Below are 144,179 nucleotides of genomic sequence, written 5' to 3'. Positions count from 1 at the left end.
GCAAGAGAAGTTTTGTGGCAGTCTTTATGTTGTCTGTTGAATGCCTAGTGCAATTCCAAACCAATGCTTCAACCAGCACCTCATCAGAGAAACAAGACACAGTTTATTTTGGTGTTTTTCAGTGAGATACGTGCAGATCCAATCATACATGGCTCAGGTTTTTAGGGTGTGCAAGGCCAGAGTTAGAAAATTCCAGAAGAACTATGAAAGTCTAAAATACACGTCTTATGCAAGCAGCAAAAAGCAGTTTAACATTTCGACTTTGTATTTTTTTCACTTTTGGTCTGTGACTTATTAAAAAATTTATTATGGTCAATATGATTCCCAGTGCAGCAATAACCCTTTTGAGAGTAAAAGCTTCCATGGCAAGCAATAACTTTCTCCTAAAAATATGATAAAAATAAATCTGCTAATGATGTTTTTTAAAAAAAAACCCTGCAAAGGCTCTCATATAATAAGCTACATAAAGCAATATGTTTGTTTTTTTACAAAGCAAAATCCAAGCAGTTTGTTTATATGCTAAAGAAAATTTCTAGAGAACAAAGCAATAATGAATGAAATGAGAGTACAAGCTCATCATCACCAAACTTACTACAGTGATTGCATGAAACATCTTCAGAACAATGGGGTGTTCCTCTCATGGCACAGAGCGCTTACAGAGGATAACTTACTCATGCACCACCTCCTGTTTTGCCAGATTTTAAATGCACACTGCAAAACTGGGCCTGCTCTAGTGTCTAGTTAAGATTCATGACTAAGCTAAAGGCATCATATTAGTGATGGGTAATTGTGAAATCAGGTGTCCACCTTATGCCCAGTAGAAATCTTACAAACTGTGTTGAAGGCAATGATTTTATTCTTGGCACATAATCAGCATGCAAAGAAGATATTGCTTGCTATAGAAGCTGGTCAGCCAAACAGAAGTTACAAAGCATAGGGTGGAAAATGTGGAAGAAGATTATAGAGTACTTATCAGCATGATGGTAAGAAAATCTTCTGGTAGGGTCCTTCCTTGGCTGTGCTTAGGAGACTGTTGTGCCTCAAGGAGTTAAGTGTTCCACAGTACAGCTAACCTGAGCATCCAGGGGCCCCTCAACGCTGCACAGACATGGGGTTCTCAGCATCTCAAGTGACATAAGATTTACTTGCTATCTATATTTCTCCCTTGTTTCTGTCTTATTAAAGCAGCTCTTTTATTAAACCATTTTTGTCAGACCTTTCTTATTAAGACCAGAAAAAGACCTGTACCATCTCAATCTCTTTCACCTCACCTCTTTTCAGCTTACCTTCACACTCTCACTCATGCAGAATGAGCGAAAACCTTGGCTACAGCAGTGAAGGTTCCCTAGTTTTGGGCCACTGTGCCTAAATAATTGTGTGGATTTTAAGGTGTAATGGAGATTTGTCTCTTGATAGGGGTGGTAGGAATGGAGAAAGGAGAACCTGTCAGGTGAGGGAGCTCTGAGACCATGGAGCAGGAGGCTATGCAAAGGCAGATGGAAGAGGCATTGCAGAACAGCTCTCCAAAAGTTGTATTATGTAGGCTGGGGACGTGGGTGTTTCTCAGACAATGTTAGATATGGAGCTCAGATGCAGCCCTGTCTGTTCTGTACTATTCTTTTTGCTAGCCTTTGTCAGAGGGACTAGGGAGGACAACCTGGAAGTAAATATTTTAACATTTTTTCAACGATAGAAAAAGAAATAAAGTGAGATAAAGTGTTTGCAATGTGGCTTTCCTTCAACATTATTCCTCGCTCCATTCTATTTATCTGCTGAAAGACTTTTATTATGGAATGCCATTTCTGGCAATCCTATAAAGAGTATTAAAGAGAGAGGGTGGAAGGCAAGAAAGAGAGGATTGTTTCATTTTCTGGAGGTGCTATTGTCAATCATCTGTGATCTTTCAGACATACACACAAAATTGCAGAAAGACAGCAAAAATAACTGGGGCTTTGCCTGTGGTCATGACTTTATTTTGCAGCCTCACTGCTGCAGGTGCCTTGTGACCAGCCACTGTGCAAAGCAACACATCACACTGATTTGCCTTCTGAAACATTTCTCTTGACTTGCCTTCAGATCACATCCTTAAAGCAGGGATGGGAAAGGTAACACTAGTATGGCTTAATGGTAATGAAGTTATGAATCAGAGACAAAAGGATGTGCCATAAGCAGTGTTACAGCAGTGGAAATCTAAGGACCTCTCCCATTTCCATAGTGCGAAATGGGAAACATCATCATCTTCTTCTTGCTGATGACCTCGAGGTGAGAAGATCTGTGTGGGAAGGGAGGAATGGAAGCAGGGACCAGCTTCTTGCAGAACTGTTTCCCACTCGTACATGAGCAGATTATGTTTTGTCAGCTGATTTTGAAAATATGTGTAAGACTCAGTTATCTTTCTCTGTCTGGAGAGCCCTCTGAGCATGGTTGAGCTGGAGCTAGAGCTTGGAAATGTCTTCCTAGATTCTACACTCTCAAAGATCAGAGGCAAGTTCTTTCGCATCCTCTTTTAGGCTGTCTAATTCCCTCACAGGGCTAAGTGACCCCTGAATGAACAGTATTCAGGTGGCCTAGTGGCATTTTTATGCATTTATCAGGCCAAAACTCATTATGATTTTGCATTATGATTTTGCATCTCCTCTCAGCAGTTCTTCTCTAATCATTCCAATTCATGCTTTTACAGCAGCATCCATAAGAATGCTTTTAGTGCATTAAGCCTAAGCAGCTCTAGCTTTGACCCAGGCATCCTGCCTCTAGCTTTTGTTGATCCTCATAAAGAACTGTATAGAGCAGACTGCACAGAACTTCTGTTGCTATGGAAAATGTAAGAGGCATGTCTTTGCACAGTAGGGACCAAACAGAGCTTTTGAGAGCAAAGTAAATTTCTTTACCAATCCTCTTTGCAACCCTTAACATTATTTGCTTTGTAAAGGAGGTAGGAGTGGGTTTTTTTCCAATGAGTTAGGAAGGAAATTAAGTGTGCCTATGAATATGCAGCAGCCTTTATAACAGTGGTCAATACAATAGGTTGTGGATGGAAAATGCTTGGTTGAAAAATAAGGTTGAAATAATGAAAAATATGGTTGCTATGTGCAACCTTATTGACTGCGTTTGAATTCAACCTACATTTGTCTGGTTGAAAATAAGAAACAAAATCATGTCTCACTCTCAGAAGTGAGGCTAGCTGCCTAGCACAGGGACATTATGGAAGAGGAAAGGAGCTGCCATATCTGAGGTTCTAGAAGTGACCACAGAGAGGTTTGGTCTCTGGTGGTGCCAGGATTCTTCTGCAAGTGGGTATACCCACAAAACACAATTTCTCTGTGACCTTCCTAGGAATCAAACAACTCAAAACTGCACTCTCCACTGCATGCAAAAAATGCTGAAAAAATTATTTTTGTAGTCAGACAATAGTCTGATTACAGCAATAGCCATGTAGGAGGTGTTTCTCAGCCTGCCACTCAGTTCAGTCAAGTCACTTTATTTCACAGGGCTCCAGTTTCTTTCTCAATAAACTGAATAAACACTCAGGTTCCTCTGAGAGGTACTTTCAGCTTTACCTGTATATTGTTTATAAAATAGCTATCCCTAATTGTTCTTCCTTAAGGAATGAATTAGTAGGCTATTTCATTCATGTCAGTTTTGCTATTAAGGAAGGGGATTTATTTATTACAGGTAATCACAGGATGTCTGTTGAGAGGAAGCCTCAGGAGAACCAGGAAGAGCTCTAGGACTACTGATTTATTCTCAAAGAAGCGGCTTTTATTCTTCTTAGCCTATGAGAAGGGAGACTCTGGCTGTGTATCCATTCACTCTTTCCACTTCCAGTTTACTCAGGAAAGGGTTTTGTTAGATTTTTGTCTAGATGCTGGATATGGCTTTCAAAACTTGTAGGCTTAAAAATTATTCTCAAATTGAAACATGTTTTAAATGTGGTGGGATTTTTAACAGGACTTGCTTTTTTCCCCCTTAAGCATACAGTTCTCTGTAACTACATTTTATTTTTATTATCAGCCTTGAGTGTATTTTTATCTGTCTATATATGCATGCAGGATCACGAATATCTTAAATGTCACATACAAATGAAGGAGTCATTTTCCCCATCATATTGATAGCACAGCTGGTGGCAATCATTCCAACTTCAAGCTAACTAAGGTCATCATATTTAAAATTCTACCAAGGAATTTTAATAAAGAAAGACTCGTGGCAACAGCCAAACCTTTACAGAGACTACAGATCATTGGACCTCTTGTGATTTATTTTTCTTTATTGGGATGGAGTTTTCCTGTCTATTAATTCTGATTTTTATACCAATTTCCTGTCTATGATATTTTTCTCATAGCCTATCTCCAAATTTTTCAATAATCCTGATGATTCTTTGCAAAGATATCTTGCTAACACCACTAAATTAAAGTCAAATAATCTGTGACAGACAAGAGGAACATAGTTAGAAGAAGTTTAATAACAGTATTCAATATTCACATTCATGTGTGGTTTTTTTCCTGGATTTATCTCTCCTGGTGAAATTCAATTTTTAGCATCTCCTGAGGTGTTCTTCAGCATGATATGGCACAATATAATAGGACTTACTAGTCATAATTAAAATCTCGCAATTCTGAACTCAAATGTCTTGCAGGAAGATTGCCTCCCATTTCTAGAGACTCATTAAACATCCACAACAGCAAACAGCCTGTTGGCCAGTACAAATTGTGGTGGGAGAGCTATAATCGTAAGCCTGCTACTGCCTTAGACCAGTGCTCATTAGCCTGTCAGTGACTTAGCTGCCTTTGCTAACACGAGACTCTTGCAGTTCACATGTACACACACATTTGTGGACATGACAAGTAGCATCATGGTGCCTGTGCCTGCCCAGCATCCCTTCCCCATTCCTCATGCCCAGCATCCCTTCCCCATTCCTGCCCTTGGTTCCCTGACTCACTGCTGGTCCAGCTTGGTGCCCACTGCAGACACAGAGCACTTATGTCCCACTTGTCCCACAGGCATCCCACACTCACATCCCAGCAGGGACTGTCCACTCCCCTGATAGCCCAGCTCGGAGCTGTCTCCCCTGCTCATCAGCTGGTGTCAGCCTGAAGATTGCCAGTGGGTGCGCGCACACACACACACACACACACACACACACACACACAATATCTCTCTCTATGTCTGTCTCTCCGTCCATGCACAGCAGGTTTTGGGGAAGGTACAAACGCTCACCACCCCTCCAGCAGCTGGCACCTGTGTGTGACCCGTGCTCCAGCTCCAGCTGACAGTGCTGAGACCTGCACGGGCACTGCTCACCCCAGAAGCTGGTTTTCAGGGTACAGACAGTTCCTGCCGCAGTGCTGGGGGTTAAAGACCCCCCTCGCTCCAGCTGCCGGCCCTGAGAGCCCCCTCAGTCACTCTGAAGCCAAGAGCCCGGCCAGAGGCACCACGGCCGCGGCCTGAGCGCGGCAGCCGCTGCCGGGCCTCACACGCCGCTCCCCCGCAGCCGCACCGAGTCCTTGCAGCCCTCGCTGCCCGGCACGGGGAATGAGGGGCCGAGGGGAGGAGGATGAGAGCTGCAGGGCACACTGTGGTGATCAGCTGCAGGGCTCCCCAGACAAGCCACTGAGCAGCTGCAGCTCACGGGCTGCAGGCCCCTTCTGTCCCCTTGTCTGCCCATCCCAGCTCTTTGTTCCTCCCTGCTCCCTCTTCCCTGCACACCTCCTCCATGGCTGGCATAGTCTCACTGACCCACTGCAGCATCCCGGAGCCTGAACTTAACATCCTTGTCTTTTGCAAATTTCCAGGTTTGCCTACAGATTCTTAAAGCTCATTAGCTGGTGTCACTGACCAGGTTTGTTTCTGGTTATTGTTTTCAGCAAAGGTAATTGCCCAGATTTGAGTCTGTTTCTTTTCCTTTATTTATTGCCACAGCTGAGAAAATAAAGATTCTCACACTCCACATATCCATACAAAAGCATCTAATTTATAAGCTTTTCTGTCTGCCTCGGTATTCTGCCCTTTTCCCCTGCATGTCCCTTGATACCTTCAGTTTCTCCAGCTGGTTGTCCAAGAGCAGCTTGGGTTGGAAGGGGCTGTAAAGATCACTCAGCTCTTAGCACGTTGCTGTGACAAGGACATTTTCCACTACAGTAAGTTGCTCTAAGTTCTATCCAACCTGGTTTTGGACAATTTCAGGAATGAGGCCTTCTCTAGGCAACCTGTTTCAGTGCCTCATCACCATTACCATGCTTTGCTGGTATAAAATTCTCTGCTCCACTTCTTTCCTTACTAGTTAGTGCAACTGAACAGGCTTTTGGGCCATTGTCTTTATTCACAGCAGTTCATCAGGACTTCTGTCCTGTGAGACAACCATTTGCTCCTTCCTATCATCCCAGTTTTGCAAAGGTCCTTGTTAGAAAATCTTCAAGGAATAAAGATTGCCACACTTTCTATATACTTTCAGTCTTGTGTAGCACTTGTCTTCAACAGACTTGTCAAATAAATTCAGGAGTAGGTATTCCAGTCATTCATCTGGTTTGCCAGGTGAGGCCATTAGGTAGATTAGTTTGTTACTTAGTTTGCACAGCTCCCAGATTTCCAGACCTCCCAACCATCTGGGCTTTTTTCCACAAATTAAATTATTAAACAAATTCAATCCTGCTGCTTATCTGTGTTTTCATTCCAGTTCAGGACAGAATATATTGATATTTGAAAATTTGGTGCTTTTTCCAGAGAATTGAAAAGTCTGTTTTCTAGCTTACTCTTGGTCTTGATCTCCTTTGTAGAAACTTGGTAAAGTGCTAACTGCAGTATGCATAGTCACATACTGAGGAATTAATCACATTTTATTGTATGCATTTTTGTCACAGACAAAATCTCTCAGCCATCGGAAATCTCTAGGGTTTTCTGTCTAATCTCACTGAAAATATGCAACTGAAAAATATTCAGGAAAATATCAGTCAAGGAGAAGAAACTAGCTGTGTATCATTACACCTGGCAGATTGATGGCTGAGGGAAGAATTAGGATTCTAGCTAAGCACCTTAATGAACTGAGCTGAATTAGATGAAAAATACGTAATTGTTAGGCATCATGACATTTCTAATGCAGTGAAATATTAAGCACAGGAAAATAACCATCCATTCCATATCCTTTAGTACCTGTCAGGGTAATGATCAGAAATTCATTGCAAGTAGTGGGAATGGTCTTTTTAGCAGAAGAAATTGCCAGGGGCCTCTAGTATACATATTAATATTTCTCTTCAAAAAAACTTCTGTATGAATTCAGCATACTAATAATAATACCATAGCAGCTCTGGGGCAAAGACCACTTCTTTGTGTGGGTGCCCCATAAGTTGCATAGAATTTGGTTAATTAATGGCCACTCAATGCATAATTTTCCTTTCTTCAGCCTCAACATCCTCTCTTAATATGTAGCTGCAATATTTATACAGTTTTTACTGGGGGATCCCCACCGGACACTTCTGTCAGTAACAGCATTTCTCGTATGTGTATGGTTGATCATTTCCAAGGGAACTCCGATGAGCTCAAAGGGCACCCCTTGCCTTTAACTACCAGATTCTGTGAAACTAGACACCTGGATACACAGGTGAAATTAGGATTTGAAAATTGCATCTGGCTACACAGCATTTCCTTATGGTGTCTTGGGACAATATTTAGAGGGCCTCTTGTTACGCCTCTGCCAATCCCATCTCTGTCTACAGAGATGCAGGTAGAGGACCTATCTTCTCCTGTGAGCAAAGGTAAAGATGCAGTCGCTCATTGAGCACAGTTGCCATGTGAACCCACAGCATATAATGTGGACTCTAATGACATTGGTTTGGGAAATTGCAAGAGTTCTGTATCCAAACCCTTCGAATCAACCAAAGCCTTAGGGCAGAAGCAGCTTCCAGACATTCAGGTACTAGTAGAGTCAAACTGCTTCTTTCTAACTGTTAAAGTTCAGTAAATATTTTGTGGAGAATACAGATTTTTAAAATTAATGTCAGCAGAGCCCTTTCTTCAGTACAAGACATCTGTATTTTTAAACACCCTTTAATCTTATTTTGTCTTCTTTAAGCATAACTTTCATGTCCAGTGGAATGGTCCTTTCCTTTCCTTTCCTTTCCTTTCCTTTCCTTTCCTTTCCTTTCCTTTCCTTTCCTTTCCTTTCCTTTCCTTTCCTTTCCTTCTCCTTTCCTTTCCTTCTCCTTTCCTTTCCTTTCCTTTCCTTTCCTTTCCTTTCCTTTCCTTTCCTTTCCTTTCCTTTCCTTTCCTTTCCTTTCCTTTCCTTTCCTTCTCCTTTCCTTCTCCTTTCCTTTCCTTTCCTTTCCTTTCCTTTCCTCTCCTCTCCTCTCCTCTCCTTTCCTCTCCTTTCTCCTTTCTCCTTCTCCTTTCTTTCTCTCTTTCTCTTCTCCAGCAAGGTGAAAATTTTAGAAAACAGCAACAAAATTCCGGAAAAATTAAAATGCCACTGCTTTTCGAAGTTCCAAATAAAAATCTTACTGCAATATCTGAAGGGTTTCACTGAAAAAAAAAATTGTTTCGAATTTGTCATAGAGCTTTGTGGTGGGTGGACCGGAAATGAGATTTCTGGGATGCTGTGGTCACTACCATCAGGCCACCAGTGGATGCTCAGATTTTAAGACTGGCATTTGGTATGACCACTGAGGATTAGATCTGCCTCTGAGAAAACACAGGGGTTAAAAACCAGAGCTGCACCCCTGGCAAGCTCTCTTGGGACTTCGAGGGAAAGAGGTCGGATCTCCCTCCCCCTTCCAGCTGCTGCTGCTGGGCGGGGGAGGGGCAGCCATGTGGTAGGCCTGGGCCTGGAGAGAGATGGGGAGTGAGGAGGCCCTTGAGGATGGAAGGGTGGAGGAGCAGCAAGAGACATCAGGCAGCCATTCCCCCCCCAGGAGAGAGAGGGAGGAGAGCCGGCGTCTGAATTTGATAGGGGCCGGCCCAGGAGGAGAAGGGGGGAGTGCGGCGAGAAGGTGCCCAGCCAGAGCAGCGTGGGAATGCCAGAGCTCTGGGACATTCAGAGACTGAAATTTTTAACCCTTTTCTTGCATGATTGAGACCTTGCAAATGCTGATCCTCATGAAGCTGAATGAGAAGAGAGATAAGAGATGAGATAAGAAGGAATAGGCCACGAGGGAAGTGCAGAAGACTCTTGAGTGGGGAGAGAGATGACGGAGTGGCCTTTTGGCTGGACTTTTCTTGTGTGGCCATAGACTGAACCATTTTTATTCCTGTGACACAGAGACTGCATTTAGAGGGAGGCAGTGCCTTAGAACCAGGAAGGTTCAATATGGGTACCCCTCAGCCCCAGGGGGTGAAAAATTTGGGGGGGACATGTGTCCTAAAGCAGAGACTGTGCCTTTTTGGAGTGACACAAGGCATCCTTGAAAATCAGCCCTAGAAGCAGCTCTGGTCCATGCACAGTGGTGAGAGCACTGGGCATGGAAGGAAGATGTCACGATGGCAAAAAGACTTTCCAGGCGGTGCTAAGTGACATGGAAGCACACGAGGTTTCAACGTGTTTCCAGGGGAAGCCTATGGTGCAAGAATGACTCCTCTCCTCTTCATGGACTGAAGTTTGAGTATTCTAAAGGGTGGTGCCGGACTGAGAGTTGGTGATTTGGGGGAATGTTTTGCATTGGGAAGTTTGGTGGGGGGGAGGAGGAAAATGCTTTTGTAAGGTTTTCATTTTTTCCCTTATGGTTTTTTTTCTTCTTTTCTTGTAGTTTAGTTAATAAAGTTTTCTTTATTTCTAAGCAGGAGCCTGCTTTGCTTATTCCTGGTCACATCTCACAGCAGACACCAGTGAGAGGGTATTCTCATGGGGGCACTGGCATTGTGCCAGGCCCAAACCATGACAGGCTTTCAGTCCAGAAGGAGCACTGACAGATAGATGAGAATCTTTATGTGGCACACTATGAACCTGATCTTCTGCATGTCTGACACACTTCAGGTGATCCCCATTCTTGTTCTTTCTCTGTCCCTCCCATTTACATGCAGCACTGTCATTATTTCTGTGGAATTTTTTTGTCCAGATCAAGTTTTGGACCTTCCAAATCCAACAGCTTTTTTGCCTCCAGTCACTGACCTGCAGAGTGCTATCCTGGGACATCATTATGATTTCCATTATGTAGTTTACAGACACTAGGCCAATTCAGTCAGCTTTACAATTGATTTTATTAAAATGCATGGATACAGAGAAGTGTATTTAGATTCCCCAGTCATGCCTACATGAAGCCATGTGTGATATCTTTCTGGTTCTGATGTTTCCAGAACAGATTCTGTCCATTTATCCAGAACATACTTTCATGTTATATTTCTGCCTTTTTAATAACACTTAGATTTCTTTTTACATCTAATTCATTTTCTAGGTATTGCAGTTGTTCTGCCTTACATTTTAATGAATTAATGAAAATAACAGGACCTGGTATCATTGTGCCCTCTACTTGTGAGCATTTCAAGTGTCCTTAGGGGTTTCCTTTATGCAAATGACAATCTTTTTTCATTTGGCTTTTATTGCTCAATTTCTCCCTAATGAGATGAAACTTTTTTATACTGCTTTGGGATACTTTTTAGCGTTTTTATCTCAAAGGTTATGATTCTGTGGCTGATTCAATTAAATGGAAGAAAAATCCAGACAATCTAACAGAGCAAGTGTTTTATCTCCTAAATGGGAACACAGATCCTTATGACTTCAGCCTGTCTTGTACAGATTTCTAATGTTTCATAAGAGTTTAAATTATGTAAGCCTTTCTGTAAACCATTATTTCTCCTATTACTTGAAGATAGGTAAAAAGCACCACGTGAAAAAAAGGAATGTCTTTTACTTGCACAAAAAACACAAACAGTAAACCACTGCTATTGACTGAAAACAATGTTTAGCTTAGAAAATGTAACGGTGATCCTGCTTTTATACTGAGCCTTAAGTAAGGCACATCTGGAGAGCTGTGTCCAGTGCCAGGCTCCTCGGCACAGGAGAGACATGGAGCTCCTGGAATAAGTCCAGAAGAAGGCTATAACGATGTTTGAGGGATAGGAGCATCTCTCTTACAAAGAAAGGCTGAAGGAGCTGGGCCTGTTCAGCTGAAGAGACAACTTAGAGGGGACCCCATCAATGTCTATCAGTATCTGAAGGGAGGATGTCAGAGGAGGGAGCAAGAGGAGGGAGCCAGGCTCTTCCCAGAAATGCTGAACAAAAGGCCGTGGACAGAAACTGATGCATAGGATGTTCCACTTGAACATGAGGAAAAGTTTCTTTGCTGTGCAAGTGACCATGCACTAGAACAGGCTGCCCAGAGAGGTTGTCTCCCTCACTGGAGATATTCAAGAAATGTCTGGATGAAATCCTGTGCAATGTGCTCTAGGATCACCCTGCTTGAAACTTGAGCAGTGGACCAGATGGCCCACTGTGATCTCGTCCAATCTTACCCATTCTGTGAGCCTGTGATATGTTTATAAATAATTAGTTTTGACAAAAGTATTTGATGAAATTACTCGCTTTTTGTCCTTTAAATCTAAATACATTCTCTGTTCATTCCTTATGCTTTGCCACATTCTAGTTACATTCCGTGCTCTATATACTGCGGTATCTTTCTGCTGACACATGCAGATTCCCAAAATATTCATTATATGAAGGGTGCATATCCAATGTCTACCCAATGCAGTATGATTTTCCCCTCAGTTTTTCATATATTTGCAGTAGCCAGGAGTGAGGGAGCCATTCTTGGGCCATTGATGGAGAGCACCGAGTGTTTCCCTCCCTCCGTGTAGTAAAGTAGTTCTCCAGCCAGATCTGGAGTTCTCTTTAGAGGGTAGAAAGTGTAGTCAAATGAGATGGTTAATACACAAGCCTCCCAAGATCTGAGAGAAGGAGTAGAGCTGCTGGGGAGAATCCAGTCAAGAATCACTTCTCAAGGGAGAATACAAAACCACCAACGTGATGACAACAACATGACACAGGATCTTCAGATCCATCTCTGAGATGTATTTGATTTACTCCAGGCAAATGAAGCAGGAGGAACCTCTGGTCCCAAGCTGTTTGAAAGGTTTTTCCAAGCTGTTTTCTAATTATTCTAAGAAGGAGCAAATATTTTCTGAAGATCATTCAGAGCTGTGAAAGATTATTAAGAAGGACATACTAGGATGTATCACAATTCCATGTCAGCTGGGAACAGAAATTATAGGAACATTATTCCTATACACACGTCTTTGAAATGGTGATTATTGTGAATGAGACACTGAAGATTATTGACTGAAATAATTACCTCAGGTTGTGTGCCTCACCTGTCCTGAGAGTTGAGAGACATATCTATCTTTCATATTGATGAGTATGAATGAGGCATTTGTCACCCTTCTTGTCGTGGTATTACTCCACTGTGCAAAACTGCCCCAAAGAAGTTGGAGCAGGAATCAACAGGTGAAATTTGCTCAGTGCAGCACCATGGACCAGGTTAAGTTTCATACTAAGTACTCATGTCAGTACCATTTTTTCTCCAAGGATGGCTGAATTATAAACCTTCTTGCAGAAGAGGCAATATTATTGATGGCAAGTCCTGAAACTCTTTTGAAATTTGGAGTAGGTAAAATTTGCAACTCTGCTATTTTTAGTTTCTGTGCAACAAAAAATTCTATTTTAATAGCTTTATCCAAATCTATATTTCTGTTTGAGCTGTGTCTCTATGCAAGACACTACAATACCAATACCTACAATGTGACTTTGTGCAGCATATGTTGCATAAGAACCAAACTAGCCTAACATGCAAAGTGTTTTCTCTAAGTCTTATGAAGATTTAGCTAGAAATCATGGTAGCAAGAAATTACAATACATATGCATCTAAATCCCAGACTTTCCTGGAATTTTTGCCAAGTCATCACGACTCAAGTAGAATGTATGGCTATGAATAAATGGGACAAACTTTGTTTCAGGCAGAACTATTTCTGCCTTTTTAATAACACTTAGATTCCTTTTTAAAATGTTCCATGGAACGGAGGTATTCTGTGTTAAATGAAGAGAAGGATGTAAGGGATATGAAAATTTACGGGCTTACTCTAATAACTTCTGAGTGGAAAGGTGCCTCATTATAAGCAATTCCTACACTTTTGAAAAACCAAACTAAGATTCAGCTGCTGGGAGTAATTTCCAATACTTGCTCATAGCATCAGAAAAGATTGGTTACATCTGGCACTTTAGTGTGTCTGCAGCATTTGCTGTAGCTGCATATATTCTGTGTGATGTTGTTGATTAATTATATTTCTGATAATAAAGAATAGTAGAAAACAGATGAACAAAAACTGGACTCTCTATGAAGGGCAACTTTTCTTGGTACAAAAGTCCTCTTTTTTGCTCTGGCAAAGCCTTCAGAGTTGCTCAAAAGCCTCACAGCTGGTGATGGAAATATAAGATTTTTGGTTTTCATGACTGGTGATAGGCTGGGGAAAGAATTTACAAAACAAACAATAAAACAAACCTCCTCAAAACCCCAAACAAACAAAAAATTAACAGCCAGAAAACATGGAGACTTTCTTAGTATCTAGCTCTTCTTCCAGGAGAAACTTTGTCTGTGATCATGTTCAGCTCCAGAAAAATAACAAAAACCCCAAAATTTATTATGTGTTATTAAAAGACAAACAAATCCCAGAAAGAATAATTGTCTCACAAGAATAAAAGGTAGTGTCCTGGACCAACAGGTTGAGTGTCTTTGAAGTGCCATAAGTTCCTGCTTCTACAAAAACCACAATCCTCAATTGGAAGTGAAATGAAAGTGAAGTGAAAGTGCAAAAAAATAAAGTCATGAAAAGCACATGTGGAAAGAATAAGGGCTAAGCTGCTTGAACTTATTTGAAGTGTACTTGTCTTAGGCAGACACAAAATGCATATTGCTGAGCATGTGGCAAGGAAAGAGTAGTGTTTTGTAGACTTCTTTATAGGACAAGGCAAGACTTAGAGGAAGGGAGAGAGGGATGGGTGCCGAAAGCAGAGGACTTCCAGATTTCAGAAACATATTGTGTTTATTGAAGCTTGAAATGTAAAGACATCCTTATGCCAGCTGCAAGAATAAAATGATCAATGATATTAATAATATGTCCAAAGAGGTACAATCTAGGAAAGCAGAAATACTGCATTTTGCCAAGTCTTATACCTGTGGATTGCTATATGACTTCAGCTGGAGGCCAAGTGGGGACTGCAATGTCTTCTAATATCTCTTAAAGTCACATTTGCGGACAAGAACTAATCCAGACAATCATTCATTTTCCTCAAAACAGAGTGGTCCATTCTGGATGCGGCAGATGAAATCTTATCCCCTCCCCTGGAATGTGGATTCAATATTCCTATTAATACATCCCAAAAGAGGTGCAGCAAAATCTGGCTGTTCCTTGTGAGGTAGTTTCACCCTCAAATCCCTAACATTATACTAGAGACCTGGTTGCCTTTCTCATATGTGACATTTGGTTTTTTCCCCTCAAAATATATCACTTGTCTCGGTGGCATTTCATCTTGTTGACCCCAAGTCAACTGTCCAATTTGTAGAGATCGTTTCAAATTCTGTTCCAGTCCTCCTGCGTGCACCTTTCAGTCTGGGTCATCTGCAAGTACTGTAAATGCACTTACTCTTCATCTTCCTAGTCATTAATGAAACAATTGAATAACACAAGGCTCACACAGACCCCCATGGGAACCAATTTGCATCTCTTCCCACAAATTACAGTGAATCTTCAATAATTATTCTGACTGCCTTCTAAGAAACACGTAGACCACTACCTAGCTGGGTCTTGGTTTCCTAGATAGCTCCCTAGAGCCACAGGTTCATTGCGTGCTAACAAGGAAGTCATGTGCAGGTTTATTGAAACTGTTATGTATTACATCCACTGAGTGTACCCTCATAAGTGAGGCCAGCTACTCCATCCTCAACAAATGCCTTCTTCCTATCTTTGCCTTCTTTTCCTCTACAGTGAGCTCTGTTTGGTCCCAAATTCTGTGGTTTCTGTGGTGGAAGTTAGAGTGATTATCCTAGAGCTCTCAAAGGATCAAATTTTCCTTTTAAGAAGAGGGTGTATGTTTTCCCTGCACTTTCACAGGGCTTCACATTCCCTCTACTACTTCTCAAAACCAGTAATCCTTATGATTACTTTGGCTGTTTCCTTCACATTTCTCCAAACTTGGCTATGTTTCATGGTATGTTTATTGCTGTTCTTTTCCTTACTGTAGCCAGTGTTTTTTGTGCTATAATGTTGTCTGATGACAGATAGTGAAGACTAGTGAGAAAGAAAAAGAAGTGCAATATTTGTTCGCATCACCCATTGTTTGCTCTTTTTTCCCATGTAGCAACAGATCTATTCTTTGTTTTCAAATATTCTGTTGTTCTGAAGAAGAGCTTTTCATTGCTTTCTCATGTGTCTCATACACATCCCTCCCTGTTTATATCACGGTACTGTAGCTTTTGAGCTTCTAGGGTAACATTTGTAGTAACAGCTGTGAAGACTTCCATCAGTGGAAAGGAAATTCGCCTGAAGATGAGATTACCAATAAAAATGCAGATGTGATGCTATAAAAATGCAAAATGTGAGGAGCTGATGGGGCAAGCATTAAGTGTGGTTGGTAAGGTCATAACAGACTAGTAGAACTGATCTCTGAGAGATAAGACAAGAACATAACCTCACACTTTTGCATTCCCTTTGAGTTGCTTTATTACCTACCTTCCCCTTAGGATGTGGGCCGATATGATCAAGAAATAATTAGGGAAATTAGAGAACCTAGAGAATTTGGACAGTACACTTATTTTTGCTCTTTTGTTATCATGTTTCTAGGCCACAGACTTAGCTCCAGTCAGTTCACTAGGAATAATCACATGTAGTTGCTCTCTAAAGACAGCTGAATATCTTAAATGGTTTGCTGGCATAACCATTTTATATATCTCTCTCAATGTGATGTTTCAGGCTAATGCATATTGCAGCCTGTGGAACTTCAAGTATAAATTGTTAATCAGAGTAACTGGAAGCAGTTTAGGACTGACATTGATGGAGAAGTAATATTTGCAGTCTTTCAGACTAATGTAAGAAAATTAAAGACCAATCTTGTTGTTGGCCCAATCTTAAAAAGTAAACGCCCACAAAGTGACAGCACAGATGGCTTGCAAATCCTGTATGATAGAATTGGCATTAATTGCAAGGCTGAGCTGGGGAAGAGTTTCAGATTCCTACTGTTGATTAGGGGGTTTCTTATTGCAAGACTAGTCATTACATATCAAACTGGGTATGAAATGAATTTCCACTGGCTTGATACCTGATGGGTAGAGGTATGAGTGACAGTACCTGACCATTACAGTGCTCATTCTCTAGGTGCCATCATGTCTGCAGATGCTGCAGGTTGATGAAACATCAGAAAACTATTTTTTTCTTAGTGAAGGTGACTGTCACAATTTCTTGTGCCATGTGTACATGTGCCTATTTAGGAATTCTGACCTAACAGTTCTGATCAGCATATACCACAGTGATGATCAGAAATGACTGCATGTGAGATGACTACTTCTATCAGGTCAGCTTCTGCTCATGTGAATAAGAATACAGAGACAATGTGGTCACAGCCCGCAGGGTCACATCTGCTTGTCTAAAGAGCTGGTAAGCTGACCTTTTAATTTCTTGGGAATAAATAGAGGCATTTGTCCAGATGACCTCCTTGAGGATTTTTATTAAGATTCTGGTCATCAGACCTGTGTGTTGAGTAGGCAATAGGCAGCAGATACGTGTATATGCTTAGCTGACTGATGTTGTGTGGCCTATTTGGTTTAAGCAAGTTTGGAGATGCTATGTGTTTTTATTTCGAAAGCTACTTCCCTGTAGAATTTTTTATTTTTGTTGACAAGACAAGAAACAAGCCATAACTGACACTCAAGAAATGTTTACATGTAACTGACCTACATTATGATAGAGATTGTTCTCCTACAATACTACTTCAAGTGAAGCAGTATTATGTATAGGATGTCTTTTGCCACCATGGAAAATTGTTAATCATATACAGCATGCCTGCTTGGAAAAAATACCCTGAAGTCTGAATTAGAAGAGCCCTGTTCCCATTTTCCAGCATTGCATTGAATATGAAGCCTATTGGTACTTTTTAATGGGATCTGGATAGAGCACACAGAAAGTTAGAGACAAGACGCAAAGTGTTTGATGCTGTCCCACACAACATCCTTGTCTCCAAAGAGACATGGATTTGAAGGATGTAGTACTTGGTGGGTGAAGAATGGCTGGATGGCTGCACAAGAAGGGTTGTAGTCGACAGCTCATTTTCTGTGTGAATAACAGTGGTCAGGGGTGTCCATCAGGGGTCAGTACTGGGGCTGACATCATTCAACATCTTACCAGAGACATGTACAGTGGGATCGAGGGTGCCCTCAGCAAGTTTGGCACCAACACCAAGCTCTCTGGAGCAGTCAGCACACTGGCAGGCAGCAATGCCATCCAGAGGGGCCTGGACGGGCTGGAGGGGTAGGGATGTGCAAGGTCAACAAGGCCAAGTGCAAGGTCCTGTACCTGGATCAGAGCAACTCCAGACAGAGCTGCAGGAGGGAGGGGATTCTGCCCCTCAGCTTGGCTCTTGTGAGACCCCACCCTAAACACTGTAAGCAGCTCTGACGCCCCCAGTAAGAAGGACATGGAACTGCTGGAGCAAGTGCAGAGGAGGGCCACAAATGTGCTAAGAGGGCTGGAGTACCTTGCCTATATCTTGCCTATATCTCAGATAGACTGAGAAAGTTGGGTCTATTCATCCTGGAGAAGAGAAGGCTGTGTGGAGACCTCCTAGCAAGCTTGCAGTATCTGCAGGGTCCTGCAGGGATGCCAGAGAGGAACTCTGCATCAGGAACTGTAATGTAATGTCAAGGAGTAATGAGTACAAACTCCAAGAGGGGAAGTTTAGGTTACATATTGGGAAGAAATTCTTTACTCAGAGGAGGGTGAGACGCTGGTTGCCCAGGGAGTCTGTGGAGGTCCCAGCCCCATCAGTGTCGAAGCCCAGGTTAGGACAGGGGTTAGAGCAACCTGATAGAGTGGGAGAAGTCCCTGCACAAGGCAGCAGGGGTTGGGACTGGATGATCTTTAAGGTCCCTTCCAACTCTTCATTTGTAATTCTATGAATCTAACCTATTCAGCTTTGCCTCAGTTTTCTACACAAAGCTTCATGTCCTCTCTACTAGAATTTTCTCCATTGAAAAAGGCAGTCTGCCATCCTCGGACTTCTCTTTATTTCCTTCAGCACGTCTCACCACTCATGGCTGTTGCTTCTGCTTTCACCAAGTTCCAGATTATTTGGTTTCAGTCTGAAGAGTACAATGAAAAGTTATAACCTGTAAATTCTGGCTCTTCCTGCTCAACCAGTGGGCACTTCCTTTGCTGTCTTCCGTCTGAAAAAAACCCCAAAAGAAACCTGAATCTCTGGTCCTGGCTTTGTCCTTAGGAAGTCCTAATTTTTCTGCAGTTTTGCAGGGTGAGACCAAAGAGAGATGAAGCAGGACTAAAGAAAACTTCTTTTGTTTCATGCTTGCTGCATATAGGACTGTCCTCTTCCTCCAGTTTAGAGCCCTGAAGGCTTTGTGTTTCTCCCTTTCTTCTCCTTTCTTTTTATTCCAATTCTCCTCATTTTCTTCCATCAAGAAGATGGTTGATTATTTTCAAGAATTTATGTATCCAGCCCCATTCACTCCAAAGCAACTGGATGGGAATGTGTCAAGAAGGAAAAACAGTTCTTGATTACAGTATCATAATAGACGAAAAAGAGGTTATTCTGGAAATGTTCCCCTTTATCATATTTCTTCATGACATCTGTCGAGACAAGCTTCATTCCAGCTTCCCTAAGGACAGATTTACCAAGTGTGCTTCAACAGGAAGGGAGGAAATTGAGAAGTAAATTTTGGAGTTACAGAGAGTTCTGCCTTGCAGATTAGATCCATGTGGGTCTGGATCAGACTATCTTTAGCATAAAACTGGATGTTAGGTGTTCTGTTTATCACTGTTGAACAAAAAGTCTTACTGTAAGAAAAGAATTTACAAAAAACAAACATTGTAAGAAAAATGGGTTTCCAAGGAAAAAAAACCTTTTCATGTTTAATTGACAAATGTCATTGTTTAGAAATGAAAAAAAAAGTCAAAGGAATGGGTACATATAAGATTTGAAACATTATTTTTAAGCTATGAGGTTTCTTTGAAGTTTGACTTTAATATCAAAAGATTGCACAATCAAAGATAGTATTAAAGTCATTTATTTGTTTGTCAGGCTCAACACATCAAAAACCCAGACACCTTGGTCATAAAAGGTAGAAGAATTAAGGGGGAGGAGAGTAGTCCTGCAGCTCCACACTGTTTGCTTCTGCAACTGAATGTGGACCCAGTGTTATGTGCAAAGGGAGGCTTGCACTGGCAGAGAGTATTATACCAACATACGCAGATGTCCAGCACTCCCTGCTTGTGTATGACCTTTCACAACAAGCAGGTTTACACAGTTTGGGACAGAGCACAGATTATACTGGGCTGTTTATGATTAGCACATCTGGGAAGGCACATCAGAGCACCCATGTGGTAGGCAGTGCTAATAATGCATAGTAAGTAGAGAGGGCAATGCTGCAGTTTTCTAAGAAAGAAGGCAAAGCAGCAGGACCCTAGGGACAGCTTTGGACAGAGATGAAGGAATTCACAGGGATAAAGAGCTGAGGAATATCTTGAAATACCAAGTTCTGAAGAGGGTAGGGTAAAAGAATCAGTACTTGCTACAGAATATGCTGACCTGTTCATGAAAGCTTCATTAATTTTACAGAGGTTCATTTTTTAGCACTAATGGAATGTATTCATAAATATATAAAGTTAAAAGAAAGTTTCGGGATATCCTTAAGATATGAACAAGAAGATAATTAAACTATCTCTAACTCAATGCTGTACTTTCACTAACATGTAGAAAAAAATGGCATCACAGCTTTGCGATGAAATGGGATGAAGCATAAACATTTTTGAGATGGAAAAATTTGAAAACTTTTAGGAATTCAGTTTTGCAGCAGAAGTGCTGATATTTCTGAGTGCAAATTGCTTCTGAATGAAAAACAGGTTTCTATTTATGGAAAATATTTTCTGTTAACAACCTCAGAAAAAATTTTATGCCTTTGCTAGGGGAAGAACCATGCAATCAAAAAATTCCTGACCAGGAGTAGCTAAAAAATAGTGAGATTGATTTATTTTTCTCTTCCATACTATTAAAACAAAATGCTACCCATGTAACTGTGTCTTTTGAACACTGTGCTTTTGCTAACAGCATAAATCACCAGGATTTCCATGTATTTTGAAGCTACAGAAAAGTGAAAATGAGAGGTCAACCAGACATTGTGTTAAGTATAATCACATCAAGACATAGAAAATAAGACTGCTTTCCTGCCTAAAAGAATTGGTTCAAGGCAGAAGAGTTCACATGCCTTTTATCCAGGAACAATGCACAGTACAAGTTATATGAAGAGGTTGGAATATATTGACTGTGCAGTTGCTATCTGATTGTGATAAAAATTGCGAACAATTGTGCCAATTAGACAGCCATAAATCACCCATTTGAGACTAGATGTTGGTGGAAACAGCAGGAAATAACCGATCATGTCTATGCAAGCAGTATCTTATTTCCTAGAAGCAGGTAAATGAAGATGAGCATGGACCAGGCTAGTCAAGTGTGTCTGTCAGGTGTGCTGTGGAACACTGTACTAGATATTGTATTGTGTAACGAAACAGATCTCTGGAAAAACTACATTTTATTTTCCTTTGTCTCATTTCTCTACTTCTCTCAAAGGGGAGAAGGCAGGTCCTGGCCTCTGTACAATCAGCATATGTTCTGAGAGTCATTTCTATTTTGGTTTTGGTGTTTGCTCTTAGCTTTCCCTGTTAATGGAGCTGCCTGGAAGAAAAAAAGTACTTTACTGTTTTCTCAACAGTAAAGAATTAAGTATTAGTTTGTTTGGGGTTTCTTTGTATAATGTGTTGATGAAATTAGCATTTTCTTTCACTGTCAGTTTCCAGAGGGGAATTTAATCTTGCTTGAATTTATGGGAAAAAGAAACTTTTGACTGGCAAGTTTCCTCACTAAAGAGGACACAGTAAACCCTCAAATGGCATGAAATATTTACCAAAATAAAGCTGAAATATTTACCAAAAGAACAAGAACTTTTTTGATGCTGCTACTGAAGAACTGCAACAAGCACATTCCCTTTTCATGTTCTTTCATCTTGTCTGAAAACTCAGAAGAGAATAAGTATTGTGGAAGAATTCTCACTGCCTCTGACAAGATTTTTTTCTACTTACTCTAAAATCCAGAAGATTCTTTCATACTAAAGTGAACACTTTTAACGAGCTCAGACCATTCCAAAGACATTGATGTCTCTGGGATAAATCTGCCGAAATGAGAGGACCTTCCCTGGGGTTTACTTTATAGAGCTAACCAAACTACCTATGGTGCTAAACAGTCTTTCACCTGGATTTTTGGAAGAGTATATGCCCAGTTTATTTCAGCAAAATGAATTCTGCTGAAAAGATGCCACAGGAGAGTTCAGAAAACAATCTCTGGACACCTGCATTTCTTTGTGTTAGTTCCTTGACTTTCTCCATCTTCGTAGACACGAGAAGGTATCTGAAAGGGGACATGAAGGGGACCTGAAAGGTACTCAGATCAGTATGCCTTTGCTATAAGGTGACTTCTCTTTTCCCCATGTTCAAGCTTTACTTAGGAAAGCATTCTACTTTGTGCTTTGTGTCTTGAGAGAAACCTCCAGCTCCTTCTTTCTTGTGCTCAGAATGGCACACAGTACATGCCCTTTTACTGGAATCTGGGAGGTAGCCCATCCAGATGCCTTGGATGTTTCAGGTTTGTAAGGTCCAATGGAATCTCATGCAGGAATCAGTGGATAATTGCCCACTGCTTCTTCTTGCTTGCATGAAAATGAGGACCTAGAGTAATGTCACTCTACATGGACTCACCAAGACCATCTTCTTCCACTGTGGAACCAGAAAATGAATACAGTCTACCCAGGAATGAAAGATTTCTTTTTTTCTCCAAATCACCTCTCCCTGCCTGCAGATCTGCTTTAAGCACAAACTACTGTTGGCAATAAGCATGAACTGAAGCAATGTAAAGGGAGATGTATCAGAACCTTGAATTGTGGAGCAGATGTCCCACTTGCGCTGCAATGGTCCTGTTGAGCACAGCAGCCTCCCTAAGATAATTTATTATCCAATACAACTGGGATTTACAAGGATAAATATCTGATGGAGTCTTTTAGTGTGAGCTAATGTGATTAATTCATTTGGTTCCCCGTACAGCTTGGCACAGGCGCTCTGAGACCAACATCTTTGAGAACTCTGTGAAATTCTGTCATGCTAAGTCATGAGGGAACCTAGCAGGAACAGGTGGCAGCAGCAGATTCTTCAGCTATGCTCCCAAAATGTTTTTTTTGTGTAATATTACTTTGATGTAGCATGTTGGGGTTTTTTGTATATTAATTTTAAGAAATATATGGATTCTGATGAGTACTCTTAAAAGTCTCCTACCTGAGCTGTTCCAGTTCAGGAGTTGAAACTGAAGTACTTGGATTTAAAGTATAAAAAACCCTTTAGATTACTGTCACAACCTTAGTGGGTGGTGGAAGACTGACGTGTACAAACCCATGGAAACAACAGTATTGCAAACAGAAAAGGGTCAGATTTTCCCAGCTGACTCGAAAATGATTAAGGTTCTAAAGCCTGTTAAAGCTTAGTTTATCAGGGACTTCACTTAAGCTTTCCAGGGACCAAAGGAATTAGTATTTGCTCAAGGAAGGGATCAGCCTTCTGCTGCAGCTGTGCTTCCCTGTACTGTAAGATCAGAGCAAACCACAATGATATTAATGTCAGCAAATGACCTCACTACTTAGTATAGACTTGCACTTCACTGCCTTTCCATGTGATGCTGTAAGGTTCAAAGAATTAGCTGTGTTCTGTACAAGGTGAACTAAGCAATCAATTTTCCAGGAGTGCTTTTTAAGTACCAATTTTTAAAAAGCTGGTATCTTAAAATAACTTTTTGCAATTTTATCTCCTATGTAGTGATGAATCTGCCTGCTCTGTACTGCTATTAAAACCATGTACAAAACCTTAACTCTTGCATCAGGTTTTGGTTACGATGTTATCCATCCTTGTTAGTCAAAATTATATCAAATTAACGAATGGGAATAAAAAACGGCAACAGAAGGACCAGGAAGTAACTTCATCTGCATGAAGAAGCAGGCCTAGTTAGTAGCCTGTGCTAAAAAAAGGCTTTTTCCACAGCTGCCAGGCAGGAGGGTCCATGCCCTGTAATCCAGTTCACATCATTATTCTGTGTGGCTTGAATGCAAGAAAATCTTTGGTTAGCAGGTGCACTATAAGAACACGTACTTTGACAATGTTTTCAGAAGGAACTGGGCAAAGCTCATACAAATCACAAGAAATACACTGATTTTCAGGACACATCACAAGAACCCTTCTCTTAGTCCAGATCTGCATCACATAACCACAAGTATTTTTACTCTACCATCCACATAGGTATTATTCTTCCCAGAGTGCCAGCCTAGGGCTGAGTGTGTGTGGGTGTCTTTTTTTTCTCTGGTCCCTGGGGCTGCTATGAGAAGCAACCTAGGAAGAGAGCTTAGCTTCAGCTGCTGTGCAATACAGCCAACTTTTGGTCACCACCTTCTTACAGCCTGCCTGTTTGTAGTTTGTAGCTGAGGGGTCAAAATCATCTGCCTCTCCTAAGAAACTCCCAATCTTACAGGAATGCAAGCATCAACATTAGCAGGAAGAGAAGCAATTCACAGACAACATAGAAATGCACTGTGGTTATCATGATTGCCATCACAAAAGGAACTATTGAAAAGGACTCAAAAAGGGAAAGAATCAAGGAATTCTACAATTGAGGCTTTAATTCAGCAGAACAACAAAAGGCTCACAGCTGAACTTTCCTGTCTCCTTGCTGGTCCTTTGAACCAGTGCTTTCTGTCTTCAAGGAAAATGCATTCATTTTGATGGAAGCACATTATTCATTGTTTCATTTAACTATATAGGCCACAGACAAATGCAAATTATAAAGAAAGCACTAATGTGAAATGGCAACTTCATGTTACCATCTATAAAAAATACCTGGAGGCAGTAAAGAACATTCTGAATAGCATTTCAAAGCTGTAGTTTTTAAAGCTATCTAAGAAATGATGAATTTTTTTTCTTGATTACCTCATCTGAAAAATCTGTTAAGCTTTCATTCAAAATCTATGAGTGCTACCACTCATAAAAAAAGTGTGAAACAAGACAGAAATTAAGCTAAACACTACTGTAAAATGGTGAATTTTCACTCTTTCTCCACATCTGTAAGTGAGAAGTAAGGTGTCAGTGAAAGTGTGAGAGAACAAATACTAACTTCATCTGGTTAAGGGAAGAAATTAGAACAAGGAAATCCAAGGTTAAAAAGTCTTTTTCTCAAAGTGATATCCAGACCAGTTTTTTATATGAAGTCCATGGAAAACAAGTTACAGAAAAACAGTATGCACTGGTCTCCAATTTCCACAAGAAAAGTAACTAAGGACAGGGAAGAGTTTTTGCAGAGTTGTTAGACAATCCACTCAGTATTGACTACTGAACTACTTAGAAACCCCACACATTATTATCTTTCACATTTTGGATGAAAGGTCTAGAACACAAAGAATTAGATAGATTTTTTAAAAAACTCTTTATCGGACATGATGAATATGAAAATATCCTTCCTTTTGATGGTCTTAAGACACTTTAAGTTACTTTTCAGCATTACCTTTTGCCTTACTATAGCTGAATTGGGAGATTAACACAGTGCATATTTCATAAAACTATATATATTCTCTTCTGGGAGAACACTGTCCCTGCTGTGCCTTCCATAGCCTGCTTTCTCCTGGCAGGCCCATTCAGAAGATTGATTGAAAATGAGTCATTCTAAAAATACATTGTTTTTTAAATCTTCTTGCAAATTCAAGAAGATTTAATAGTGCAAATATATCACTGTGACAAATTTAATTAAGAAAGAAAAAAAGGCAGATTAAACCAATGTCTTTCCTAAATGATATGAAGTAACTTTCATCCAATTAAATGATGTCAGCTTCTGCTAACCATTTTCTTGAGAAGTACAATTAGAAAAAAGGGTCCTCCAAAGATAGCTGAGAACCTGTAAAAAATGTTCTCATCTGCTGAAACAATACCTTTTAAACTCCAATTTAAACTATTGTTCTTAGTGTACCTGCATCTTTGCAGGACTGGCACTGCTGAAACCCATTCATTCTAGAAAATAAATGCTTAGCTAGAATTACTTTTCACATGTTAGGAGTGTAGTAATTCATTGTATCCTTAGAAAATTGTTTTAGATAGGTGAGATTAGCTTGGGAATGATGCTGATCCAAATTTGACAGCAGGCCATCCTAGTTTGCTTTACAAAGACTTTCTCTTCCTCCTTCTGTTGTGGGATGAGGGCTGAGCACAGATCCTGTTTAAGACAGAATTGGCATTAGTATCCACTACTCAGCCTAGCATGAACACAAAGCAATGTTAAATCCCCTGCAAACCAGGACTGGAGGAGGGAGAGAAGAAAATGACAGAAACTGGATTCTTAGTAAGGCATCAGGCTTTATCCATGAGGAAGAACTGAAAAGGGATTCAGAAAGAGCACATAGCAGACCTGAAGACAGCAGCTATTGAAGCAGGAGTTCAGAGCTGTACAGACAAGGTAAGGGATGTAAGACAGTATCAATCCTCCGCCAATTTTGTTCTGCAGAGAGGCAGGTCTGAAAAGCAATGAACAATTAATTGATTGGAAGATTAGACCAAGCATTTAGCAGCAACAGGGAATAATATTATTCTTAAGCCCTGTCAACTTGTTTACGTTTTTAATTCAGTTAATGCCCAAAAACATGGAAAACTACTCTTCTACTAAACTCCGTGGAATCTCTCAACATCATAAGTCACACCTAGAAAAGCTGTTGAAGGAAATTTATCTAAGACTTACAAAGTTTGGAGATGGTTTCAGTTTTATGTCACTTACCTTTCTATCATATGCATAAGTTTATAAATTATATCACCCTCCCAAAAATAATATTTGACACATTAAATTAAATACAAATTAAAATACAAAATTAAATACAAATTGATTAGTAACAGGAAAATTTCAGGAAGTTACTATCTCTCTGCATCATTACAAATGCAAGAGGTTTTCTATTTCCATTTTCTCATCCCATATTCTTTAGCTCATTAACTAAAGATCCTCTCATTGCTCTGCTGCAGTTAAGCTGCATGACTCTATTCTGGTCTTCTCATCAATTTAAAATAGCACTGTCATTTCTTAACTGCAGCACATTGAAATGCACAATAAGCATGTGGTTAAAATCCAGTGTTGCCCAAGTTTTGTCAGAAAAAGTTTTTACTGTCTGTGTATCTCTCTTTTTCTAAAAAGTCTTGATGGTTATTGACTATGGATCTAAATGTTATGCTTATTCTTTTGTAGAAGTCCCATCCTCCAGCATGTAACATAAAGATGAGAGAATGTTTTTCTATATGTGGAAGCATCCCCTTGAGCATTATGATAGCTTTAAAATTTTGATACCTTCATTTATTTTGTATTTATAATTCATGCATATTTCAGTCTGAAACAGCCTCTTTCTGGAAGTTTCTGCAGAAGGAAATCTCCTTGGAGTCTCAAATTATTTTTTCCCTTGCAAGAGGAATCTAATAATTAATCCATACCATAGGATATAAACACCCAGTTTCTATGGATTGTTTTATTTTGGAAGCAGGTTCAGCTCTGTCTTGGCAGTTTTCTTCTTCAATGTAAATAAATATCTATATCATGATTTATAGTCTAGGAGTGTCTTATAGTCCCAGACACCTGAAGCCACACTGGCACACAGCACCTGAAAAATCATCGGTGCAAAATTTCTAGATTTGAGGTGAAAGTAAATAAAAGGAAGAGGCAGAGAAAAGCCACAAAAGCCTGGTCTGGTGACCTAGCTCCCAGTCCATTTTTTTTTCTCCATGCTAGTGATGCTGCAGCATTCTTCCTCTGGAATGCAATTCACCTTCACCGCAACAAGCCAGATTTTCCCCAGGGCATGAAGAAGAGCATTGTTCCTCTGTCACCCTGTACTCATTCAGTCTGGTTTTGTCTCAGCCACAGAGTATTCTAAGAGCAGGATGAGATACCAAATACTGAATCTTCATTTTATTTTAGTGATACCTTTTACTAGCTAGGTCTCAAAACCAAGAAAAAGGTTCAAGGAAAAGTAAGCACTCATGTCATGTTTGTCAATGAGAAAGGAGAATTTTGCTAGCAAGAGCTCAGTGTTTGTGACATAACTTTAGCAGGTTTTCTAGTGGGCTAGGATATTTTGTCTGCCATATGTGTGTATCTGAGTGTGTTTGACTGATTGCATGTTCTATAACAGCCTTTTCTCTCATGTGGACTTTCTGGGTAATTTGAATAGGTCAGACTCACTCACAGCCAGCTCTGACAAGTGCTTTCATCTGCAGCTTCCTATTAACTCCACAGTGTTTATTCAGTTCTTGTCCTTAGTATGGGAGGGAGGTTTTCAAGGCTATGTTTATTGCTGTGGGATTAGTTCCTCCACTTCTCCCATCAGTTGTAATTGTTATTTTCAAGCAATTCTTTGACAGTGACAAATCTACACTTGCTTACAGGTTTTCATCCTCAAAACTGTGACTGCAATGAAATCCATACATCATTTGTTGTTCTGTCCTGCCTTTTTTTTCCCCCCTTTGTCTTGAACAGTTTAACTTTTGTCCAGCTGCAAAAGTAACCGGGATTCTTTTGAAGCATTGGTGAGCTGTAATGCTAAAATTCACAGTAATGCACAGCTTGAATGTTGTGGCCCTACTGGATTCTTTTCTGCAGTGATGGCTACTAAAATACCAGTGCTTGGTAGTGTTCACTGCATTTGGAAGTTATTTTCATGTGCAGTGGACATGGTTTGGTCATTGTGTTTTACCTAATAATCTCACTGTGAACAAGCATTCCTGTTATGGGATGTTTCGTATGTGGAAGAGGTCTAAGGCAGAGGCTAAAAAGAAAAATCTATTCATTTAATTTTACCGTTTTACATGCAATGTTACAAAAAGTCATCCTATGCTTTATATCTGATCTTGAATTTAAGAGAAAATTAGTGAGTAATTGCCAAGTAAATTGATAGATGTGGTTTTGTGGAAATGACGGGGGGAAACATTGCTAACTGGTGCTTCAATTTGTCACTCTTAGCTTTTGAGCATGCGTTCACAGAAGATGTGCAGGACTCCAAGGAAGGTGTAACCTTGTTATTATGAATTTCCTTGTCCTGTGCTCCATCCCATTTCATATTCTTTTGGAAGACATCTGCTACTTCACATAAGGACATTTGGTTGCTCTTTTTTCTCAATGTCTTCTTGCCAAAGAAGAGCCAAGCTGTAACTGGTGACTCACAGAGATATAATAGTGTATTATCTTCTTAAAAAGACATTTCCACAGCATACCTGACCACAAAGGAAGATTAGAAGGAGGGAGCTGTGGAGGGAACTCCTACTCTGTGGAGTCAAGTCTCGGTGGTGTACCATAGCCATGCATCTTCTGCCTTAACTTTTCACAAGAGCTCATGACACAGTTGAAATATGTTCACTAGCAATGTGTCCCTGGAAAGCAATTTGTCTTTAGCAGTTAGACTGCAAAAGCTGGTAGCTTCCCAGTGGTTCTCTCTTCCATTAATCTCAGTGTTATTTGTACCACACTCTGCCCACACTGCTGCCTTGCAGTAGTGGCCAAAATATTACAGCTTCTATTTGGCACAAATAGGGTATGCTACAGGCACATGGCACCCATGGTCCTGCAGGAATGTGTTTCTCTATAAAGTCTCATCACAGAGGGTGACAGAGTGATATAGTCATGTTGAGATGATGCCCACTCATGTGACCTCAGTGTCACTCAGAATTGCTTTGAACCTAAAGACCTGGCTTTGGATGGAGTGCATTTTTTGTTAAGACAATTCAAAGTTTTAGGTATTGGAGGCTTTTGCCAGATAAGTATCTCTGATCCCACTGGGAAAAGGCAGGAATGTGCATTGTTTGATGAATCAATTAAAATTAATTTCCCCACAGCCAAGCCATCTTTGTGCTCATTAATATGGGTAAATTTCTTGTTAATCTGTCATTTTTCATCACATTAATACCATCCCAAGAGCATGGGAAGCTTAGTATAGTTAATCCTCCTGAAGATGAGAGTTGTTGCTTTTTTTTCCTTACCTAAAACATGAAGGTCTCCCTTGGAGAAGCACAAATAGAGTTTCTTCACTGTCAACTGACAAAGTCTATTGGCAATAGCAAGGCAGTCTGTGAAAGATGTAAGCTTAAGTCTCCACCAATTAATGAACCAGAGCACTGTTAAATGCCAGCAGAGACCTAGGATGGACCAGAGCCAGACATTCTCTGCCAAACAGTAACACACTGGGGAAAAGTGGATGTGCATTAGCTCCAAATACAGGCTTACAGATGTGGCTGTCTGTTGTTTTTCTTATTTAAACATTCTGAGGTGACTGCACTTAAAATGTTGCAAAAACCTGGGTGAAGCTCTCACTCTTGGGAAAGAAATGGAGTAAGCCTGGCAGAGAAATATGTTTCTTAAACCTACCGCTCACAATAAACAAATCCTAGGCTCCTAGGCAAAAGGAAGGTCCTGGCATTTTTACCCCAAAAGCAAGGAATCTCAGTGAGAGCTCAGGTGTCCTAGTTAAGGGAAAGGATCTGTTTCAAATTTCCCTCTTTGGCCCGCTAATACCCAGAACTTTGAGAAGGCCCCAGGTTCTCCATAAACATATTGGTAACCAAATAAACACGATGCCATTAGGCAGAAGGAAAGAAGCATGGAAGCAGAAAGCAAAGTATGAAGATACTGCGTGTTGTCACTGACCTCCTGTGTTCCAGTGACAGCTGGGCAACCTGCTGGCTCAGTGTGCAGTTTCTGGGGTGGTCTCCCAGAACAAATGTGGACATCAGCTTGCCAAGCTGCCCTTGAAGACCAGGCTGTACAGCCTGTTCCACTGCCTGAAAATTGATTCTCACCAGCTTCTTTCCTGCCTGGGAAAAGCTTCTAGATGCCTGACATGGCTGGCATAACTGACAAGGGCACAAAGAAGTTACTAATCTTGTAAATTGGTGGTAGTGAGGGCAGAGGTCCCAGCTTCATGTCAACAGACAGAAATAATGAATCCTGCAAACGTGGCAATGGAGATATGAGTCATTTAATGCAAGGGTGGAGCTGGCAAAAAATGTTTTCACCTGGAAATGTCTCATCCTTTCTCTTTCCAGGCAAAAAAGAGAGAGGTTTGGAAGAACAATTAGGTGATGTGTAGGTCTGGGATTTGGAGTAGGGCATGTGTTTCTCTGTAATCACAGGGCAGAGCAGGAAACAGCTTTCCTTGCTAGGTAAGGAAGGCAAATGTGTTTTCTGGCAGAGATTAGTTGACATGAGAGATCAGCAGACAATGCAGCAGCCCTATGAAGCTCTTCCAATATTTCCACAGCCAAGCCCCGAGCTTCTCAGGTTTATGAAACCTTTCCCCTAGCAACTGCAAGTCCTTCACTGTCAGCAAGCAGGAGTACTGCCAAGAGTAACTCTGCAGAGACTCACAAACTGCAGAAAGGAGAGGTATGTACCCTAGCCTTGTCTCTCCAGAACATTTCAAGGAGATGTTGAAATGGTCAACATTTCAGCCTTGCTCAGCAGCCTTTTCTTGTTCCGTAACATGCCACATCGCTATTAGTATGTGTTTGTGCCCTTCCTCACATCTTTTGCTTTCATTTAGTCATAAAATCTGTGCACTTTGGAAAGAAGCAAGCCAGGAATTTACAAGCTGGGGCAGTCAGGGCTTAAGAGGTCATCAGTAGAGAAACATGATGTGTACTTAGCACAGTAAGCCACTTTCTCAATGCAATGCTCTCTCTCTCACACACATTTCTGCTCTCTTGACCAGATAATCTCCTCTGGAACAGGAGATCTGCTGGACAGTGGGCTCCCAACAGGCCTGTGCCTCTATCCCAACTACAGCTGGTACCTGATATCTGAAACCTTGGATGCAGCCCAGCTTGCTTCCATGGGGAACTGTTCTACACTGGAGACCTCCTGTCACTTGTCTGACGGTGACCATGGCCAGGCACGGGAATGTGGAACATCACTCACAATTAACTTGGTTTTTGTTCTGTACTAAGCATTGCTTCCCATGCTGACTACAGCCTCTCTTGGACCCTCACTCAGAGCTACTAATGGGAAAGAGGCAGGAAGGGGTCTTGCAAAAGTTTTGCTCTTTGTTATCTCTTATGTTATTAGTAATATGTAGAGCCTTTAGAGTTTTATTCTTTATCTGCTTTATCTGCTTGTCTGCTTTCTAAAAACAGCTTTTTTAAAAAGCCAAGATTTTTGTCTTCTTGCTCTTCCTGTAAGATCCTAGGCCCTGACTTGGAAGAACTCATGTGGAGGTACTTGACATTCTGCTTCTGCTGAGACTTTAACAACAATTTAACAACCAACAACATCTGCTGAATTACTTGACTGATGCAGGACTGTCTTCTCTCAGCACTCAAAAGAGGAAATGAGGACTCGAAGAAATTTTTTGAGTGGAAAACACTTGTAGTCCCTGAGAAATAAAAAACTTCTAAAGATGATCATTCTCTGGTCACCTTTAAAAAGGCTTAGATCAGCTCATGCAGAGGGGAGAAAGGTCACTAACAGATAAGATTTACCATCAATGAACATTTAATTGTATTGAACTGACTATTCTGTATTGACCTGTTTGCTAAGCTTCTCTAAGGGAGCACTCCATGTGTTCTGCTGCTTAAGTATGGTGTAGAATTTAAAGCAGGTAAATAAATTTCCACCTAAAAATATACGTATTTAAATATCTGACTATCAGCTAGGTTGCTCTAGTTAATATTCTTGGTGTTAAAACCTGCAGAAACGTTTAGTAAGTGATATAATTTTAATCTGTTTCATCTCTTCAGTCCCAGGAGTATTTCTGACATCGATTCCTTCGATGTTGTTGACATCTGTTTCAAGAGTCCTCAGAGAAGGCTGCTTATGTAAAGGACAAGGTATCTTGCTGAAACAGCTCAAAGATGGTTCAGTACCATTACTCTCACTTCACTAGTGGGTGAAAATCATTAGCTCTAGCTTCCCCTACTCAGGCAAGTGAACTGACAACGGGCAGTGTTCTCTCTCTTTGCTTTGCATGAGGGTGGATATCCACAACCTGCTTTTGTGCATGACTTAAAGTGTTCATGCTGAGCTATCCTTCATAGCCACAGTAAATAAGAGAACTTGTATTGTCTGCCTAGGAAATTTCCACTAAAATATTCTACTCTCATTTTTCTCCTCCAAATGTAGTGCAGAGCTCTGTTGAGTTAACAAAAAAAAAAAAAAAAACCCCAACAAAAAAAAAACCAACCCCAAACTCATGAGCAATTACCATCTGCTTGCCCATTATTTTGAATGTGTTGTGGGCATTTCCTCCCTCTTGTTGTCATAGCCTATTAAGCTATTCTGGTTCATGTCCATACTAAAAAAAAACTGCAATACCACAAGAAAATAAATGATTTTATTTTTTAGGTAATAATATGAGATCATTAGGTGTTTCCTAACCCTATACTATAACAAAATGTGAAAAATTTCCAAATGCCTTGCATCTCATTTTCATTTAGCATGGTGAAACCAAATTATTTTTTTAATTGTCTAAATAAGAAGGGCTTTCAATCTGTAACTTGACTGTCAGTTGGCAATACATGTTGGAATTTCTTTAAATATTACTTCAAAAGAGATAATAATGGGTTTTGTCCCCAAGTGTCCCAGATGAGTTTCAGCAGCAAGATATTTTTTCAGAGAATCAATCTCTATTAATCTATTTATTTCTAAGTGCATTCACTTTAAAATGTTCAGATTTAGTCTGAGATTCCCACAGCATTCTCCTGGTGAAATGGTGTTTCTATGGTGCACTATTTACTTGGTAAAAAGCTGTCAGGATGGCCAGGCCCAGAGAGTGATGGTGAATGGCGTTACATCCAGCTGGGACCACTCGCAAGTGGGGTTCCTCAGGGCTCAGTTTTGGGGCTGGTCCTCTTCACTGGTACCTGGATAAGCATGTCCAGAGAAGGGCAATGGCGCTGGTGAAGGGTCTGGAGCACAAGGCCTGTGAGGAGCAGCTGAGGGAGCTGGGGTTGTTCAGCCTGGAGAAAAGGAGACTCAGGGGCGACCTTATGGCCCTCTACAGCTGCCTGAAAGGAGGGTGTACCCAGGTAGGGGTGGGTCTCTTCCCCAGGTAGCAAGTGAAGGGTGAGTGGAAATAGTCTCTAATTCCCCCAGCAAGGTCTAGACTAGACATTAGGATATTCTTTTTAATTTCTTTTCCCCGAGGAAGAATTGTAGAGCATTGAAACAGACTGGAACGGGGAAGTAGTGGGTGGAGTCACCATTCCTGAAAGTATTCTAAAAACTCTTGAATGTGGCCCTCAAGGACATGGTTTAATGGTAAGCATAGGGTGGAGCTACATCAATGGCAGGGCTTGAGGATCTTAAAAGTCTTTTCCTTCCATGATTCTATGATTTGCCATGCTCAGACTTCTCGAAAAAGAGGTTTCCTTGTGGCTGAGGGGTGAATGTCTGATGAGCGTCTGCTCAGGTCGTGATAAAATATAGAAACCTGAAAATGTGTCTCAATTTCAATAATTTAAAAGCAAGCTGCTAGATATTGGGTTTGTATATGCAGAATACTCACAGCTTATCCAGCTATGAAACTGATAGTTTCATATCAGCAATACACTGGCTTCAGGTTGATAACACACATAAAAAAATTAGAAATGATCGTACACATACTTAGGCTATTTTCAGCAAAAGTAAAGTGAAAATTTAAACAGATTATGAAGTATGAATACCTTAATTTCATTTCAGTACACGTTCTCCCTTTTTGTGCAGACTGGCTTTTCTTGAGTTTGACTTTTTTGACCTGCAGCTGAAAAAATTGGAAAGATATGTTCTATTATCTGTAAATTTAAAGTTTTTTTTTTTTAAAAAATTTAATAGAAATGAACTATACTTCCAGTCACACAGTTGTTTTTTGTGATGGTCTAAATCTCTCATAGCCCAGCTGAAATGTTCACCACACAGGTTTTAAATAAGTCCTTTTCTAATTCAAAATATGCTCAGCTGCTGCAGCTTGAGGTTCCCAAATACATTGTTATATCTGACCCTCTCATACAAAAATAGTTTTTTCTGAGAAAAGCAAATCTCAAATGAAAAAATTGTTTCCATCTCATAGCACTAGCAGAATTCAGCTTCTCAATACCAAGGGCTCAGGAAAGCATGGGTATTTGACATCACACGTTCCAGCCATTTGTCTTTTTCAGAAATACTTTTACCACCTATCTCAAACTAAACTATAAAATCACAGGTGACAGGCTGTAGCAGAGTTATCTTCAACAAGGAATACCCCAATACAGTTACATTCTTGATGTGAGGTTTTTTGGTGGCGGTGATGGGGTTTTTGGGTTTTTTTTTGACTGAAGAGAGGAGGGTCAGTTACAGAAGAAATAAAAATCTCAGTTGAGATTTTTGAACTGGAGATGTTTACGGCTGCCACAAACCGCTGGGGATCCCAATATACAGAACAGCATCGTGCCAGCATTGTTCAGTAGCCTTCATTTAAAACACATTTTCAGAGAGAGCTTTATGGACCCTAGATCATCCGTGGCACTTCAGGAAGAAAATTAAATTAACACTTTAAAATGGACTTATTCAGGATCATGATGAGTATCTTTCCATCCAGACTTTCATTTGGAAGTTAAATATTTGCCCCAAATATGTAGTCCATGCCACCCCTGCTGTCAGTGAAGGGAAGGATCTTGCAGAAGGGCTAATCATTTCACCCTTTCATCCCAGGATCAGTGTCTGAGAAATAAATCACTAATGCATCTTCGTAACTGGAGAAATTTTTAACTCCAAAGACCCTAATCATGATTTCTTTTTTTGTTTTCCTCTGGAGAGGATTTTACCTCACAAAATGTACTTTTTAAATGGGAAAAGGTAGATTGCAGCAGCTTAACCACTGGAATTTATCCTTCTTCTTTTTTTTTTTTTTTTTTTTTTCCTAATAAGAAAGCAGAAGCTGTTTAAAAAGAATCATTTACCTCCATTGCAAAAGGAAGCCTTTCAAAATCCCTTGCTTTCATTCTCCAGTATCTGGATCTTGTCCCCAACACTTGTCTGATATGATAGCTCTGATTCCCTTAAACTGTCTGTTTCTTGAGGAAAACAGTGAATGGTATTTTCTTGCCCTGTTATCTTTGTCAAACACAGACCTCTCCCGGAACCTGAAGCACATGGAGAGCCTGCCATTGAACCCATAGGCTGCAGCAGCATCAGCATGTGTCAGTTTTAGCAGTGTTGGGCTCAAAATCTGAGTAGGTGTTCTGGCACGTAAATAATATGGGCTGATTCTCCATGATAGTCCTGTGGCTGCTTCTGTTAGTAAAACACCCCAAAAAACCAGAATGATCAAGCAATGGTCCTAAGGAAGGGTAGGTAAAAGGGTATTGGGTTTTCCTATGAGATGTATGGTAATATCTCTTTCTAACGTGATGCAACACTCATGCTGAATACAACTGCTCATGATTTGTGCCTAAGCAAGTAAAATGAGGCTTAGCTGTGTGGAACTTGCCATTCAAAGAGTTTTGTTTTATATGTCACAAATTCTGGATCCTGAGATATATTTCATGTCATTGCAAATCAGTGTTTCACATTTTTTGTCTTAAGATCCAAACATATTCTCACTACACCATAGCTAAATGTCCATGTTTCTTTCAAAGGAGTGTTGTTCTGCTCTTCTTAAGGAAAACTAATTCCTAGTAGCAAAACTTGTTTAAAATTTGATCATCACCTGTACACATCAAAAGTCATCAGTGTTTCTGACAAATGAAACAATGAGCATATTTATTCAAATAACATCCATGTTGCTCCTCAATTCTGTTACCATTCTATTTGTATATGAGCCTCCATGCTTCGATTTCCAAATGTAGCCTGATAGTAATTTCACAGGAAAGCATTGCAAACAATTTATGAAATCACTGGGGTTTTTTATTGGCTGTGATTCCATTTTAAAAGAACATCATACCACTTACCCACATCATGCAGGAAAAAATACCAGTAAAATAACAAATTAAAATCACATTCACAATGTCTCTACTTTAAATAATCTTCAAGTACTGCATGCATCTGAAAGAAAGCTGGGGAGCATTTCTACTAGAAAATGTATGATTAAGTTAAATTTTTCTCTATGTGTATGAAAGAGAGAAACAGGCAATTTTTTAATGACAGTACTGAAACATTTTACTAACTCAGTGCATGAAGAAACATATATCTTGATAACATATATTCAGAACAAATACAGACAACTTTCAGATACAGAAGACGTTACATTTAGATCACAACAGCTAGTCTCTAACAATGCTTGTTCTAGCACAAAAAGCTTGGCAAAAAGATGTATTCAGCAGCACTGGTATGGTTGTTCTTGATGAAGGAGAGGCTGGGAGAGATATGAGCCAATGTGTGATACTAGAAACATAGACAGAGGAACTCCAAAGTGATTAAGCACATGATCTTATATTTTGTTTTATTCATTTTAAACACAAGAGTAGCATTGATAATTAATATTGCAGTCTGATTTCATATGGCTTTCTCTACATATAAATGTGAGTTCTCAAGGTCAATGGCAAACTATATCATTTACCCTCCAAATGAGAAGGCCCTTTGACTATTTTTTTACTAACCTGTAAGGTCTTGGAGTTGTGAGGGAAAATGACTGCAGTGTCTAGCCAACAACCTTTCTGTGTAAATAAAAACTAGTTATAAAACTAAAATACCTCATTTACCTGAGATTGAACAGACCAGTGAAGCAAATAAAACAATGCCATGAAAGACAAAAAAATATTCAGAATCCAAACAATGAACCATGCTTCTCTTTGGTCTCTTGTTTAAGTGCTTCATCACCTGCTTGAATGCCAAGGGGAAAAGTGTGAGAGACAATGTTTCTGACTTCCACACATGAGCCAAAGGTGTCTGTGTCCCTTGTTACCAGTTCTGAGTGGGAAGGGAAATAGATGGGCAGAAGAGAAGGGAGAGTGCCTTGCTCTCGAGTCTGCTCAGCATGGCTTAGGCACTTCAGGACTGTGGAATGACTTGAGGAGAGGTCCACTCTCATGCAATGTGCCAAAGTTGTATGAGGCAAAACCAAGCAAAACCTATCCAGTACCTGTGACAGATCTTCTGTCACGTTTCTTATAGCAAGAAAAGGAAAATGGGAACGAGCAGCTCACACCTGGATGAACTCTCTCCTGTCAATGGAGGAAGGGCTGGTGCAGGTGTGCCTAGTTGAGATGCAGAAGTGATGAAATGGCTGAGCTGGGAAGCCCCCACAATGAAAAAGACTCAGTAAACACTACTTAATAAACCACCTTCCCTTTGCCTCCTACTCTGTGAACCTGGAATGAAGCCTGTATGACTCAGTATAGTGATTCTATGGCCCTCTTCAGGTGTTCAATCCAGATGTTCACACAGCTCAGGAGCTCAGCTCACAAGAGCAGTATTTTTACTGTTCTGAGCCCAGGGATAGCACTACCTGCTTAAGAAATTTTACTACAGTCTACACAAGATCCTGACTCAGATCAGTCATTCAATGCCACATCTGCTGAGGCACAATTACCTAAAATGATACCAAACACTCTTCATTTCTCTCTCTCTTCCCCCCATTTTCTCCCATTTCCCCACCTTCCACAGATGTGTGCACAAACATGCACAATCAAACTGCCAGAAAGACTGTGAAAACAATCAGCACTAACATTCTGCAAGGAGAATGCTAGGCAGAAAATTCTGATCTGACATCAGGAACAGTATTTGGTTGGGTGAGGAATGGAATCAGTAATGGGGGCTAGGGAAAGGTCAGAAAGCAAGTGGTAGAGAAAAGCCAAAGTGAAGTGGAATAAGCTTATCTTCTCATTTGTTTGTTTGTTTGCAGAGTTCTCCAGCACAAGGCCAGGGGAATATATGAAGAGACATGTTCATTTTAGCACAGGCACATTTCTGCTGGTTTTACTTATGTGTTAGAGGATGCGTGCCACAGATATTAATCAAGGCATTTCAAAAGTATTGATGTCTGTATGTCAGTGATCTATGTTAGGAGATCTAGTGACCAGTGAGTGGCTGAAACGAAGAGCCAGGCTGTGCTTTTTAGCTTTTGGGGATGTTGGATCCTCCGTAGCAGAGCATTAAAATGAGCTGCTGCCCTTGTGACAGAAATAGAGTTTCCAATTTTGCGAGATTTACTTAAACAGCCTCAAATTACTAGTTGCAGAATTTGCATGGGGTGAGTAGGATACTCTTCCTAGAAAATGGTAAATTGTTCAACACTACTATGCTGTACCCAAGCACAGATTCATAATGTGTTCTGGATTTCCTGAAAGTCTCAGGAGGGAAGTAGTCATCTTGCTTTAAATTAAATTTAGGCGGAAAAAAGTCCTGCTGACATTATCCAAATGAGTAAAACTTGCCTTCTGGATAGCCCTTAGCAGCTTGTACTTGAACAAACAAGTCTTTTTCATAGATCCAGCCAGAACAAGCTGCATCTTTATCAACTTGTTCTGACTTGTATATCAGTCAAACCTCTTCAGCCTCTGCCTTGGATTCCATAGAAAGTTATGTTTGAAATTATTTGAGAAGAAGCAAGGACTGTAACACCTGAATAAAAATTGTATGAGGAGGGCATATTATATTATTCTCTTTCAAAATACTCTTCTCCTATTGCAACAGATGCTACTGGAAGGTACAGAGCTCTCATGCTCAATTCCTTAACCATGGTACAGATTTCTTCTGCTTACCTGGAAAGGTGATACATGTCTTCTAAAAGATCTTATTCAGAATAATATTGAGATGTTTGCCTAAACTCAGTTGCACTGAATGAGTGGAAAGAATTTCCATTGACGTAAAATGCTTAATTTAGGTACATAATGAAGCGTCTGATATTATCCTCCTTTTTGTTGCCAGCAGAAAGAGTGTATTTGCTTTCAAATCTCATCCACGTACTTAGGAAATTTTTGTCGTTCCCAGGACAGGGACAAGCAATGTTAGTTCTGCTAGCCAAACCCCGATTCTCCTGACAAGACTGTGAGACTGAGATGGTGAGTCTCCAGCATCAACTACAAAGACCTAGCCAGATGCAAAATTTCAAGATTAGCTCTTCAGATGATAAGCCAGATACCTGTGTACCTGTGTGCAAAACAGGTCTATCTATATATTGAATCTATGTAGGTATTACCAAGTCAACATCTCCCATAGAATTTAGATTTTCTTATGCAATTATGTGACATCTACAGTGTTTCATTGAGGAGACCTCTGTACCTGTGTCTGCAAAAGGCCACAAAGATAATGGTGAGAAAAAAAAATCTTCTCCCACGCTGCTAGCATCAAGGGATACCACACACTTCTGTAATATTAATTAGCTCCTGCAGAGCCCTAAGAAGCATCCTCACTATACGCTTTTATAGTAGGTAGAGACTGAAACCTACATTTTACAGGTGAAGAATCTCAGTGGGGCAGAAAATAAGTGACCTCCCAAAGGCAATGCAATAATTTAGCACAATAAACGTAATGGATATTTATGGGTCTGCCATGACTCACACTCAGACCACCACACACTCCCGCACACTGCAGGAAAGGGTGGGCAGGACACAGCCATGACAATGTGCTGGGACCCAAATGTCCAACCTGCAAGCACTGCTGGAAACAGGATGGTTGAATATGGCAGAAAGAGGAAGATTGGTTAAACAGAGCAGCAAATACACTTGTCATTGGCTTCAGAGGGGTTGGGGAGGTCCTCTACCAGAGCACGGTGCCCTCTTCTCTGGTTTCAGCTCTCTGTACGGCAAGTGCCTGACCAATTTGCTCACTCAAGGTAAATGTATGGCTAATTCCCAAAGTAACATGACTCTTGCTTAGATTCTGAGGCATTTAACTTCTACAGCATCTGAGGGCAGATGATTCACTTTTTCCACAATTCTGAGTGATGTCAGCTGTGTAAGTCATGCATGATTTACTTTCCAAAGGATCTTTTATTTATGTCACATATGGAATTAAAACATAAAAACTCTGCTTCCATGGGAGAACTGAGATATCCCTTCTGAGAGCAGATGTGCTCAAAAAAAAAGGGCTAATGTGACCCAATCAACAGGAACATTATAATAATGACTAATTATTATTAATAATAAAAATAAGATAATTTTAAAAAATTAAAGAGGCCACTGTTCATACTTAGTGAACACTCATTCTGGCATTGGATGGAAATGAGATTGTTCCTTTTCTATGCTTGATGTGCAGTGCTGTATTTAACATACACAGTACTATGGCTTATAATAAAAGTTGTGTAGTCTGCAGCTTTTTAATCTTTACATCCATTCAGAGGCATCTACTGGATGTGACTATGTACAAAATTAAGGAATGGATGAGTCTTGGGGCAGAGGAAAGGGAAAGAGGCAGTTGGAAGGGTATGGGAAGCGAAGGGACTCCTAGTGAGCAGTAGAGGGCAGAGGTGGGGAGGACTGCGGGATGAATGGCAAGATTTAAATCCCCATTGGGCAAAAGAGAAATCCTTTGCAGTACTGTTTATGCCCATCTAACAGTCTGCAGCTATTACTTCTTGAACATGTCCTGCAGGGGCCCTGGTAAGTATTTGATGACTGTGTCTAGGATGCTCTCTTCTTCTTCCTCCTCCTCATCCCCACAGCCAGGAGGGATCGCCTTCTTTGGGCGTGTCAGACTCCCTTCAGCATTAGCTTCCAGTGCAGCCTGGGCCTCTGCTTCCTTTTCTTCCTTCTTCTTTATCCCATACTGCAGAGGAGAGATAACACATTGTCTGAATCATAATACGAGAAATAACACATCTGCTGAACAGGAAGCCAGCCATTGCATGTGGTGCCTCATATTCTGCAGTAAGAACATCACATATCCTCATTTTGCTCTTTTGCACAGATACTAAAAATATCCATACTAACAACCCTCCACTAAGTGTAGCCCAGTGGATGAACAGCCTTCACAAGAAAAGATACTGAGATCCCTCAGAAGCAAGCACAGGGGAAAAACTGGGATTATGCAGCCAATGGGTCACTAGTAAAGAGAATATAAGCTCTGGGTTAGTGAAGTGTTAGGGATGCCTTCTACTGATGTTGATCCTCCTCTTTTCTGTTCACAAGTCTGATGTTTAGGTCCATCATCCGCAACGACTTCGAAAGTCCATCTGCAGCATTTTATGGTTTATAGATGTGGCAAAACTTCAGGGAAAAATTAGTTACCCACAAAAGAAAGCAAACAGGTCAGGACAGACAAGACAGCAGTGAAGACAACAATATTTAGATATTCTCATGTGGGACGTATCCTATAACATTCATTCATGTTCTCTTTTTATAAGTGGGACAGAAAGACCTCTGTGAAAATAAACGATCATGAGAAAATCAGTTGACTATTTGAAGAGAAACACTCTGAACCCTGTGAGTAGAATGGGTACTTGAAATTTGCTACTTCCACTAAGAATTAGCAGCATGCCACTAAGACATTAGATAAGTAACCCGAATCCTATTTTATGGTATTAGATTCAAGAGGCTAGATTTAATACAGGACTAAACATATGCATATGCTGCTCTTTCCATAAGTGTTTTTTACACTGCTTCAGAGATTAAGGTTATAGACAAGGGAAAAAAAATCAACTCAAACTGCCACATGCAAATCTAGAGCAAAATGTCTACCTGCAAGCTATCCTCTGTACTATCGAATCATAGAATGGGTTGGGCTGGGAGGTGAATTTCAAGGCCATCCAGTCCAAGCAGTGAGTAGGAACATTTTCAGCTAGGTCAGGTTGTTCAGAGACCTGCTTTTTTTATTCAGATCAATTCAAATTTCCCAGACTGCTTCCACTTTTTCTGATAATAACTGGAGGCTAAACTTTCTTGGCACCGTGATCGTGATGCAAACGCAGGGAGTGTCCCATTTCTCAGTGCCCAGCTGAGCTTCAAAGAAGCCAGCTGTACATTTCAAGGATGCTTGCAGTCCCCAGGCTCACAGCTCCCTGGCAGTGTTCTTCTGCTTATCACTTTTACCTTTTGAAAATCTACCTTAATGGCTCCTCACTATCAGCTCCTAAGCCACCACCAGTCACCTCACACACACCTGCTCAATTGCTTACAATCCATGTTGCATGAATAAACTTGAAAACAACGTTGAAAAGAAAATTATACATGATTTCAAAAACATCAAAGAATTAACTTGGTACCACGCACTCAGTATTTTCAAGAACCAATAAAACCTTACTGTTGAATAGACATTAATTAGATGCTATTTTCATTATTTTTTCTTTTCATTTTTTTCTACTTCTAAAATTAGTACAAATTGTTAACCAGTAAAACCGAAAGTGCACTGCTGCATTCATGACTTTTTGATTTCTGAGGGCTGTTGGGTGTGACTTTTCCTCCTAAATATTTCTGAGCAAAGGCATTATTTTTTATTCCTTTCTCCATCATAATTTATATTTAAGATGACAGCCTGCAAAGTTGAAAACAGTGGTTTCGACACACTCAAGCTCTCTAAATCAATTCTTTCATGCCAAAATGTTCATTAAGGACATTTGTCTTATAATTTTTATACCTACTGGGTGCTGGTCACACCTGATTTCACTGGAAAGATATTAAAGACAAACGATAAATCCATTCTCATGTGAGACAAAGAAAGAATTTGACTAACTTGTGGTTACAGGGCTGTACTCCCCAAAGGAGATTTAACACAGGACGAGCTACCATGCAGATGGAATGACATGCAGTGCCAGATTGCAGCCAGACTGCCCCATTCTCCCTCTCAGGCCACAGGTAGATGTTTCTAGGTGATTCCCAGTGTAATTTATATGCAGATTCTGCCTTCCTTCGCCAGCTAGAGGGGAACACTAGCGGACACACCATAAATCACAGTAACACACAGGTACGCTGCATGCTGTCAAATCCTCCATCTCAAAACAAGTATCAGCTCAAGATGCACTGATCCTCTAGCTCAGGAACAAATATTCAGCTCACAGGAAGGAGTGAGTGGAACAAAACCAACCAGTTATGAGAATCTAGTATTATTTAAATTTCATAATATTTTGTAATGCTTTGCATTAACAAAAATGTAAGCTGTGAAGATTCATAGGTAAATGACATACTTTAGGTTTGAAATTGTTTCAGAGGAAATAAAATTATAGAAATTAAAGTCTTAATATAAGAAAAAATTTAAAGAATTGTCTTCATTTGGAAGAAAATTATTTCTTCCATGAAATCATTTGTGTGAAGTCAACAAATTATTTTTAAAAACATGACTAAAAATAATCTTTCTGGTGCTCTGGTTTCCCTCAGGATAGGAAATGTTTCATATCTTACAAAAAAATTGAGGGATGAGAATAGTTTCATTTTTATTCAGGGTTCAACCCCACAAAAATTAATATCAAAAGCTGTATCATTACCTACTTGGCCTTAGTCACATATTCATGTCTTCTACTATAAGCAGAATTATGGACCTAACCCAGGAAGATACTGAAACGTTTTTAGTAAGTCTACCCTCCTGCCACTCATAAAGTTATTGCTCTGTGGCCACATGGGGATTGGATTGTTGTCAGTGGGTTATGTTAGAGAAATACTGTCAGCCTGGAGTCCTCAGTCACCAGCTGGGAAGAGAAGGGAAAAAATACCCAGGCCCTCACTGACTGGATGTCAGGAAAAGGCAGACTAACATACTAACACACAACATCAGCCTCCTCCCTGTCCCTTTTCTTTCTTATTCCTCCAGTTTTTCACAAGGCAAAGCAGGTGCATGAACTGGGAACATTCTGGAAATTTGGTCTAATGACAGTAAGATTGTAAGGGAGTAGAGGGCTTTTGAGCCAGTGAGATCTGCAGGCAAAATGTGAACCTACCATAAATACAGTTACAATTTCTTAAGACGAGCCAACAATTTCTACTAAAAATGAACATGTTTATCTAGCAAATATCTAGGCCATGGAATGAATAAACTGTAATATCCTAGTTAAGAGACTTGCAGAAGTAATAGCACGTCTTTGGGTCAGGAGTGGAACTGACTCTGCAGGAAGACAGCAGCAATCAACGTGCAAGGGAGTGATTTTCCTTGGATGAGATTTGGAACTGCCTACTTAGAAACTTAGAGTAATTTATCTGAAAAAGCTAAAGAACTAAAAAAGGAGGTTTATGGGGGATACAAAGACTACTTGAAGACTATATGGTGAGACAAGAGAAGTCAGGAAACAACTCTTCCCTCCAAGTGCTCTGAGAGCTAGAAACTGGACTTCAGTCCAAATATTACTGCATAGGAAATAATATTGTGTGAAATAATACTATGTATCACATAACACTGAGCTTTGTCTTCTGGGAAAAGGTTGGCATGTGAATTGTAGTGGCTTCATCTTTCTTCAGGGAATTGAACTTCGCAGTTTTTTTGCACAGCTGCAGGTAGAGCACTGCTGAAACTATGTCCAAACAGCTGTGGCAGATGCAGCCATCTTTGGAATTACTATTTTATTTACTAGCTAAGGTTTGGAAAGCTACTGAGAGATTTGAATGCTTATTCCTTATCTTGCTTCCTATAAATGTTATGGGATATAAAAGTCAGTCTATACTAACTGCTCTGTCTGTTAAGTTTCATTCATATTCTGAACCTTAATACAAAAAAAAAGAAAAAAAAATTAGCCAGACTTTAAAGCATATGGTTAGAAAAGACACTGGAAGGGCAACATGCACATCATTTTATCTCAAGAGTTAACCTGACCTGAATAACTCTTTTTCTTACACTCCAACTACTGAAAACCTCTCACCTATTCTGGAACTTAACTACCCTTTGCAAATAAAGTATTTCTCCTCATGTCAAATGTGATTTGTCATGAAATGACTTTAAAAGAAATCTGAAAAATATGCAGCTCCTGCAAAAAGACTTATCTTTCACCTGTCTTTTCGGACCTTATTTATCAATTGTGCAAAGTTCTTATTTTTCTCTTCCATTAGCAAAGAGAACACCAGCCCAAATTAGATATTTTCAACACTAATGCATGGAATTTTCTTCCAGGAGTAAATGTAGGACTGAAATAAACCAAGAGCAATGGGTGGAGTTCAGCACTGACCTTGAGTTCCACAACTGTGAGAGCCTAGGGTTCAGAAAAAGACTCCCTTTTTATTTGATTTCCACAAACTTGGAAGTCTTTCTTTGGTCTCTCTCTGAGTGAACAGGCTGTCAAATACAGGAGGTGAGGGTGCTGAAACCCAGAGTCCCAAGCACACTGTTCTCACCACTGTTTAAAGCACAGAGCCTACTTTGATGTAGATCTGCCCAAAAATGTGCCCTGGCTTTTCTTTCACCTCAAATCTGCTGATTTCATTTTGAGCTGAATTTGGCTCTTTTTCTTGTTTGTTTTCGTTGGTCTACTTGTCTTTCTAATCAGTTCATTCATCCTGAGCTTGATAGTGAGGATTAGTCCCCAGAAAACTTGTGGGGGAGCCTTTTAACACATATTAAAGGAGGACACTCTCTTGGTCTCTCAAGTAACCCATTTAAGTGCAAGGTCTGCCATGCAGTGTTAGAATTACACTGACTGTTTCAGGCAACTCAGACACGCTGACCCTAGATAATCTCTTTGCTTTCTGAGGAGTAATGAACAAAGAATCACACCCTGCCACGTGGGCAGTCATGCCAACTTCAAGCTGTGGCAAGGAATGAAAGGTATGAGAGAGAGCGCAGGGTGTCTCAGTCCATGACACACCGGCAGGGTGTGTGGGGGCTCTGTGGGGGGAATGAATGTAGGTGTGGGCACTTTCGTGTCTCTAAATGCTGCTGCACAGCTCTGCTGACCCTGTCAATGTGCTAGCAGAAGACAGCTGATTAATAATGGAAAAGAACAAGGCAAAGTCTGGCAACCACAGTCCCAAACTACATTGTTCAATTGTGTGTGAGCCAAACAGGAGCACAGCTCAGGAGAGAGGTGGCAGAGAGAAAGAAAGGAAGACAATTAAACTTCAGGTAGAGGACACTTGAGATGCAAAGCCAGAGCCTCCTCTCACCTGGAAAAGATGCTCCAAAACCATCTCCTTGGGGGCTGTCAGAGTTTTCCGGGCAGTTCTCCAGCTGTGATTATTTGTAAATCTCACTCATGTCCTTTGAATCCTTTACCTCATCCAAGGTTCTACTTCCCCTGTGGTTACACATGCCTTGCTACTCTGTGCTAGCTCAGGCTTTCAGCTCTGTCAAAATCACAGCAATTCTTCTTGCATGACCTGTCTTGTTTTAGGTCTTTCAATATGTTCTTCAGTCTCATGCCCCTGTTTCTCTCAGGGGGCTCTCACAGCAAACACAGAGGCCTGCAGGTTTTCTCTTGGACCACAAACATAAATCAGATGCCAATGCAGATTTCAAAGGGCTCATCTGATCTTCACTGGCCTCCCATCAGCATCTTCTTCTGGTGACACTGGGTGAATCTAGCAGTCTTTCCTTCTCCCCCATGGCAATATTGCTGCCTGAGAACCATGCCCCTGGCTTCTGCTTCAATTAGCTGTGGAACTGCAGAACAGTCCTATGGGAATATCCACTGCCCTAAGCATCCAAGAGTAATGCTACTCTAAACAATAGATATGAAATTTGCTTTTCTGCTGCCCCACAACAGATGGAGAGCAAGATAAAGCACTGCTCTCTGGAGATCAGATCTGTACTCAACAAGCCTTGTTTGTTTACTGTGATTGAAAACAACATCATATCTGTCCACTGTTGCTGTTTAAGTGAAAACCAGAACTACATCAGGTTCCTGATTGCAGAAGCCATCTCTGAATTTTCTGCAAACTCATATCAAGGGGAATTGTTTCTCTGGTTTCCATAGAGACCAGCCCAGACAAACCTAGTGAAAAGAAAGGGATCATAGGATTATAGAATGGCTTGGGCTGGAAGGGATCTTACAAATATCTCCAAAGCATCCCAAACTCCCTACATGCAGGGACACCTCCCACTAGAATAGTTTGCTTAGAGTCCCATCCAGCCATGGGAGAGAGGAGAGGTGCACCAGGCCTCTAATCATCTTTGTGACCCTCCTCTGGACTTGCTCCAACAGGTCCCTATCCTTCTTATGCTGAGGAACCCAGATCTGGACACAGAGCTCCAGACAGGTCTCATGAAAGCACAACAGAAGGACAGAATCACTTCACTAGATCTGCTGGCCAAGCTGCTTTTAATGCAAGCTGCTTTTAATGCACAGTGATTTTCTGGACTGCAAGTGCACATTGACAAGCCATGTCAAAGTTCTCATCCACCCTCAAGTCCTTCTCCTCAGGGCTGCTCTCAATCTATTCACTGCCCAGTCTGTATCTGTGCTTGGGATTGCTCTGCCTCAGGTACAGGACCTTGCACTTGGCCTTTCTGACCTTCATGGGGTTTGCACAGCTCCACCTCTCCAGTCTATCCAGGCACTTCTGGATGGCATCCCTTCTCTGCAGCACGTGGCTGCCCCACGCAGCATGGTGTCTGTGGCAAACCTGCTGAGGGTGCCCTCGATCCCACTGTCTGTGTCACTGACAAAGATGCTAAATAGTGCCAGTTCAACTCCAAACCCTGAGGACAGCACTCATCTCTGTCCACTTGGACACCGAGCCTTTAACCACATGTAGAATCCTAGAAGACGATGCTAAATGTATATAACTCAAACACTGATAGTCCAATAGCTGTGGAGCCAACCATGCTGGTAATTACAGCCAAGAATTGTTGGTAGTAACATGCCATGGGAAAGAACAAGACATGGCTGGAGATGGGGGCCATGTAGAGGTAAGTGCAGAACTTTTCCAGGACAAAAATACTTGTTCTGGCTCCTGTAGATAAGCCAAACACAGCACAACACAAATGAGGTAAAGAAGTGGGCATGGACTGTAAAGGGGGAAACAAGAACACCCACGACCCCTGACAAAAGACCTTGTCCTTTGTTACCCTTTCCTTTCCTTTCCTTTCCTTTCCTTTCCTTTCCTTTCCTTTCCTTTCCTTTCCTTTCCTTTCCTTTCCTTTCCTTTCCTTTCCTTTCCTTTCCTTTCCTTTCCTTTCCTTTCCTTTCCTTTCCTTTCCTTTCCTTTCCTTCCCTTCCCTTCCCTTCCCTTCCCTTCCCTTTCCTCTTTCCTTTCCTTTCCTTTCCTTTCCTTTCCTTTCCTTTCCTTTCCTTTCCTTTCCTTTCCTTTCCTTTCCTTTCCTTTCCTTTCCTTTCCTTTCCTCTCCTGCCCTTGCCCTTGCCCTTGCCCTTGCCCTTGCCCTGCTCTCCTTGCCTTCCTTCTGCCACTTCCTTCCCTCTCTTACTTCCTCTCTAATTCATCTCTTCCCTTCTCTCTTTCTTTTCATCTTAACCCTTTGCCCAAAATCCACTCCATGTGCTTATATGGTAGGTCGGGGGACTAGCTAATACCAATTTCCATGCCAAGTGTGTAATTTACTAATAAAATGTTGTGAGTTTTTGTGGACCCTCTGATTTTGTTGTTACTTTTGACCACAAGGGTTTTTGAATTTTGCATGTTCCCTCCCCCATAAGGATGGGATGTTACACCACAGCTCTTCATGTCAATCCAATCAATTCCTTAACAACCAAGTGGTCCAGCCATCAAATCCTTGTCTCTCCCGCTTGGAGGATGTGCTCCATCATCTTGCTGGGCTTCTTTGTTGGGATTCATTGCTCCTGAGTTTGGAGGTGGAGATCCATGTACATTGAACAGCATTTTGGACTCCTGTTCACTTCAAACTTTATCCCATGGTATTCTGCCAAGCAGATCTCTGAAGAGCCTAGGTTCTGCTCTCCTGACACCCAGTAACAGGAGCCATCCACCTCACCCCTGTGCTGCCAATAAGGCCCTGGCCCTGCAGGCACAAGTGTCTCTAGCCCCTGCTGTTTTGCCCCCACCCTGAGTGTGTCTGCATAGAGGCAGATGGGAAACACATTTTGGCTTAATCTGCTATGCGTGCTGACTCTGCCAAAGCAAACTGGCCATTCTGCTCACTGCTCAAGTCACAGGACTGAGCTAAGTTTTCCCACACAAATGTCTTTTTTTCCCATTACTACACACAGGCAGTGTGAACTACAATTTGTGAACAAATTTACTACTCTTTGGAAACCAAGACTCTGAGAAATAACAGACATAGGTATCATATACCATTAATTTTTCTGAATGCTCAGCAGAAAGCATGTTTTCATTTTCTCTGTGTTTGCAAATATGTTTATTTTGTTCTGTTTGTGTGTACAGCATCCATATTAAAACAATGCCTTTCTGCAATATGGTCAGCCTCAGTGAGAGGGAATGAGGTCTTGAAAGCTTCAGGAATAGAGATAATTAAATTACTGATGACTAGCAAAGTTCTCCCAGTTTGTAATCAGAGAAGAAATCTCCAGAGTAAGCAGAGAGTATCTGACTCATGAAGAAAAGCATAGGATCAGAGGCTCCAAAATACTGATTTTAGGTACCTGGAGGGTTGCCTGAAATCAGTGCACTGACTCATGACCACAGGGCCCAAGATACAGTACACACCAAAATCCTAAACCTGTTGGGTCCAGTGGAAAAATTTCTCCCCCAGAATCCAACTTGCAGCTTCAGTTAAGAAAATCTGGGTCAATTTTATTCTTCAAAGCAGTTAAGCAGGATAAGAAGAAAGAAAATTTACATATTCCACAGTAACAACTGCAGTTTAATTGCTCATAGGTTACTCATAGGAAAGTTTAGATTAGCTCCATGATCACCAAGATGGGGTCAAGCTGCAGAAGGTTCCCATGAGAACAGAGGCATTTTTCAGAGATGCAGAGCAGGTGTGCTCCTAGCCAAAGCAGGTTTTTATTTCTTGTGTTTCAAAGTCTATATTTATCTTTCCACAAGAAAATCTTCCCACAAGCCAATGGCAGGATCCTGGTAATGGATAAATGCAGTAGCTTGTATGAGTTTAGAAGAATTTACATTATAGCTACATATCTGATAGCATAAATAAATCCATAGGATAAATCTTTCTTTATGTGTGTGCTATGTAAGATCATAACATAGAGCATAAGCTGCTCATCCTTCTTCGTGCCTCCTGCATGCATTTCCTTTGCCAAATGAAAGCCTTTATTTTAGTACAAGGCTGGTGTAATTATTTCCCCAGGATATGAAGCAATTTAGATTAGACACAACTATTTCTTTTCTATAGCCTGCGTTTACCACGTGTGACAGGTCTTTTTTGTTTTGTTTCTTGTTTGGTTTAGGTTTTCTGGGTTTGTTTTTATTTTTGCATTACTAAATCTTATTTTGAAAGCTCTAGTCCAGTCAGTACGTTTTTTAAAAGAACCTAATAATACAAGTGCTCCAGAGGATAAGGAGTGGTTCACCACAGGATAAGGAGTAATACTTTTTTTTGGAGTGCAAAGCATGATGAAGTTCCAGATAACTGCCAAAAGAAATATAGTTTGTACTCTCCCAGGCAACAGGGAATTCATTGTTAGCACACAAGGCTTAAAAATTAATTATTATCCCGCCTTGCTACATTTGTTCTTGGTGGGGTTCAGCATTTCATTGCCTTATTGATCACAAGCACTTTCACAGATGGGAGCTTGAAGCCAGCTGAAAATTCAGAGGTTGAGCCCTAAGTGGCTGATTTGTTTTAAGTTCAGCTTTCAGCAGGTAAACTGTGTGAGCTCCCTCTGTCTCATGTCTGCAAATCCTTGGGAAGCCATGAAAGCAAGATTTTTAAGGAAATAGTTTCTTACTATCAGTTTTGGTGCTAGCATATTGCTAGAACATTTCTCTGTGCACACATCAGTGAAATGAAACATAATGAAACTTCAGGTAATCCTTGGTGTTCTGAAGTACACTAAAAAGAGCTCATGAACATGTAGGATGGTGTTATCAGCAAAGTAATAGGTTAACAGAGCTCATCACAGCAGAGCAAGGAGGAACTTGGAAAGGATTCTGGAAGTGGTACCCTTGTACATGACTGAAAGTGTGCTCCAGGTAAATTTGTGCTCCCTAGTGTAGTTCAGCACTACAGTGAGGGATAGTTGCATTTGATTGTAGTCTTCTATTAGACAGTAGTTTTGAGGGAAATTGAAAGGATAATTTTCTATCTTAAAAATATTCAACAGATCATAGATTATTATACCCCAAAAAAAAAAAAAAAAAAAACAACCAAAAAAAACAAAAGATAAGAAAGCAAACTAACATGCCCAGGTATAAAAGTAGCACTCATATCACTACTGCTAAGTATTCTGGGAACTAACCTGGGAGGAAAAGAGGCCCTTAGACCAACATTTAGGTATGCATCTGCAATTTTTCTCTGCTTTCTGTGTGACCACATGGGCGACAATTAATTTCTTCTTGGTGAACAGGCAATTTAAGTAAGATATACCCTTCTAAAGGGACTACACTCTGAAGCTCTGAAACATAGTTATTGCTTACAATGATCTCAAACTGAAATCTTAGAAGTTGTTTCTCTGCCATTTTCATATGTTATACTGTCCTCAGTAACTTCCCTGGGTTGATAGGATAAATTTGACAGGACAATAAACTGCCTCAAACTTTTCAAGGAGAACTTTTTTTTAAGTAACCTACACCAAAGTTGCAAATGCTGACTTTGTTGACAGCACAAGGTAATGTAATTCAGCAATAGTAAGAGATCAGGAAATATTAGTTAGGTGATTATCTTTAGTCCTTGCTCTGAGACTATTTAATTGTTGTCATCAATTCCTTGGGGATTCTTCTGTGTGGAATAAATCCTGCCACTGGATCTAATTAGCACAGCCACTCTGCCAGTACCTTTGTGGAGACCAAGGCATTGTCACAAACTCTGAGCCAAGAGTCAGTAAAATCAAAGGTAGTTAATCAATTAGTTTCAAACCTTTGACACACTCTTGCCTCTGAAGAACAAAGTCTATTTCTCAATCCCATTAACTGGCAACACAAGTGAGAACTCTGACATCAAAATGCTTTAAAAATAGGAAGAAAACTTCTGACATCCAAAAGAGCAAGTAGGAAATTATGAGTGTTAATTCATATGCTGCAGCTTTTCAGAAGGACATGAAAAAATGAAGGGCACGTCACTTCTTTTTCTCTAGCCCTTTTTGAACAGGCACACCAGCCTCTTCCTTACATAATTCGAGGTAGTTTTCTTGCTTCCCAAGAGACTAGAGAAGGCATGTTTGTAGTGAAATCTGGCAAGGAAAAATACTTGGTTCATCTTAACAACCCAACCAAACAGCAATAATGGTGTTGAAGTGGGAGACCCACTCAGTCTGTATAGTGTTGCTATAGTTGGGTTGCTATGACAAACCTCAAGAACTATCTTCAACTGTAAACAGCCATGGCATAAAAAAAGATCTCAGACCATTGCAACAGCAAGCAACTAGCTGGGCTGATAACTCAAAATCCATTCTAGAGATGAGATGCATGTTTATTTCCTCTGTGTGGAATCAGCTGTTGAGCTTTGCTCATCCTCTCTCTTGGCTGGAGATGGTCAGAGGACAAATGTTTTGTATTGTCAGGGATTTGTGAGCAGGGGCAGAGCCCATGGAGCTCACAGACCACATCAAGAGCTGTACAGCAGAAGGGGGAGACAAACCTTATGCTGAGGAGCTTGCTGACTCTACTGTACATTTCTCCCAGGCATACCTTTGTCCTATGGCAACAAGACCAAGGCATTTCATCTCCTACAGGCATCCATTCACTAAAGTACCAAAAGGAGCCTATTCAAAGGCCCTTTAATAATTTCAAGAAATTTCAAAATTTCTCAAGGTCTTGGCTGGGGTCTCCAGTTTTTTTTTGCCCTCTCCATATATGCAGGACCTCACAGCAATTCAGACAGAAGGGTATGGCACAGCTGAAGTGTTAACCTCTCAATGCATGGAAGCATTTATCTTCCAGACAGTGAGTCAAGAAACAGTAACAAGCCCATTTTCTTTCTCTTTCTTGATCTAACTGGGTGGGGATTTTCTGCCACAGCAGTGGATGGAATTCATGCAGCATGTTCGATTTTTTTTTCGTGCCCATGTCAAAAAGCAGCAGTTCAAAGAACTTACTTATGGGGTAACTGATACCCAGCCGAGCTCATCTTATTCTCTGCAAGCTATGCAAAGGGAAGTTGGCTGTCTATTTTATTTTCATATTGCCTGAGCACTTTAATGTCATTAATGAAACTTCCAGCACCTGGGTGTGGGGTGTGGGAAGCAGAGCAAGAGGGCAGAGAGACCCTAAATCGCACCTTGGATGACCTCAGGGGGCAAGGAGTGCTGGAAGGGAGCACACTGGTAACTGCGCCTGCACATAAATGTGACCATGCACATCCCCAACATGCTCAGCTGATTATGCTGCCTTGCATTCCAAACATGATTTATCACCTTCCCATCATAAAATATCTGTACATGCCTAGCAACATCATGAGCCACTAGGAATCCTATTACTTAAGAAAATTATAGTGCTTCAGGCCAATAATGAACAATTATTCTTCAAATGCAAAAAAAAAGGAGTAATTAAAAAGGTCAAGAAAGAATACACTTGACAAGACATTTTGGGATCACCTGAGCTTTTTTGCATCAGCTGCTTGGGGTTTTTGGCCAAAGCCTCAGTCTTTTTGGTAACGGCCCCAGTTACCCAAATTCCTGCTAAAACGTGGAATCTTTTCACGTAACAGGTTTTGTTCAAAAACTGGAGAAAAGCCATTTCAAATCTCAGTCTTTGCTGCCATAAGAGAAGTCCTGTGTTAGTGGAAGCATGCCTTTGATTAACAGTAGAGTTCTTTAAAAATTACTACCATGAAAGTACACGCAGAAGTTAGCACCAACTCATTGACAAATCTAGGAACTCTGATACTGAGAGAAGGAACACTGTGACTTTGAGATGCAACTGAAAAAAGGGCTCTATGTATGCAGAAGAATGAAGCCGCCAATAAGCTCAACCCACACTAGAGCCTGGGCAGAACAAAGAAAAAGTAGAAATACTTCCCTATGTCTGAGCTGTCTGGGCTGCAGGAGTTGTTTCATGTCCAGTGATGGACAGGTCCTGGCATCATGACAACAGGTCAAGCAAGTATATACCCTGTGATTACCTTTCAGATCTTACTTAGCAGATGCTGGTGTGCCTGAGTTCAGGTACTTATTGTTCTTGACCTTATGTGCTTCATGGGTGGAAATCTGCAGGATTTTTGTCAGAGAGATTTGTAGAATGTGGGAGGGTAGGAAGTTTGAACATTGGCAAAAAAATAGTGCGCAGATTTTTAAGCTGGGCACAAGCTTCTAATTCTGGAGTATTTTCAGGAAGAGTGGGAAACATGGTGTGCATCTCTTTGTTGATAGAAAATCTCCCTTTTATTTATATATTCATGCATTCTCAGCATCCTTACTGGTAACAGCTTGCCTGTCACTTTCTCGGTGTGGCAGGTTCCTCAGCCCCAGTTCCTGCTCTTGTTTGACTTCCTTCTCACCACAGACAGAAACTAGCCCCTCCCACTCATGTGTCAGGAGGAAAAAAACCTAAGTCTCAGACAGACACAGCCTCTGATTGTCTGAAAACAGGCCCAACTCAAAGACACAGCATGATCATAGCTGGCTCTAAAAGCACCTGCTTGCTCTCTAGACTGCCCCTCAATATTCCATCTCTCACCTGCTTCCCAGTGCAGACACTGCAAGCCTGAGGACTCTGTGCTAGCATTCAGTAATGCTGTGTGAAAATATTATTTGTTTGGTTATTTGCCCTTGTATTTGGAAAATAACTTTTCTGGGGCACTAACTTCATCAGCCTTTATCAGAGCAAGTATGTGGCTCCCAGGAGAAGAAGGAGCCAGCTTATGCTGGAGGAGGGACAGAAACACTGCAGACAATGGAGAGCATAGGAAGAAGAAAGATGATTTGCTTCAATGCATTTAATTAGGAGACATTAACAATATTTTTCCACTTTTTCCTGTGGTTCTTCCTGCTTTGATACAATCTGAAAAGAATATTTAAAATAAAAAGCAAAACTCCAGACACTAGAACAATTAACCTCGGAACCTCACCTTAGAAATGCAGGCCATTTCTACAGCAAAAGAGACAAAAGCTGGGAAGCTACGCAGCACTGGGTTCATATGTCCAGGTGCTGACAGCAGGGGTCTTACAGCGGTGGCCTCTGTGACAAGAATTCAGAGGCTGCCCTTTGCCAGACACAGCCATCTCCAGCTCCAGAGAGAGAAACAGACTGCAAACTGGTTTAAGGTCATGACTAAGATTACCTCAGCTGCCTCTTTAGCATGATGTTCTCCCATTTTGGGCACTCCTCTACACAAGGGCTTTGCAAGGCACCTGGCAATAGAAGACGAGGAGTGAGCACTTGCTCAAATATTTGACAGCTACAAGTTAATCATCTGTTCAAAGCCCTTCTGGTCAGTGGGGAGAGGCATACACTGTGGGCAGCAGTACACTCCATTCCAAGGTGTGCATCTGGAACGTCATGCCCTCAGGTATGCACTTCTCCCTACCGAGTACCGAGGAAGAAATGACTGCCAGCTCAGGTGTAGACAACGAACAGCTTGATTGCTAAAGGTTGGTAAGGCAAACTCATTGGTGAACCTGGTTATCCCTACAATGATCCCAAATATTCTCAAACCTTTCTCATCACCTGAATTCATCTCACAACTCTGATCTCTGCAAGTGCCCATTGTGAAGTCCTTCAATTTTTTGGAAAACAGGTATGTTATTACTCATTCTCATTCTGACTGATTCACTAAAACTAGAAGAATTGAGATTCTTCTTCCATTTTCTCCCTCCCTCTTTCTCTCTCTCTCTTTCACCGCACCCTACCTCATCTTAGGCATAATCCATTCCTTCGACCAAATTTATGGTTGTTTCCATTTGAAGAAACGGAAACAACCACAAATTTGGGTTCAGCTAATGAAAGTTGGTAATAGCAGCTTCCTGCAATTCTCGTTTCCCTACAAGGCCATTTTTGCTGCTTACCAGACACTTAGCTCTTTTTAAATGTGGTGCCTATCATTTTGAGCAGACCAAAGATAAGTGTCACTATCTCTGATGACTAATACGAAAGACCTTCCACAGAGTTAATGGGTTTCCAGTCAGGATGATAATATTCACTACCTGCCCAAAATTATAATTTCAGCAGGGGGATGTACAGTAGGAACAGATGAGCTCTAGCAATGTCAAAGCTTGATGCCCCACCTCACTAACCCTGTTTCCCCCTGTAATCTGTGGACCTTTTTCAGTGATGTGGCTAAGCTGGATAATTACTTCCAGGAAAAGGTCAAGGAATGAGCCTGGAATGTTTTTTTCTGCACATCCTGAGCTACAGTAAGAGCCATCTTCCAGCAGCTCAGCAGCTCTTCTCTTTGGGTTCTGGCCTGCCACCACTGCTCTCCAACAATCTGAGGCCCTCGAAGATTGTCTCCTTCAAAGGAGCGAGTGGGTCTTTAGCTTTGCATGGCTGCAGGGTATTTAAATCTAAATCTCATTGGCTAGTCAGGCTTTTGGAGAAAATTTTCTTTTCTGCTGAGAATTAAGATATTGCTCCAAGAATAAGGTTTCATCAGATGCCCCTTTAAGACAATCTGAAGAAATTATGCCAGTAGCTGTGTGTTGGGACAATCTGTGAAACTGAAAGCCAGGTATGTTTCTTGCAGCAGAGGCTGGATAAGACTGAAAGGGAAAGGAATCTTGGGCAGAGTGTGTGAAGGTCCATAGTTTTCAGAGTCAAGTGCAGAAAGATAGAGCATAATGCTGTGTAAAAATATGATCTCCTCAGTATTTTTCTGGTAAGTACTATCTAGAAGACTACAGTGACTTTGTCTTCCAGCCATTACATTAAAATTTTATAGCCTTGTTTCAGCATCCCAAGTTCTTTCCAGTCCTGGCACTCCCCTAGCAACTGTTTCCTTCACTGCAGAAGATTAAAATCATAGCAAGGTCTTCTTCTGGGCTTCAAGCAGAGCAGCTGTGCTGTGGTTTGAAAAAAGGACCCCATTCAGGTTCCTTCCTTTCTACATTACAGTACTCAGATACATTCCTTAGGTTCAGGATGAATAAAGAGGAAAATGGAAGTAGAAAGTATGGATTTGTAATAAGAGTGATTTCTGTGCCCACCAAAAGGGGAGTGGAGGGGAGACACAGTCACCAGTGTTAACAGCCCAGACTTACTTGTTTCTTTATATGCAGTAGGGATAAATCACTGTCTGGACTTAGAAGGAAAAGAAAGGAGAAAAAACCCACCACAGCTGAAAATGCGTAGCAGGAATACAGTGGCACAGGGAAATCGTAAATACTATGTTACAAAAAGAAGTTGCTGCTCGGAGGAGGATTGCAAGATTTAGGGTAATATTAAATGATTCTGCTCTGGCAGCAACTACTTTCAACCATCAGCAGTTTAGGCTCATCATGAAACCAAGCTTGCATTTGGGTTGTCATTTATCTCTTCTCCATGAATGGATGGAATTTTTTTTTTTAATCTTGTTGTTATATTTCTCATTTTCAGTTCTATTTAAAGACTGCAGAAATTATTGAAATGCTTGAAAACTGTGTGCAGGCTGCAACTGCAACCTGCACACAGTACCACTGCAACACACCTGAAATTGACAAGGATTTCATAAGATCTGCAAAGCCTGACATCCCTCCTCCCCCGATGAGCTGCTAGGGTGACTTGCCAAATCCCACTCTCACTGGGCATCTCTGAGAATTGGCTGAGACGGGTGCAATTGTCATACATTCTCCTGAGCTTTAATTTTGCAGCATCATCCATCAGATGCTCTTTAAACAACAGCTAGAGACTGAACTACTGCATTAAGATTAAATTTCAGAGAGCAGGAAAGAAACTGAGTGTTGAGGGTGGATGTGAGCACTCGATCTGAATGAGTGCTTGATCAATAAAAAGGTTATTATTCAACCAAACGTTAATAGTTCATTATATTTATTCAAAGATATATGCATAGGGCTAACTCTACAGCCACATGGAAATCTGAGTTCTAGCAAAGACTGAGTCCTGGAGAACATGCCTTATAACTGGTTTCTCTTGCGCAAAGCTTTAGTGCAGAGTTGGGACATATGCTTAGAGAAACGCTTTGGTGCACAATCCTCCCATTCTCTGTGTTTTTAGTTTTTAAAGCTTTTAAAAAGGTCAAATTAAACTTAAATATTTAGTGAAATCAGTTCTTTCCAATTCCTCATTTGTCTTCTCTGTCTCTTTTCCAGGCAGAACTGAAATAGTTTTCCAGTGTGTGCATGTCACAAATACTGGTAATTTACAATTGGTTAAAAAAAGCTCAGAAACACATCACCTCTTTTCTATGTTTCAGGAGTGTATAATTAAATAATTAAGTGTATAATTAAATAATATAAGAAAAAGAAAAAAGCTTTCAACATTTCACTAAATACATATCAAATAATCATAAAATCTATCCTATAGATTTACCACACTGTTCTTTATAATTAAGTGTTATCGTAAGGCTGGTCTGAAGACACAGACACAGGTCAGAAATTGCTTCCTAATTTTCCAGATGTACTAATTTCTAATTGCTGTGCTTACTCCTTCCTGAGGTAACCCTATCCATATCCTTTACCAATTTACATTTTATAAATATTAAAGACACTGGGACCATATTTTATTTATTACTTTGTGTCCTCTGATCTTCATTCAAACTTTCATTTCTTAATATATTTCTTAATATAAGATTGCATTTTCAACTGTGGTTTCAAGCTAACTTAGTGTTCAAAAAAGATCAATTAATTCCAATTAACATTAATTAAAGTCTCTCAGTGATTTCTCCAAACAGGGATCAGTCTTGGGACTCTCCTATTTCTTCTTCTCATCTCTGCTCAGCTGAATAATTTTTACAAATATTACTCTGCTAATTTCTTCAGAGCACTTGCACCAGGCAGTCTGTTTTGCCTTGTCTGCCAAGATCTGATGTACATGAGTGCTTTGCCTTTCTCCACACCAAATCAATAGTGTCTCAATCAGACTCCTTCTCTTCTTACACTATTGGAAATCAGTGGGATTACAGACTCATGCTGTAAAGCCATACAGTTAAGTAGGCATAGGTGTTCAAGGAACATGCAGTTTTTCCAGCTTTGCCACTAAATTGCTAGGTCATCCTGATGATATCACTTAACTCATTTTGCCTCCATGTTTTTTGTCTTTTCTCAGCTATTCTGAGCTTCTTATAAGCATTTTTCGACATTCCCTAACACCACTGATGTCAAGTGGTGTTTTGCTTTACTTTAGGCTTTAAAAAGTCCTCAAACTTTTGCAGTTTTGAAAAACAGCTTTCCGTGTTTGATTTTTTTCCTTTCTCAGAGCCTGAATTGATCTGTTTTAGTAAAATCAAGACATTCCACTTACACTGATCTTTTTACTCGCTGTCAACAAGTCCTTTTTTGAAGAGCTACTCCAGTGTTACATAAAGCAAGTGTTTCCTGAGACAGGGATGCATCGTCAGGCCACAAGCATTTGGTTCTTCTCTTGCTAGATCGAATCTCTTTCAAACTGATTTATTCTTTTCAAGGATCTTCAACATCAGTGTTTTCAGCAACATTTTCTGCTCTGACAAGGGGGTTGATGGAACTTTCAGAGCTACCCACTGCATACATTCTTTTTGCTTCCGGTCTCTAATGCTCCTTTGACCAGAGTGGAGATACGCTTTCAGCAGTCAGCTCAAATTTGTCTGAAATTCATCCTGCACCTCTCTGTTCCTCTGGGACAGGCAGAGAATTTGAGCCAATGAAGCTGCAAGTATTCCTACCAGGAAAGGGGAAAAGCAACCTGAAACCCATTCATATTTCAGAAAGGTGATTCAGTTGTGGCTGAAAGCATCAATGGCTTGGGGGTAGCTAAGTGAAGCGAAGTCATCAGTAAGCAGAGCTGGTCTCCTATCCTAGCATCATCCAAAACGTAATTGTTTCATTCTTTCCTTTAATTTTGTGAAAGAATGCAAAGCAATTTCCAACTGTAGGAAGCAGTTTTATCATTCAATGCCTTTTTCTCCTTTTTCTTTCTTTTAAAAATAATACATAATTTTAAAGAGAATCAATAATGGCTCTCAGTAAATCTGCAACTTTTGAAAGAATTGGATCTGCCTTTATTTCCACCACTGAACCACAGGCTTGATTGCTGAAATGAAACCCACAGCCATTGTTATGTCACATGATGATTCAGACGAATTTTTCATGGGACATAATAGCTCTTAATCTGTCCTGTACTTAATCTGTCCTGCAGAAGAGAAAACAGATTTTCTCTTCTTTCTATACACAACTGCCTCTCTCCTTAATAAAAGAATTCATTAGGTCTAGAGCCAAGGACTAATTATCCATAAGACTTAAAAGCTACCTATTTGACAAGGATTTTGTTGGGAAAATCTTTATTTCTCTAGTAAGTATTTCAGGCTAACAATTTGGAAGAGATAAAACACCAAGTCTATGAATGTCCTATTATAGTGCGAGCCAAACTTCTAACCTCACACAAGAATCAATTCTTCCAACCTCATAACATCAAATGTGGTCTTACTGGCTCTATGTATTTTTATTTCTGCTCCTGATGTACCCACCCTGCCAGCCTCATATCTAGTATCTACAATCTTAGTCATCCAAGTTTCCTCTTTTCACTTCAGTGCTGTTAGCTTGCATCATCTTTGGCTGTGAATAACTTTTAAAATTTTCATCTCACACACGTTGTTTGCATCTTCTGTACCTGGAAAAAAACTTACAGCATTATTAACAGTTGTGCAAAATTTATTTAATAGTCAATTAATATTATTGGAACTATTTTTTTAGGGGGACTAGGGTTTTTCTGAAATAAACATCTTATTGTCTTTAATTCTGCCAGTTCTAGAGTTCTGCTTCTTCTCTTATTCTTCCATTACAAATTCTGGTACATTTTAATAACAATCTTGATGGTACTATTCTTTCACATTTTCTTCATTCCAGTGTATTTTCTATTTTTAATACTGATTTTTTTCCCCTCCAAGACTGCCAGGATTTTTGTATAATGTGGGCATGCACATGAAAAGATTCTTCAACAGTTTCAAATTATTAATTATGTTCTCCTAGTTAAATACAATGTTCTAGCTCATTTAGCCCATTATTGTTTTGAACTTTCTAAAGCCACCCACCAGAATATTCAAACTTAGCCTTGCAAACACATTCAGGCCATAATCACTTGAATATGAGACTAATCCACCCTCAAGTATTGAGATGGATTCCTACTTTCTGTCAAGATGAGGCCTTAAGACAGAATTTCCCTGGGACTTGCCAATTGGCTTCTCTAAGTGGCAGAGATCTACCACCATTTGCACACACATTGAAGTTTCTTGCATGAGTTATTGACACACATAAAGTAAAATTCATCAGGACTTAAAGAGCCGAAGGACAGAAAAAATACTGGCAACTCATCTTAATACGTAGACAACACCTCCAATCACGTAAGAGGATATTACATATAATATCAAGTCATGACATTTTATTATCAGTTGACATTTGTTGTTTCAAAAACGTGAAATTTCACATTTCAAAAATGTGAAATCACCTACAGACTGTGTGAAAAACAATCATGGAGCAGAAAGACTGATACCTTGTGTCAGATAAACCATAAAAAGCTATCCCGTGAACACATACACCAACAAAAGGTGTTTAACTCTCCACACAGAAAGCATTGCAAAGCTTCCTCCTTCACAGAGCATGAATTGTACATAGCAAAACAATCCTGCCCTTTTTCCCAAAGAATATGCTGGTTCAGAACAAAGAATCAGAACATGGGCAGTTCTTATTCAACAGACAGGAAAAAAAATCCTTTAAGTGGAAAAGACAAAAAATATTTGGATTAGCATAACAATAAAAATTTTCATGTATTGATCTATAAATTTGCTTTTGAACAAGTTAAATAATGTAGGATATTTCTCTGCAGTTTCTAAATAAAATTATAAATAAAATTGTCAGTTACTTTGAATTGTAGATAACATTTTGGGCTGGTTTTTCTAAGTGGAAAAATATCCATGCATTTATTATCCTGTTTAAGCTTCAAATCAGCAACCTACTGTGACTCTGAATTAATTGGCATTCTTTATTTTTTTTTCCTGCTCTGGGCTTGGTGTGGAATCCAAATGTGATAAGAGTCATAGACTCAAAAGAAGCTTGTACCTGTTCTTGCTATGCTCTGTGATGGTCTCCACAGTGGAGTGTCTTCTTAAATGAATGGTGTAGCACAAGGAATAGGAAGCATGACAGATTTAAGTTCTGCTGTCATTATTAGGATAACACTCTATAGTAGAATGATTAATAACTCTTCTCTATCATGGTAATATTCTCTTAGCTGTGGTATTATCTTCCTAAAATGTTCTGCCTCCCAGCTCAAGGCAACCAGCTGAATAAAGGAACCAGAGAAGGACGTGCAGCACCATAAACCAGTGGCTCAAGTAGGATGGAAGAAATCACTGATGACTAGCAAAAGCCCTGTCATGTAGCTAGACCACAGCACACCTTGTCTCTGGATCTGCTTTCCTGTCACTCTTCCCAGCTCCCTAGGAATGCCCACAAAACAGTGGGAACCTTGTGGGCATACATAAAGCACATGCTGCCCTTCCCCTGAAGGACTGGGGAGACCACCTCAACCATCTCACACCTTATCTCAGACAAGAGACGGAAACAGAAGCTAGTCTGAGATGACAGAATCATGGAGTCATTAAGAAGAAGACCTTCCAGATCAACAATCCAATCATTTCACCGTGCTCACGTCTAAACCACATCCCCAGCTGCCACATCCACACATTTCCAGGGATCCTCTTCTCCAAGCCATGCTGGAGGTGAACGTGAGATAAACGTTACTTCAACTTTCACCCTGTCACAGTCACCATAACTTCTATTTTGGAAAGCCTGAGGCTGCTTACTGAGGTAGAATTTACTGCAATTCCCAGATTATAAAGCTGCTGCAATTCCTGAAATTTCACAAGCATTACCCATAACTACAAATGAGTTTTAGCCACTGTGACTAGGATCATATTGTGTGCAAGACTGGAGGTTTTTAGAGGAGCTGAGCTGCATTAAATAGCATAATTGCTAGAAGGTGCATAGATTACCCTTTTAATTAGACTTGTGATAACAGTTTTGTGTTCTGTTATCAAAACCATGATAAAACAGTCCAACATAGCCTTTTGTTAGGCACCAACTTATAAATTAGTCTATTTCACTGGCATCATGTTGTGCAGTTTGATTTTTCATTCACATTGTGATGTTGTTCACTGTCCTTGAGAACAGTAAACAGGGAGACCTGGCATCTCCTAGTGAGACCCAGGTGCTTTAATAGCTTTTATTCCACTTAGCCAACACTTCAGAGCTTTCGGGTTTGATTTTAATTAGAGGAGCTGTGATATTTTTAGTATCTTTTAAGCAACTTCCTTACAGCACAATCATGATGCTCTGATTACAGAAGACTCGGCAAACAAGCACTGTGCAATGCTGTTGTAAGATAATGTACTAGAAAGAGCCACAGTTTTGTCCTATGAGGCTTTTACCAAACTCCTCCAAAGCTGTAGTTACCTAGAGTTAAGCTTTGAACTTGTTATTTTGGATTTCTTTGTCAGAACTGTGTACTAAGTTATATGTGCATGGCAGTGCAGAGCTTACCACATTGCTTGTGAGTCATCACTGAGCAAATGTCAAGAAATTCTCCTAAAACCAGTAGAATTACATTTGTTGCTGAAACTTGAAGGGTGTACGGATGAGGTAACCTTTTGTCTGTCCTGTTAGCACTAAAAAGCAGGAATGGATTTCCTGCTTTTTAGTGCTAACAGGACAGACAAAACACCTGCAGTGGTTTCTTTGCATCTCAACTACCTCCATCCTCTGTAAATCAATAGCTGATTGCTCAACTCCATATTACATCAGGTTTGGGTGGAATTGAGGAATTTTTACATTTTACATTTACCAAAGATTTAAATTCATTTCTGAACTACGTTCCACAACTAGAGGTAAACAGTCCATGTCAGCCAAACAAATAACTTCACTAAACCTGAGGTATACTTTTTTCTTTTCTGGACATCCTTACTAAAAGCAGATGACAAATCAAACAGTTTTTCATAGAGCTATTGTGGTTATGCCAGCGCTCTTATTTACACTGATCTGTGGTTAAGACACTTGCCAAGATACACTGTAGAATTAGACAAGGAGGAGCTTCACACTATCATCTTCTACCAGGACTTCAAATATTGGTTTTCTCTGCCTCAATAATACAGGAAAAAACACAAGAGGTGCCCAAAGCACCAGGACTGGAAAACAAATTGTCTCAAAACTGTCCAAGTGGTGAGACTTCTTAAAAAACATAATATCACTGAGCTCAAAACCTTTTATGAAGAAGTTTTATCAAAGGTATGGTTTCATAATTGTCTTAAGCAGATTTAATTTATTTTAGTGAGTTGAAAATCTGTGTTACTGTCAGGTATTTGCTCTTGTTACCAGTTATGTGGCACCTCTAACATGCATGCATTCATGTATGGATCATTAAACTGAACAAAAGTGACAAAGAGTTTAGACAGGTCAGTTCCCAGTGACTCAGTGTGGGAGTGCAGAATCTGAGGCCTGCCTCCTGTCCCTTTCCTGATGCCCCTGTAAGTGCTCTCAGTATTTCAAAGTCCCAGGATTACCCTTGAGAAGTAGCTGTATTTTGCAGAGAGAAGCTGCCTGTTGGAAACCCAGAACCAGCCAGGAGAAGGAAAGGAACACAATTTTGTTTGTTTTGAAATCTGATTTTGCATTAGTGAGCCAAGAAGAGATCAGAAGCAGAGCTGGAAGCATGAACTGACCATTTTATTTGAACCACACAAGTGAACAGCCAGAAGGCAGAGGAGAAAAATCAATACAAATGTTGGTCTCCTGAGTTCTCTCATAATCTGTGATTTCTTTTTCCCTATCACTGTGATGGCTTCTGCCAACGAAATTCACTCACAAATTCTTGTAAAAAATATTGCTGATCAGACCTGTGACTCCAGTTTCTGGAAGGGCCCGGAGGATACAAAATGCCTTTTACACAGGCTCCAGTGTGACATGTCAGAATGAGAGGCAGATTATGAGTAGTGTGACAGGCCTTTCTCCTTGACACTCACTGAGCCTATCAAACAAGATCGAGTGCTACATCTCTGAGAAAACTGAAGCTTAAACAAGGGACTGCACACACTTGTCAGGGGAAAGAGCCTTCAGAGTAGTCCTGAACCAGTTAGATTCCTATTCCTTCCCTCAGATGCCCTGCAGAAACAGGCATAGCCTGCCAGCTTATTTGCCATTCTCACCCTAGCTTCAAAGGGAAGACCTGAAGTACCCCCTACCTCTCTCCACCTACACCACAAAGCTGCCTTAAACCACTTGCCAGACACTCAGCCTGAATGACAAAGAGGGGACATTCATCCAAAGATGGATCAGTGCTTTTCCATTTGTTTCTGTTTGCACATCACACTTCCCTAGCAAACATCTTAGAAGTGGAAAGAATACTTTCACCATGCACAGAAAGACAACAGCACATTGCTTACCTTTGCAACAACCTGTAAAAAACATAACATATATTCTTACACTAAACCTGTATTTGAAACTATTGTTTTGGGATAGTATGATCACTTTTCAAACATCTCTAGAGAGATGTACAGCATTCCCACTGTCCAAATCACACTCCTCAGGCAAGAGCTTAACATAATGCCCTTTGCAGCTCTCAGCTCAATCCGTGGCTCTCATTTCCTCTGGAATCCATCTTCTTTCATAAGGCAAGGGAGAAAGGCAGATGAAGAGCAAAAACACACATCTAGACTGAGACTCTTTCAGAACCACATACAGCTTATTGACTTTTTTATTGAAAGCTATTTTACAAAGCACCATCAAATTTTCAGGAGTTAACTAAAATGCTTTTGTTAAACAGCATCAGACTGATCCTGTGAGAATTCAGGGAACTTACTGTTGATTCATATTTCCAGAAGGCTCTGTGTCATGTACAAGGCTTTGCTGAGATGCAAGCATGCCTCAAAAATATCTCTCTCTGTTTGTTCTTTATAACTTTCCATTCATCTCTCATATCAGAGCTGATCAGAAGAACAAGCACTGCAGAGAAGAGCTGTAGCATTAGCAATGAGATATGGATAGAGACCGTCTCAAGATCTAGTCTTCTAGAACTTGTAGCCTTACTTCTGGATTAAAAATCAGCTAAATTTAAGCCACAAATTTGAATTCCCAACTTGAGCTAAACCCCCATGTTATTGGAAAATAACTCAAAGTGGACAGGGACAGAAATGTCTCCCTTGTCACTCAAACAGAGATTGTCTGCAGAAATTGGTGGTGCTGCCCTTACTTCATTGAAGGCAGCTTTCTAGATCCCTCCCTTCTAAACAAACCTAATCATCCCTGCAAATTACAGTGTATGGAAAACTGCGATTACAACACCAGAATGTAGGAAGCAAGAATTTTCTGGCCAGGTATACAGCTGTATCAAGCACACAGACATGATGAAGCTGATCCTCTGCTTCTCTGCAACATTGTTTTTCCACTTCCACCTTTGCAGGCCAGGTTTATAACTTAAATTGGTAAGTTCTGCCCAAAACATCTTAGTCACTCATTAAATAAAAGAAAGAAATGCTTTCAGCACCACCCACTAGTCAACATCCAGGGATTCATCAGAAAGCTCCGAATATAAGAGAACAATTGAGGGATTTTCAAGAAAGGTACACTGGGATGCCTCTATCCCCAAAACAACCTGGCAGCAGCTGGAATAAACTTTCAATCAGGCATGCAAGTCCTGATTAAAAAACACCTAGAAACCCCGCTGTGCTTTCTGCATTATCCAAGGAGCAATTTTTCAGCTGGTTTTCTCACATCAGGCCTTGGACTATTTCTATCTCTGGCTGAAGAATCCTTCCTCTAAATTACAGTGAGCCTGTTAAACAAGAAGACAGAATTTACATCCCTATAACTGAGCATGACAGAAATAATCCAACAGCCATAAAATTAATAGTGAAATCCTACAAAACTATGTGGTGTCAGTTTCAAAAGTAAGCTCAGCCCTGTTATGACCCTAAGGGGCTGCTGGGAGGTCTGGCTTGGGACCCACAGCATAAAAGCAGTGTACATACTCCACAGTACTTGGTTTAGACTGATACTCTTGTGAAGACATGTCAACAGTTCCAGGAAATGATGGGAAAATTGAACGTGGTGGCCCGGAGTTGAAAGGCTGCATTCTTCTTCCCTCCATCCTAAGCAAGCAAAATACACATGCCTCCATGAAGCCTTCAAATGAATAACCTGAGTCTGTGCTTCCAAGCAGGAGCCATAGAAAGATTCAAGGCTGTACCAAAAAGGAAAGGAGAGAACCCTAGAAAACCGTAGACAACAGAAATTATGAAAAAGCAAACATTTCCCAAAAAATTCCCTGTTTCCCTCCCAGCAGCAGCCAGCCTGTCTTCTCCAAACTCTCACAGTCTGAGGAATGTCACAGCCTTTCTTCCGCATCAGCAAGACGATTATCCTGGCCTGGAAACCCAGGGAGGCTACTTTGCACTGGAGTCTGGTAAGATTAGGTTGTCCTTCTTTATGACTGCCTAAAAACTGGCCAGTGAGGGAGAGAACTCTTGAGACCCTCAGGAAGGCCACATGAATTGCCAATCACTGTGAACAGCACATGCAAACTGCCCTTTTCTTTCCCAGCTTAACCATAATCAATAAGAGTCTACAGGGAAATGAAGACACAGAGCAGGCAAAGCTACACAACTATGACAAGGAAAGCATGGTTAAAACTTTATCACCCTGTCCCATGCATGAACTCAGACCTTGCCTTGGATTAGCCCTTCTTCTTTCAGGCATGGGCGGACTAATTCCCTCTGACAGTCTTAAATCCCAAGCTGATGTAACTGAGAGCACTGCCAGAACAGATGCAGAACTTCATGCTGATGCCAGGACAAAGTCACATCTTGCTCTAAGGAAGCACCAGCATTTCAAAAGCTCAGCCTGGCTCTGATGACTTTCATCAGAAAAGAATTATGCATCCATTAGCTGAGCCATGAAGGTGCCAGGCTGCAGTCTCAAGCAGGCATAACTCCACTGGTCTCATTAATTCTCGGTGAGTTATCTGATCATTCAGGACTCAGATAACAAACTGCCAAAAGAAGAGACATAATGTGGCTATTGCCTGATTTGAAGCACTAATGGGAGCTCTTTGGCTGCAGCAAAAATGGAACAGACCTTTTAATCTTGTTTGGTGACCTTCACAGTCCATGAATTTGTTTGTCATAAAAGAGAATCAACAAAATGTACAAGACCTTCCCCTTACATCTGATTTGTAAGCTAGAAAAAGAAAAGTTACGTGAAAAACAATGGTGCAGCTGTACTTAATAGAGGCAATGGTACTGATCAAACTACCCTCTTGTAATTGTCTGCATTTTTTGAGGCTGACACAGGTAGTATGGCAGTATGATCCAGAAGGGTCCAAAGGACAGAGCTGTCTACCTTCAAAGTTAAGAGGAATGAAAGATTTAAAGTGGCTGTGTTTGAAAAAACTCAGAGCTCCTGCAGCCACTTAGTCAAATTTTATACCACCCTGACTGAGGTTTTTTTTTCCACCAAGGAAACAGTGTTTTATTCCCCAAAGCAGCAGAGCAGCAAATAAGCTGCTCTGTTTTTTGATGTTTTCCCTTTTTGGGTTTTAACCAAGAAAAGATTCCATGTAGTCTTAGCTCTACTGGCTAAAGGAATTCCAAGTGGACAGGAGTGGGCATGGCAACCAATTCTGGAGACCAGTGGCGATGGGAACATGTGTCACACAGACTCTGGGATGGCCTTCATTTTTAAGTTCTTCTACTCCCTGTGGAGGTGTCCATGTTTTCAGGAGGAGAAGAAGCCCTATCTGCATATGGGTTAGACTATATCCCTAGTCCTTCAACACAGAAATGTGATTTCCTACTCAACTACTGCATGATTTTGGGCAAACTGCCCGATTTCTCCATCTGTAAATCACACACGCAAAAAATTAATATTAATCACATTATTAATTAAATTAATAAATAATACTTTATATGGTATGTATTATATTATACATTATATAATTTGCATATATAGAATAGAAATAATTTAACTAACTAATAATCACTTAAAAATTAGATTTTGGAGATCTCTTGGGAAAAACCTGTTCCTCCGTGCTGCTGGGTCTTACTGACTGATATGGGTAAGATTCAGCCACATTTACAATCACAACGATGCATCAAAAAGTCAGAAACTGAGCTGAATGGTATTTCAGAGGTGAATGTAGAGTTGTACTGGTACTGGAAAAGAGCTTGCAAATGACCATTTGTTGAGGCATATATTCTGTGCCTTTCCAAGTACATGAGCCAAATGCTTGGAGTTTCAACGAGTCACACCCAGGAAGGTTCGAGACACCATTCAGATACCCCTCCTAGTTGAATCCCAGCCCTTCTAACTGTGTGTCATATGTTTGGGGTTGTTTTGCACCCAGTCCTGAGTGACTGAACTTCTCAGTGCCATGTCAGCAATGTGCACAGGTTCTGTCAGCCAACAAGACAAAGGTTGTTTAAGTGAGGATTTCAGCTGCATCACTGTAAAGGACACCCTAGCCAGTGAGTAACAGTAAAATAGGCTGCATTTCAAGAGACATTTCAGTAACTTCAGAAGCATCACCCAGTGGGATTTTGTTAGCAAGTATCCAAAGTGACATCTACTGGTGCAGACTTGGACTAGCGCAAAACACAGAAATCAAGTTAGAGCAAGGCAGAGCTGCACAAAGAAGTAGACTAATGAGCCCCAAATGTACTAGTGAGGTAGTCAGCACCTGGTTCTGCTGGATAATTGAACCCCTGACTATTATGGAAGCAGATGAAAATTATGCCAATTTTCTTCTGAGCTCCAATGGTTTGCTAAAGATGCCTTCCCACTATGAATTTTAAAAAGTAAAATGGCCTACAGCTACAGCACAGGAAGAAATGCATGCAGGTTTTCCCATAAGGAAAGTTCTGTTAGTTAAATGCCAGGAGATAAGGCCTGGAACACACATTTTCATTCAGACCACCTATGGAATTCTATAGATCTACCTGGTTAGATTCACCAAGACCAAGACATGGTGCATATCCTGGGATTCTAAGGAAATATAAAGATGAAACTTCTCAGTTCAGGTAAGAACAGATTCTCTAAAATGCCCTTGAAGATAGCTTTGTCTAATAATGGACTTGGAGGTCCTTGGCAGGAACATCAATCCCTGTTCTGTGTTGAAAAGTGTATCTGGGAAGGCACCACTTCCCTCTCAATTTGCAAGACAGACTGCTAAACTTGGGCATGCCCAGATAACTTTATCAATTTTTTTCAATTTGTTATTGTATTTCCTCTTACTGGAGTGGGCAAGTTGGTTCACCCTTTCACAAAAAACAGTCACTGTCTTACAGACAAGGAGATATTTTTGGAGATACAAACCAGAAAATTACATTTTGTCTGGTATTTCCAAAGGTAGAACGTTCTAAAGAAGTGGGTGATTTAGTAAAATTGCAAAGGGCAGCAGTTTGGAAACAAGTTTGATGGTAAAAATCTGTACTCAAGTCTATGTAAAAAACTGATAACAGAATCTCCAGAATCTGACTCAGAGGCAACGTAGGCCAGTCAGGACATCCTTGCATACAACTGGTTGGGGATAAAAGTCCTGGCAGAAGGGCAGAAGTCTTGTCCAGGTCAAATCACTGTATCCCCTTGGAAGCCTCTGAACACCAATATGAAAATGATCTGCACGGTTATAATGCTCTTGAATCACAATGCAAAAGTGTTTCTTTCTTCCAAATCTGCCTGGGCTTCCTACAGCCTGTCCTCAATAAGCAGCGTATCAAATGTGGGCAGAACACCAAAGGATGCTGTCCTTGCAATGTTCTTCTTCCAGGACAGCCTGTGACTTAATGCTGCAAAGAGTGCAATTGTTATCAGTTTTCACCGTTAGTGCTGTTATGACTGTTCCCAGTCATCCCACTCAGCCACTTCACTTCATGGAAGGCACAGCATAATCCTGCCTTGCAAAGTATCCCACCGGGAGTGTCACAGCCAAGTCTTGTGCTTCCTCATAGCCAGAGGACCTGTGACCCAGTTGTAAACACTTACGTCTCTACCACAAAGAGAATCTGCACTGAACTAAACTAAGCAGGATAATTTTTACTCATCCACTGTAGAAGCAGAGGAGTCTGGTTAATGATACCTCTCCCTTTGCACAATACATATAGATCTCTGAAAATCTCTTTTAAGGCCCCAATACTGAACAGTAGACTCATCTTCATTAGATCAGAAGGGCTGGATAAAAATTTACATCATTGGTTTAATATCAGTGATTTAAAAGGGAAGAGATCAGACAGAATCTTCATGTTCATAGTAAGATTTTTATCTTTGGAATTAAAGAAAGTGATTCATTGCTGAGGAAAATATTTTCTTTGAGATCTTTAATTTTATGGCATGCAAATAACACAACTTCTATACTTTTTTAGTTGCCAAATGTCTCCAATGACAGATAGACTATTATATTTCTTGCTCACAAGGCAAAAATGCACTATCAAAATTAAATTTTCTGGCAGTGAAATTTCACTCCTTTGTACAGGGATTTTTAAAGCCCTTGGCAATATCTGCATCTGAAATTATACAAGAATGAAACACCAAATAACGTCTAAGAGTTTAGCTAACAGTGTGAACATATTTTATATCAACAAAATTCTATCAAATTCAAGTTTGCGCTCTTGAACTGGGAGTTTAGTTTCAAAGCTCTGTTGTTGCTGAAGAGCAGACCCAATTCATATTCTGCTATTTTTCCTCCCCTAAAATGGGATTTTAGGAGCTATGCACCAGTTACATAAGGAAATATGCTAATGAAATACTGAAATTAAATAATTATATGATATTGCATCTTGATTATCTGACATAAAAATCTAGGACTGCAGCTGCAAATCCTGATTGCCCTGTTGTCTGAGTGATTTAGTGCTAAAAGTAAGTTCAGCAATCAGATTTAAAAAAAAAAAAAAAAGAGAGAGAAAAAAGTTCCTACATTCCTAAAAAAAGTAAAATCCAATATCATCTACCTTGAGCCATGAAAGACCAGGAAATTACATGAGTTAAATATCCACAATGAACAGAATAGTTGTCATGGTTTTCTTAGGACACAGAGTGCTTTGTCCAGCTCTGGGACCTCCAATATGAGAAGGACATGGACCTGCTGAAGAGAGTCTGGAGGAGAATCACAAAGAGGAGAAACAAAGCCTAAAGAACCTCTCCTGTGAAGACAGGCTGGGATGGCTGGGGTCTCTTCAGTCTGGAAAAAAAGAAGGCTTCAGGAACACTTAGAGCATCCTTCCAGTGTGGAAAGGGGCCTACAAGAAGGCTGGAAAGGGACATGGACAAGGCCTTGAAATGACAGGGCAAGGGGGAATGGCTTTGAATGGAAAGAGGGTAGGTTTACATTACAGAACAGGCAGAAATTCTGTACTGTGAGGGTGGCGAGGCACTGACACAGGTTGTCCAGAGCAGCTGTGGATGCCCCATCCCTGGCAGTGTTCCCAGTCAGGTTAGATGGGGCTTTGAGCAAGCTGGTCCAGTGGCAGGTGCCCCCGACCACAAGAGGGAGAGGCTGGAACTTGATGATCTCTAACTCAAACCCTTCAATGATTCTCTGGAGAATTCCAAATATTTTAGAGAATCTTACTGCCTAACCACTAAAAGCACATTAAATGGCCCAATAAGAAATATGGGAAGAATTAGTGGCACACACCGAGAGACAGAAGGGACTCAAACAGAGCAAGGACACACATTCTCCTGCTGTGCGATATGCTGCCTGTAGGAACAAACCTCAAACACAGATTTTGCCATTCCTCTATTGCCTGCAGAGGCACAAGCAGTTTAGAGCATTTCTTGCTATTCCATGGAGGCTCACTGATGGAACGAGTTGTTAACATTCTTGTGCCACCAAAGGTTAGACCACATAACAACCCTTCTGCATTCATACCTCACAAACAGAAAAATCTAAAAAAATTCTGTCCCCCCACCCTGATAAATACCAGAATAAACCCTGCTTAAGATGAACAGAGCTATGTTAGTGAAAGCATAGTAATAACAGCAATAGAGAATTTAACCCTCAGATAAGGAAATTTGTTATACTGCCATCAGAATTTTGATATTGCATAGTAAATGATCTTGAGAACATTCGTTGTAAGACACATCAGAGAAGAAATACTGAAAATCTCTTTATTAAGAAAACAATTACCTTTGTCTTATGTAGTGGGAAAGCTGAGGTTCCTAGAAGTATAAAAAAACAATCATGCACTTTGTCACACCTTTAGACAGCATTCAACAAGGACAATTACAATTGTAGAGACAACTTTAAATCTTCAACATTACAATTTTCTATTTGACACTTTTCCATACTTTTCATGCAGATTTCACGCTCCACTGAAAGGGCAGAAATCCTTATTAATATAATTAAACTTCTGCTTATTGGACATAAACTATGTGCTCTGTAGGATATGAATCCTTAATAACGTAAGCACAGGAATCCTTATTAATGTGCTATAAACCATGGCTGTATAGCATATGACCAGCATATAAGGCTGGTTAAAGACAAGCTGGGCTAGAGATACTTCTCCCTTTCACTCAGAGACCTGAGTATATAAAAAACTACTGAAGCAGCTCATGCTCCAACTCCAGTATGGACCTAAACCTAATATCTGTCCTGCAGTCAAGCCATTTGGACCATGCTTCCATCCCTTTAAACCCACTATTGTAAGGGTATCTCTGAGCTTCTGCTACCTTTCAACAGGATTTGCAATGCTGACTGTCTAAAACATGTCTGAGATTTTCAGGAAGCCAAACTGTGGACATTGTCTCACTAAGACACGTAGAGTGTTAACTACCGAGCATGGACTAGGGGCTCCTCAGGACTGGACTCTACCACAGTGGTAGAAATAATAAATTATGTAAATAACTAATAATGACAAAAAGAAAGTAATTCACTTTCACTGCTGAGATGCGCACATACACAAACAATTCATTTATGGAAGGCAGTATTCCACCCAAGAGCACTGGAAAGAAAGCTGCTGCAGCATGGCAAGCTGATAGTACTTGCTATTAGCAAGGTGGCAGGGATATTGGCTATCCATAGCCTCACCTGCCAGACAAAGGGGCACTGGAGGCCTCTCAGTAGTCATGCCTGAGCTGGTCAGGCATGGTAACTCTCCACAGAGGCAGCTAGGACAGGGCCCAGAAGATCTGTGAGGGATTAGTGTCAAGACCAAAACCAGATCAGATCAGAATGTTAGCTGCATGCACCCCTCCTGAGGTAGGAGGAAGCTGGAGTATACCCCAGTTATCACTACCAGATGCTGGACTTTGATATTGGGTAGTAGCTCAGACTAGTAGCATTGGGTAGATATTGGGTAGTAGCTGAGGTGGTCCAGTTATTTCAAAATGTCATGTCCAAATGTTATTCCTAAAATTTCATTTCCAAATGAAAATGCATCATATTTTTAATGGGGGGGAAACCCAAACAACTCATTTCTGTGTAATATGTACTACCTCTCCATAAGTAATTTCCACACCCAGCTGCCATGCTGGATTGAGGGCATACATGTCTCAATTTCTCAATTTAATTGATTGGATTTGAAAGTCAACACAGGCTGGAATGTATCTGTGGTATTTGTCACCATTTCTTTTAAGCCCTGCCATAGCTCCCATATTTCCTGAAGCCCTAAACAAGAGAGTGCATTCATAACACTTGCTGGAAAGCCAAGGAAAAAGTCAAAAGCAACAAACACGATGAGTCCATCCTTTCTGTCAGCCTCACCTAGAGCCATATGAGCTCACTGGTGAAGCTGTGATTCCCTGGATTGCTCCCCGAACATCCTGCAGCTGCACTAAGGAATAATTGTAACTGTGGGTTCATAACCTATGACACACACTTTCAAACTTTTACTCTGCATAAATAATCTGTTCCTATTCAATCACTCAAACTAATTGCTTATTTTTCACTCTCTCACATGAGAAATGAGCAAATATTATAGTGGAGTTTTTTAACTTAAAATGTCTTTGATTTTATTCATACCTGCCAAAAGCAACTTGCGCTTGTATACATACCAGACAGAACATGTGCTTCAGTTTTCTTCTTTTCTGCATTTCTGTTTTTAGTGGAGTTATAGAAGAAATTAAGGCAACTGCTACATAATCAAGTAATGAAGGAAGTAATCCATCTCTTTTTTAATTCTTTCAACATTTGCTTCATATTTCCAACCACCAATCATCACTACTAGAAGACAGTCTTGTATATAATAAAACCATCTCTTTGTCAGGACAAGGTGAGAAGAAAAGAGGAAGAGATACAGCTCCTTTCTACAGCTTTATCCATCTTTTCTGATTCTGCAGAAAACACCTTCATCTTTCAAATGCATGCTACTTTGGATTATTCCCAGGAAAAAGAAAACTGCAGGAAACTGAGCTCACAATCCAGATGATTAGCATCCAGGACTTCCTGATGCTAATCTCAAAAGTACTCCACCACAGCAGTCCACAGCCTTGACTGAGGTCAAATAATGTTCCTTCAAGTATTCCTGTTCTCCTTTTCTTCAGACCCAACTCCTTGACAAATTTTCAAGGATTCAGTGCATTTTTAAGAGATTTTGTCCCCCAGTGCTCAGCCAGCTCAGCAAAGTCCAGGTAGTTGCCAGTATCATAGAGAAATCCCCTCTGGCTGTAGCTCAGGCTGTTTGCATCCTACTCATGAATGAGACACCTTGAAATTACAACACAGGACATCTCAGACTTTTTTAATGGTTTTACAGCAGTTTTCCCAACAGCAAGAAAACGGCAGCCCCTATCTACATCTGGGAGCAATTCAGTGGTCCAGAAGAGACAGTCACTAGTGAAAACTGGGCATTAGCTCATTTGCCTGCAACTGAGAAATTTCCTACTCTTTTTTTCCCCCCTCATGACCTTTGTCAGTGCTTAAAAACAGTTCTACTGTAAACACACCTTTAATATATTATGCACACATTGGTATGCTTATATTACTATACTAGATTCTCTAGATATATATTCATTAAATACATTATTGCTGGGGTTGTTCAGCCTGGAAAAGAGAAGGCTCCAGGGAGACTCCATTGCAAACTTCCACACCTTGAGGGGGCTTATAAAAAGTGACAGGACGAGGGAAATGTTTTTAAGCTAGAAGAGGATTGGTTTAGATTAGATATTAGGAAAAAATTATTTCTTCAGATGTGGTGAAGCCCTGGAACAGGTTGCCCAGAGAAGCTGCGGCTGTCCCATCCCTGGAAGTGTTAAAGGCCAAATAGGATGGGCTCTGAGCAGCCTGATTAGTTAAAAATGTCCTTACCCATGGTAGAGGGGTTAGAACTAGATGATCTTTAAGGTCCTTCCAACCAAAACCATTTGACAATTCTATGATTCCATTATTAAAAAACAATTTTGACCAGGTAGAGGTTCTGCATTTCTGTCATCCTGTCAGTAGCCTTTTTAAAATGATCATATAGATAGCTTTTTTTGGCAGTGTCAAAGGTAGACAATTCCCTCTAAGTCTTTTCTTTTCTTAGAAGCATAATCCCAAATTTCTTTATTTGCAGAACAATTTCCAGTAACTCTTTGCAAGCTGCACTGTGTCTCCAGAGAAATTTACCCTCATTCATGCTTCCATCATGAATCATAAGAACTGGGTCAGAAGTTTGGTCTAATGCAGATATAGTTTTGTTTATGTCTGTTCCAAGACATGTTCTTAGAGCACAGAGGTAGGAACTGCAAAAGGGAACACCTCTTATACTAAACAAGACTTTCTTGGTTTATCTACAGGTGTTTTCTTTGGCACGTCCTGTGAGTCACCTGACAGGCCTTCATCATTAGAAACCCCTTGTCCAACCATTGCCCACATTTCTTTCCAAGATACCTGAACACCAGGAGACCTTCTTACAAACATAACTTATTCTAAAGAGATAGTTTTGACCTGGCTTTGAGGGTGAGGCATCAAAACACAAACACACATCAATCCCTAATAGTTAATGTAAAAAAATTTTCTCTCAGATGAATCCCATGTGAGTGGTAGAAACCGAAATATTAACAATAGAGTAGATTTGTCCCATATCACCTGGTCAACACAATAAAGCTTTGGAATCAATACATACAATAACTGCAACAGAAAATCACTCTCAGAAACTCACTGAATTATGACTTTTCTCACAAACCATAAATGCTTGGAAAGCATCCTCAAAGGGACAAGGAAGCCTCTAATAATTAATTTAATGTGAGTGCTTAATAGATGATAAGAAAAATGGATGGGTTCCTTCCCTCACCTTCTCTCTCTATTTCAGGTTTGCAGGGCTTTGCCCTGTGGCAGGTGTGTTTAAACAGGAACAGGACTTGAGGAAGAGTGCACAAAATTAGAAAGTTCTGTGTGGCAGAGTAAATACCTGGTTCTATCCGGGTGCCTAGGGAAGGGAACTAGTCACAAATCAGCTGAAAACAGGTGTTCTTTACTGGGCATTACAAGCTGACCACCGTGTGTTGAAAGCCAGTTACCTACCTTGTCTCGAATTCCTTGTCTCATAACTTCTCTTTCAGCCTCCATCTTGGCATATTTGGCTTTCCTCTCTTCCTCTTGTTGCCGAAGGGCTTCCTGTCGTTCCTCTTCTTTCTTAGCAGCATCTGGGTCTTTCTCCTCATCCCCACCCAGCATCTTTCCCATGTCTTTGGTAGCCCCTGGAAAAAGCAAAAGAGAAAATCAGCCCTGTAAGAATGTGGTGAGACCGCCAGGATGAAAGCTCTCCCCTTCCCTAGGCTCAGGGCCATCTGTCATTCCCTCTGCATCTGCATCAGTGAAAGGTTTCTCCTTTCACTGGGGAGGCAGCACACTCTTCCCAAGCAGGAGGTGGACAAAGCACTTAACCTGATCAGGTAAGTTACCTGGAACTGGCAGGAGAAGCACAGCAGCAAAAGGAAGAGACCAAATTTGTAGATCTCCATGATGGCAACACAGTTTGTTTGCAGTCCTGAAAAGGACAAGCTGCCATCCACACTATATTTTCACTTCATCAGCTCAGCCAAGTGACTGAAGATTGATTTTGAAGGGTCTTTAATGTAATAGGCAAGTAATAAATGCAGAACAAAATGACACCAGGGCTGGGAAAGGAGTTTGAAATCTTGATTGCAGGGATGAGTAATCACACTCTTAACTTCTGTCAGAAATTACAAATACCATGACAGGTAGGACCACATGGCATTAGCAACAGTTGGAGTTGATGAATTCTAGGCTCCTACCATGGATCAGAAAGAAGCATCATCTCTGCGTGTCTCTTAAGAGTTCTTCGACACCACCACCTCCAAGGCTTAGTACCTAGGTGAGATCATGGCTTTGTCTTGTTCCATTGCTGAATACACATTGTTCCCAAATTTTCATTCCCTGTGTGCTCCTGAGGCAGTTTTTGTTGTTGTGCAAAGCCCTTGCACAACAATGCAAATGAGGTGGAGGTTTCCTGCATGCCCTTTTATGCCCAAAGTGCTGCATAAATCCATTTATCCTGTATTTCAGTGACATTTTTATTAGCAATGGCTGTCAATAATCCAGCTAGGAAGAAAAACAGCGGCTGAGGAAAGGGGAAGAGCATGTACTGTGATGCAGCATCATCAGGGCACTGGAGGGCAGCAGCAGGATCAAGCCTGGTTTCATGGATGAAGAAAAGACACATATCCTTTGGAAGAAGTGTTGGACCTTTCCTGCAGCAGGAAAACACTCTGCATCTTTTCCTAAAAGAGGTTCCTTCTTCCTAGAAAAATGCTGCAGGTCCTTAGACGCTGAGTCACAACACCTCTATATTGGCTCATTGCTGGCTGAGATTTAACTGATTTAATCTGAGATAGCCTTGTTCTTACACATAGTCACAATTACACAAATTCAGAATCTCTTGTTTTCCATAAAGCAAAGATTTCTGGCCTTTACAAAGGCTTGGGCTGGAAGGAGACACTATCGAAGACCTGCCAAGTAATTGTTGGTTTCATGAAAGGCTTAGTGAAGGATAGAGGTTCTCACAATCCTTTATAAATTACCCTTATAAATTACTCTTCATTTGTCAACACTGCTGAAGGACTGTGATTGCTCTTGCTTTCCACATCAGTTCTTGGGACAGTGATTGTGAAACCTTGATCCTGAAGGGAAAAAACATCTGCAACCTGTCACAATGATTCCTCCTGAATTGCTGTAGTGATGGCTCTTGCCATATCAACTATTGCTTCTAATAACCTCTAAGGAAGTTGTAAAGAGGTAAGCAGATGCCTTTTTTCTCCACACTTCGTTTCCAGGTTAAATGTTTTCCCAGAACCCTAAGCTGAAAGCAACCCTGAATCAAAAATAATCCTCCAATCCCCCAAAATGTGACAGAGAAATGTCCCCTTTACATCTCCTTCACAGAAGCATGGGGAAACTGGTAATTTTAAGCCCTACAAGATCTGGTTGTAATACACAGGGTTGGGGGTTTTTGCCAGGTGGGAAATAACAACAGTAAACATGAATCTCTGTATTCAGCTGCCTAACCACACACCTCTTGATGCTTCCATTGCTAGGAAATCTGTGGCTTAAAACAAAAAGGCACCTAGGGACCCCAGACAAACCCCACCTGGAATATTCCTGGTCCCTGTCTACTGTCAGCCTTCCTCTACCACCATTTTGCATCCTTCATTGCAGGATCAGAGTAATACAGAAACTCTTGCATATTGATGGAAAATTTACCCAGACCATCTGGCAAATTCTTTTCTGTAGTGCAAGGAAGGCTAACTGAAATTGCAAGTAAGCTAAACCTTCACAGCAAGCAAAAAGGAAATATGGCCTAGTTGTGTCACATATCCCTACTACAGAAATCTCTCTAAGCAGCCGTTTTGTGCAAACACCAATGATCACAAATCTCACTAACACCTTTAAATTCTGGGTTCCCCTCAAATGATTTCTCCACTGATCTTCAAACTGATTTGGGCTCAATAATCTATTGAGTTTATCCCTTTTTAGCTTCCCTCCAGTTAGAGCTACCCAGACAGTATAAAACTCCAGTTACTTAGGAAACAGAATTCAGCAACAGAGATTTTTTTTTCCATTCTAAGTGCTACTTCTAGACTATCATTAAGCTGTAATGTCAGCTCAGCTCATCACATAAGAAGTGAAATTGCATAACTATCTTTTATTTCTTAGGCAAGACCAAGCTTTTAAATACATAAGGCATTTTGCTCTGCAGCCATTCAGCATACAAGACACTTAGAAGAACAAGAATGGACTAAGATCCTCATAGATTCTCTTAATTCACCTCTGATTTCAAAGTCACCTTCTAAGCGTTCAAAATGTTACACTGTTAACTAATTGGAAGGAAATGTATTATGAGAATCAAAATTTTATACTTCATTTTAACTAAAGACTCTTGTGTTACTTTTAGAAAAGCTTTTCTTCCATCTCCTTTGTTCTTCATCCTAAACTGTAGACTTAGTTGTTAACATTCTCTGGATAACAGCTTATGTTTTTAGCAGTTCAGCAGCAAAGATTCCAGAGAATTAATTTACGTGCAACTGAGATGTATCAGTTATGGGCACAAGCAAAAGGAAGGAGCAATTGTTCTGTCCGCTTTTGAAGCTTCCAAGGAAACAGAGGATGGACACACTTACTGAATCTGTTCATATGATAAACGTGGGAGGTTTTGTCTTTATTTTTTCTTTTTGTCTTTCCCACCCTACTCATGACATATACTTTGACACAAAGAGAGGTTGTGTCAAAGAGACACTGCCACACTATTCATCAATGAGTATGGTGTTTCAATCAACACTATTTCTAACATCTTTAGACAAGACTACAGAAAGGAAACAGAAACGGCTAAAGCTGCAGGACAACGTTTGCCAACTGTCAACTTTCTGGCTACAAACAGGGACCGGCCATCAAAGAAAAAAAAACTTCCATATAGAAAAAATCCCAGAAGTGATGTGAAAAGAAGTGGCATGGCAGTTCTTTCAAAGTAATAGTAATTCCCTTAGTCCATATAGGCTAAGTAGCTAAACAAACAGGTGTTAAACCAAATACTACAGGTGCACTCAGATATGATGTGCTGGTTTTGGCCAAGGTGGAGTTAATTTTCTTGACAGAGAACTACTTATGGGTTGCATTTTGGATTTGTGCTGAATACAGTGATGATTGATAGACACATTTTTGTTATCGCCCAGCAGGGCTTACACAGAGACAAGGCCTCTTCTGCTTTTTGTACTGCCATACTGGTGAGGAAGCTGGGGGTGAATAAAAAATTGGGAGGGGACAGGTCACCCAAACTGACCAAAGGGATATTCCAGAACAGTATTTAAAGCTGGGTGCAAGAAGGAGGGAGGAGGGAACATTTGAGTGATGTTATTTGTCTTCCCAAGTCGCTGTGAGGCATGAGGGGGCCCTGCTGTCCTGGAGATGCAAAACACCTGCCTGCTCATAGGAACCAGTGAATTAATTCCTTGTTTTGCATTGCTTGCACGCATGGCTTTTGCTTTCCCTGTTGCCTTTATCTCAAACCTACAAGTTTTGGTAGCTGGTGGGCAGGTGAGTGAGCAATTGCATGGCGCTTGGTTGCTGGTTCGGGTTAAAACATGACGTATGCATTCGGGTGAGTTTTGCTGGATTAAATCATCATTATGCATCTGAAAAAGATTAATATGGTTGTTCAGGTGCCTGTGGGAGACATCCCCCAGCAAAACAGCAGAAAAGCTGCTGTTTCATCTGTCAGGAAAGCAGTTTTACAGTGAAAGCTTTGGGGTTATGGTGGACAATACGAGCTCACAACGTGTCCTTGCAGCAGAGAAGGTTAACAGTCCTCTGGGCTGCATTAGGAGCACTGTTGACAAGAGGTGGAAGGATTCTTCCCATCTCAGCCCTGTTGTGACCAAATTTGGAGTGATACATGCAGTTCTGGGCTTCAAGATACAAAAGAGAGATGGAGCCACTGGAATGAGAAAGCAAAGAAATGAGACAGCCATGAAGACATTTAGGATGCTCAAGGACCTTTGATACAAGAAGAGCCTGAGAGAGCAGGGACTGCTTAGCCTGGAGAAGAGAAGGTTCAAGGGGTTGCAGGAGTATGTGTAAACAATAGAATTAATATGAAGGAGACAGACAGGTACCCAGTGACAGGAGAAGAGATAATGTGTACAAACTCAAGTACAGAAAATACAATTTAAATATTAAAAAAAAAATTTAGTTGCAGAAAGTCACTGTGGAGTCTCCATCTGTGGAGATATTTAAAAATTCATGAGCCACAGCCTTGAACAACCTGCTGTAGGTAACCCTGTACAAGAATGAGGTTGGACTAGACAACCCTTGCAGATGGAGCAACAGCTTCAGTGTGTGGCTCTGTGAGACCTCGTAAATAAGTGTTTTGAATTACATCTGGAGGGCAGCAGCAGGATCAAGCCTGGTTACATGGATAAAGAGAAGACACATACCCTAAATGGTGAAGATGTATATGCCCAAACACGTGAAGAGTACATGCCCAAACATATCCTGTATCTGAAGAAAAGTAAATTCTTAACTGCCAGACCTGTTACAGAAGCACCACCAACCATGAGCTAACCCATGTCAATAGCTGACTGACATCAATCCAGCTTTCATGAAGAAAATGTAAGCCCACAAATTAACTTGCAAGAGTGAAGTTGAATTTGCCACTTGATAAAAAAAATAAATGTCCTAAATATGGCAGGCAAAGTTGTGTGTTGGGAAAACAACAGGATTAGGATTACTAAGGATGACTTCCAGAGAAATAGGAACATCTTAGGCCTCCTTAATTAATTAAAGAATGATGGAAATTTGCACACAGCATTGTTTCAGATAAGATAATTACGTGAAATCAAAAGCTTTTCCTCTGCAAAAATCTCATTTCATATTGTAGACAAGTAGTACCCAAACCTGCGCTTCAAAGTCTACGCATGTGTTTATGCTTAGATCAGAGAATGGTGCAAAAGTTCTACCTCTTAAACACAGGTTTCACAGGAAACAGCAAGGATTTACCTGAAATAGGCATGTGCTGAGAGAATTTTACAGGGTTTTGTTTTTTTTTTTTGGAAGTACTATTTGTGGCTGAGCCATATTTAGATTGAACAGACAGGACAACAGATTCCTCAGAGTCTCTAAATCACAGCATGTCTCTTTATCACATCATCCAAACATAAGGAGCTAATCACAGAGTACTGTTCTGGAGCAGGAATGGGTCACTCAGTTTTGCAGAATCACTTCAGAATCAGAACTAAGTACGTTTTATTGATATCAGGGAAGATCATCAAGGCTATGATATAAAGCTTATGTCTGGAAAAAACAACCAAAACATCTGACTTCCTCATGCTACAGTTCCAATAAAAGTGAAACAGCCCTCCAGGAAGTATTGTGTAACATTCAAAAGTGGTACTTTCATGAACAAAAAACCCCCATGTTTAAATATTAATACTGAATAGCTCTAAAGAAACCATCATAATTTCTCAATTAACTAAAACTAATACACCTAACAAAATGGATTAGTGATTCCTTATGTAAACAAACAACTGATGCCAAGTTCAGTTGAGGAGCTCATTTGAGAAATCATAGTATCTTACAGAGTGCTATTTTCTGGTCTTTTTGGTAATGTGGGGATCTCTGATAAGGACCATTAACATTTTATTAAATTAAGAAATTCTCTATGAAATTCAAAGTTCAGAGTAGATAGAGATATCTCTCTCTCCTTACTTTTCCTGATCCATTCATCACAAATCTTAACACAACTGAGATAGGATGCATTTGTGTGCATTTGTGCTTCCTGGGACAAGCTATGAGTTGATGCTTATTTCTAAGTCAGTGAGAAGCCTATCTTCAGCATTTCCTTTCCTTTGATATCATGGGAAAGCCACTAGGAGGATTACAAGAAGTTCATTTAGACATGTCAAGTGATGAGCCATGGGTCACATGTCCTGTGCAAGTTAGGTAGTGGCAGAAACACAAACGGGTAAGGGGAAGGAGTAGAAAAGGAGCACTCAAGGCTTCAGTTCACTTTGTTTATAAATTAACACTACTGAAAAATAGATGCCTACTGGGGACTTTTACTTCAGCCATTGCCATTCCCATTCCCCTTCCCCAGACTCAACTTTCTCTGTCTCTGGTATTTTCACTTCAATCTTTCTCCCTCTACTCCTTAGACAAAATGTATTGCAAAACAAAACAGTTTTTCTTACAGGGAAACAAACTGGTAAACTGAAAAAACTCTAAAGGTACATGAGATATTTAAGGATATTTGGAGGTATTTAGAACACCAACTATTTTGAAACATCATCACTATGGTAATGTGTCATTTCCCTTGCAGACATCGAGGCAGACTTTAAAAGCTGATGTTGAAGGGCCTTTTGCCAGCTCGGCACAAAGCCAAATGGAGACACTTTGAATTTTCTAGAATTTTTTTTCCACATTCTCTGAGGCCTATATTATTATATATAGGTTATAACATGTGCAAGACCTATAATTCACTCGGTAGATGAGTATTGAAGACAAAAAGTGAATAAGGTAGATAGCCACTTCAACAGAAAACGGTTTTTCTTATCTTACAAGCTGCTGAACAGTCTTCTTTGGTAGATAATGGAAAGTACGTTTTTAAAGCAAGACCTTGCCAGCTTCATTAAAATAGTTTTTTAGCTAAAATCTTAGTCACTTCATTTTTATTTCTGCAATCTTCATCTCTGCACAGTGACAGCTCCTCTCTAGCTACATAGGACAGTACTGTACTTGCACACAAATCAACATCAGTCTCCTGGTACCTGCACATTTGTGCAACAAATGGATAAACTCCTTTCCTACTGTCTCCTTCTAGCTTACAAATAGCAATTCATATTTGTAAGTGAATTCTTCACTTAGTATATTATTTATTTCTTTGCACTGGCATCATGTTGTTTTAACACAACTTTAACTAAAACAATAAAGTTCCCCATTAAACTTATATGGAGACATAATTTTCAGGTGACATTCATTTCATCTGATATTAGACCTGTAGTCCAATATCCTGGACCTTTGGAGCTCTCTTATTTTTCATGGAATCATAGGATCATGTAGGCTGGAAAAGATCTTTAAGATCATCAACTCTAACTTCTAACCTAACACTGTGAAGTCCACCACCAACCACGTCCGTAAATGCCACATCCACGTGGCAAAATGTATTCCATGTATTTTAAATCCATGTATTTTAAATGCCTCCAGAGATGCTGACTCTACCATATCATTGTTACAGTCTGTTCCAATGTTTGAGAACCCTTCTGCTGGGAAAATTTTTCCACATATCCAAGGAAAACCTCCACTGGAACAACTTGAGGCCATTTCCTCTTGTCCTGTCCCTTGCTAACTGGGAGAAGAGACCAACACCCAGGTGGCTAAAACCTCCTTTCAGGTTTTAAGTGATAAGTCAGTCTCCTTTTCTCCAGGCTGAACATTCTCATCTTCCTCAGCTTCTTCTCACAGGACTTGAGCTCCAGACCCTTCACCACCTCTCTTGCCATTCCCTGGACATGCTTCCGCCCCTCAATGCCATTCCTGTAGTGAGGGGCCCAGAACTGGACACAGCACTCAAGGTGTGCCCTCACTGGTGCCGAGTACAGGGGAGCAGTCCCTGCCCTGCTCCTGCTGGCCACACTATTGCTGACTGAGGCCAGGATGCCCTTGGCCTTCTTGGCCCCCAGGGCACACTGATGGCTCATGTCCAGCTGCCATCCATCAGCAGACCCAGGTCCTTCCCTGCTGGGCAGCTTTCCAGACACTCTGCCCCAACCTGTAGGACTGCATGGGGCTGTTGTGACTGAACAGCAGGATCTACCACTTTGCTTGTCATTTGTTGTTGAGGTTTTTATTTACCAATCACAATTTCCATTTCATGACAAACAAGAAGCCAGCACTGGGCTAATACATATCTGTAATTGAAAATGATCCTATAGATGTTTTTCCAGGCTGAAGCAGGTACTGCATTTTATAATCAGTTTGTGAAAGATGTCAAACACTCTTGATGGCCTGTCATTTCTATCTGATTTGTATGCATCAGAGTAAGCATTCTTCTTATCTCATACTGTGCCATGCACTTTTGATTCAGTATAGTTTATATCTCTGAGGAATAAGATATTCACTTCATTCATTAGCTTGCGAAACTCCTCTGCTGTAAAAAAGAAAAACAAAACAAACAAAACAAACAGGGGAAAAAAAAAAAAAAAAAAAAAAAAACCAAAAAACCACACACTCCCTAGCTGAAATACATTCTTCTGATATTCTGTGATGGACTCTTTCATTCTCCTTCTTCTCTGTGACCTTTCATGAAGCCTACCAGCCAGCATGAACAACTATTTTCTGATACACGAGTGTATGCCAAATATCCATAAATATCGTAAGATGACGCCATTTCATGCTGATAACTACAAGATGGTGGTACATTATAGGGTGATTGACACAAACATACAACACAAATGTGCAAAGACAGAAGCTGCGGGAAGGTTATCAGCTACTTCTGATAACCTTGGGTAGGGTGAGGCTTTGCAGAAGAAAGAAACTTAGTTTCATTTGTAAACCTATTTCACATTCTGCATGGGTTTTATTTTCATCTGACTGCATCATTCTCCAACTGAAACCATGGTGAAGCACTTCTGCCACTGCCTTTGAAGACACACAGGCTGTTAGGATAAGCTATTGCTCCAGTCACTCATAAAAGCAATAATTGCATTGATTGGAAACAGACTGGAAATGTCATGAGTTCACATAAGCAAGTCCTGTTGAAGATGAAAACACACAACTGGATCAAAGAATAGAATTTTAATACATCATTTATATTCCAGTTTTGTTATACAAGGTGTTACTTTGGTGTGGATATGTGTTTAAGTAGCACACCCATAACTACAAACTTGTCATACAAGGAAACACCTGATGACGCACATGCAAAGGTCAGTGTTAGCAGTGTCAATGTGTCTGGGTCAGCCTGACCCAGAAAAATGCCTTGGGCTGGGGACACATCATCAGAAAAATGCAGCTCACCACGTTGCTGTCTCAGATCCCTCCACAGACAGAACTCAGGCTTTCTCTCACACATACTTCACACAGATATTTTACTAAACAGGCTCTGTGATGGAGCACTCTCCCTTCTCCATTCCACACTGTTGCCTGTGCCCACTGCAGAAGAGCACTAGGTTGTGAGTCTTCAAAATCCTGCAGCTGTGCAAAGAGGGCCTGGAGGAGGCATCTGTGTTCCTGAGACCAACACACACAGCAGGCAGGTTCCTGAGACTCCTTTTACCACCTCCTGCCAGTCAAATCCTGCTACAAGGCGGCAAGAGGAAAAAGCAAAAAGCTGGAAACAAGAGCAATCATCAGTCTTCAGCATCAAGCACTAAAAGAATATTCAACCACCGTGCCCCCACTGGCTACAGGCTGCTTGCACAGGAAGAGAAATGAAAATGATGCAGACATAATGGGGAGGGATTCTGGAGCAGCAGACTGAGCAGCCAGCTGAAGAGTGCAAATGTGACTCTGCTTTTGGAGGGATCATTACTACTCCAAGATACCTGGAGGGCCACAGTCTTCTACTTCTGCTGCAAAGTGTGTGCAACCCTAGCTAAAACACACTCTGCCTTGCTTTCAGGCACATTGTATAAGTACATTTCCAGATGCACTACACAAAAATAGCAATCCATGCACTGTTCTTTTGGACTACAACACAAATCTTTTCCCTAAAAGACAAAGTGATGCCTTTTATTACTTGGTAAGCGACTAAGAAACATCTTAAGATTAAGAAGATTTAAGCAATTAAGATAATATAAGTTTCTGTTACTGCCTCTGCTCCAGAGCTGCTGCATGCAATTTTGGGAGGTTCTCCCATTTCTCCTTCCCAGGAATTGTGTTCATCTTCATTGTTTGCATTGTAAAGCTGCTGGATGCAGGCAATTTTGAGCCAGATCTACACCTGAAAGGGTGCAATCGCTTTTTCAGAGGAACACTCCATGCAACCCTACCACCATAAAGCAGGTACAGCTCCCTGTATAACATAAATGCAGTGCCTTCTGCTCCAGTTTTGATCAATAATCCCTGGCAAATGCTTGGCTAGTCCTCCTGACTGCTATGACCCAGCTAGGATGTAGCAGTAAATAATCTCTGAACAGGTTCCCCTTCTACTTCATGGAGGTCTACTCCAGCTAGTCACGGATCTTGGGATGAGATTCTTCAAGCCAAGTGGAAGCACGCACCTCAGTAGGAGAATTCTCCTCTGGACTTGCTTGCATGATATCTACTGATGGAGAAATGAATGTAGGCATCTTGTTCACAGGAGCCCACCTGCACTGCAGCATTCTGGCATTAGTCACATGCAGCTTGTAGTTCCAGCAGGAAAAAAAAAAAAAGAACTTGAAAGCAGATCTGCTTACCACAATATGTATTTGCTTGTGATTTATGATTGTTTTGGTCCTGCTTCCCTGCTTCAGAGAAATTATTCACTTTGGCACAGAAAGAACAGCTGAATAAAAAAAAAAATTGCTAACTGTGTAAATCTCTGCTGCTCTAACAGATTTCCTAAATTCATCCTGGTGACAGATTCCAGACCTTCTCTGTTGCCTTGGAAAATGATGGTCTTCTCCGCAGTTTCTGACTGACAAGGATGATGAGTCTATTCAGAAACATCAGTCTGTAAGGTAATCCTGCTGACTGAAAACTTTCTGTTGCTTTAAAGAAAGGCTAAGAGAGATTGAAGCAATGCCAAAACAGTAGATTTGATGACACATTTAGTACATTACATAGAATGTTTCTCAATTGGCAGCCAGCACAAACCTATCTGAAAACAGCTGTGAGACCTAGGAATTCAGAAGAACATGACACCTCTTTCTGGTAGGAAGCAAATCACCTATCTCTGTTGCCATGGAGGGGCAAATGCTGCTCCTATATGGACTTCCAAGTTCCAGATTAGTCATGTTATACCTGGGGCAGGGGTAGAGGAGGATGTGAACTAGATGACATTTTAAAGGTACCTTCCAAAAAACTATTCCATGATTTCTTACCAGATGCCTTAAAATAATATGTTAGCACCAGAGCCAGATGAATTTTTAAAGTAGTACTAACAGCAAAAAACCTTTTTTTTTAAAATTAAAAAACAAAAACCACAAAAAATCAAACAAAGAAGCTAAACAATATTACATAAACTGGGAGACCAGACACCTTAGCAAGATATTATGGCTGCCTCATTTGCTTCCTCAGGGACTTGGCTGGGAGATTGCAAACCGTTCCCCTGGGCCCCTGAAGATTTTCTAAGACAGTTTGTCTCCTTGAAATATTGACCGAAAGAAATGACACTGCATAAGGGCACTGGGATGAGCCATAAGCTAAACCATCACTGAAACACAGTATCTTCACCTAGGAAGTTAAATTTCCAAGAATCTTTATGAGCTTTTACCATGCAGTTGAGTTCTTATGGTGAGATGTCATTGGGAATTTCTACATAGCAGCAAGTGAAGTTTAAATAGCTCTGAGCTTAGCTGGTAAAAATACTTACATAACAGGAAAGATAGAAAACTCCTTAGAAATAATTACTTCACCTTCACTTATTTTCTTAATATACTTCTTGGTAACAGCAGTGTAGCAATACACTGGTGCTGTGATGCTTCTTGGTAGTTACAGTGATTTCAGTGGGATGATACTATACCAGAGAAAAACATTCTTTGTTATGAGCCTTTACTCAAGTCAGGAGCTTGTAAGTCCCATCTTACTGAATAGAATAAAGTTTTCTTTGAAAAAATTAACATAATTTCTGTCAGTGATCTGTCATGTTTTCTCCAGCCTGATGGCCAGCAGGCAGGCTGTGAGTGGAGGAGACAGGGTTTTCATGAGAAGCTGTGGAACTTCCATAGTGAAGAAACACCAGTGATTGCAGACACATTGTGACCAGGAAGAACTCTTTAAATTTAGGTTGCTCTCAGTGGTTTCTTCATACACCCACAGACAGAAACACAACATACACACTCACACACACACAAGCATTGTATCTGCTAGCCAGAGTAGCTGTCTCTCCTCTCCCTGCAGCTTGGGTTATTTCAGTTCTATGTGGGAGTTCCATCTAGGATGCAGCACTGATGGAACAGACCAATCTATCCAGAAGAAAAAATTAAAGACTAAATGTCTAAGTGTGCCTCCAGGACTTCAGGAACAAAAACTATCCAAAATGTCATACTTTCTCTTAATTTAAAAAAAAATCCTTTCAGAGATGTGACTTATCAAATCACTTGCATTGTAACCACCACGGGCTTATTAACAGATTTGACATCACCTAACATCATTGAGGATGTTTTTTTAATGGACTATTTTTAGAAATCTGCAAAAATTAATAGAAGTACCCAAAAATAGGAGAAGAAGTACTGCTAGAGTACTTGGTCCCTTTTAAGTTCAAAGCTTTCAAGAGATATAAGATGCCAAAACTGACATGAGAAGAAAATAACTGAAGTCACTTTCAGTCTAAGATTTAGGGATTTATTTGAAACATACTAATAAGAAAAATGAATGGCAAAGCAGTAATTAATGTATTACATTGTTTTATATTCTAACAGACAAAGTTGAAAACCTGTTTTTTTTAAATAGAGGATAAAAATAAAACAAGAAAAATAACTTAAAGGAAAGGTCTGCTGAACTGTTGCTCATACTTCAAGTATGATAATTAGGTAAGATGTGTGAGGTTCTTTTCAAAACTGTCATTGTTTAGTTACTATGTGGTGGGTGTTTCTCACCTACAAACCTGAAAATCTTTGTCCTGGCAAGATGCAGATTCAGTATGAAACCTTTGCTCTGCATAAACTTCCATAAATAAGTTGCCTTCACAAGCATGGAGCTAAAGAATGTCAGAATGTAAACCCCTATCTCTCTGGACTCAGGAAATGCAGCTCCCATATTTGCCCTGTGGCTATTGTCTCATTTCATGCCCACCACACTCTGGTTTAGCCTTTAGTGTTGATTAACACAACTCTGAACTCCACATCATTATCTTCCCCTCTGTGAAGGTGACTTCACACTCTTTTCACTGACTGCAAATGTTTTTCAAGGGTCTCAATACACAGTTTGCAATGCAGGCCTTTGAACACCTCAACAGAAAAATGGCCTCATAGACTGTGAGCAGTGAATCTAATCTGACAACCAGAAAAACCATCTCTCAGACTAAGAAAGACCATTTCCTTAAAATATCTGAAAGAGAAACATCTATTCCCAAACTGAGGCATGTATGTTTCTGTTGAACTGGTTCCTATCTTGTAAGTAAGCCTTCTCTCCTACTCCATTTGTGCTTCTGGGTCCTGAAGACCCCTATGGGTCCCACTCTCAAAACAAAGGCTGCTCTTTCTTTTTACTTGGGCAGAAACAGATTTGTGAGACAGTTCCCCCGGTAGGCTTCATCATTTATTGACAAGTCTAAGGCCACTCCAGCTATCTAACTTCATATCTACTGAAGCCTGTACTTCAGCTTTTCTCTTGGTGCCTCTTTCATGTCCTGGTGTTTTGTTCAGTTTCCATCTGTGGGAACTGCACAACCCATTTTGAATATTCAGATGTCAATACAAATGTTCCTAAAGGAAGTTAGGTAAATTTTCTTGCAGAATTTCACAGTAATTTGCTTCAGGAGACAAAAGCCCCACAGGGCTGATGAACACTCAAGAAGCAAAGACCTCCTGTAAGTCACCTTGTAGCCTTGACTGAAGAAGATGTGCTTGTTCTATTTTCAGTCTTCCATCAGTAGCTCCTTCTTTCACCCCTTTTAATATATAGGCCATGCCTGCTATTGATCCACACATTTTTCAGCATAGTATGGAGTTACCTCAGTCTATAGAATTACTCAGAAAAGCTCAAGGGAACAGGAGATAATTGAGCAAGAAAAATAATTGATGTAATTTCTGTACTTTTTACTTCAGGAGAGTGAAAAGAAAATTGAAGGGCATGAAACAGTTTTGAACCACAATAAAATGGTTTTTGAAAACTTTTCAATGAAAGACTTTAAACTGTTGCCTAAGTTGAGATTTCGCATCCTCATTTAAGGACAAAAGATGACAGAAACAAGATTTCAAGAGTTCTCAACTCTGTATTAACCTCAACTCAGAGAAATATTACATAAATGAAAAGGTAACAATACAGTGCTAAAGCAAAAATATATTTTTATGTATGCCTATCTAGTGAAAAGGACAAGGGAAGAGTTGTTCTGACTGTTCCTCTGACTCTTTGAATTCATCCTGATTTACATGGAGAAAGCTTACTATGTAAGCAACACAGCTGCATTCACCCTGCATTCATTACTTGTATGAGTATCACCTTCTCCCTTGCTCCAGAGGAAATATTCCAGATGATGATTAGGGCTGCTCAGACAGCTATAGCTCAAGCAAGCACTTCTTTTTCCTTTGGGCAATGCTGTCAATTGGTTTTTAAGCCTACTAAGCCTGTTCTCCAGACACACTCTATCCCTCTTCTTTCCTGAATGGAAGGTACAGCAGAAGTGTAAAAAACAGTCTTCCACAATGCTCTCTTTACAAGCCACAGCCACACCTGTTGCCTTATCTGAGCAATAGAAAAGTCAGAGTTTGAAAGAGCCTCTGAGGGGACAGCCCAAAACTTGATACTACACTGTGGTATAGGCAGGGCAGGAAGTAACATATATAGTTCTAAATACCCAAACATCAAATCCAACACAATCAAGAGGGACTATATCCTGCTCTCTCTAAGCATTTTAAGGTAGGGGCAGCAGAATCTCTCAGAGCCATGAAGAAAGGATAACCATATTCTTTTGGTGTATGAAATGATTGTTTCCCATACCACGCTAAAAAGCAATTTTTGTCTTGTGGCAAATAAATATTCAGGCACATTGGTCCTTTGTATTCATACATTCACATCTGAATTACTACCAAACCAATTGTTTTACAAATGTGCAGTTTGGGTGGTTTGTCAGGTAGCTTAATTGTGTTACAGAGACATTACACCAGGGTCTCTAACCTAGAGAAAGATGACTATCAAAATATCTTTTTCCTTTTTTTTTTTCACAGTATATCCTCTGTGGATTATATTGAATGTAAATATGACTTAATATGTCATTACTGCCAAAATGGAACCAGAAATAGCATCAATCAGACTTAAGAATGGACTAACTGGAAGATAACAAGAGACTTTGGCAATAGCTTACCTTGAATAGAAAATTCTGCAGCTCTGAATTTGGTCCTGTTTGATGTTTCTGCCACTTGTCCTCTAGGCTCAGGAATTACCCACACACATGTGCATTGATTGCACTGACCTCGCCTTGCTGTGATTCTGAGCACTGCAGTATTAGCAGTTGGTAGGAGGAGAGAAAACTGTGGTCAAATGTCAGGACAGTATTTCTGGCAGCTGCAGAGCTTCTCCTGTACCTGCTCTAGATGTATGCTCACAGTAGTAGCTAATGTAGTTGAATTAACCCAGATGAGAAATATTCAAGGCAGGTCCTCTAACACATTCCTTTCCAAGCTCTCGCTAGCAGTGCTGCTCAACCCAGGCATTCCCAGCCACCTTGGAGCCCACTGGGTTCTCAAGACTTCCAAGAGACAGCAGGGAAATACCAGAGCATTTCAACACATTTGTGATTATCTACAGAGTCATCAGATCCAGAACCAGAGTGTTCACTGTACAATACTAGTGATGTCCTTCCCCAGCCCAGGACAAGAGAAAAAAAGCCCTGGATTTTTAATACCTACTTATTATAGCAGGATGTGGAATTATCATGTCATGAACCTCCCTCATTCCTGAAGGATGTCCATCCATTTCCACTAGCTTGAGACCCAAGGGACCACAAGGACCAAATATAAAGCTTTCATTACCAAACAGAGACCCCAGGCCTTCATGCTTCAACGGGAAGAGACTGGTATGAACTCCACTGTCAGCAATGCAGTAAACCCATGCTTCCACAGTGAAACTCAGCCATGACAAACAGAAAGCATCATTTGCTACCAAGAGACTTGTTCAGGTTTAATTTTTTTTGTACCCTTAGTACTTGCTCTGGAATCAAAGGTCACTGGAGCAAGGCTGACATGACAGCACAATCAAAATCCTTTCACAGCTATAGCTTGTTTGCTGTTTGAAACATAATCCAACATGTGGCCTGTTGTACTAGCTGACATGTAATGCTGTAGTCATACACACAGACTCATGCAGAGGAAAGGAGGGAAAAGCACAATTACTAGCTTTGCATAGAGAAACAAGTACTGGTCACTCCAATAGCCAATTAAATATATTGAGGATCCTCACAACCAAGAACTGCAACCATAAGGAGGGATATCAAAAGGACAGTTTCAGCATTGAGATATTTAATAAATGCTCTCCCAGAAGGATCAGGAGGAGGGACTGTTATTTTCAATCCGTCTGTGATTACAACTGCAATTGGATTCAACCTTATTTTTGCAGACAGATGGGCTGCAATACTGAAAAGCCACCCATTTTTGCCTGTGAAAAGCCAAGAGCTTGCCGTTCACTCTATGCTTAGGGGAAAAAATGAATAAAAAATATTTAAAGTTTATATATCCTCAGCTATAGGAAGTGAACATATTTTAAATAGAATCAAAAAATGCATCCTAGTTCAAAGATCTTTGGAAAGATCTTCTAGCAGTGGAATAAAGTTTATGAATTCACCTACAGCAATAGTAGTCTGAAGGAGTAACCTAAGAGAAGAATAGTGGATTTTGTGGGGGGTGTAAGCAGATAGCACCTGTCATGAATAGGTACACATTCATGTTTATATGGGATTTAGACTCCTTTTGCACTATATGAAATGTCTGTGCAGTTTGTCAGGGTAATTGAGATGCCATGAAAGTAGGTCATCAAGAATGACGGGAATGGGACAGCCTGGCTACAAAAAACTATTAATGGAACTTTCCAGTCAGGGAAACAGACACCTTGCTGGAGCTCCTCAGAATTGGGAGTGACTGGGAGAAGGAATGGCTTCTCACTGCCTTTTTAAACAAAAGACCTACACAGAACCTAAGGAGAAAGCAAGTTTCAAAGAGTTTCTAACAGTCTGAGAAAAACTCTGAAGAAACAGAAGAATGTGGTTGTTCTTCAAGCAAGTAACTGCCCTGTGAAGCTGCTTGCCACAGGATGCTGCAAATCCAATGCACTGTCATGGCATGGAGAGGAGAACACAGAAGCTCTGGATGAGAAAAAGAGGGCTGCTAAATATAAAGAAACTGCTTTCTGACAAAGAAGTTCCTTAACCAGAATGGCTGGAAACTGGAAAAATATATTGGGAAACAGCATTCTAAGCTTCCTCTATTCATATGGCCTTCACTATGAGTACCCACAGGAGAAATAACATGTGGAGTTCAAATGACCTGAGCTTTGATCCTCCTGGACTGCTGTTCCAGACATGCATGATGTCGAGCCTATAATAGAATTAATGTAAAATTCAGAATTATATCCATGGGTTATTAGGTTTCAGGACTGGGCTGGGAGTGGAAGAATGGGTGGGAATTAAGGCCTTTGTGAAGAAGGAGGCAAGGAAGGAGGGAAAGAAGGGGGGAAGGGAGGAAGGGAATTTCTCAATATCCTAGCAAGACATGACTTTTTTTGTTCCCATTTATTTCCCAAAGTGAAAACAGTATGTGGGTATTTGTGTGAGTATTTTACAATGTTTCTATTTGACGTGGATTTTTTTTTTTGGTGTTTGGAAGTTTCAGAAGGGCTGTTACCATCAGAACACTTCAACATACCAACTCTTTTCTACCAGAAAGATCCTTCAGTAAGTAAAATGCTTGCTACCATTTCTCCCCCAGATGGTGAAACATTCCTTCAGGCCACAGGAATGGACTCTTGTCAAGGGAAAGATCATGCTGACATCACTTTCACAGATGAACCGAGTGCTGCAACAGAAGTCTCTTGCTAAAAACTGAACTAGTCCTTTCTGTCCCTCAAATACACTCACTTCTAATGGGATTATTTTCTCCTTCTTGTTCAGGAAGAAGCTGTATCCAACACTAAGGACGTAAAATGCAAGGAAGATATAATGGCAGCCTGACATTACATAGCTAAAATGGACCTCTTCAGGGCAACTAAAAATAACCTTCTAGCATTCTTATTTCTACCTCACATATAAGAACTGCATTTGTGGATGACTAAGTAGATAAATGAGGTCTAAACCATGTAATAGTCAAGTAATTGTTAGTGAAGGTGAAAAACAGAGCTAGACTGAAGAGTATATTTTATCCTTTAGCATGTATAGCATGTTACCTACTGGCTTATGAGTTTAAGAAGATAAGCATACTGTTCAAGGTAATCAGCTCTTTGGTTACAGACATTCAAATTAAGCATCTGGATATTTATTTCTGCTAGTAATTTAGTGCACAAACAACCCAGTCACTCAGAAAAAGCATCTGGAAGATAGCATCCCCAAAACCAAATTTTGTCATAATTTTGTTTTGCCTTGAAAGTTAACACTTTCTCTGTTACATGTGGAACGTGCTTCTACCAAACAAGGAGTTTTGAAATAACTAGATCAACAAGATATCCAAGAATACTTCTGAATTTTGAAGTACAGTATTAAGTCTACATATTGAAATCCAAGGTTGTTGGAATTCAATATGTTGAGTAACATACTTCAATGTAAAACTGAAGGTCACAGCAGAAATTAACATGAAGTTAAGAACACCATCAGAATTTGTAGCAGGACAAGGAGATAATTCCAAGCCCATCATAAAACATTTTATTTATCCATAAGAAGATTTTATCACTTAACAGAAAAAAGATAAGTTGCTTCTTTTTCATACAACTTCATTCTTTTGCAAGAACATAGATGTATGTTCTTTAATCCTGCAAAGCCCAGAAGTTTGAAAATAGTTCAATTCTTTAAAAATAAATCCCATTATATAAGCCTACCATTTCAACAGGCTGCATTCTACCTCATCAGTATTTTTCCATCAGCAGTAGTCAAACTTCAGCTGGGAGGGTTCCTCTGTGATGTACAGTGTGCTGTCTATATGGAATACAACACACAAGAATCCTTCATCTCCCCATCTGCTCAGTGACAGAATTACAGAGCACCCCACTGGTCATGCTTTGTCAAACACTGACACAAGTACTTCTGGATTGAATTGCAAATTTTGGGGAGCTATTTATCTAATACAAACTCTCCTCAAAGAGGCATTTACAGTTAGTGGATTGTTCCCTGAAGAAGGAAGAAGGGAAATATATCTCTTCAGGATTTTTCTATTCTGTACTTTATTTTGGCATTTCCTTACATTCCAGGTTCTAACTTCGTGCATGTGTTTGATGTTTGCCTGTGATCATGCTGTTGTGCTAAATGCTGCTCCACAGTGTAGCTGAGATAGATGGATGCAGAAAAACTTGCCATGAAGGAGTCTGGTGCCCAAAATCTTCTTTGCTTTTTTCTAGAAGCAGGTAAAAAGTCTCCTGCCAGGCTAGTAATTTCTGCAGTTATTAATCAAATTGTACACACTAGTTGATATTTTTCCCTCAGTCACAAAAAATTATGAATGCCCAATTCATTCCTCTTACTCCATCCTTGCATTGTACTCCCAAATGTTCCTGTGTAAATCATTCCAGGGCTCTCCTGAAGACTGGGATCCACTACAGGCCATCTGATCAGGGGGAGGTACCAACAATGCCTTCTTGCTTCAGATACAGGAAGCTCTCATCCTGATGGAAAATTTCAACCACCTGGACCTCTGCTGGGAAAGCAGCTCAGCTGGCTTCAAGAAACCCAGGAGACTCCTGGAGTATGTAGAGACCAACTTCTGGTGCAGGTATCAGGCAAGCCAGCCCGAGGCGCGACGTTCCTGGGCTGGGCACTCACCAGTGCAGCGGGCTCACTGAAGAGGTTACAGCTGGAAGCAGCAGGCACAGCCTGGTTGAGTTCAGCATCTCAAGGAATATGAGGCAGCAAAGAGAAACTCCAGACCCTAAAATCTGGAAGAGTGAATTTCCAGATGTTTAAAGGGTTAGTGGATGAGATCACCTGGGAAACTCCTTAAAGACAGAGGGGCTGATTAGAGTTGACAATTCTTTAAAGACACTTAGAGCACAAGAGCTCTTTACTCCTGTGTATAGGAAATTGAGCATGGCAGGGTGGAAACAGGGTGGAGCATAGATGAGCTCAGTTTTCTCCTCAAACTGAGGAGTAAGATGGAGGAACCAGATACAGATGACATAAGGAGAGTAAATGCATACTGTTTAAATAAGTAGAAATAGACTCAGGAAAGCCAAGGCAACACTGGAACACGATTTGGTAAGGGGTAAGTATACAGGTCAGAAAAGAAAGGCCAAGGAGAGTGTACTGCCACTGATATACAAGAAGGGTGAACTGGTGACAACTGATATGGAGAAGGCTGAGGTAATCAATGAGTTCTTCCCCTTTTCTTCACAGGTAGTCAGGCTTCCCACTTCTCTCAAATCCCTGATCCTTTGGGGGAGGGGAGGGAAATCCCTCCCAGTATAAGAAAAGAGTAGGTTCAGGATCACTTCATGAAGCTACATCGCCACAAGTCTATAGAACTGGGTGGCATACATGAGGAAATTGGCTGACGTTTTTGCCAAGCCATTATACCTCAAATCTGACAAGCCATGCTGGTCAGGGTAAGTCCCCAATTACTGGGAAAAGGAATACATCTCCCATTTTTTAAAAGAGGAGACAGGAAAATTCAGAGAACTACAGATGGATGAGCATCACCTTTGTGCCAAGGAAGACCATAGAGCAGCACATATACCTCCTTGCACATTTACCAAGACACATAAAAGACACAAAAGTGACCTGAGACAGTTGACTTAGCTTTGCTTAGCTTAGCAATTGTGCCTGACCAATCTGGTGGCCTTCTATGACAGAGCGATGGCAAAGACCGACAAATGTCACCTACCTAGACTTCTGTAAGAACATCAGTACAGTCCCATATCACATCCTTATATGCAGGTGAGAGAGACATGGATTTAACAGATGGACTCTTCAGGGGATAAGGAATTGGCAGGATGGATGCCACCAGAGCGTTGTGCTCTCTGTCCAGGTGGAAGCCGTGGCAAGTGATGTCCGTCAGGGCTGGGACTGGTGCTCTGCAGTGTCCTCACCAATGGCACAGACAGTGGGATTGAGGGCATCCCCAGGTTTGGAGATGACACAAAGCTGAGCAGCGCAACTGACACAACAAAGGATGGGATGCCATCCAAATGGATCCAGTCAAACTTGAGAACTGAGCCTAGGAACTTCATGAAATTCAACAAGTCCAGGTGCTGCACCTGGATCAGCAATCCCAGACATAAATACAGACTGGGAGATTAACCGAATCACTGAGTGCAGCCCTGGGGAGAAGGACTTGAGGGTTCTCATGCATGAGAAGACAGACACAAGACACCCGTGTAGCTCAAAAAGCCAACTGCATCCTGGGATGCATCAAAAGTAGTGTGGCCAGCTGGTCAAGGGAGGTGATTTTCCGCCTCTGCTTAGCCCTCATGAAGACCCACCTGGAGTACTGTCTGAGTTCTTCAACACAAGACATGAACCCATCAGAGTGGGTCCAGAGAAAGGTCACAAAGATGATCAGAGGGATGGAGCACATCTCCTGTGAAGACAAACCAAGAAAGCTGAGGTTGTTCAGCCTGGAGAAGAGGCTGATGTGAAGGAAACCACATCACAGCCTTTCAGTGCCTTTAGGGGGCTCATAAAAGAGTAGGGAGAGGGACATTTTATATGGGTAGACAAGGGGCAATAAACTGAAAATTTTAAACTGACATAGAACAGCTTTAGATTAGATGTTAGGAGGAAACTCTTTACTGTGAGGGTAATGAGGCACTGGCACAGGTTACCAGTGAGAAGATGTGCATGCCCCACCTCTGGCTGCATTCCAGTTCAGGTTGAATGGGGTCCTAAACAACCTGACTTAGTGAATGGTGTCCCTGCACAGCGCAGGGGGTTGGAACTCAAGGATTTTTAGGGTCCCTTCCAAACCTAAATATTCTATGATTCTATGGATGGGAACCTGTGACAGAAGAAATTGCTGTACTGAGGACATCAACATCCATGGAAGTACATCTTGCACTATTTGCTTCACAGCATGTGAGGCTGAACATAAAACCAGAACATTTTTCAAAAGCCTCAAGAATCCCATAGCAATTTAGCTCTTTTCAAAAAGCAATCCTCTTTGCTGTGTACAGAACACATCTATATGGCTAGGATTCATTATGTTCAGGCATTAATTTCCGTCCCTTCTTTTTCCTACCAGAAATTATCTTCCTAAAGTCTTCAATTCCGAACATATGGCTGTGATCCAGGATAACTATGAAATCAAACTGGCCAATTTGATTGCTTTGTGAGGCCCCCAGTGTCAGTGAAGCAGATGAATGATACTTTTCTGACCCTTCAATATATTCAGCTGTACAAGGAATTTTGCTATGAAATACACACTAATATAAAGGTGCTTCCAATCCACTGTTAATTAATTCCAGGCCAGGAAAAAAACCAGGTTAAAAGAGTATAAGGCACTTTGATACAAAGCCTGACAGTCTTTGAGTGCAGTCATATTATCAGCATAATTATGTAACTATACTGGTATATTTTCATATTCATCTAGTAATTTTATTTGAGACTGCAATGCCTAGTACAAGAGTACTAGGACTATACAAAATACAGTTTCCTAATAATAGACTTTGAGTTACCCAATGTATAGCTCAGGCTACAATAATAAGAGACTCCAACTTAGTATTAAGTGACTACTCTCAAAAGCAGTTACTGTTGCTAGTTATAATGAGTTCCTGCTGGCCCAGGCCCCACAAACACCACTAACAGCCACAAAAGGAGCTCAAATTTTCCCATAAGACTGCTCCATAATAGAGCATCCAGTCTGAGTGTCAGTAGCACCACAGACCATTCCTGGCAGTATATCTTTTCCAGCTCCACCAAGATCATTAAGAACTATCAAGCCAAGATTTTTCACAACTAGCTTTGTTCTTATCCCCTCCAGGCTAACCAAGGAGAAAACATTTAGTATGCTCCAAAATGGAAATATCACAAACAAAACATTTAGATCTCTCCATACAATGCTAGGGTTTGTAGAGACAGTCTCTCACAGAGGGTCTGTGTTTAAAGAAACTGGGGAAACATCAGAAGGACCAAGATTCTTGTGAAGTACTGGGACAATTTTTGAAGAAGCAGTGAACTTGCTAACCTATTCAGACCAGAGTGAGTATTCCAGCTAGAGAAAGTCTGACTCATGCTGAAGCAAAAGTTGCAACAAAAACAGTGAAGAGACACTCACTGACTTCAGTACACAGTGGAACATATTACATCTCTGAGCACTAATAAAACTATAGATCTCCTAGTAACAGGAAGCCTAGTGCTTACAATGTCTTATCAGCTGAACAGGATTCCAAGAGGAAACAAAAGTGGTAACTTCTGACACAATTTTTGGGATAGACTAAAGATGTCAGTATTGAACTTTTCTTCTAATCCTTCAGAAACCTCAGTGCCTCCTGCCTTGGGAACAATTATCCTTTCACAGGTTCCCCTGACCACAAATCAGTCATCAGAAGACAAGATAACATTCAAACTAGAACATATATACAACTTAGATAAAGAGTTTATTTTAATTAGTTTCTAGCTTACCGCAGTGTACATGCCCTGTACTCTTCTGCCTTTTGCTTTTCAGAGAACATAGAACATCAGGTTGAAATATTATTTGGTCCAAATATTATTTGGTCCAAAATTTTCTTGAAAAAAACACAGGCTAGACAAGATGGACCAGAAGCTCATCCAGATGACTATTAAAAGTCACCAACTCTGGATCATTCACCACTGTCCTGGGGAAACTACTGCAGTTGCTCATTTTTCCTACTGTGAAAAATGTTCCTCCCACGGCCAATTCACCAGGATCTCACCAGGAATACCCTGTACCCTTCTTCATCTTTTCCATGTGATTCACTGTAGAAAGGGAGTCTTCATCTTCCTTGTAGTCCCACTTTAAATACTGGAACATGGTGTTAAGGTCTTCCCTAAACCTCCTTTTGCCAAGGATGAACAAACCCAGCCCCCTCAGCTGCTCCTTACATAATGGGTTCCTCTGTCCTTTGATCCTCTTCGCTATCCTTCTCTGGACCCTCCCCAGTCAATTCATAATTTTTTTTTCTTAGAATAACAGTACCATTTAGGTTAGAAAAGACCTTTCAGATCATCAACTCCAACTACACTAACCCAACACTGTGAAGTCCACCACCAACCATGTCCCTAAATGCCACATCCACATGTCTTTTAAACGCCTCCAGGGACGCTGACTTCACCCTTCACTGGTCTGATGCAATGCGTGAGAACCCTTCTGCTGGGAACATTTTTCTACACATCCAAGCTAAACCTCCACTGGAACAACTTGAGGCCATTTCCTCTCACCCTGTCCACTGTAACCTGGGAGAAGAGACCAACATGCACCTGGCTAAGGCCTCCTTATCTCTCCTGTAGAGAGATAAGGTCACCTCTGAGGCTTCTTTTCTCCAGGCTAAATAATCCCAGTTCCCTCAGCCACTCCTGATCAGACTTGTGCTCCAGACTCTTCAGCAGCTCCATCGCTCTTCTCTGGTTGCGCTCCAGCCCTTCAATGTCATTCCTGTAGTGAGGGGCCCAGAACTGGACACAGCACTCAAGGTGTGCCCTCGCCAGGGCCATGTACAGGGGGACAATCCCAGCCCTGGCCACACTATTGCTGATAGAAGACAGGATGGCATTGGCCTTCTTGGCCACATGGGCATTTGATGGTTCATGTTTGGCCAGCTGTCCATCAGCAGCCCCAGGTCCTCCTCAGCTGGGTCACTTTCAGCCCCCAGCCTGTGTCGCTGCTGGGGGTTGCTGTGACCCAAGATCCTCAAACAAACGGCCTCAGCACTGCCCAGAACTCTCTGCAGAGCCTTCCTACTCCCAAGCAGATCAGCACTATTCTTATGTTCCATCACATTTGCTGCAGGCAAAACACACCAGCCTTGAACATCTTCTGGGCTTGACATACTGACTCTATTTGTCATTTAGTGACACATCTTGAAATGTAGCTGTTCTTCACAAATTCAAGAAAAATCACAACCTTCCTTCTCACCCAAACTGTGAAATGAAGGGATTTTCCCTGACTTGCCCGAGTTTGTTTTTGGGGTTTTTTTAACTAATCATCAGTTCTGAAATATTACATTTAGCTGGCAAGCTCCATCAGGCTTTCTGCTGATCTCCCTTGCTTTTTCTCCCTCTGTCATTTTTCTTGTCTGTAATTCAAAACATAAACAAGGTCTAAGAGAGAATTGGCAAGAGCTTTATTTGCAGTGTATGTAATGTTAGATTTGTATGCAGCCATCAAAGAAATCTACTCTGAATATTAATCTGATAGTGCTAAAAATTTATTGCTAAAAACCAATATATCGGTACAGCAGTTTACATATTAAGATCAAAAATCCATGCAATGAACTTCTCAACATTTATAACTAAATTAAATATCATAATAACTCTAAATACAATCTTATTTCTGAGTTTCAGGCTGCATTCGAGGCATCAGTCAACAAACCGCAATGGTGCAGCCTGATCTACCACCAGCTGGGCTGCAGCTCACCATATGTAAAGCTCAGATTCTTTGACAGAGGCCCTTGCTTTCATCAGTATTTCTATCCTTTCTTGAGTACTTCCTCAGGTACCTTGAAAAACGTCTGGTCTGAGTCTAATTTGGACTGTCATGTAGAATAAAGGATAAGCAAGGAAAGAAGATCTCTTCCCACGCATTTTCATGGACTCTCCCATATTACTGCTAGCCCAAAGCATAGAAAACTGCTAATATTTACTGTCATGATGGTCAAGAACACATTTTCATTCTAATGTTGCACAGAGGTGAATAAGAAGATAAAGAGAGGATGGGGAATGCTTATTTGCTGTCCTATTCTGACCACGCTGGAAGAACAGTTTCATTTTAAACGAGGCTTGTGTTTTTACAGCTTAAATTTGAATACAGAATTCAGTTGTTTTCACCAAACAGCACAGGCAGGCCCTTGAATACAGGAGTGCTATCCTTGGGAAGAATGCTAGGCCTGATTAAGTTGTCATTATAGAGTACACAGTGAATCCTATCCCATCACTAGAGAATGATCATTTTGATGCTTCCTCCAAATCTCCAAGGAGCCATTGGGAGGGAGAGTCCAGGTTCCCTTCAGGGAACAGGCTGGGCAATCTGTTCAACAGCAAGATGAACATGTCAATTTGGAACACAGAGTCTAAACCTTCTATTACAGACTTTGCTATGCACCTTTTCCAAATTATGTGTCTGCAAAACCTTTCCTGGCTAATTCACTTATTGAAAGCTCTAGTTAAAAAGCAATTGGGCACCCTACACATGGAAAGAATATTGCAGATAATATGGGCAGTTTTGGCAAATCTGTATATAAGCAGCCTTAACTCTCTGAAAACCATTAAGCCATCACTTAGAACTTGGCATCAGTGTGCTGTCCAAACAATGCAGATTTTTTGTGCCTCTTGGGAGGGTCATGAGACCAGCTGAACAAACAGCAGCATGGTGATTTACATCTACTTTTGTCTACTCAGCATAGGCTCCCCAGCCCTTCCCCAACAGCGCACAAAACTCATACCTTCCATTTAAAATGACATTCTGAGACAGACCAAGGATTCAGCTTTAGTCTTTCAGAATATGTCCTAATGTATTCAATAATATTTTATATCCTTATATAAGGATAATACCATGCAGTGCCTACCTTCCTGGGTTCCAGAACCTAAGGCAACTGGGTTGCAACAATACTGCAACTCTGTCTTGCATCCTTTTCCGAATGGATTTGATTTAGTATGACATGATGCAATTTTAAGAAGACATATGTTGACTGGCATGGATTAAATCACACACATTGTAGTACGCACTTACCTTTCTTGTGTGATTTTCTCGATCTTTCCAACATAGAGATGAAGCTGGATCATCGTCTTCCCCTTCAAACATTAACAGTTTTCTTCTCGCAGTACTTAAACAATGTACCATGAAAACAAAATCTTACTTTTTCAGATTTCCCTGGGCAGCAATTTTGAGATCTTGCAAAAGCTCTCCTTATCTTAGGAAGGAAATATTTCACCACTTTTAAGCACTGTGACTGTACCATTTGTTCTACTAAAAGTATTTACTGAATGTATTCCTTCTTGTGCAGAATACTCAGATGTCATTGAAGAAGCTAAGTGTAACTATTTGCCTACTTGGTAATTTTTCATGCCTCCCTCTGTGTCTGATTGCGTTTTCCTTTCTATGCTAGCTTGTGCCATCTTGCTAACATATCCACATCATTCACACTAATTTATTGCCAGAAAAATATTTTTTCATTGGAAGTTTTTGCTCAATACTTAAAGCACATACATACTATTTCAAAAATATGGGTGAATGGTGATCAGGCAAGAAACATGAATCTGACTCTAAGAGTATTTTCGCTTTTCCGAGAAAAAATTGATTTAAATTACTGTTTTTAGAGCTCTACCACTATGTAGAGAGTTGTTTGCCTAGGCATCACTCTAAAACACACACATATTATCTCATTTCCATTGATAAGAATAGAGGCTTTTATTAAAAGAAAACAAAACATGCACACAAAAAAAAGCCCCACAGTGGCAAAATCTATTACTGTGTTTTCAGGAGCTAATTCTGATAGCAGCCACGAACTTCCTTTAGTTACTGGTAAGAACTGTATGCTAGTATGGTCAACAGTCCTACATAATGCAACTTGCCATGTGGCATATTTCACCTAGATCATCCTTCACATTAAAAGAAATAGAAAGTGTCAAGTGGAAAATCATTGAAAGGGAATTAAGGTACCCTGGACTCCAACTGATTTTGGAACAGGCACATTCAGACACACAAATATTCCCAGATGAATTGTTCCTGAAAAAAGAACATTCAACTATAGCTTAAGAGAAGCTGGGTTTGATTGCATTGCTTGTTAATAATTTGCAGAGTTTGCTTGCAGACAGAGTCACTTGAACGCCAAGAAGCACTGGAAATTATCAGTGGAGCTGCCAAACCCAGGTCTAAATTTACAGAAGAGAAAGTGCAACAATTCTAAACTACAGCAGATGCTAGCAGGAAAAGAACTTGTAAGTCTCCAGTCTTAGGAATGTAAGGAATGATGATCTCCAGGAAACATGAGGCTCTATCAAATCTGCTCTACATAAATGTTTCATCACAAATTCATCTGATTTGAATCAAAAATTAAAAGCCTGCCCACAAGAGAGGAAAGATGAGGACCTTTCCAGACCCTGGTTCTATTGGGAGATCCTTGAAAATAAATCAACAGGAAGTTTTTTGGGTGACCTTAGAGCAGTTGATAAGGGCCATCTCATTACAGTGACCAACAGAAGAACAAGATTTAACACTGGATGAAGAAGAATCACAGGGACAGGTCAAAATAAAGCCTGCAGAGCTGACGTAAAATGTTGCCCTGGTTTCAGCCAAATACAGGGTTAATTTTTCACAGTACCTGTGAGAGGGTGGAACATGGAGCTGTGCAGGCCAAGAAACAAATGCTGTTTGTCTTTAATAATTGGCAGGTCCAGAGAATAGGGATTCTCTCTCTTCCAAGAAGGAGATCTCTTTCTGGTCAGGAAATCAAGCGTGGTGGGCATAGGGTGTCTCCACCATTGTTTCATTTTCCTGGGTTTGTTGAGCATTTTGCACATAAATCACCCTCTCTTTGTAAGCTTTTATTTCTAGTATTGTTGCTGATGTTTCTGTTCAGTTTCTTATTTCATTGCTTTTCCCAGTAAATTGTCCTTGTCTCAGCCAATGATCTTTGCCTTTTGTGCCTCGAAATCCTCTTGCCAGACACCCAGAAGAGAAGGGGACGGGAACTGAGTGAGCAGCACTGGTTTTGGAGTCTCAGAGAGGGGAGGGGACTAAATTTGGGGATACCATTCCTAAACAGCTACAAATGTAAATTGAGGCAGTGCCAGACCTTGCCTTTTGAATAAGGCTTGGTCTATCAAGCCTTCTCTTTATCTTCCTTCTCTTCCTCTCCTCCTTTTTCCTCCAATGATACAAGTATAGGGAAGCTGTCTACTGGAATACATCAGGCACCAAAGCAGGATTTTGGTGACAAGGGTTTGGAGGGAAAAGCTCTCCCTTGCACACCATCTGCTCATTTCTGATCTGTCCTTCAATTCTTATCCCCATAGTGAACAGGATGGGCTGGTAAACTCAGGTCTGGATCACTAGCTGAAAGAATAAGGTCAGAAGCACTTCAGGCATTAGCGTAGCATCTTTTGGCTGTGGGTACCATCATGCTGAGCATTTGGGAGCCCTAGAGGAGATTATGCTGCATGCATAGTCAGAGTCACACAGGCAGCAAAGAGGTCTTGATGAGCTCCCAAAATTGCAATTCAATTGATTTTAATTGCACTATTTCTTGCCTATGTCCCAGCTCACTTGTTTTATTTCATACATGTCAAGGACAGAGTCTGAGATTTCACAGTCAGTACAGAAGACATTAGCAGAAAGTCTCATCATGTCCAGAACATTTTAATGACACTGGGGCTTTTGAAAATCTCAGTTAATGATTGATACCTCCAGTTTCTAAGTTCAAGCATCGAGCTCGGATAGATCAGACCATCAAGATTTTTTGGTTTGATACTGATAAACCTCTGCAGTCCCTTGACTTTCTGCTGTCTTTTGAGAAATGGATGTTTCTGAAAACATAAATCCAAATCTATATTCTTTTTCTCTGCCAGCCTTGCCTGCTAAGATCAGCTTTCCACTAAGGACAAAGGTACAGTTTGTACAGTGAACTGCCCTGCACCCTGTCTCTTTTTTCTGTATTATATATTTCTGTTCAGTGGTGATGTGAGACAAAACATCTTTGGGTGTTCCCCTACTGCATTTTGGCAATTTCACATCTCTGCAGTCCCAGTGGTTCATTCATTCTTTTTTTTTTTTTTTTAATTAATTGAGGAAGATATTCTTCAGGAAAGCCAAGGCCTTCCAAGTATGGCATCTAGAGCTCAACACACATATAAAGTCCCAAATACCCTCCTACAACTCTAACAATGGCTTAACCACTGAATATTTCAAGCTGGAAGGGATCTCTGGGGACCTTTAACAAAAGCCTTCCCTAAGCAAGACTAGCTACAAAGTTAAATCAGGCTGTCTAGAGCCTTGCACAGTCATGTTTTGGAAATCTCCAAGCACAGGAATACCACAACCTCTCCCTTTAAAGTGATTTTCTATGTGAAAATGCAAGAATCATAAAAGCTTACAAGAGGTGTTTGCTCACCCAAAATAACTGGAGGGCAAAGCCTGTTCCTCATCCAGATGTCTGGTACTCTTCAACATCCACACCCCTAATATCCCTGACCAAAATATAGAATCATATCAATATCTCAAAAAATGCCTTGAGATGTTTCTATCTGCCCACTTTCTATCATGCTCATGGGCACTAACACATCTTTGACTCCCTTTGAAAAGCACTGTGAAGTTCTGTTTTGAAATTATAACAGACTGGGCGACTCTTTACCTTGGTTTATTTCCAAAGGTCTTCACCCTGCTGTTGCAGGACTGTGTTGCTACTGTCATGTCCCACCCTTATTTCCCCCCTATAATTTAGTGACATTACTTGTTTTTATCCTAGATACCTGTCTGTCATACACAAGAAACTGATATCACCCAATGTACTCCTCAGCCCTGCCTCTGTCCCTTTTTTTCCCTTTATGCTTTGTAGATAAATTAAGGACTTCAAAGAGAAGAGCTAGGAAAGAGTCTTTATTTTCAGCTTTCCCTCCTATTTCTGTCAGACATGGTTTGAAGATGACATAGACATTCTGCCATCTCTGAAACATGATAAATAGCAGCACGCAATGAACTGCATCACATGGCTCATTAAATACTCAATGCCTCAGAAGTAAGACTTGTTTGGGAACTGACAAAATGGCTCAGCCCCACAAGAGAACCTCCCACAAGTTCTCTAGGATCCTGGCTTCTTTGCAGCCTTTTTTTTTCATCTTTGCATTAAGTACTTCTAGTCCAATAACCTTAAGTCCACCTGACTTCAATTTTATGTTTAAATATTAGCAGAATGATCAGATTTTCTTCCCATTTTAAGATCCAGTGTACCCTGGAAGGATATAGAAAATTTATTTGTTTGATTTCATTCTCTTTAAATAAAAAGAAGAAATCCTTAGTAAATAGCAGCATGGGTTGGCACTGTTTTCCAGGGTTTTTTTCTGTTATAGCATAGATCTATTAGGCAAGAGTTCAAAAACCAAATATCATACCAGACACTGAAAAACTAGCCCTAAAAAACCCAGACAACTCTTATATATGTCTCTGTCTGAAATTTGCTGAAGGTTTACTTTATAAAAATATACTCTGAGTCCCTGTGGTTTTCCAAAAGCTCTCATCATGTCACGGTCCACAAAAGAGTGATTCTGAGCATTACCAAAGTCGCATTCTCTGGAACTTTGCAGAGTAAAACCACAACATCTTCTTCTTTGGTTTCCAAGGAAAAATGTCTGAACAAGATCACACATTGCTTCATAGTGATCATGAAGAGGGAAACTCTTACAACTCACTTCAGGTCTTCCATCATATTGATGCTATTTTTTCCACTGCTTAGGTGGAAGTCTAAGAAAGGACCAAGCTTTAAAAGTCCTAAAGAGGCAGCAGCAGGCCAGTTTTCCTGCCTTCCACCCCTCATGGGTGTCTTCTTTCTGCTGCAAAGCTGACCCAGCTACTGTAGAGGTAAGCAAACCATTTACAACACAGATACTTAATTTAAGGATTTGGCCTCTGTATGAGGAGCCATCCAGAAACCTTGCAATGGATGTGGGAAGAGTTATCAAGCCAACCACACATCCCATCCTTTTGGCATTCAGTCTTCTGCAAAGAAGACTACTTTGCAGCCAGGTATAACCCATGCAAAGGTTCATCTCAAGTCTCGCAGTACAGAAAGTGTGCTGACAAGGATGTGGCCAAAACAGCACCCTGGCTTTTTGAATTTCGTCACCAGCAAACAGGGTTCACAAAGTAGAGTTCTGACTAAGCAGAAGAGCTTTTTATCTCAAGTCATTAATGTCCACACATTTTCCTTCTGCTGGTCTCATTTCTCCTTTTTTTTCTACTTTCCAAGGTCATGACAAAATGCTATACAGACTTTGCTACATAAATAATAACGCAGCAGCCCTCACCACAGGTGTATGGGGAAGGGGGCGTCATGCTGCTGCTCTTGGTGTGGAATAATGCTGAAGCCAGTGATTGACTCATCAATCCCAAAGCTAAACATCCTGACAGTGAGATGAAGATGCGGCAGAGAGGGCGAAGGACCTGATAAAGGAACAAAGAAGTGATACTACTGATGGCTTTACCTAAAGATGCTGAGATGACACAGCTGGCCTGGAGACATCTGGCTGACAGTCAATTATCTCAGTCCCACCTTCTAACAGCAGAGTTTTTTAACATACCCCTTCTAGGAGAGTGCACAGAAAATTTTGCTAACTTTAATACAGGTGCTTCAATATAACTGCTTTAATATAATATTGCATCAATATATTTCAAAAATAGTGCACTATACTATAGTAGTCGTTATAGCTACCTATGCTGTGTAGTAAGTAATTCTGATTAATATCTTTTAATCAGTATCATAATACATCACTTCTATTTATATATCTGGTTTGCCATCCTTAAAGATGCAAGAAAAAGTTGTATAAAGATTCAGTTACACCTACAGAATCCTTTAGTTATAAACCATTGACAAAGTCTGGGGCTAAGAGTGGATCCAGCCACACACAGACTGCTCCCTGAGAAGGAGTTTATAAAGCAAGGCAGTCCTTTCTGCACCTTGTGACTCACTGGGAGGGCTTCTCTAACCAACTTTGTCCGAAACTCCCATTCTGCCCACAACAAGCAGGGAGCAAACACAAAGGTTAAAACAAAGGTGAGAATGTCTGAGGTCCAAGTTTCAGCATCCAGTCTCCCAGGTGGGCCTGTGTCAATGTCTCATACACTTGTACACCAAATAAGCTGAGTGGATCACCCAAGCCTCTACAAGGCTTGAGCGTCAGTCAGCACAATGGCCTTGCCCATTCTTGCACCACTTAGTCTTCTAAACACTTGGCATTTACATCCTAGCTTTGAAATCCTAGATAGATACAGGACCAGAATGGGAATAAAGCTGTTTTTTTAATCAAAAGTACATGGGAAGTTTGATCCAGAGAAAAAAAAAGCTTTTCAGAAAATGCCTGCCTTTGAAATGTGCTGACCGAAAAGATGGTAAGAGCTGAGCATTGCACTAGAGTTTTGACAAAGATCATAGGTGCTCCCTCAGCTGCCAAACAAGTAGATCCATAATGGCTCTGTCCTCACTCAGCACACTTCCTTTCAAAATCAAAAGAAGATTCCCTGTATTTTCAAAAAGCATAGAAAATGGTGGGAAGGTATTACTTATTTCAGCCCTCAGCATTGGCAGAGGTCATCTGGACTCTAGACTGCAGCTAGACTGGGCAAGGGGGTGAGCAGAGCAGTGCCCATACCACTGTGAGCATAAGTGAATGCAGGTACATACACTTCTACCTACCCCCAAAAAAACTGCTCAAAACAGGATAAAGTGACCCAGGTATGACACATACTCTATTTGACTTTACGCTCTTATGGCTCATTGCAGAAACTAAGGGGTGAGCCAGCGCTGTCCCTGGAGGTTGCTATCAGCACTGTCTGCAGGCCTTCCCAGCACAGGAGACTGATAGGGACTTGTGAAGTAAATTGCTGCTCTATATAAATAAAGAAAAAACACATACACAAGTGGAAAACAGGCTAATAGTTTTGTGGAAGCTCATTTGTTCATTACTGCAGACAAGAAGAGACTTCAACCCTGTTTTAACGTGCAAGTGGCTGCCAGTCCTCTCTCTAGCTTATTATCTGGGAAACATCTGTGACACTTTATCTGCCTCCATGTAACCGAGGTCACACGACCCTCTCCGGTGAGGCATTTCTCTTCCCCAGCACCTCCTACACTGGAGCACAACAGTATGCTCAAGTGGCCATCCTTCTAATGGCTTGTGTTGATCTTCACCAGCAAACAAGTACCCATTACTCAGATCTTCCATTTCCCACCAACAGACAGGTTCAGCCCAGGTCTTCAGAGGATTTGGGAGTAAAACCTATTTTGTAGCAGCAGGAAAAGTTATCCTCCAGAGCTGAATTCCATGCCTCTCAAAGAGACCAGGAAGAGAGGAGCACAGCATTAGGCACAATGACAAATCCAGTCCTGTCTTGGGAGCTTATTTTGCCAGTCAGTTGTCTCTTAGGTTTTGTGACAAAATAAACCAACCACAGAGAGGATGAACTCTGCAAGTTTTGTGAGTGGTAAAAATTGTTCTTTACTTCCCTGATCACGCAGGCTGGGAACCTGAGTTTTGGATAAAACCTTGTTTCTCTTCCAAGTTTGGAAAAAAGAAATTATAGTCTGGCATACTCCTTAAATTTCTCTGTGGCATGAAGGCTGTGATTCCGTAAACCTAATGACCAAGCTTGAAGATTTGAGCAAGATCAGTTAATTCCCTGGTTAGGCTGTGAGCCCCTGAAGTGCTTTTCTCATTATCCTCCTACTTTGATTTCAGTCTCTCCCACTACTGAAAAACCTGACTTAATTCAAACTAGCAGATTTTCCCTTTTTCTACTTTAAATGAGAAAGAGAGCAGTAAAACTAGTAAGGAAAACTTTGCAATCTAATAATAAGATTTCTGTATATCCAGATGTTCAAAGAACACCCCTGCAGCAAGGATCCTAGTTTCCAAAATACAGGAAGTCCCTACAAAAATAATAATATTTCAATCAGTTTCTTAGCATGATGTTCATAAAACAGATGGTTTATTAATCTACAGGCTTTTTTCCTACATCTTTAAGTGATTACTTACTACAAAAGCATTATTTTCCAGGGGAATCCTGGGAAGTTGCCAAAACTTAGTTTATATTCAGTCAAAATATCTGGAATAGTTGGACATTGCCCTTCTCTGAAAGACCTCTCTTGGCAGGGCTGGATAGGACATTTTTATCTCCTCAGAAAAAAAATATTATCCGTACTACCTTCTGCATCTTTTGGTTTGTTGTTTTGATCTGCTTGTTTAGGTTTGAATCTTCCCTGACTACTAGTTTGCTTCCTTGGAAGCTTATTAATATGACACCACCCTGTGGTATAAACTATGCCACACCATTCTTCTTTCTGCTCTCCCACTGACAGAGGGATATAAACAATTTCAGCCCTGCTTTCCAGTTGTGCACAGACAACATGGAGCAGTTCTATAACAGCATCCCAGCTACTTTTCATATCCTCTGTGTTACCACTCCTCATTTTCTTTGTCCTTTCCTGATACTGCCCTGATCTGTATGGTCAGCATTGGTGGTTGAAGAAATGCCCACTGGTTTTCGGATCAAAGCCTCTTGGGCTAGTAAAGGTCATCACCTCTTGTGAGTCCTTGTGAGTGCTCATTTCAGTTCATCAATCCTTCCTTATCTTCTGCCTTTTACATAACAAGTATCTTCTAAACTTACCCCGACACCACTGAGCAGTATCACTGTGACACACAGAGACCTTGTTTTACTTCCACCAGCAAGTACTTCCGAACACCATCAAGGAATTCTGCTAGCCATTACCTTCCTGTCTAGAACTAAGACAAAGCGAAATCTACCCAGCAGCAGACCCACAATCAGCTAGCCATGCACCTGGTGTTGGCTTCACTCACTGCCACAGAAACAACGGTGGTAGGAACCAAGCTGGATCCTTGACTTCACATCATGATGACTTACCAAACTTCACTGGTTAACCCTGGAAATGCACATGTATAGTGCACACTCAAAAGTCTTGGGGATGACACATCAAATCAAACCACAGCACACTGCAACCATTCCAGAAGAATAACTGTCTACCAGAGAAAAAAACAAAACAACACATCTACCCATCCTCCAAAGCCCTAAAACACTTCTTAAACATGTTTAAAGACAGCAAAAAGATGCAATACCAAATGCATTGTATGGCAGAACTCAGGCTAGCTCTACAGAGTGAAAGAACTCCCACTCATAGGGCTCTTAATGAGATATTTGGAAGTCATTCCACATTTTATCATAGATTCATGCTCCTTTTTGCACCATCACACATCTTATCAGAAACAAATGGGCCAGGGTGACGAAATTTAGTGCAACTTGAATAGACCAGGTGAAAATGCATCATCCAAACTGCACAGTGAGAAAAATAAATGTATCTGAAGGGAAAAAAAAAATCAATGACAAACAAACAACTAGAAAGAATTAAATTTGGCAGTTCCCAAAGAACAAGTTAATTATTACTAATGAAGTAATTAACATTTTTTAAAACCTCTGAAAAAATGAAATTGGCTATGCAAGTTCTAATTAATACTGTAATAATTTATCACAATGTAAAATGAGAAATCTTTGCTGCTCATTAAAGCAATAACTCAGAAGAATTTTATCAGGAAAAAACAACCATGGGAAATAGGGCTGGAAAAATCCCAAAGAAACCAAATACTCCATTCTCCTACCATGACTAGAAAGCTGTTTCTGCATCATTTTATCTGATGTATTCTTTTTTTAACTGTTATTTCTTCAGAGGAAGAAAGTCCACCTCATCCCCAAGAAGGAATACAGATTTTTCTCTACCAGTTATATGAATTCTGTCCACTTTTCCCCTCCCCCTCCCTACACCAGTATAAACTTTGCCATCACGTGCATGGAGAACAGACATGTCTTCCTTCAGTAGTAAATATGGAGATGTTTCAAGCCTGTCTCTGTACAGTAATAGGTAGTTTAATTGACCCTGCTTAAGGGTCAACGAAAAGATCTTGAAGATCTGAAGAGGTCTCTTTCAGTTCCTGATATTCTGTGCTTCTGTGATAAAAGAATAGGAAATATCCAAACCCCTGTCAGGTAAGGGTTTAGTCGAAGGCAGGCCAGACTGCTTTTCTGGGATGGAAAGAAGCTACTTGAAGATTTCATTAGCTAACTTTCTCTAGCAGTCATGACAAATTTTTGTCATCCGGATCAGTCCTTATGTATTGTAGACAGCTCGTTCAGGAACTTGCCTCAATACAAGATATTGTGGTGGTATGGAGCAAAAACTGAGCTCTAAAATGCAACCATCATCTCCGTGCCCACTAGGTGCAGCAAGGGACTCTGCTGTCACTGCTGTGACACCTCACTGCACAAAACAAACAGCACATGGTCCAGATGACAGCTGTGCTCACAGCTGAAAAGGCAAGAGCAACTGAAGGACAAACAAAGATTCATAGGCTTTTTCTGAGTGCTAAGGAAATTCTGGGCCATTGGTTGAATCACAAATAACAGTTTGGTGTGTGCCTGGAACAACAACAAAAGCTTCCAAGGCCTCCATTCTTTTAGTTGTTTTCCCAGTTTCAGGTGTACTTTAGGACTTAGATCAGTTACCATGAAAAAAGTAAAAAGCGCAACAACAGCATTATTTCCTATATTATATTTTTCTCTCACCACAGTGAATTATGAGCAGGCTGAGTGTCTAAATATCAAAAATGGATTTTAATTTTCTGCATGTGCAAAATTTTCTTCAGGATGACACATGAAAAGCTGTAGATGACAATAATTGGTACACAGGGAAGCCATTAAAAGCTGGATACTTATGTTTCCTCAAATCTCTTATCCTCTTCATGACTCCACTCACTCCTGCTGAACATCAAATCTAGTGTTTTGTTTCCCTTGCACTCTGGGGATTGAACTGTAAACTGACTCTTTTTCTCCAATCAAGGCATCCTATCAAATGTGCTTAGCGCCATATTAAGAAAAAGAAACTCACCGTTCTCCTCCAAAACCACTCAGACAAGGGCAATAGGTAAAAGAATGCTGCCAATAATTTCATCTGCTGAAACTCATATCTACAGGCAAAATATTAAGGAACTTCTCTGCTTCAAAAGAATCAGCAGCCACATGTGTATTTTTTCCCCACAGAAATGCATTTTTTACTGGATTTTGTGGCCTGAAGAACAATGTGTCACTAATGGGATTTTCTTTGGAGGAGAATGAAAAATGGAAAGGCACAGCCAACACATTTTTACCTGAGACCCTCCAACAGTTTGACAATGACAATTGTGGACTACAGACTATGGCTGTTTGATAGTCAAAAATCATCAAATTTTACACCACAGAAGCATGCTAACATCTTGAACTAAGTTATGCTGTACAACTTCTTCCTGGCAGACAAGGAAATATTTGTGTTTTCACTAGCACGTTGACTACCATCCTGGTAAACCCTTTCTAATATACCTTGGCTGCAGGTATAGGAAAAAGTGTTGCAAGGCAAAATTACTTTGGCTAGAGGAAGGCAAGACAAGCAAGCCAGTTCTACGACCTGCACAACATACAACGTTCCTGGGAAAAGAAAAAATAAAACAAAAAAACAAACAACTTCCCTGCCCAAAAAAAACCCCAACAACAAAACAAAAGGAAAATTAAACACAGCAAGAAAAGCACTTGTGCATTATACTTGTACACAGAATTTTCTATTTAATTTCAGAAGAATTTTTACTGCCATCTTGGGCAAAAAAGTGCCAAGACTTGACATATTCCAAGGCCGATCATTTTTTCTGACAATTTTACCGGTATCCTGTGCTAAAATTATTATACTGAGTTCGATAATAGAGGGAGTCTGAATTCCCAGACCATGAAAGTGTTTAATGGCCTAAGTCATGATTTAATCAACTAAAAAGTCTCTTGAAAGTTCTTAGGTCTCATGTCCACCAACATAGTATTTGTACATAGTCATGTGTCTGGTTTTAGCAAATGACAGAGGGAGTTATGGAAAAAATTATGCTGGAAAAAGTGGGAGTTTTTTTACATCATCCCATTTTTCTAAGAGCTGAGCTTCACATATTTCTAAGCATCTACCTTTAGATTTGTTAATTCAAATTTATTTCAAACAGGTGACTCTCACAAAACCAGTGAAGAGGAAAGGTGCAACTGCCCAGTTTCTGCTCATCTATAAAGACTTTCCCACTTCAGCCTCTACCATTTGATTTACCAATCTGTTTTCAGCATTAGAGCATTTTTATCTATTTTTTAATTAATGCTATTTTTTTCAGATTAGCTTAAAAACTAAGTAAACACAACAATAATAATAATAATAGCAATAATACTTTGAAATTACCAAAGAGAGCTATCTCTTTCATCTGAAAGCAAAAAAGACAGAGAAAGCCAATCTGTTTTCATTGTTGCTTTTCTTTAAGAACCTCCTTTCTAATCAAATATGAGGGGCAGTGACCGGGGTTTCTATCTAAAGCCACACACATCAACTTGTATAAAATCAAAATCATACCTCAGTGAATTTGGGAAAGAACAAACAGGTGAGCCATAATCTAATTATTCCAAATACATTGTTATTTTGCTGCAAATTTAGCAGTATCATTCCATCTTCTTTAATATCTGGGTTGCTGTTGTTCATTCTTCACATTGCCAGCAGATCATAGGCAGATGACTGGCAAGTGATGGAGCTTTCAGAATTCATCCTGCTGCTTCTTTCTTACATCAGAAAAATAACTATTTATTCAGGTGAGAGAGCATTTTCTATGGCTTAACTGATCTAGTGAATATTTAGGGACAGCTTTGCAGAAACAGAAAGGTTTATGGTAAGTAAACAAATAAATTCCATTAATTTATGAAGGCTAAGCAAGTGTAGTATAGCAAGAAAACTGTACAGAGGCAGTGCTCTTGATTGATCAGATTCAATTACTACTCGGGATCAGAGCTAGTGCTTTCAAGAGTCCCATTTCCTACAAGTGCTTTTCAAGAGTCTTTGTGAGTCTGCTTCAACAGCACAGCAGTGTACCCTTTGTCTTTCACAAGTCCTCCTACAGTACCAGGAGACAATGCGGATTTTGCCACTGAGAATGAGATTTCCCATTTTGATTATGCAACCACCTTCAATAACAATTTCTTGAACATTTGAAATGTGCCCTGGGAATCACACACCTCAGAAGAATTCCTTTAGGTGTGGGGTCATAACAGATCTCACTGCATTTCCCCATTCCAATTTAAATTCCAGCAGATTAGCTGAAAGATCAAGTGAAGGGATGAGAAGCAAAACACAAAGCCCTCATGCACTTCAGGCAACATCCAGCAGGCTGGTGGAACACCTGCATGTAGTGCTGCAGACACTGGAAGGTTCCAAAGGTTCAAGGACAGGCTGGGCAAGCTCACAGCAGATAATTCCAGTGAGGATCATTAAAAACAGAAAACCTACCTATATTCAAAAAGCCACTGACTAAAAGTAGAGAATGAAAGGGACGGGAAAATATTATGGGAAAATATTTACCTTCTACTTTTATTTTCTTAAAAAGCATTCCTTTGGCCGGCACTGGAGACGGGACACTGAAATGCAGCAGACCATTGGTTTGATACAGTGTAGACGTGCCCTCCTACACACCTTTCTGGAGTATTGGATCCCAGAACAGTAAAAAGGCCCTACAGCAAGCAGATGATGTGAGACTCTGGTGAAACAAACAGTGTCAGCTGCCCACACCACACTTAGGATCATAAAGGTCTGTGTTTCTCTGCTCAGCCTTTTCAGAACTTTAAAAAACCTACACATTAACCTCGGTGGTACAGGACGTAGGCAGATATCTGCCTACCTCTTTGCAGAAAAGGACAGTCAAAGCTAGCATCCAAATGACAGTAGGCAACAGCTTTTTGGTAAGATTTTCTAAATATTATGTATCCTAATTACACAAATGGACAGCCAATGAGTTGCAAATTCCCCAGTAAAGCCTGCCTAGCACAAGATCTTTTAATTCTACCTTTGAAGTGAGTGATTTACAGGAAATGAGCTAGAGATTTCAGAGCTGACTGCAATCAAGACCCTTATCTTTACAATGAGCATGATTTATCGCAATTTTATGCTAATAGCTCTCACCCATCATTATCACAAGAGAGAATATATGTCAAAATTCTTTATTCACCCTAAATCACACATCAGCCAGGCTTCCCATTCAAAGTATCTGATTGGGACCTCCAGAAGTGGAAGGCACAGCGTGTTGCACTCAATGACTTTCACAGCCTTTTAAGCTCTCCTCTTACTTTGGACAGCTTATAAAATGGCAGAACATTGTTTTGAATGGCAAATACAGTTCAACACAAACTGCAGGTTTGGGGGTGGACATCCAGTTTTAGAAAAATTGATGAATATCAATTTTTTGTCCTTCTTCAAACATGATACCTAATAATTTTTTTACATAAACACTTGCACTCAAATAAAGAACCCGTATGACTATCAGGTATGTACAGAGGTAACATGCAAGGATTTGAAATCCACAGCTACTGCAGGCTGAACAGCATTCTGGGGTAGGTTCCCATTACACTCACACATTTGCTGCCTTCCCAACACATCCACTGTTGGAGGCAACACTGGGCTAGGCAGTCCTTAGATTTGATCTGACAGAGTCCTGCCTTCTAAGATGCCTTTGAACTGACTATAGTGAAACAGACTGCACATAGTTCTGGTGTGCCCACTATCCAAAAGGAAAGATTAAACTTAAGCATGAGAGTGAGCAATAGAAATTAAATTTTGAGGGAATTTCAGGGATCACAGGTGCAAAGCAGCTCCTAGGAACTAACAGGAGCCAGGACACAGAAACAGAATTTTCTGTATTAAGGTTTGTCTGCCCAGTGCTTATTCTAACTGGATTTGAAGTGAAGAATTTCAGCCTACATGATTGGAACTGTGTTGTTTTCAAGGAGCCAGCCCAATCCCACAGCTTACTGAGCAGCAGCACTGAGTGCCACAAGGTGGTATCTTTCTTGCTCAGCACTTTTTCACTTCCTATCAGGATCCCCTCTGTTCATCCTGCATCTATTTATAACAAATGCTTTCCTATAGGCCTGCTATGCCAAATACCAAAAATTGCTCCCACTCACTGCAAGGCAGAAATCTATTCCTGTGTAATTTATTCTGTCTTTACATTTCTAGCCTATAGTAGAGTGCAGATTCCAACCATTTGCAATCTTTCATTTTTTTCAGATATGTGTACACTGCAGCACTCTTCTCCCACATAGATTAGTTAGCTGGCATCACCAATAAGTAAGCACATGTGACGGGGACACAGAAGATTCTGCTTTTGAGAGGTATCTGTAAAAGATGAGTTCTTATATTTTGTGAACTGGCCTGTATCTCTGTGAAGTCATATCAATGGAGAATAAGCCCTGGTAATTAGAAACCTGCGATCTATTTTGGTTTATGTCAGAAGAAGTGCAGGACAGGTAACCTATATGCACAGTGAAAGTCAAAACTGTGGCTCATGCTCAGAAAAAAACCCTGTTTTCAGGCATGTGTCCTTGTTGCATAAAACTTGGGACTGCTTCAGGCTGTAATAATCAGTGTTTGATCCAGTATATATCCTTCCTGGGATAGCCTTCTGGATCATTTGTTATCGGTAAAAATATTGGTATCTTTTTTAATACCCTCCACTTAATTACTTTTAATCCTTTCCAACTAGATTGTGGATGCTGCCTGCTGACACATGTATTTTCTTCTTCGGTGCTCTTAAGTTTCCCCATGAGAGTTGGGCCTTCTCTCAAATTCATATCTGGGAGGTATGCCCTGTATTCACCTGCATGTATAAACAGCTGATCAAGACAAATTTCTCTGTGGGAGCTTCTCTATTTGACATCTGCCTCACTGATGCCTGATTGACCCCAAACTCTAAAAAAAACACTACAAAAAATCCCTAAACAAAACAAGACCAAACCACAACTACTGACATCTTATCACCAAATCCCCTCCCCCGAACACAACCACCACACAAAATCATACAACTAAAACAGAAAACAACCCTACAACCCATACAAAATAACCCTACAACTAAAACTGAATACAAAAAACCCAAAAACCAACCATACAACCAATCCTAACACAACCCCAACCACAATTTCCAACACAAACACCAAATAACCATCAACAAACCCCAAACAAAATATTAGCTCCTTCAATACTTCAATCCTCCCTCAAATTAAAAAAAAAATACAATTATGTGGATCACCTGTGCAGAGACCCTTTTCCGTAACTGGTTAGCCACACTCCTGGGATCAGATTGGTCAGTGCTGTACAGGTAAGACCTCTCACACAGTATAAACAGGACGAGTATAAAAGTAAAAGTCATCATATGCATGCACTTCCTTTTGGTTAATCTTGTAATAACAGCAGGTTATTATTAAGAGAAGTTGTGGGTGTTCCATCATTAGAAGTGTTCAAAGTCAGGTTGGAAGGGTCAGCAACCTGATCTAGTAGAGGGCAGAGACATTGAAAATAGATGATCTTTGAAGTTCCCTTCAAATCCACAACATTCCGTGATTCTAAGAACTTGATGAAGGATTTCCAATACTGCTGATTCAAGCCCCCCTGGCCCCAATCAGATTGAAACTATCTTCCTCAGGACATCAAGACACGGTGAAAGAGCAAGAAGCACAAAAGAGGGTAGGAAAATAGATACTAGAATGAGTGCCCCATCCCAAGGTTATCTCACGTACCCACCCCCAAGGTACAACCCCTGCTCACTGAGTACAATGTATAACTAAAGTCACTCAAGCTGCACCTAAACATAAAGTAGTAGTATAAAAATTAGTTAAACATAGAGAAATTGTTGGAGCCACAAGAAATGTTGAGGAGAAGACTCCATCATAACTTCTGGGATCTCTCAATACGCTGGACCTGTCTTCTGCCTCCCCAGGACCACCTATTGGGTAAGAAAAATATTCCGTGCCTGCTGAATTATTATCTCAAGGAGGGAATTAGAGCTTGTTAGTGTATTGATTTGAATCAATAGTACTTTGAATATTCTCACAGTCATATATCACCTGTTACAATTTTATTAATAAAGAGAGTTACTTTAGTCAGGATAGGAAATTCACCCACTTCACATCTCAGTGATTGGTATTTACCTTTGAGCTTTAATTCACTCTTCTGTGAAAAACAATAAATATCTTTCCACCCTCTGGAAAATACCTTACTGTCTGGCAGTTCTAAAGAAGGAGGATCCATTGTTAATACCAAAAGGTATTCCAGTGCATGTAGGAGGGATTAGGAGGGTACCACCTCTATGGCTGACAACAGTGTAAGAAATCTATCTGCTTTCTAAACAAATGGTTCATTTTGCTGCTACTTATCAAATGAGAAGAAAAATAGTGGCTACTGAGTCCCAGGAGGATGGACAGCCTACAGACATTGTAATTACAGGGTATCATAAGCTCCCCCAAAATGCAAATGAAAATATAACTGTCTCTGTGAGCTAACGAGCCCCTAAGCCTCAATTCCAACTAGCAGCTGCTTATCACAATATAAAATCTGCTATGCAAAAGAACCCAGAATCACAGCTGCATCTTAAGCAATACTGGAGACAGAGAACTGATGCAAAGAAAGATGGGACATGACCTAGAAGCATAGCTGGAAAAATGTGTGACTTCACACTCTTCAAATGGGCCAAACACCAAATGTCTAAAATGAGGGGTGAACAAAGTTTTCTGCTGCCAAGAATAAATGCCAGTGGCTGCATGAAACAAGGCCTAAGGACTGTCTTATAAAGAGAGTTAGCAACTGATGACTGTAGCCTGGATCTCCTTAGAAGTCTCAAAATGTCATAGCTCTCACTGAGGTTCTGGCCAGCTGTCAATAGTTCTGCACACATTTTCAGTTTTCTGTCATGCGGAGATCGCAGTCTAGGCCAAAACAACAAAGAAGGAGAAAGTATGAAGGCTCTACAAGTTTTCGTTTCCTCACGAAGTACAGAAAACAAGAGCCCCAACCTAGTAAAGGAGTAACACATATGCTTAATTTTAGCTCGTGCTTTTTACTTTACTAACCATTATGTATAGTTTTTCAAGATTAAAGACACAAATCATTAGCTGGGATCAGAGCAATCCCATTGATCTACATCTACATCTGCTAAGCATCCCAATTTTTCAGCGGTAGACAAAGTCATGTTTTAAGGCTTCATCGGATGACGCCTTGTACTGTTAAGGCAAGAACCAATGCAACTATTTAAAAGCTGATGATTTTTTTCACCCCTTTTAAGTTTATGGCAAGGTGAACAGATAGTGACTTAAAGAGAGCTCGAGAGATGGAGGGAGATGGAGAATATATTTTTAAGCATTATTTTTTATGCACTATTTTTTTAAACATGGTTTTTGCTTAGATACTAAAGCAAAGTCCCAGTTTCAAGCACCATGAAAAAGAGAGAAAACCAGAATAGAGAAACACTTGAAGGCTCTTGAGGAAAACTTTTTTCTTGAGTGTCATGCCTCAATTGCAAATGGGACAATCTGATTAATCCTCGAGTCACTTCCATTGTGTTTCTTCCTTTTGCAAACACCACCAAGGAATTTCCAGTTGTAAAATTTGAAAAGAACAGTCCGGGTTATCTTGTTTTGAGTACACTGCTTCCAAGTGCAAAAAGAACTCTCCCCACCACCATGCAGGCAACCTACACACAAGGGGCCACTACACTGGCCACAATCACTAGGAAATCACACCTCCTCCTAACAGCTGGCACGAAAAGATGATTAAATGTCAGTGCTGCTAGAAGAAATCTCAAACATGGTCCTAAATTAGCACACCTGAAGACCACCATGAGTTTCGATTTTTCTCCTTACAGAATGGAAGACAGAATTAAGAAGCATTGTCTGTGTCCTCAGGCAGGAAGCTTGAAGCGTTGTTTGACTGGTAGGTTTGTCCAAAATTCATGTGTCAGTTGTAAGTTTATGCTATTTACTCCTGTTCAAGAGAAGTGCAACTGTCGTGAATAGTCAGAAAGAAGGACAGAGGATTTTATTCACAGCAGATTCAGGCAATTGCTCAAGGGACCTACTCCCAGCACATGCCACTGTACTCTTTTTTTCAGCTCCTGTAAATCCTACTTCTCTTCTTGTGAACATGGCAATCTCAGCTACCTTCCCCCATGTCCTTATCTCTCATCTTCACTATATTGGTCCTTTTTTAAGACCAGCCTCCTGTTGATTCTGATAAGGGAGCCACAGCACATAAAAATGGCTCATGCTAATTATGTCTCCCTTTCAATCAGAATGCAAACCAATGTCCCTGAAATACATACCACCATGCAAACTGCCTCTTGCATATTGATTTAAGGGTTAGATGCTCTCTGCTCTGATATGAACTGAGTACTCCTTTGAGAGGACTCCCATAATCATAAAAGGTTTCCATTTTTTCCAAAAAACACCAATATCCATCAAACCACAAAGCAGACTGAAGAGTACATGAAGAGAGGTAATAGCACACTGCTAATAAACAATAACCTGCTCTTTGCACTTACAAAGAATCCAATGCTTTAGAAGACATAACACTAATAACAACTTGGTGATTGGTTAGAGTGTAACACCAATCACAAAACTCATAAATGTTTTGTCAGCATTCCTATCTAAATTCTAGAAGATTAAGGGCATGTCTCAATTCAAGGATACCGACAGCTCTGAGGCAGGTAATAACATGAGACCTGTCAGACACCATACTCTGTTGTCAGGATACATCCTCACAACACTCTAAACCTTACTTAGCTCCACAGTACCTCTCAGAATTCCACTGCCCTACCAAATTTTCACAGGAGCAAGCAAAGAAATAAAAAGAGTAAACCACTGCAATAAACCGAACTGGTGTTTAGCAGACTTGAAAGCAACATATCTTCTTCTTCTTGCAAACATTCCAAACCAGGGTAAATTGGGTCTGTAGTTGTGACCTCTCTACCTTCTGCCAGGAGGAAAGGAACAATCCTGGAGGACTGGAGCTCCTGACAGGAGCAATCTCAGCAGGTATGGTACAGAAACACTGCTGATGTTCTCTCCTATCACCTTAAGGGAAGCCACTGCCTCTCAGAGGTTCCTTAAAAGGTCAGTAAATATTGCTTCTTTGAGGGAACCTCAAAATTTCCCTGTTAACAGTAATAGCTGTAGCCATCAGTATGTTTGTAGAAACTACCACAAAAAGGTTTCTGCAAAACACTTATAATGCTTTGTCAAGTATGGAAGCTGATGCACAATTGATTTGCTGTCAGGTTGGAAGAATGTGCTGCTGGTAGAATATTCTGCAAGGTTTATCCTTCATTTTAATTACTGGTTTGAATGACAACATGGACACTTATCCCATTGTAAAGTGCAAACAAGGTGATGTAACAAAGCAACAGATGCAAGGTTCATTAGGAGACAGAATACTTTGCATTATCAGAGAAAAAACAGAGCAGCTTTCAAGCACAGTGGCCTTTCCACAGTTCTGTATTTGGATGAAAGCAAGCAAAAAAGGGCTGCCACAGAGAGTAAAATCAGCATTATAAGTCTTCTTAAATAATGGAATGAAACAGACAAAGCGCAAAACCAACAGCTCCTACTAAAAGAGGAATATTCAAGTGCACAAGTACTTGAACCCTTCCTGCAAGGAACTCACTGGCAGTTTTGCTGAAAAGATCAGGACAGAAATCTAAATTACTGTCACAGCTAAGGCATGGAATACATGAGATTACATTTTGCCCTGCCCCTACAATTATTACAAGATCATGGTGAGAGGAAGATCAATGCAGTGTGCCAGGAAATAGCTATACAGGAGCTTAAAGAGAAGAGCTACGCATCCTGACATAGTGTGAGTACATCAGGCAGAAAATCCTCCCAATCTTCTGAACCATTGTGTTCTGTTGGAAATGCTTTAATGACCTTACAACCTTTACCCTACTCTTTTAATTAGTGGCCAGAATATATGCCAATACTGTATTTTGTCCTTCTCTAGCAAAGAACTACCATCTTTAATCAATTAATTATCACCTTTTGGGTCAGAGAAGGAACACATGCTTACTTATAGGAAGAACCTGTAAATGTTCCCCAGAGATCTGCTTGGGGAAGACACATTTTTCAGATGTTAAATAATGAAATACTAGTCTCTAGTTAAAATTATACATGTTACTTCCTGATATCATTTGAGTTTTGTAATGAGCTTGGTCAAGATCTTCAGCTGGAATATTACACAGACAAGTTAATCAAACTGAAGTTGAAATAATGAATAGCTTTTCATGACAAATACCTCCTTTCACCAAAATGAGTCCAGGGGTCTGCACCCTTTGATATTGTGTGGCTTAAGTGGTACATAGTACAGCCATGTATCTCTGGTTATGCTTACCAGCACAGATCACACAGCAGTGGAACCATTTTCTCAGACAGACCATGACACCTATGTCCAGCCTACTTGTGCTGTGACACTGAACTGGAACACTAAAGGCCTTGACCCAAAAAGCAGTGGCAGCACCACTGCCAGTCCAGCTGGTTTCCTCTCACATATTTGTTGCTATAGGCACAAACTCAGAAGAAACTATTGCTGGGTTCATGCACACATTCTGCCCTCTGGTATAAACCACATTGAGCTTCTCATAACCTAGAGGCCTGTTGACAATACACTGGCAGCCTTGAAAAAATGTCTAACAATTGACTGCCATCCAAGACCAGAAGTCAACAACATGTCAGGAATGAGAGCTAAAGAAGTAGCTCTGCTTCTGATAGTGGGCTGAGGTGATGGTGGGCAGAGGAAAGAAAGGTTTTGGCTCACACCTTCTGTTCCTCAATATCCTTCAGAGGCCCAGAATACTCTGGAAAACAGACAGGACTTCCCATATCACCTGTGAAAAATTATCCTATGGGCCAGAAAATAAGAGAAAAATCTGTAGATAGACAATTTCTCTCATTTACCATACTGGCCCATGCTTGTGACCAGAGTCAGCTAAAGTCAGCCAGGTTTCTGAGCAGCTGATTACAAGCATTTTGCTCTCTATCCTTAAGCAACAAGGCTGCAAGGTCAGACCAGCTTCTCCAAGAAGCTGACAAACTGTGACAGTACTCCTCTCTCATCTCACTATCCAGGTGCACTGCTTGTTTTGTTTTTGAGGACATGGAACCGGATTTAAATGAGAAGAAAAAAATCTGAACAAATCCTGTTCTACCCAACACAACTAATTTCTTATTTTTTAGAGGGCAATTACTGCCAGTTTTAATACACATCTTAATGAAGACTGATTCATGAGCTGACTCCCTTATAAGGGCTTTGTAGTTAAAGAGACTGGGAATAGGAACCTTGTTAAAATAAAGCTCTACTGAGCATTTTGCATTTCAAGACAGTTACCACTTATGACTTTCTCTATTTCGTTCTCTAATTAAAAGGTTGGCAAACATGAACAGGGAGCATTTTACAGAACACAGGGAACCTTAGGTCTCTGTGCTTGAGCCCTGAACTGAATTTAACTACTCAGAGATTGTCAGTGATATAACCACGGCACATTAACCCCTACACATATGCTTCACTGGCAGTTGCAACAGCTCTTCCAGCAGCACCATGTGCATATTAGCCCTGTAATCCAGACTGGTGAGCTGTGCAAATTCATGGCTATCATTTCTCTGTCTTTGTCTCCCCTGCTGGGCTCAGCAAACACCTGGCTCTAAATACTGGCAAGCATCAGAATCTAGACACATGCCTTGCAGGCAAAATGTTGCAGCAGTTCAAAAAAGGGTAACAGGTTTATTGGTGGGTAAGTGGAGAGCTGAGCCCTCAAACAAGAATTATGGTTTCACTTCCCTCCTTCCATCATTGTGATCCATCTTACCAAATCACTGGTAAGAATAATCCCCAGAATTTCTATGAAGCACAGACAGAAGCTCTAGCTGTAACAAATACCATTAGCAAAATGTCAGCAGATTCATGCTGTTACCACCCACCAGCTGCACCATTAAAGGGTGTCTGCTCCTAAGGAGTACATGAGAAAAGGATGCCCAACAGTGCCATGGAGGTAGACAAGGGTGATTTACGGCTCTGTGCAGGGTGATAACACGGACATGAATCACCCGGTGCCTTCAGAGAGAAGCTAGATTGGAGTTTGTGCGGTGAGGAAAACAGGAAAGAAAGCATTATCAGGTCCAAGTCCTGTCCACCTTTCTTATATGGAATATGTAAAGCATTCTTGACCCTGGGCATGACTAAACAAACAAATCCCCTCTGTGACTTCTCAGGACACTGCAGCAGTCCTGAGGTAGCTGAGACAAGTGATGCCAATTAGATCCTCCTGTTAGGCACCACATTTCAGATAAAGATAGTCTGATCCTGGTGGATACATCTCAAGAGACAGTTCCTAAGCTCTCCTGTTAAGTGGTTGCAGTGCTATCTTAGCACAAAAGAAAATCAAAGAGATAACATTCTGACATTAGAGTTCTTGGTATAAGGAAAAAAAAAAGAGACTGAAAGACAAGCCAAGGTCCATGTCTATGCCTGTCAGCTATTGAGAGGAAAGAAAATTAACCATTGAAGTCCCTATAAAAACACATGTAAGAAGAGGCACAGAAAAGAATATGAAATCATGTCTCAGATACTTTCAAATTTCAACTGGCACTCCAACCATTTGAAATTAAGTGTGGCCTTTTCCATGATGTCAGCCATCTTTAAGACAAGGCCTTCTAGAACTTTCAAGTCTTCAAATTACATGACTATCTACTGTATTCTATGGTATCTCTGATTAATCCCTCTCAAAAGACTAAGAATGCCCTACAAAAATGAATAGCACTTCACTCTTATAAAATATTTGAAGACGGAGCAATGTGATCTTTTTCTTTTGCTCTAAGTGAGCTGTACTTGGAGCAGATCTGGCCCTTGTCATAACCAATGAACTCAGTCCTCAGCCTTGTACACTGTCTCCCAGAATATCTGCATACTGCTTCCTTACTAGCCCACTCCCTCCTGATAGGGAAGTTCAGCACAAATGCAAGAAGGAGGATTTCCAAAGGCCCTTGTCCATCAGCTCTTCTCTGATCCCTGAGAAAGTTCTTACCGTCCAAGATATGAAAAGAAGATTTTGCCATAGATGGACACTTCTTTCCTGTTTTGCTGAAGCCAAATGGGAATCCAGGCAGATAAGGACAGCAGCCACCTCATACTGCAGAGAACAAACTATCCAGCTCTGAGATGGCTTTCAAAAACTGAGTAGCAAGACACTGCAGCCTTAATTGGGTAATGCGATTTTCAGAAGAGGTAGGGGTTGGCTTCCCCTGTTCTGCCATCAAGAAATGTATTTACAGAATCAGCTTTCCCCACTGTCAGAGACAGAAGTAACAGCAGAATTCCCATTGCTTTATTTCACCTGGTTAAGTCATCATCCTTGAATGTGCACGAGGCAACAGTGGTGCCATAACACAGCAACCAGCCACACACAGCATCCAGCCCAAAGAGACAAGCCAAGGTCCTGGCACCTGGAGTCCCTGCATAAATCTGATGCTGGGTTCTAACCACAACTTCATCCCTGCTGCAGATACCTCCCCAGAGATATTTGCCTAGAAATGTAATTCTACATGTCTTCAGGGTTTATGGGTCCTTATTGGATCCTTTCCCTCTTTAAACTTCATGGGAAGAGGAATTTTACTTTTCAGGTTACCCTGCACTGAACAGATTTGCTTTTGGTTTGTTCCCTGGGCCTAAGTGAGGGGAGAGAATAGATGAGGAAATTTACACAACACTAAGCCAATGTCAGTTTTCATTAACTATAGTGTTTTTAGCATGGAACCACATGCTACATGGCTGTCATTAACTTAAAGGGTAATTTTATTACCAAAGATTGCAGTATGGGGGCTCCTCCTACCTGGATGACTTATTTACCCTCCTAATGCCTCTAATGATTTATCAGAGAATTTGCACTGCATGAAAGTTATAAATGCAAAAGTGCCAATGTGTTTCATGTATTCACTTCAAACAAAATATTAACCATGCTGACCTTGCATTTACTGACTGTGGACCTCTTTTGGATTTAAAGCTTATTTCAAATCTTCCATAAACTAGACTATAACCTTTTTTTTTCTTGCCATTAAATGTACACCTTTTCATATAATCACTTTTGCATTCCATACCACCAGCCAAGGCTACTGTGAAATATCTGTCACCCAAAACCTACTAAACCAAATGTTTGTCACTTAATCCTAATCATAATTTACAGCTAACTAGTAAGGCAAAAAATAAATTACTTTATCAGCTCCACTCTTTTTACATCTGCTTTATTCCCAACTGTAACATAACCAGTTATAATTGAGTTGCAGTTTAATCAACTAAGTGGGCCACCCTGTGAGGAAAAATGGAAGGGGAAAAAAAAAAGGAAAAGAGGAAAAAAAAAAGAAGAAAGAATCTAGGTCACTCTGTTCTGAAGACAGCAAAATAGATAATTGCTTCACTCCACAGCATCCATGCTGCACTTGAGGTATGTTTGAGATCTTATGTAACTAATGCCATCCCTAGGTTAGCCAGACCATCCCTAATAACATGCCATAAATATCTCTTCCACGCACATGAAGGTGATGGATCTGACTTACCCTTTTCAGACTGTTTGAAAACGAGAAATATTCCAAGCCAGAGATTTTGAGGGGAATTTTGTGAGATTTTAAGAGGAAGAAAACCCCTTTGATTATTTCATTTGCATCTGCAAGAAATTAATAAAAATGCCAAGTCTTCAGCTGCTGTAGATTGACAGATCTCTGTCAAGGAAGCCAGCTGAAATTTCTAAATCACATTATGCTGTATCAAAGAGGTGCCTGTGAGTGCTCAGGACAATGTTGTGCAGAATACAGCACTGTTTCCCTGGCCGTGCAGAGATCATCCCTGTTGGGCTAGATTAGTTCTACTGTCTTTTAGTTAGAACTGATTTTTGAGCAGATAAAAATGACCCAGTATAGAAGGATTTTCTACAATACAAAGCAAAATGTACACTAAAGTGATCTCTAAATAAAAAACAGACTAATAACTACATAAGAACCAATAATAAGACAGGAAGCTTGTAACAGAGAGAAAAAATTAAGGGGTGTTGTTAATTCAGGGCAGCCAGGTCACAACAGTCAACTGGAGTAAAAACAGGATTGAAACTGACATACTCTACACTTAAACCAGGAAGAGGATCCCCTATGTGAAGCAAAGTCAAAACTTTGCACTTTGACTTCATTTTCCTGTGTGGAAACAGAACATTCTTGTTTGTGGTTGTGGTTGAGAGAATGCCTTTTACCCAACTATTTTAAGCAACTGTTATTGCATGTGCTTGCATAGCAGGAGCACAAGCAACTGTTTTGGAGCAGAGGTATTGCTGAGTACCAGGCAGAAGGAGTACCACCCGTAAAGTTCTACCAGACGGCATTCAAAACACAAAACCAGAAGTCCCAATCAAGCACCTCTGCCATGAGGCAAGTCATTGTGTCCTCAACAGGGGATCTCAGGCCACATGACCAAAAAAGGTGTTCAACACCTTGACACGGTGCTCAGAGAGATGTGGGATCTCTGCCTGGCACAATGTTCATTGGCAATATAAGATGCACAATCCAAAGGAAGGGACGGCACATTCGTCCTCTTCCAGAAGCCAATATCTTGCAATGGCAGTGATCTGGCTTTCTACCACTCACCTGTGTGCCCTTGCTGAAGGTTTTGGTTGGGCAGGCAGTCCTGAAACAGTCAGGCAATTTGAAGGAGACTTGGTTGAAAAGTTATCAGCCATGGGGAAGGAGCCCAAGGCACCCTCTGAAATTGCTGCCTAGGTAAGAGTGAATTATGGCCTAAGCCATACTGTAATGTGAGCCTGAATCTGGAATATTGAGATAGCAGAGAGCAGGTGAAAAAATATGGGGCATATCTGAGTCTAAAAATCAGGAAAGTAGTAAATATTGATACTGAGGAAGATGGAACATCTTATTTTCAGGCAACTGTTACAAACCAGGGAGAGGTCCCAGAGAAACACCTAATCTTTAAATTACTTTCATCTCAACAGAAGTATAAAACCATCAATTACCAAATCCATTGAAAATAGCTGTTTCCATGTAAATTGCAGGTAGAAGTCACCATGGAGGGAATTTCAAGCTATGCTTGTAATATGAAACACAAAATTCTTACCAGGGCTGAAACACCACAGCTGGAAAGATATCCAGTATAGTCATCTTTTCTAGAAATTAATTTGTAAATCCACCAAGCCCTTTGAAATAAAATTACTTTTAATCTGAATCCAAAAGCTGATTTCAAATCATCCATGAGCATGGACATAATATAGCTGGCAAACCTCTTCTGTTATACAAACACAAAGGGGCTAAAACGTTTTCAGAAAAGGGAAAATTTACCACAGCTCTGTAACTAATTCACCTAGAGGAACACAGTGCTGGTTCCCACTAAGCTGGGTTTGCATTCTAACACCATTAGATGTCATCACAGACTGGAAAAAACCAAAATTTAGTGTAAAAACTAAACCACTTTTTAGGAAAATTCTGTTATTATGGACAATCATACAAGTCAAGACTCAAAGACATGAACTCCCTATTGAGGGACTCAGGATCAATAACTATTTCCCGCCTCACTGGCCCTACCTCTCTGAACAGGTACAATTATTGCAAATGCACCCAAGACTCAGCTTCCATTTCTTCCCGCTTGCTGCAGCAGGAGGATTTCCCAGAGAGAGCACCTCTCTTCTCTCCCACAAGTCAAGCGACACTAATTACTGACTCAAGGATGCTCATGGCCAATTTATTCACATTATCCTTTTACCAATATTGTCCCTCACATTAAGTAGTTCTTCCTTCACTGCAGTGTTCACCCCTCTCATGTATTTAGAGAGAGTAGCGGTGTCCCTGCTTAACCTTTTTCCTCAGCATTTTAATCTATCTCCATGTAATTATAAATTTCCTTTCATGCACCTTTTCATCTTGTCTTTTTGCAGCCGGGGTGACATGGAACAGAAACGTCTGATATTTAAAGGAAAATAGAGAAGTGAAAGATGCACTTGTCAAGAAAAGTTTTTAAATACACTGAATTCAAACAAACAAACAAAAACACAAATCAAAATTTTTACTTACTTGTATTCTGTTCAGGATTTTTTTTTTTAATTTGGATTTTAAAAATCTGAAGGAAACTACAAAGAGAAATCTAATTCACAAAGAACAAAACACTTCACTCAGACTCAAGGAAGAGTAGCATGCATAAACTTAACTTCAACATAAAGTAAATAACTGCCAGAGAATTAAAAAATACATTGGTTTGGACATGATGTCTTAGTCTCAGGTAGTCTTTCATGCTTGCAAGATGTCTTCTTTACTTGATTGCTGAGAAAAAAAAACAAACTTAGGTGTTTAAAAGCTTTTTATTAAAAACAAAAATCAACACAGGCTTAGTAAAACCTTTCCAAAGTCCCCTTGCAAATTAAGATTTTGATTAATATATGCATTTTGAAAGAATTAAAGAGACAGACACACCTAGGACTGGCACTGGAACAGAGGCCAGGCAATCCCATCCAATTCCAGCCCCTTCACGCAGTGTGCAGAAAGTTTCACACTATCCTCAGTAGCACCATGGCAGTGAAGTAGAAACAGCAAGAAAGTTTCATTGCCAATATCAAGTCAAGGACAAATTTTCAAGTCCATTAAGTCCAGAAGTTCAGCTCTGTCTAGCACTAAGAAGCAGAAGGAGTGATAGAAGGACAGAAGAAGAGTGTTCACTTCCCATGAAGGCAAGGGCAGTTCTCAGAGCTGAGCATGTGTCCAGTTGAGTCTGTTGTTTTCCTGGGATAATGGTGTCCTGTAATGCTTTCTATGCAAGGAGACTGGGAAAGACACCATTTAACACAGAGATCAAGTGACCTTCCCAAGCACACCCAGGGTTCTCCCATAGACAACGCCAGTAATTGAGACAACCATCTCACACTCAGTTATCTTCTACAGAAGGTTCAAATGTCTTTTCTGCTGGTCAAATTTGCCTGAGCTCACCAGCAAAAACAAAACAAAAAAATGACAGATCCAGGGACACAGATACATGGCAGTTCAACTATTTGTCATCACAGGCATTGACACACATTTCTTTCCCATCCTTTTTCCTTTAATTGTTGTCTGCCTTCCCCTTCATTGCTCTAATTCTCTCAGGAGACTGAAGTTATCAAAACAGCTCCATCATTCCCCACTTGTATTTATTTTTTGTTTGTTTCTTCCCTTATTTTCCACAGAAGGTAATTCACAGACATTTGAATCCTAAATTTATGCTTACATTGTTGTACGTTTGACATTCCTTCAAGGTCAGTATCATTGCAAATAAGCCATGAGACTCAAATAATGATGCAAAAATGTAAGCAGCTACTAAGCAGATTCATTCTTGTAGGTAATGACAAATTCAAATTGAAAAAAGATGCACTAAGTCAGCAGATTAAATTTGTTGTTTGTATTAATGCACTTCCGCAGTGACAGCATCCACCCAACTCAAAAACAGCTCATTTAAAAATACAGAGAGAGTGGAACAAAAAAACAATCCTCAAATTGCACAGGGTGGTTGTCAATTTGTCTGCAGCAGAGAGACACAATTTGTTTGAAGTATTTTGTTTCTGATATGCACTGTGATTTGTACCAGTGACAGACCACTAGTAGCCTTGGCCATGTCTGTAATTGTAACTGTTACCCTTTCGCAAACCACATGAGCATCTGTTCGGCGATCAGTTGAAATTTTCAGCCTTCTCAGCAATGTTCTACATCCTGAGACACGTACTCCAGACCCAAAAACTAACCTGAGAGAAACATAACTGACTATTCCAAGCTCTCACAATCAGACTGTACGTGAGAAAGTATGATGGCAGGCAGAAAAAGTGCTCAAAGCAGTAAGTTAGCAAATGTTTAAGGGGCTGTGTTTCCTTGTTCAAGCAATTGATTTCAGCACATGGAATGAATATACAAAGGCAGCGCAGAGGTGCAGCCTCACTTCAAAGAAGACCATCCAATGCTAAGGCAGAGTACTTTCTGCCCCACCACTGAAAGAGAAGCAGAGACACAGAATTTGGAAGAGCCTTCAGGATGCTGCTGAGGGTCTTTACAGCTGTTGGAAGTGGGCATAGAAACTCGGCAGCTTTGATGGGCTAGCCAGTTACCACTTCATGAACCGTTAGCCTCTCTCCAATGGCCTGAAAAACTATGAATTCTCACCCCAGGTAACACTAGAGCCTGTATTTGTGTCTGACTCTCAGCATCAATGTCTATTCTCTCTGTTGTCTGAACACTATCACATAAAGTTCAGAGAAGGGACCTTGGCCATGAAACATTAGAACATGCCTTTTGCATGTAGCCCTCTGACACGAGACACGCCAGTGGCAAAACACTACAGACCTGTCCCTTTCTTTCTGCCGGCCTCCCCTGTTTATTGCCACTCCTCTTCCAGGCTTCCTCAACAATTTGGCAGATTTCAAACACTGCTGGAGGACTTCTCATCTCCATTCAATTGCCACATGAAATTTCCTGTGATACCATCTTGTTTTCAGGGTGGATTTTTTTGCTGTTGCCTTTGGGGGGTGCCCCAGCATGAAAGAGACATTCTCATTCCTGTAATGGCAGGATGCCTGTCTTCCCTTAGTGGAGTGTCTGCAGAGGTTACTCAGAGATTTTGGAGCCCTGTACTTACTGCAGTGCTGACAAATACAGACCATACAGTCTCGACTTCACTCAGCAAGACTTCTACACCCAGGCAGCCTTCATAGATTTCATTTCACAGCTTCATGAATTCAAACCTTACTCTTCTAGCCATAGAAGAAACCCCTTCCATGTACATCAGCCTTCATAGACATCAGTATTCTCTTATGTCTGTGCTTTTGTCAGCACATGAGCAAGTGAGTAGGTCACCACAGCTAACAGCTGAACTACATCCTGAACTTCCCTCTCCTTAAGAACCAACACAAATGCAAGCCAGTAGCTTATATTTGGAGCATCCCGCTTCACCAGGAAGATCTCAGTAACTGTAACACATCATCCATTAGGCTCCTGCCCAAATCCAAATCCTCTGCTGCAGACAGTATTTCCTATGCAATGCAGGCTAAAATTTCAGCACTGACAAATCCTATTTGTGCCAAAACCCTGCAGCTGGCAAGAAACCACCACTTTGCTTCTATTATGGAAGGTAAAGAAAGAGAAGTCAGAAAGATGCAGGTATACAGCAACAAATATTAAAATCGAAAGCATGCAGACCTTCCTTCAAGTGGACAGAAAAACAAAGGAGAAGAATCCTTTTTTCTGCCATGTATAAATTCTAGACAGACTACTTAACATATGTGAAATTTTGTTATTTCTCCCTCTCCAGGAGAGAAAATTTCCTGGTTATCCACGTCACTCCACTCCAAGCGGGCTTTTGACAAGCAGATAGCCTGCAGCAAAATCTTAGTTAAGCTCTTTGTGGCCCACCTCTACAACCAGCTGAAGGTTGCACATTTCCTCCAAGGATACTTCAATAAGCCCACTGCTCACAGCGCCTGCTTGCAAGTAAGACAAACATAAGAAAAATCCCAGCAGACACAAGGGAAAGCTTTGTGTGATTCCAACAGCAACAGGCCAAAGAGAGGCAAGCAAATATAAAAGGAAGCTTTCTCTAGAAAAGAACAGGGAAAATGCACCAGGTCAGTTTTTCATCTCCTGGTTTGGATCATGGATACAATAAATCAGCTGACCATCACTGTAGTTGTTTCTCTGGTATCATCTCAACAGCAACCATTTGCTTCCTTGGAAGACATATTGCAACTTAATCAAATTTCTCAAAGAAAGAAAATCTCTTTGCCACCAGTTTACATTAGGGAAAAAAACACTTTAAATACTATTCCTTGTGAAAAATGTATGCCGCCTACCCCAGGTTCCTGCCTCCTATCACTGGATCCCAAGAAGAAGGGATCAGCACCTCCCTCCCCACTTCCTCTCTTCAAAAAGCTGTAGAGAGCAATGAGGTGACCCCTCTGCCTCCTTTTCTCCAAAAGAGAAAACCCAGGTCCTTAGCCACTGCTCAGAAGACATTCATTGCAGCCCTTTCACCAGCGTTTTTGCCCTCCTCTGGATGTATTCAATGCTTTTAAAACCATTTTTAATTTGTGGGGCCCAGAATTATACACAGCACAGGTGGAAGTTATCTGAGAATGAAAGTAAGTGGCCTCCCAACACCTACCACAGGCTACAGTGGTCTTGAGATCTCATGTCTCTGGTCAGATTCTCCAGTCTTTGTAATTTGGATGCATCTGACTGCAAAATGAAAGATCTCATGCGTTAAATGTTTCAAGGATTACAGAAGAAAGAGACCTCAGAAGTCAATACCAGCACTATTTGTTAGCGTTAGGACTTGCAGTTTTGTATTACAGTTTCTGTCCTGCTCTGGAACTTCACACTTTAACATAAGCAGCGGAGCACAGCCTAGTTGATGCATGAGGTCCCAGTGCAGCACAGGGGCCCAGCAGAGAAGTGGAAATGTGAGAAACAAGAGAGTGAGTTGGAGAAGGAGAACACAGAAACCCCTCTGTTTATTTCACAATGTGTTCCACCCTGAAGTGTATTGCCTTTGACTGCACTCAATCTTGCTAACTTCTGCAGGAAAAATTAAGGACTTAATCCTCACTTCACAAGCTACTAAAGTCAGGCAAATGCAGCAGTAGAATATACAAAAGGTCACTGCTAAGATGTTGAACACTAGTGTGGTTTTCATTCAGGCTTATCTGGCATTCACACACCCTCACATCTTCCCTAATGTAAGCTTAGCACAGGAGCTGCTCTTTCAGAGCTTAAGTCACACAGTGACTTAAATCCCATTATCTTCATGAGGGCTTGGATCTCTGTCTGTCTTCAAGAACAAGGGGACTCCCTCTGGTCTGTGTTTTGTGATACACCCAGCTGAAACAAAGTTCTGGTAAGGCACCTGAAGTAGGCAGCACCCCGCTGCTGGCATGTTACAGATGGCAATCTGGTTGCATTTGTCTTGTGCCCTACAGTATTTTAAGAATCCTTCTGAACCAAAAAAAGTGTCCACTGATTCTTGACAGAAGAAGCAGATGGGAAGCAGAAATCCCCACTCTAAACTGCTGCCAATAAATCAGCAACTCATGCCTGTGTTATCTATCATAGTGAATATCCAGAAACTCAGATGTACCACCCTTCCTCCTATTGCGGTTGCACTCCACTATGAATTCAAGGGATGCTGGAAGCATGAAGAAGAAATTTAGACAGTACTATTCATATGCACAGTTACATGTAAAAGGATTTGCATAATATATCCACAGGCAGACATTAAAAAAATTCAATATTTAAGGCAGACATTCCAACCTTTTACCATCCAGTTCTTGCCATTTCTCCCATTCATGGCAATAAAAGTAGCACATTAAAAGGACTCTGTGCAACATCATATGTAAAGCTACTTTGTGTTCTGTATACCACAATTTCACAATATTCTGGTCTGCAGAATGTTGCTTTCTTCAGTAGGAAATCTCTCTCTCTTCAAACACATCATGATCCAACATTCCAGCAAATTCTCCTCACTTTCCATAGGTTTCCTCTTTTCATTTTCATAAGAAAATATCTCAGACCCTGGCCCTCAAATCACCCAGTAACAGAACGACACCCAGAATATCTTCATCAAGTTCATTGTCTTTTATTTCAAACCAGTTTCCCTATTTGTCCAAGCCAGCAGTGACAGAGGAAGTGATACAGGGTAGTACAACATGGGAGTCAGGTGTTTGTGCACAATTTGCTTTCACGCAAACTTAGCAAGAAATAAGCAATACACAGTGAAAAGTATTATAGCTCAACTCCTTCAGGACCCATTCCAGATCCTCCAGTTCCTGCTCTCTCCTGGGAAATCATACACATTGGTCATTATAACACTAGCCCAGGTGTGACCTGGCTTGGCAAAGAGCACTTCTAATGTAAAATATAGTCATGAAATGATTCTGATTGTCTTCATTTAAAGAACTGTCACAGGAACAGCAAAGTGACAAATCACCCTGGCTCCACACCTCTGTCAACGTCTGTGATGTAGCAGGGTCAGAGGTACAAAATATTCCCTTGCTGTTACTTATGTGGGAGAAGAAGCAGCAATTTCAGGCCTTTAACCTCTTGCTACTTTCTTCTCGTTTTACACAGCTAATAAGGAACATTACTTCTCCATGGCTTCTGTCACTGTCAGACAATAAATAAATAGTGTGATTTCCATATAGGATGTTGAAAGGTCTGAGAAGCACAAAAAGGAAAAAAAAAAAAAAAAGCTACAGAAGGAAACCAGCCGAATAACCTACTATTTTGTACTGTTTTTCCTTGACCACAGTCCCCACTGCTAATGCTCACTCTCTTGCTAATGAAAGGGTCAAGGATTTTGCCATGAAGAGGCCATGGATTTAAAAAGACACATTTCAAGCTGGTCAACCTTCAGGCAGAAACTCTGCTGCCAACACAGCAGCAAAATCCCAGTGCTGGCACAGCAGAGGATGACCTTCCACTGCACAGACACAGCAGACTGCTGCACACCCTCTTTTAACAACAAGACCGGGAAACGACACATTCTACCTCAGCAATACAGTAACTGTCAAACTGATTTCACAAAACCTAAATACCCTCATCAAACCTTCAAACAAAGCAACTTGTCACCACATAACTGCCTTTCCTTGGCTGCGAACTTAGCTCACCTACCCTTCAAAACAACTCACTGCCTCCCTCCCCTATGGGCAAAACTCCAAGGAAAAGCAAATCTGATCATTCTATGCCATTAGAGACAAGACTAATATCTTTAACGTTTGCTTCAAAGGCAATGGCAAAACTCCCACATAAGCATTCTGCTAAGGTTAGTGCTACTGCTAATTAGCAGAGTGCGACCTCGTCTTCCTCAATAAGGTGAGTGAGGAGGTAGGAGAATGATGTTTTTCTATCAGTACCTTATTTGATCACTCCCAAAGACAAAACCTGGTTCCAAACTCCTCCAATGCTTCAGAGACCTGCATAATCTTGTACACTAGAGAAAGGTCAAAAGCAACCACCTGCAAATAGATTTCCAGGCTCTTAGCTATCAAAAGGTCTGGCCTAAGCTTCATTTTAGGGCTGTACGCTGGGAAGAAAAAATGACTTATGAAAATTACATAACCATTATGCTCTGTCAAGGACATCCAACTGGCCCTCAGATGGTGAAGGGTTAAGCTGCCTTAGCTGTAGGTGTTCAGCAAGCAGAATCTATAGCAGGTCTGATTCTGCGTAAAGGGGACCTAATGACAAAAATTGCAGTATTTTTTTCTTTCCTCCCAGAATGCCATAAGAGATTATGAGAATGGTATAAGAGCTTTCACACCATTCAAAAAATCCTATCAAACAGAAGAATGAATTCAGAGGTGTTCTGGGAAAAGCCATATTAAACTAAAATCAAAGAGCTATGAAATCCACCCAAAGACCTCCCAGAAAGTGAGGATAATAAAAATGGTCACTAGCAGATCAGACCACATCCTACCCAAAGCAAGCCTATCAGCTAGAGGTTTGGTGCTCTGCTCAGTTTGACCATCCTTGTGGACACAATTCATGGATTATTCTGAGCTGGAAGGGACCCAGAAGGATCATTGAGTCCAACCCTTAAGTAAATCTCCCTTTGGATATCAGAACTGGCAAACAGAAAGGGTTCTGGCCTCAAAACTAAGGAATCAAACTATAACCTTTAGTCCTTAGTTTGCTGTGCCAGTCTGGCCAACTTGGACGATTTGCATCAGCTTGGACTTTAACTCCAGGGAGAAACCAGTGTCCAAAACCACCTTTATTTTCAGTATTATATTTGCACTGGGAGATCTTGTTTTATCTTATTGAAACTATTTGTAATTTAAAAATAGGACTCTGCTTAATGAATTAGCATTTCCTGGATTTTACCACTCTGCAGGGACTTCTCCTTTATTGAGTAAGTGGGTGAGTTCCAGACACATTAAGTCATCTGGCAAAGAGCTGGTGCCCTGGACAGCATCTTAACAGACATCAGGAGCTCAGAATTCACTAAAAGATGCTTTTTGAATTTACCTTCTCAGAAAGTCCTATTATCATACAAATCCTGACCTTGGCATGCAACATCTTGTTAGAATGAAGGTCTGCCCAGGGTGAATGCTGTTAAGCACAGGCAGACAGTGCTTCCAACTCATGTTAAGTCACCAAGCTGCAGAAGAAAGCAGCCATCATAGATGTTATTCCTTTGCTGCAGCCCGCCTGCCCCCACCTTTAACTGCAGTCTGTAAGCAGTTATTTCCCCTTACTGGATTCATGGATCTCCAGCTGTAGTGGCTGTACCTCCAGTTTGCAAGTACATTAGTTCAATTCTGTGCAACCTTGCACTACAGCAAACAGTGCAAAGCCTTCACATCTTAACACCACTTCCCTTCAAAACAGGCACTGAAGAGTGAAATGAAACAGCGCTGATACCACACAAACCGCTACCTTCTCACATAGATGTCTTCATACCTATTTTGTGCAAACAAATCAGTCCCTTTCTTCTCCAGTTCGATCTCCCTATTCAAAATACCCCAACTAAAACTTTGGTTGTTTCCTCTGTTCTTAACTGTGAAAATCTTGCTCGTCTGGTGAAAAACACCACCACTTTCAGAGATTAAAACATTATTTCCGTGTCATGGGATAGAGTCCTGCAGTAAACGTTGAAGTTGTATATGACATCAATATCACCACACATTAAACATTTACACAGCCTCATGATTCTACAGTTTCTTCAAAGAAAAAAAGAATGAAAAATGCACACATGAGATAGAATACAAGAGAGAATTATCAACTTCCTCTGAGGCCAATATTTCAGTTCCCAGCAGCATCCAACATCATCTCAGTGATGCTTAGACCATTGCTTAGACCAAATGTCCAGATCAAGCAGCCTAGAAAGTAACTGTGGCAGAATAAAGGAACGTCATTCCCAAATATTTGTTCTGTGTTTTCAATTTCTCCTACACACATCCCTAATTTTTCTATTTCACACCATTAGGTTAAAACAATTCGTCACACACATAAGCTAATATACAGAAACCGATAGAAGATTGGCCTTAAATCCAGGTAAAGTGTTTAGGAATACTTTATTATCATTTCCATCCTTATTGTGGTAATGCTCTTACTAAAATTAACTCTCAAAATATCAGAGACAGAAATTTCTGCACTGGGCATTTTTTGCTCAGGATTTGGCCAGTCTTTGGGGCAAAGATGAAAGAAGGCTTACATACGTAGACAAAATGTCACTCTTTGGGCTTACTCTGCCTAAACCAGTCTTCGTCCTTTGTAATACCTGCCTCTGTGACATGGCATGAAGCAAATCAAGACTTGCACACTGCACAGCAGGATATGCATCCAGGTGCTGGCCCTGGGTCATGCCAATTAGGGCCAGCACACCCTTTGTGGGAGGTCTCTCTCTGACTTGGGGCTTTCGTCTCTGCTTGTTGCTGCCCTCTCCTGCTCAGACTCTCCAAACACTCCACTCCGGGATCACGAATCAGTGACAGGTATACTGTTCCAAGTCCTCAATAAGCTACTCCAGGTGCAGACCTACCACAGTAGACCATCCCCTCTCTTTCAGGGTGCAAAGGGGAGGGGTAGGTGGCCCCTTGTTTGCCAATCACACTTACCTCCTAGAGCTTGTTTCATAACAAAATCCATGATTTGTTGCTTGGGGTCCTGCCCACCTTCACACCTCACATGCACAGAGACAGGGAATCCTTGGAAGGCAGCCTGCAAAGAGGCACAATCAAAACAGGAATAGTATCTCTAAGAAAAAGCTAATGCCTGATCTTCCTCAGCTCTCTCCCCACAGCCTTCCTCCCTTTGAGTGCAGACAAGTTTCCAGCCCTCCATCCTTTCAGACCCTGCTCTGCACGACAGGGCACCCGAGGGGCAGAGCCGCATGTTGGCGAGCGGGCAGCGGCTGGGAGGAGTCGGGGATACACGGCGGCTCTCCCAGACCGGGCAAGTACCCGGCAGCAAGTGCGGAGGACAATGCGGTCCCCTTTCATGGCTTGTTATCTGCGGACGGGCATGAAGGAGTTAAACCTTTGAACTTTCTCGTTTCCCCGCCTGCTTCTCGCCCTCTCGGTTTTCAGAGGGTTTGCTCCGAGGTGGCAGGTCCGCCCGGGACCGCCGAGGGGGCATTTGAAGGTGAAGCGCCCTGCAAGTGCCCGGAGAACAAGCGGGAGATGCTGGGCGATCAGGATGCGGATGCAGTCCGGGTGGCGGGATGGAAGGTCCTCCGCCGGAACCCCTCGGAAAGCCCCCAGCGCAATGCCAGGGAGGGCTGCACCTCCTCAGGGTGAGCCGGGACGGCTCAAGGTTGAGACCGGCCGGCCCCAGGTGCGGCACAGCTCCGGCTGCTGCATCCCACCCCCCGCCCGACTTCGGCACCGGGTCACGGCCGTGCCAGCACCTGGAGGGACAAGAGCTGCGCCCGTCTCTGTGTGCCCGCACCCCGCCTCTCCTCTCTGCCCTTCCCGGCTCGGCACGGCCGGCCCGCCCGCCCCGGCGCCGATACCTCGCTGGGCGGCCGGCGCTGTGCGGAGCCGGGCCGGGCCGGGGCAGGTGGCTGCGGCAGGTGCCGGCTGCTGCGGCTCCTCTCGTCTCCCGCGGGCTCCGGCCGGCGCCCGTGTGCCCGAGGGTTGCCGGGGAAGTTGCGGACGCGGAGCGGGGGAGAAGGAACGAACCCAGAGCTTCTCCCTACTTTTCCCCCGCGCCCCTCTTTTTATCACAGCATTTCCGGACCATCCCACCGACACGGTCCCTCCTTCCTCCTCCCCTCGTTGCGGGAGCTGGACTCTCTCCCTCCCCCTGCCTCCGGCTCCCCCGCCCCTTCCCTGCGCCGCCCTCGCCCCTCGGTGCTCGCCGCCGAGCAGGCCGGCAGCGCTCTCCGATGCCCGCGGAGGGGTGCGTGTGTCCGCCTGCGTGTCCCCCACCCCATCCCCGGCTGTCTCCTGCATCCAGGTGTCCTTGGGCTTTGCCGTGGGGGAAGGAGGAGTGGCTGCTAGCCCGCTGTTGCATTTTGCAATGGGTTCCTTGCCTCTCCTCGGGAGTCAGTGTGTGTGCCAGGGGAAATCTCTGCAACCACGGCTTCCTGCAAAAGGGGGAGGGTGTGGGAGAGCGTTCTGCATC

The 144,179-nt window shown here is 40.9% G+C and overlaps 1 protein-coding gene across 1 annotated transcript; it reads right to left on the bottom strand.

The window, feature by feature from the left end:
* Positions 1–36,174: 36,174 nt before the first annotated feature.
* Positions 36,175–143,757, bottom strand: CPLX1 (complexin 1). The gene is made up of 4 exons (XM_054286008.1): positions 143,566–143,757; positions 142,670–142,772; positions 77,740–77,915; positions 36,175–40,996 (listed from the first exon to the last, which is right to left on the bottom strand). The coding sequence occupies exons 2-4, from the start codon at positions 142,698–142,700 to the stop codon at positions 40,799–40,801; spliced, it is 405 nt and encodes a 134-aa protein (XP_054141983.1). The 5' UTR covers positions 142,701–142,772; positions 143,566–143,757; the 3' UTR covers positions 36,175–40,798.
* Between the last annotated feature and the right edge of the window lie 422 nt (positions 143,758–144,179).

The sequence above is a fragment of the Melozone crissalis genome, unplaced genomic scaffold, assembly GCF_028551555.1.
Source record: "Melozone crissalis strain CALT ecotype California unplaced genomic scaffold, PUWL_Pcris_2 ptg000005l_1, whole genome shotgun sequence".
NCBI lineage: Eukaryota > Metazoa > Chordata > Aves > Passeriformes > Passerellidae > Melozone > Melozone crissalis.
This window is presented reverse-complemented; position numbering and strand designations above follow the sequence as displayed.

Bases quoted from the DNA above. Each gene is read 5' to 3' on its own strand.
- CPLX1 (XM_054286008.1), bottom strand. From the start codon at position 142,700: ATGGATTTTGTTATGAAACAAGCTCTAGGAG. The intron at 77,916-142,669 runs GTAAGTGTGATT...TGCTTTTTCCAG, and splicing joins TATGAAACAAGCTCTAGGAG to GGGCTACCAAAGACATGGGA. The intron at 40,997-77,739 runs GTAGGTAACTGG...TCTCCTCTGCAG, and splicing joins GACAAGGAATTCGAGACAAG to TATGGGATAAAGAAGAAGGA.